Here is a 144179-nt window from a genome sequence, read left to right as displayed (position 1 = left end):
AGAATACAAATTATCGTTGTGAACTAACTGAACTATTGGAGACGCATCAGCAATTATTGGACCAGTTAGCAGAAAAAGGATGGTCAAATCTACAATATTTACATTTGTGAGAGATTATGAAAAATTAGGAGTTTGGCATAGTGATAACTATAATCATATTCAGTTTGTGATTTATACGGTACATCATGATAAATTCTGGGAGAATGGCAATCCCCAGGCTCATGCAGATGTGATTGTGCACATCTTAAAGAGTCTATCGATAAAATTAAGAAGGTTATAACAGAAAAAAAAAAACATTTAAAAAAAGAACAATTAAATAACTTATCTGGAATTTTTACGAGATTCTTCAGATGAGACAGGCTTAGAACAAGATTGATAGCATATTCTGTTTAATTTCAGATTGGAGATGGATTCAATTTCATTTGATAAGAACTATTTTTTCGAATAAAATCGATAAAAAATATAGATGTTGTTATTTCGAACTTATTGACAAAACAATATTAGAATTGAATAATTTCGGAAAAGAAGGACTAACGTTGAGGAATATTTAACATTTATAAAACCTGGTAAAAGTGAAGAACAGAAGTCAGAACATAAGCGTATGTTATATTATAAATAAGAATATAGTTGATAGACATCAAAGACGCGAATTAAAGGAAATTCCTGAATTTTGCTATTGTAATTCATTAGGTTGGTTGAATATTCGAATGTATTATTCATTGATGATAGGTTAACAGATAAAAACATTGATAGTGTAAGATTTACATTTGAAATTATGAAAATGTGTGGCGAATCAGCGATGTTGTACAAACTTTAACTTTTTTACAGAGATTATGATGAACTCGTTAATTGAGGATAGAATAAACTATTAAATACTAAAAGCTTTGAATGTGAAAATTAATTGTAATACTTGTAGAGGTTTAAGGAATAAATGTATTAGTTGAGTTAGGAATAAATAAATGCAAAATTATTATAACTATTGACAAAGTTTGAAAAATAAAGACATATTGTACAAATTTTTGATTATTGCATACCATATTTAATGAATTATGTAAAGAATTATCAAAATAAATGCTGTATAATGTTTCTCATCTATGATTGTTGATTTATTGAATTAAACCAAGCTACTCTAGTTGTAAAGGTATGTGTAAGTTAGAATAATATATGAAGGCGGTTTAGTCTGATTACACTCTATATTTCCTTCTCAACCTGTAACGTATAGCTTGCAAGATCTAAATGGAGAAGTAATTAGTGGCCGGTTATATGCAGAAGAAATTAAAAAAACCAATTAAACGAAACGGAGAGAAGGGGTATTGATTTTTTTGAAAAAAATATTAACGTGATAAAAAAGGACTGTTAGTGAAATGGATTGGGTTTTCAACGCCTAGTAAAGATCAACTATTAGATGAAAAATAATCTTTTGTAATCTATTGTAAATATCATGTACATTTATTGTAAATAATCTATCGAACATTCAGTGTAAATATCATGATGTACATTTGTTGAAAATATATTAGAAGTATTATTTGTCATCATCAAACATTGGTTCTCATTTCGTAATATAAGAATCTTTTGAACATCCATAATCTGTTTGATGATGTGGAGAGGAGGTGGAGAGTGTTGGCCTGCATTCCAATCTCTGGGAAACGCCTCTGACATGACATGTAGCGTCATCATGTCCTTGGTCATTGTTCTAAATACCAGTGGCTTTGTTCTAACTATTCAGTACCTTATCAGATCACGTTCTGTACGTTTGTAATCATGAGTCAATTACCAATTGTTAACTTTGATAAATTAATTACAAATAAGAAAAGCCTGCATTTTGTAAAAATGGAGAGCTACTACCTCACAATGCAAGAATGTTAATTATATCTCATGTGGGGGGGAAAAAACAATCTCTTATTTAATTTAGTATTTGCTGAAAATGGTTTAAAATTTAAGCACATTTACTTATTTCAAATAGGATTGGTATGGACTTTGACATGATGAAAAAAGAAAAATTCAAGCTCATAGATAGATAGTCACTAGATAGATCTGAGATAGTGCTTGAGAACCAAATTTTGTAACAAATTAATGCTTCAATGACTTGAGATGTCATACAGACAAGGAAAGGTTTAATCATTGCTATAGAAGTTTCATCAAACTTCTTAACAAAAACAGTATGAATATTTGAAGTTTTTGTTTTAACGCAAGTTTCATTATCAATTTATCTAAATTTGAAACTCTTTGTTTTATTCTGATTCATAGTTTCAGATTGAAGATTTGATGTTGAAATTGAAGTGAACATAATATTTGAACGATTTGTGACAAAATCAGGAAATTGAAGAAGTTTTGGGCAATAGCCTGTTTTTTCTTTTCCAACTATTGTATTGTTCGCTCTATCTAATAAATAAATAAAGCTAATGAGAGAATGCTTTATTCGTGTAGATTACAATATATACTGGTTTTTTACACTTATATACAATTATAAATGAATTTACATAATATAGACTGAGAAAATATTTTTTTTGAAGTGCATATGATATGAAAAAAGCAGTTGTCAATAGTTGTAGCTAATATTGTTATGCATTAACATGAATTTGGAAAGAATATTTGAAAACATCCTTGCAACTAACTCTAGAACGAGAAACTTAAAGAGTAATAGGGTTTTAGCACATCTACAAAAGAGTTTCTTATCTATACTAGACTGGGATTGATTCACTTTAATCTGTCAGTATAAGTTGAATTGGGTTCTTATATCTTAGAGATTCATGATGCTGAAGCTGTCTGAAGTAAGATCTGACTGAGAGAAATTTGAGCATATCTTGCAAGGTTGACTCTCACTACACTTGCATATGAGAGAGTTTCTTGTTGTGTTTTACCAGTACATGGAATCTCAAAGTGAGTATTATTATTTCTGCTTTCATATTACAGAATCAAACAGTGATTCAACAAGTAAATATGCAAGTAATAACTATTAACTGAATCAGTAATTTCCAACTCTTGTAATGTGAACAGATCTATTAGTATAATTTATCAAATAGTTTCATCAAATAACTAACCTTGATTTGCTGTGTGCTCCTCCTTCTCACTCTCCTTCTCCTTATCCTCCACTCTAACTCTGCTTCTCATGTTATCATGATGAAAAAAAAAACTCAGTTTTAGATGTTCAGTTGAGTGGATTTTGGAGCAAAGGCTGTGAGTAATAGACTAGTAATATTTGTAATTACACAGAAAAGTTTTCTGTCTATTTGTTATGTATCATGTTTCTGTAATCTTTCAGATAATATACTTGCATATTCAAGGTTGAATTTATGCACTGAGTCAACATAAATGTATAGTTTTCCTAATATTTCTGATAAAGGAAGAAGCAAAATCATTCAAGATTCGGTAATCCGCAGGTTTTGCATTGAAATTTTCCTATAGGTTATATGTCATTCAACTAATATTATTTGTTAGCTGAGTGAAAACGACAAGTGAAGAATAAATAACAGTTAAAGCTGTCTTTCTTGAGAAACTATGAAATATCACACTTTCCTCCAAAATGAAGAAATTATCCAACACTGTGAGTGAGAATATTGCACAACAGCTGAAGCCAATGAAATTATAGTGTTTTTTCACTCTAACTTTGTGGGTTGAGAGTAGTGAGATGAAAAAAGCTATTCATACTTATCTGGAGAACTGTAATCTAATTCATGTTGAAAGTGTACATCTAACTAGACATAGAACTAACTCATAACTAACCAAATCTCTACACGTATTTATTGTTTAACAAAGGATGCTAACAACAAAAAATTCGTACCAAAAAGATTGCTTGAATCTCACTTTCATCATATTGTAATCTTAATTTTCCAGCATTGCGGTGTTATTACAGTATTCCATAAAAGTTTTTCCTTGCTTGTGACAGAAACTCAATTGATAGAGAATCTATGTTCCTTATAGCATTTGAGACAAATTATTCCTCTTGATAGACAAATCTCCCAAGTGTAAGGGATTGTGATCACAAGTCACTATGATCAAAGAGAGTTTCTCTCTCTCAAATTTGTATTTTAAAATTCTGCTAGTTGCTGTTCCCCGAATGTCTCTGTGGTTTTCAAAAAAAATAGAATCTATCCATTCTAGAGCTAGAATATAAAATAATAATGAATAAAATGGCAATGTCGTTTCATTTATTCACCCATTAATCACCATGATCCTGAATTTGACCTTGGATAAAATTCAGTGAAATAGGCATAGTCTGTCCAAGCAAAGAAGACCCTCTGGAAAGATGGGAAATTGACTCAAGCTCGGTCAATATTGGTTCAAAAATTATCAATTTGACCTAAAATTGTAGGAAACAATTTGATCCACTATTAAGACCACATTTATAATGGAAATTTGATCTCATTTGCTATGTATCTTCTATAATATAACAACAAATAAATGGCCAACAATGGTCAATAGTAAATTTATTAATAATCATTACAAAGTAAAGTTTTATTTATCAGCAATGATGTGCAGATCTATGTTAGTCTGGTAGGGTATCTAACAAGAATGAGAAAAATAAGAGTTTCATGAGCTGAACCTTGTTCAGTTGACAATATGATCTTACAGCTGAAATCGTAAGTATATTCATTAGTCTATATTGTATCACTCCGGACTTGGCAATTTGTATTGAGACAGCTAGGCTGCTTTCATATTGTTGTATTTTGTCGTTTTGTTGCATGTATTAATGTATTAAGCCTCATGTTTTGAATTTTGTCCCTACATGTTTATTATAATCTTGAATATTGGGCATATGATATTATAAAGATGAATTTGAAAACATGAGGCTTAATAATGCAACAAAACGACAAAATACACCAATGTGAAAGCAGCCCTAGGTTTGAACTGGCTCTTATTGTTTTCTGTAAAAGGCAGAAAATTGGTTGATCCGTATAGCCTACTGTATCCGTATATTCACAATGTAGGTAAACATCAAACATCATCATTCACTCACTCATCATCATCATCATCACCTTTGCTTAAAATACTTGCTATCAAGTCGCAATTGTAACAATAAATTTTTAAAAAACTGGAGATGTCCAATGAAAGATACCAAAAAAGTGTTAGGCCTATGATTTTATGGTAGCACAACTGGCGCGGTAAGGAGGATAGATTCAATTGGGTATATTTACTAAAGCTGAAGAAACAGTTCCGATATGCCTCAGCAGAGAATATGTGGACAGATAATGGGATTGATGTGAACTATTTAAAGCAAAATTGTATAGAGCTGATACATAACTTATATATAAATGTGGTAATATTAAGCCTGCAATTCAGATGTGGGTAGAGCCGTACATTCCCAATCCTCTCCCAGATACACGAAATTGAATCCAAATTTTGTTTTGGGTGAGCAATTCAAATACGTATGGATTGGCTTTCTAAAAAATTCGATGTTTAACCCAACTGAGATTAGCTGGTAGGCCTAATCTGGTTATGTTCTTATTTGTTGAAGAAAAGGGTATTTGGATAAATTGTAAAGAAAACTGTCCAATATATGCAATTTGCAAACTGACTAAACAGTAGAACACTTCTTATTGGTCTGTCCAATGTATAATCACATAAGAGACAATTCATTGCTAAATTTATACAGAATATTATATTGTGAATGACGAAGATAAAGCAACGGTACTCTTGTCCAACTTGAGTGTAGACAAAATAAACTCTGTGTACAATTTTACTGTGGAAGCAGTTCGAACAAGATCAGAGATATTGAGCCAACAGTGATATTATAAACAATATATTTATACAATTGAAGATATTACATTGAATTGATGTAAATATTTTACGTGACTTGTTATATTCGTTGTATTGTTTGTATGCATGATTTTTCACTATGACATGTGTTTGTAACGATTTGTATGGGGCATAGCATAGCTCCGATTGCAAATAAACTTATTTATTTATTATTTATTCATTAGCCTAATATAAGTCTATATTGTGTTCATGGATACGGTCAATAAAGTGAAATATAGACAATCTGAACTTTTCAAACAATCTCTGGGCATATAACTTGGACCTAATGCTATGAAGATAGGCAGAGATAGTGAATAGGTTTTGGAATATTTGAGATTTTTTATATACATTAAATCTATTGTATCATTCATTCTCTTCTGATTGGATCTATGAAGAAGGAATAATAAATGCTTCCTATTTAAAATATGATTCGCAGTACAATTATTAAATTATTTTTATTTTAGCATTATATGTTTCAGCTCATAAGAGTCATTTCCAAATGCAACTGAGTTGCATAAAATAAAAAATAATTTCAAAAGAGTATCGTGATTCATATTTTAAATAGAAAACTTTGATAACTAGCCCTAAGAAAAAGGAAATCAGGAATATTGAAATAGAGCCAGGAAGGGGCCCAATTTTTTTTTTGTGGGGGCTATAGGTAAGTACCGATTACGGCACTGCTCAGACTTCATTGACTTTGAGCATGTCTGTTTGAAAAATGTACGTATTGCATGCTGTAATAGAGCCTATTATATATAATAGAATAGTTGTATGATATTGCCTGTCAACTCTATCCGATTGATAATAATTTTTTCCATATACCGTATTTCATTTACATCTACTGTCTGACCGGGGAACAGATTTTGATAACAGCACAATCACATTGATAAGCCCTTCCCGTCTTTTGGAGGAGACAATCAGCATAATCCCTCTCATTACTCACACACAGACCTAAATAGGAGCCCATGTGGGCACCCTCAGAGAGAAAATTTCCTATACGAAGCTATTTCTGAATTCTGTCAATCTTTCTCAATATTCCTCATGAAAAAGTATTTTGTCGGTCGGTAATAACATAGTGGATCGTACTAGAAAATTGAAAGTTCTACTCGATTTTAACATTTGAGCCGCCAAAAATTTTAACCGCAATCTTGGATTCGCCATATGAAAGTTTATTTTTACAACGTTTTTCTCAACCCGCTTTCTTGTTTGTTTGTCCGCGAAATCTTTCAACTCAAATTTCGACCATTTATCGGCAATCTATAGTTCTGAAACTTTACATATAGATCAGAACCAGATGACAATGCAATATTATAATAATTTGATGATGATTTAAAGAGCTTCTTGAGTAATTTCAATAAAATATTATAAAATTTGACAGAATTGAGTTAACTGGTCAGGACTGGGAAATTAAATTTCAAGATAATCCATCAGCTGAATGATGAAAATTAAACTTTCAAAAAAATGAAAATGATAGCAGCTGGTTGACTTGTGATTCTGTGAATGTAGGATAACCAACCTTTGCACTATAAAGATTGGTCAACATGAAAGATCCAGAGCATATTTTTTCAAATAAAATAAATATTCATGCACTAATTGGACGATTATCAATTCAATTATTCATTTTACATTATTTTAATTGGATAATTTGATTATACCATTAAACTTCAACTCTTTTTATTAAAATATAAAATTTTTATGCTGGTAAAATGTGTAACAGTGCTAACCCCAAAATGGATTTGCCATGTCAGATCGGTTACCGACCATGAAGAATTGCTATTATCTCAGTTAGTGGAATGGTACAAAACATTTCCTTTGTAGTAGTAAAATGTCTTCATTTATTCACCAAACATATTACAATGAATGCAATTATTATACAAAAAATAACAAAACAAAATAAAAAAATATCAGATTATTACATTATTTTAAAATTAATAAAAATAAGACATAATCTTGGCATAGCCAGGAAGGCTGTCTGCCAGGAGTCAAATCAAGTTCAAGTCAAGTCAAATCAAGTTTATTTCATCCATCAGATATAAATTTACATAATTTAAATTGTAATCACTGGGTGAGAAGATGAAGGAGGCAAGGATGAGGTGGTTTGGTCATGTACAGAGAAGGGAGGAAGATTATGTGGGGCGGAGGGTGCAGGATTTGGTTTTGGATGGAGTGCGAGGTCGTGGTAGACCAAAGATGAGATGGAAAGACAGAATAGCAGCATACATGCAGGAGAACGGTTGGAGGAGAGAGGAAACATTGGACAGGGTGTTGTGGAGAAGCAGAATACGAAGAAGGTATGCTGACCCCATTTAAATGGGATAAAGGCAAAGGCAAAGAAGAAGAAGAAATTGTAATCACTTATTATAAATACATTCCATCATAATCAATATTATTACCACATATTTTCTACAGAATACTTTACTTATTTCTACAGAATCGAATTACACTAATTTATATTACTAGACTACAATCTTCATTTATAATTATTACACATATATATTTCCCTGTAGCCTACAGATGGATGTAAGAGCTCACATAATGATTTATTACAAGTGTTGTCTCGTCTCGTATCGTGATCTGGACCCGGGATCCTAGAAGCAAGGAGGATTTGGACATGAAGGTAGGCCTATGTTATTGTGCACTTAGCCATTTAAATTGTTCAACTTGCTACCCGACGCCAGACAACCCCAAAAGGTTCTCGATGTAATTGATACAGTCCACAAACCAGAGGGCTGTTTGAGCCAGCCTCTGTCGAATAAACAATACCATTAACCTGTTCTCATTTTTCACTATATTACGACAATATAAATCCAAAAATTGAATTCTACATCCTCTATACATGGGGCAGCACAACAAAAAATGTTCTAGAGTTTCTAATTCCCCGTAATTACAAATAGGGCAGTTTCTAGTAGAGTTAATACAAACTCCTCTATTCTTAAACAGGTATACTCCCTTGTCTGATGCTAGTCGCAGCTGGGTTAGAATTCTAGTTTTTGCAAATGGTATATTCATCCTAAGCTGCTCTCCTAGATTTAAAAGAGGATAGCTCCCAAATAGCCTCAGCTGATGTTATGAATGAATGGAAAAACTGTAGTAATTGCATGCAATGAACTCTTCAGCTGACTGAATCATAGCAATTTTTTTTCTTATGCACTTTCAATATTATTCTTATATCCTGAAAAAGGACGAAGGAGTGATTCAATTTTGTTGTCCAATGAACTTGACCTGTGGAAAGGTTCGAAGAATATGCGTTCAAAATTTGAAGCTGATTGATCAATTCTTGCGAAAGTTAATTGTAGAACATACACACATACAGAAGATTTTGGCCTTTAGTAAGTCAAGTGAGAACTCACTAACGCTCGTTCAATAAAAATGTAATTAAACTTCCAAGTAGACCTATTGAAATAAATGTAAAATGAATAAATTTCTTTTGAAAGGTACCACATACTATTCAAAAATATTAACTAAACTTTATCGATGTTGAATCTGTATACCGTATTTAACATCGCATAAAATATTGGTATAGAACAATATCATAATATCACTTAAGCCCTGCACACACACATCGATTTTTGTTCGTACGATATTTTGCCGTCCTTATGAATTCTATCAGATTAAACGGAACTTGACAAACATCATCTGTTTAATCTAATAGAATTTACAAGGACGGCAAAATATTGTATGGACAAAAATCTATATGTGTGTAGCTAGCCTTACAGTACTATTATACAAATTTACAGTACATAATGTGGCATTCAAGTACTGTAGTGAGGTCCACGATAAAATGACAGTGGAAAAAGATAGGAGAACAACGTTGCGGATTCTCCGCCTCACCATTGCCTTCTATAGATAAAATAAGATTGAGTATTTCGAACAGGAATAAACAGCTAATATTACATATGATTTAGATGTGACATATGATTTAAATTACATATTAATTTCCGATGTTATTATATTATAATTTTGCAAATTACAACGTTGGGTCCAGACAAGGTAAACTGGAAAAAGCTTCAATTATTCAGTTTTGGAGTGATTTTAACCTTTGTTGTGAACGAAATTTAAGCATGCATTATTCCATGTAATATTGATCTCACAACTTTTTTTTATATCTGATCTTGAAGGTGTGACATAATTGGTAAAAAACCGTTCGCCTCTAATTTTTTTGCTTTTCTTGTTCTTATAATTAGAAAACGTTGGAAAAACATTCTGATTATAAGCTTATAGAGCATTAAATTCTTTACAGGTTGATGTTTAATTTAACAATCATCGCTTGGACTATAAGTTATATTATACACTCTTCGCAGAATTCAATAACGGCTACTCTCTGTTTGAGCAATTTCCAATTTTCAAAACATTGCTTTTAAACATAGCGCTCTCAGAAGAATTAAATTGAATATTTCATATGAAAGAAAATAAGTTGATAATATAATTATTTGATAATTTTCCAGGTAATTTGAAAAATTCATTCAACAGATAAAATTGTTTATTGCTTGGTAATCTTTAAAAATATTTATATATTTACATCACTGATTAGACAGCTGAGCACGTACCAGACAGTGACTGGCCCGATCACCTGGAGAAAGCAGACGACAATATCAGATGTGCCCAGTACCTACTTGAGTGAGGATGTCAAAGTTAGTTGATCATTCACTATTCGTAAAATTATTTGCTAGTGCATTAATTCTCATTTTTAATTCAATTTGTAAAGTTTTTAATTACATCAATTGATAATTTAGTTTTCAGTAATGAGATTATACTACAGAGTAAACTTTTTCCTACGCTAATTCATGGTTTGAAGGTTAGTTGAAGTCACTTTTTCTTTCAAGTGTAAATATTCAACTCTTAAACTTAACTTTAATTCTTTTGAAGCATTCATTTTAGCCGGTTGTTATTTGTTTTTCATCCAAGTCTAGATATATTCAGTTTTTTAAACTGCCTCATAATAATATATAATGATTTTTTATTTCAATACCGTACTTGTTAGCTTTTTAATTAACTATTTTGAGCCCAGCTTTCTCAAATAGTTTAAAATTTAGATATCTTTTAAAATACTTAAATAATCATTTTGATCATTCTATATTTTTCTTATCGATTCTATACGGACAATTCTTATTACTCTTTCTTTTCCTATCACATACTTTTCTTAATTATTTAAAATAAATTCTATCAATCTCGAGTAAGTTATATAAATTCTATTTCAATAATGTAGGTAGTTCATTCTATTAAAAATTCTCCATCACAAAATGTTGGAAATGTTTTTATAGCCTCGTAATTTTTTTATTTAAATGCTTCAGTCTACAAGTAGTTTGGATTCAAAACTAAAATAATAGGCAGGCTATGTTATATCAAAAAATAAAATTATTATATTTAATTGTTTCATCTTTTTATGCCTATTTACGTTTTTTGAGGTTGGCCAATAGTTGAAAAAATCCAATTTGTCAGGTTTATTAAAATTGAATTTTATTAAAAAGAATTAGTTTCAAGACCAATTGAATGCACAAACCCCAATAAAAAAGTTAATTTCTAAAGTTTATAGAGTTATGTTGTGGAACTTTTCCTTAATTGAAGAAACTTGTGAGTACACACAAAATCATGCTCCTGTAAAATAATAAATTTTATAGAAATAAAGTGGATTTTTTGTTAATATCTCAAGTCTCTTTTATTTATTTGTAAAACATAAGGTAGGCCTGTAACTTAAATATAGCCTATTTATTATTTATAGTTGATTCTATTTGTAAATTATGAATATTAATTAACCTAGGTTTTGTTTATTCCAACAGGTTCTATATGCACGTAAAGAAACGTTTATGGAAAGACATCATCAGTTATCAATGAAGAGCAGCGTCACTATATATGGATCGGTGAATTTGGTATGAGGTATTTGGTATTTATATTATGTTTAGACAGGCTAGAACTTCTTAACACTTTCCCATAACACAGATATTTAGGGATGGGATGTTTGTGGCGGTTAGTATTATAACATGGTTTATTCCAACCCTCTCGGCAGTGCCAAGTTCTATCCGGTTGGTTCTGAGTCCAATGGATGCTTTCAAGTTAGAGTCAACTGACCTGCAGATCGCATTTCCGCGTGCCAACAACTGGACGAACATGTGCTACTGTTTGATTGTGGTTTGTGGATGGCTGTGGTGTAAGACAATCACTATAAATAGGGCTTGAGTGGTTAGGGTCCCCGTAGGATATTTGCAGTTGTCAGTCGAGTATTTCATTTCTGATCAGTGCCCTTTGTGGCGGTCTCACAGCTTTTTCATGATGGTTGCGGGCTCAGTACAGCACTAATTTGATGGGCAGGTGGGGTACTGTTACACTGTGGCCTGGTCTGATTTGTTCTATGAGACTGGCGATGTAAATATTAGATTAATGCTGGATTAAGATTAGATTTAAGGCTGAAGTAAAAGTGAAGTATAGCCTCTAGCCTTTGCTAGTTGGCGGGGGAAAGCCTCTAGCCTTTGCTAGTTGGCGGGGGACGAGAAAGTAGAGCCTCTAGCCTTTGCTAGTTGGCGGGGGATAGCCTCTAGCCTTTGCTAGTTGGCGGGGAGAAGAAAGTATAGCCTCTAGCCTTTGCTAGTTGGCGGGGGACTAGAAAGTATAGCCTCTAGCCTTTGCTAGTTGGCGGGGGGATCATTCACTCCTGGTGGTCAGGTAGTGCATTAGTTTAGTTATAAGTCATTAGAATTAAGAAATTAGAAATTTAAGTTTAGATTTAAGATTGGAGTGATATTAGTAAAGTAAAGCCTCTAGCCTTTGCTAGTTGGCGGGGGATAGCCTCTAGCCTTTGCTAGTTGGCGGGGGACGAGAAAGTATAGCCTCTAGCCTTTGCTAGTTGGCGGGGGGATCATTCACTCCTGGTGGTCAGGTAGTACATTAGTTTAGTTTAGTGATAAGTCATTATAATTAAGAAATTAGAAATCTAAGTTTAGTTTTAAGATTGGAGTGATATTAGTAAGGTAAAGCCTCTAGCCTTTGCTAGTTGGCGGGGAAGAAAATGTATAGCCTCTAGCCTTTGCTAGTTGGCGGGGGATAGCCTCTAGCCTTTGCTAGTTGGCGGGGGATAGCCTCTAGCCTTTGCTAGTTGGCGAGGGATAGCCTCTAGCCTTTGCTAGTTGGCGCGGAACTGAAGATCAATGCAATCCTGTAAAACCTTGGGTTTAAACTGATTTCTAACCTAATTTAAGTCTTAACTTGCATGAAATTTAGTTTATAAGTGACTATAAATACTATTGATAATTCTGAAGTTATATCATTAAAGTATAGCCTCTAGCCTTTGCTAGTTGGCGGGTGATAGCCTCTAGCCTTTGCTAGTTGGCGGGGTACAGCCTCTAGCCTTTGCTAGTTGGCGGGTGATAGCCTCTAGCCTTTGCTAGTTGGCGGGGTACAGCCTCTAGCCTTTGCTAGTTGGCGGGTGATAGCCTCTAGCCTTTGCTAGTTGGCGGGGGATAGCTTCTAGCCTTTGCTAGTTGGCGGGGAGAAGAAAGTATAGCCTCTAGCCTTTGCTAGTTGGCGGGGACGAGAAAGTGTTGTCTCTAGCCTTTGCTAGTTGACGGGGGACAGCCTCTAGCCTTTGCTAGTTGACGGGGGACAGCCTCTAGCCTTTGCTAGTTGGCGGGGGGAACATGTACTCCTGTTGGTTCAGGCAGTGCCTTAGTTTAGTTTAGTGATAAGTTAAAGTTGTAATTTATAATTTATCAACATTGTATTAATGTTCTGTTTCTTCAGTAAATTTCAGGTTCATCATGGCTTCCCTCACACATGTTTACAAATATTTTCTGTGTGCATGAAAATAATTACTAATTTTAATATTATTATATTTTATATAATTAATATTATATTAATATTAATATTTCATATGAAAGAAAATAAGTTGATAATATAATTATTTGATAATTTTCCAGGTAATTTGAAAAATTCATTCAACAGATAAAATTGTTTATTGCTTGGTAATCTTTAAAAATATTTATATATTTACATCACTGATTAGACAGCTGAGCACGTACCAGACAGTGACTGGCCCGATCACCTGGAGAAAGCAGACGACAATATCAGATGTGCCCAGTACCTACTTGAGTGAGGATGTCAAAGTTAGTTGATCATTCACTATTCGTAAAATTATTTGCTAGTGCATTAATTCTCATTTTTAATTCAATTTGTAAAGTTTTTAATTACATCAATTGATAATTTAGTTTTCAGTAATGAGATTATACTACAGAGTAAACTTTTTCCTACGCTAATTCATGGTTTGAAGGTTAGTTGAAGTCACTTTTTCTTTCAAGTGTAAATATTCAACTCTTAAACTTAACTTTAATTCTTTTGAAGCATTCATTTTAGCCGGTTGTTATTTGTTTTTCATCCAAGTCTAGATATATTCAGTTTTTTAAACTGCCTCATAATAATATATAATGATTTTTTATTTCAATACCGTACTTGTTAGCTTTTTAATTAACTATTTTGAGCCCAGCTTTCTCAAATAGTTTAAAATTTAGATATCTTTTAAAATACTTAAATAATCATTTTGATCATTCTATATTTTTCTTATCGATTCTATACGGACAATTCTTATTACTCTTTCTTTTCCTATCACATACTTTTCTTAATTATTTAAAATAAATTCTATCAATCTCGAGTAAGTTATATAAATTCTATTTCAATAATGTAGGTAGTTCATTCTATTAAAAATTCTCCATCACAAAATGTTGGAAATGTTTTTATAGCCTCGTAATTTTTTTATTTAAATGCTTCAGTCTACAAGTAGTTTGGATTCAAAACTAAAATAATAGGCAGGCTATCTTATATCAAAAAATAAAATTATTATATTTAATTGTTTCATCTTTTTATGCCTATTTACGTTTTTTGAGGTTGGCCAATAGTTGAAAAAATCCAATTTGTCAGGTTTATTAAAATTGAATTTTATTAAAAAGAATTAGTTTCAAGACCAATTGAATGCACAAACCCCAATAAAAAAGTTAATTTCTAAAGTTTATAGAGTTATGTTGTGGAACTTTTCCTTAATTGAAGAAACTTGTGAGTACACACAAAATCATGCTCCTGTAAAATAATAAATTTTATAGAAATAAAGTGGATTTTTTGTTAATATCTCAAGTCTCTTTTATTTATTTGTAAAACATAAGGTAGGCCTGTAACTTAAATATAGCCTATTTATTATTTATAGTTGATTCTATTTGTAAATTATGAATATTAATTAACCTAGGTTTTGTTTATTCCAACAGGTTCTATATGCACGTAAAGAAACGTTTATGGAAAGACATCATCAGTTATCAATGAAGAGCAGCGTCACTATATATGGATCGGTGAATTTGGTATGAGGTATTTGGTATTTATATTATGTTTAGACAGGCTAGAACTTCTTAACACTTTCCCATAACACAGATATTTAGGGATGGGATGTTTGTGGCGGTTAGTATTATAACATGGTTTATTCCAACCCTCTCGGCAGTGCCAAGTTCTATCCGGTTGGTTCTGAGTCCAATGGATGCTTTCAAGTTAGAGTCAACTGACCTGCAGATCGCATTTCCGCGTGCCAACAACTGGACGAACATGTGCTACTGTTTGATTGTGGTTTGTGGATGGCTGTGGTGTAAGACAATCACTATAAATAGGGCTTGAGTGGTTAGGGTCCCCGTAGGATATTTGCAGTTGTCAGTCGAGTATTTCATTTCTGATCAGTGCCCTTTGTGGCGGTCTCACAGCTTTTTCATGATGGTTGCGGGCTCAGTACAGCACTAATTTGATGGGCAGGTGGGGTACTGTTACACTGTGGCCTGGTCTGATTTGTTCTATGAGACTGGCGATGTAAATATTAGATTAATGCTGGATTAAGATTAGATTTAAGGCTGAAGTAAAATTAAAGTATAGCCTCTAGCCTTGCTAGTTGGCGGGGGATAGCCTCTAGCCTTTGCTAGTTGGCGGGGGACGAGAAAGTATAGCCTCTAGCCTTTGCTAGTTGGCGGGTGATAGCCTCTAGCCTTTGCTAGTTGGCGGGGTACAGCCTCTAGCCTTGCTAGTTGGCGGGGTACAGCCTCTAGCCTTTGCTAGTTGGCGGGTGATAGCCTCTAGCCTTTGCTAGTTGGCGGGGACGAGAAAGTGTTGTCTCTAGCCTTTGCTAGTTGACGGGGGACAGCCTCTAGCCTTTGCTAGTTGACGGGGGACAGCCTCTAGCCTTTGCTAGTTGGCGGGGGGAACATGTACTCCTGTTGGTTCAGGCAGTGCCTTAGTTTAGTTTAGTGATAAGTCATTATAATTAAGAAATTAGAAATCTAAGTTTAGTTTTAAGATTGGAGTGATATTAGTAAGGTAAAGCCTCTAGCCTTTGCTAGTTGGCGGTGGATAGCCTCTAGTCTTTGCTAGTTGGCGGGGAAGAAAATGTATAGCCTCTAGCCTTTGCTAGTTGGCGGGGGACGGCCTCTAGCCTTTGCTAGTTGGCGGGGGGAACATGTACTCCTGTTGGTTCAGAATTAAATTAAATATTTCATATGAAAGAAAATAAGTTGATAATATAATTATTTGATAATTTTCCAGGTAATTTGAAAAATTCATTCAACAGATAAAATTGTTTATTGCTTGGTAATCTTTAAAAATATTTATATATTTACATCACTGATTAGACAGCTGAGCACGTACCAGACAGTGACTGGCCCGATCACCTGGAGAAAGCAGACGACAATATCAGATGTGCCCAGTACCTACTTGAGTGAGGATGTCAAAGTTAGTTGATCATTCACTATTCATAAAATTATTTGCTAGTGCATTAATTCTCATTTTTAATTCAATTTGTAAAGTTTTTAATTACATCAATTGATAATTTAGTTTTCAGTAATGAGATTATACTACAGAGTAAACTTTTTCCTACGCTAATTCATGGTTTGAAGGTTAGTTGAAGTCACTTTTTCTTTCAAGTGTAAATATTCAACTCTTAAACTTAACTTTAATTCTTTTGAAGCATTCATTTTAGCCGGTTGTTATTTGTTTTTCATCCAAGTCTAGATATATTCAGTTTTTTAAACTGCCTCATAATAATATATAATGATTTTTTATTTCAATACCGTACTTGTTAGCTTTTTAATTAACTATTTTGAGCCCAGCTTTCTCAAATAGTTTAAAATTTAGATATCTTTTAAAATACTTAAATAATCATTTTGATCATTCTATATTTTTCTTATCGATTCTATACGGACAATTCTTATTACTCTTTCTTTTCCTATCACATACTTTTCTTAATTATTTAAAATAAATTCTATCAATCTCGAGTAAGTTATATAAATTCTATTTCAATAATGTAGGTAGTTCATTCTATTAAAAATTCTCCATCACAAAATGTTGGAAATGTTTTTATAGCCTCGTAATTTTTTTATTTAAATGCTTCAGTCTACAAGTAGTTTGGATTCAAAACTAAAATAATAGGCAGGCTATGTTATATCAAAAAATAAAATTATTATATTTAATTGTTTCATCTTTTTATGCCTATTTACGTTTTTTGAGGTTGGCCAATAGTTGAAAAAATCCAATTTGTCAGGTTTATTAAAATTGAATTTTATTAAAAAGAATTAGTTTCAAGACCAATTGAATGCACAAACCCCAATAAAAAAGTTAATTTCTAAAGTTTATAGAGTTATGTTGTGGAACTTTTCCTTAATTGAAGAAACTTGTGAGTACACACAAAATCATGCTCCTGTAAAATAATAAATTTTATAGAAATAAAGTGGATTTTTTGTTAATATCTCAAGTCTCTTTTATTTATTTGTAAAACATAAGGTAGGCCTGTAACTTAAATATAGCCTATTTATTATTTATAGTTGATTCTATTTGTAAATTATGAATATTAATTAACCTAGGTTTTGTTTATTCCAACAGGTTCTATATGCACGTAAAGAAACGTTTATGGAAAGACATCATCAGTTATCAATGAAGAGCAGCGTCACTATATATGGATCGGTGAATTTGGTATGAGGTATTTGGTATTTATATTATGTTTAGACAGGCTAGAACTTCTTAACACTTTCCCATAACACAGATATTTAGGGATGGGATGTTTGTGGCGGTTAGTATTATAACATGGTTTATTCCAACCCTCTCGGCAGTGCCAAGTTCTATCCGGTTGGTTCTGAGTCCAATGGATGCTTTCAAGTTAGAGTCAACTGACCTGCAGATCGCATTTCCGCGTGCCAACAACTGGACGAACATGTGCTACTGTTTGATTGTGGTCTGTGAATGGCTGTGGTGTAAGACAATCACTATAAATAGGGCTTGAGTGGTTAGGGTCCCCGTAGGATATTTGCAGTTGTCAGTCGAGTATTTCATTTCTGATCAGTGCCCTTTGTGGCGGTCTCACAGCTTTTTCATGATGGTTGCGGGCTCAGTACAGCACTAATTTGATGGGCAGGTGGGGTACTGTTACACTGTGGCCTGGTCTGATTTGTTCTATGAGACTGGCGATGTAAATATTAGATTAATGCTGGATTAAGATTAGATTTAAGGCTGAAGTAAAAGTGAAGTATAGCCTCTAGCCTTTGCTAGTTGGCGGGGGATAGCCTCTAGCCTTTGCTAGTTGGCGGGGGACGAGAAAGTATAGCCTCTAGCCTTGCTAGTTGGCGGGGGATAGCCTCTAGCCTTGCTAGTTGGCGGGGGATAGCCTCTAGCCTTTGCTAGTTGGCGGGGAACGAAAATGTATAGCCTCTAGCCTTTGCTAGTTGGCGGGGGATAGCCTCTAGCCTTTGCTAGTTGGCGGGGGACTAGAAAGTATAGCCTCTAGCCTTTGCTAGTTGGCGGGGGGATCATTCACTCCTGGTGGTCAGGTAGTGCATTAGTTTAGTTATAAGTCATTAGAATTAAGAAATTAGAAATTTAAGTTTAGATTTAAGATTGGAGTGATATTAGTAAAGTAAAGCCTCTAGCCTTTGCTAGTTGGCGGGGGATAGCCTCTAGCCTTTGCTAGTTGGCGGGGGACGAGAAAGTATAGCCTCTAGCCTTTGCTAGTTGGCGGGGGGATCATTCACTCCTGGTGGTCAGGTAGTACATTAGTTTAGTTTAGTGATAAGTCATTATAATTAAGAAATTAGAAATCTAAGTTTAGTTTTAAGATTGGAGTGATATTAGTAAGGTAAAGCCTCTAGCCTTTGCTAGTTGGCGGGGAAGAAAATGTATAGCCTCTAGCCTTTGCTAGTTGGCGGGGGATAGCCTCTAGCCTTTGCTAGTTGGCGGGGGATAGCCTCTAGCCTTTGCTAGTTGGCGGGGAAGAAAATGTATAGCCTCTAGCCTTTGCTAGTTGGCGCGGAACTGAAGATCAATGCAAACTCCTCACCAACATAACTCCAGTCGAATTTAAATATTTCACTAGTGGCTTATTAGTGAATTAATTAGTGGCTTATCGTAGTCGAGTGGATCAGATGCTGGCTTTATGATTCAGAGGCCCGGGTTCAAATCCCGGCCCGGGCAAGATATTTATCTCGGGCCACTCCTGTGTTTCGGATGGACACATTAAGCCGTCGGTCCCGGCTGCCTAAAAAGCAGTCGTTAGGTCATGTCAGAGGCCCTGAAATTGTTCAGTTGCGACCTGAAAACTCTGACACCAGACCTGAGCCAGCCAGGTCACTCGATATTATTATTATTATTATAGTGAATTATGATCTTCCATTTTGTTCTGTTCTATAATTTATTCATCCTCCAATTGAGTGCTTGATATTTTTCTCTTTGAAACGTGAGTGAGTGAACACAAGATAGCTGTTAAGTGTTGCCAGATCATTTTGGGATTTAAAAGTGGGATTAGATGATTAATCTTGATCTCTCATGCTTGATCATACTAACCACATTGATACTAACATACAATTATCTGATATTAATTACGCCATAATTCATTAAAAATACATGAATACTCATTTCTTCTAATTGACAAGCCAAAGCGTTACTGATTCAAAATTTGTACAAAAATCAATTCTTTTAATATCAATTACTTCATAATCCATTGAAAAAATATCAATACTAATTTTTCTAAAAGTTGTTCAGCAATAGCTCACTTATGTCAAATTTATTGATTCTTATTCCTTCAAAATGACTAACCAAAGCCTTACTATAATCATACTATACATCATACATAGATTCCTCCAATATCAATTACTGTATTTCATAATTCTTTTAAAAAATATTACTTCATAATTCTCTTAAAATATTTCTTCCAATTTCTTCAAAATGTCAAATTTATTAATTCTCATTTCTTCAAAATTTACTGATTATATAGCATTAATAAAGCATTATTAAAGATATATAGTATTATATAAAGCCTTACTGATTATATAGCATTCAAACATCAATTCCTTCAACTGCAATTACTTCACAGTTCATTAAAAATATAACTAACAATTCCTTTAATTAGTTGAGACATAGCTCAGCTTATATCAAAATCAATTATATTAATTCCTCAAAAATTGACAAGCCAAAGAGCCTTACTGATTCCATGATTACATAACCTCAACTTTTGGACAACATTAACATTCTATCAAAATTTTTAGAGGGAAATAGTACAGGCTCAGCCTAGTTTTTCCTTCAATGTCATAATAAATTATATATTCTATAATACATATATTATGATTATAGTGCTTTATACAATAAATAATAATGATCATTTTAACATCAATTACTCTAATACATTAATTCATAAAATCATATTCTAACATAATTCCTCTGATAGTAATTACTTCACAATATTCATAAAAAAATGTTAATACTATGTTACTATGTTAATAAATGTTAAATTGTTTTTTCAATTTAGTTGAGCTTCTTGTCAAAATTATCAATACTATTTTTCTGTAATTGACATCAATTATTCCTCTAATATTCTTAACTTTATGATTTATTGAAAAATATTGATGCTAATTTCTTGTGTTTGCTAAGACATATTTATTTATTCATTCAATTATGAATTAGCATTCTAATTACTATGTACATAGCTCAGCTTGTATCAAAATTAATTATACTAATTCTTTCAAATTGGCAAGCCAAAGTCTTACTGATTCTATAAACATTATAACATCAATTACTTAAAATTGAATAACTTCATTAAAATTATTAATTAAACATTAATAATACTAATTTCATCAAATTTTTGAGCCATAGATCAGATCATGGCACGTGAACTCTTATAAAAATTTATTATTGTTTGTTTTTCATTTTTCCACTATTAATCATTTCAATTATTGTGTTAATTGGAAATATTCATTACTCTCTTCAATTGAAATAATTGTATATTTTGAAAATTGTATTAAAGATATAATTTTGCAGAAGCCCAGATTAATATTTAAAAACCAATTCTTCTTTCTTTTTCTTTACGTGTGACTTCCATCGTAGTTTTGCATCTAGTGTGTCATTCCAAGATACTTAGCTTCATTTGCAAACGGAACTTTCTTGTTGTTTAATCTTATTGGAATGTACACATAATGCCTATTTGTGAAGACAACATGTGTGGACTTGCTTTCATTCAACTTAATCCGCCAGGTTCTAGTCCATTTCTCAATTTTCTTGATGGCTTCTTGTGATTTACTTGTAGCTTCCTCATTAGATATGATTTTGCAGAAGTCCAGTTGAATATTCACATACATTTTTGCCTGTCATTAAATTTTATTCAATTGAACTATTATAAATGTTGTTCCTTCCAGTTGTAAGTAAGTTTTTTCCAACTAAGTCATTTGTCCATTGTAATTAACTTGTGGTGAAACGGATTGGCTATATAGAAATTTGAGAAGGCCAAATATTGTTAACATAGTTAAGTTTTTAGTTTGTAAGTGAATTATTTGTAACTTTGTACCCTACTATAAGCTGAGCCCTGGCTGGTTAACATGAATGAATATCTCTATCAAAATACTATTCATAAGATAATATTAAGATTAATTCTTCCAATATTGATTTCTACATAATTCATTAAAAAACACTGGTAACAATTTTTTCAATTTGTCAAGTCATAGCTCAGCGCATGTTGTCAAAATCATTAATACTAGTTACTTCAATTCGACAATCTAAAGCCTTACTAATTCTATAATCTATAATAATACTAAAATGTATTCTTTTAATGGTAAAATATTAATTAATTTCAATTTTTGAGCCACAGCTCAATGCTCTAATTAGTGAAGAATCCATAGCCTTACCTCATGTTGTCAAAAATTTTAATCCTATAATCTCATCAAATTGACAAGTCAATTACTATATTAAGAATTGAAGTAACTAGTATTAATAATTTTGACAACATGCGTTGAGACTGACAAATTGAAAAAATTGTTACCAGTGTTTTTTATCTCTTACCTCTAAAATTAATTACTGGTTAATTAATTCATTGAAGAATTATTAGGCTATCAACTTGCTAATACTTATTATAAATTGTACTTATACTTAACTTGTAATACTTATTATAACTTGTACTTATACTTAACTTGTAATAATTATTATAACTTGTACTTATACTTAACTTGTAATAATTATTATAACTTGTTAAGAAATCGCTCAGCTCATGGTGGGTGGACTACATCACAATTACTGTTTCTTTTTAATTTTTCCTTTGTTGAATAATAATTTTAAAATTAGAATATTTATTTTTTATTTTCATCATACTATTCAGTTGAAATAATTATGTATTTTAGATATTGTATTGAAACAAAGTTGGATTGAACAACTTTAATAACTGGGGAATAGTTATATGAATTTCCAACTGTGACTTCTGTAAAGTTATGGCAAAAGTTACAGTTGGAAATTCATTTAAATATTTGCCTGTTATTAAATTTGTGAAATCCAACTGTTAACTTTTTCCTTTTAGTTTGTAATTAAATTCATTGTAACTTAGTAATTGTTCTATTGTAATTTACTAGAGATGGTTAGGGTTGGCTATAAGGGGTGTTGAGGAGGCCATCTATTGTAAACTCAGTTTGTAAGTGAATTATTTGTAACTTTGTACCCTACTATAAGCTGAGCCCTGGCTGGTTAAAATAAATGAATATCTATCAACATACTATTCATATGATAATATTAAGAATAATTCTTCCAATATTGATTTCTACATAATTCATTAAAAAACACTGGTAACAATTTTTTCAATTTGTCAAGTCATAGCTCAGCGCATGTTGTCAAAATCATTAATACTAGTTACTTCAATTCGACAATCTAAAGCCTTACTAATTCTATAATCTATAATAATACTAAAATGTATTCTTTTAATGGTAAAATATTAATTAATTTCAATTTTTGAGCCACAGCTCAATGCTCTAATAATTGGTGAATCCATAGCTTACCTCATGTTGTCAAAAATTTTAATCCTATAATCTCATCAAATTGACAAGTCAATTACTATATTAAGAATTGAAGTAACTAGTATTAATAATTTTGACAACATGCGTTGAGACTGACAAATTGAAAAAATTGTTACCAGTGTTTTTTATCTCTTACCTCTAAAATTAATTACTGGTTAATTAATTCATTGAAGAATTATTAGGCTATCAACTTGCTAATACTTATTATAAATTGTACTTATACTTAACTTGTAATACTTATTATAACTTGTACTTATACTTAACTTGTAATAATTATTATAACTTGTACTTATACTTAACTTGTAATAATTATTATAACTTGTTAAGAAATCGCTCAGCTCATGGTGGGTGGACTACATCACAATTACTGTTTCTTTTTAATTTTTCCTTTGTTGAATAATAATTTTAAAATTAGAATATTTATTTTTTATTTTCATCATACTATTCAGTTGAAATAATTATGTATTTTAGATATTGTATTGAAACAAAGTTGGATTGAACAACTTTAATAACTGGGGAATAGTTATATGAATTTCCAACTGTGACTTCTGTAAAGTTATGGCAAAAGTTACAGTTGGAAATTCATTTAAATATTTGCCTGTTATTAAATTTGTTCAATTGAACTGTTCTAAACCTTTTCCTTTCAGTTTGTAATTAAAAGCAGTTGGAATCATATTTGGAAATTAATATCAAAATATTAGCCTGTTATTGAATTTGTTCAATTGAACTGTTCTAAACTTTTTCCTTTTAGTTTGTAATTAAATTCATTGTAACTTAGTAATTGTTCTATTGTAATTTAGTAGAGGTGGTTAGGGTTGGCTATAAGGGGTGTTGAGGAGGCCATCTATTGTAAACTCAGTTTGTAAGTGAATTATTGTAACTTTAAGGGGCCGGTTTCTGAGCTCGGGATTTAGCTAAGTTCTAGCTGGAGTCAGAAAATTGGCTTTCCAAAACTGGGCATAGTCGTAGTTTTTATGATAATCTTTATTTTCTCATCTCTATAATTGGAAACGCTTTTCCTTGACGAAATGAAACATTCCCAAATAAATCAAAATAGCTGAAACTTTACACTATTTTCTCTTCATTTTATTTTGTGTTCAATTTTATAGTTTTTCAAAATTTCGTGGACTGCGATTACGCCCCGTTTCGGAAAGTAAATTTTCTGACTCCAGCTGTTTAAAGTCTAGAACTTGGCTAAATCCCGAGCTCGGAATCAGACTCTTAGTAATTTTCTATTGTTATTTACTAGAGGTGGTTAGGGTTGGCTATAAGGGGTGTTGAGGAGGCCAACTATTGTAAACTTAGTTTGTAAGTGAATTTATTGTAACTTTAACTGAAGTCAAAGCTCAGCTTATAAAATTATCAACTTATTATTGCCTGAATAAACTCAAAACAAGTTTAAGATAGTGTGGTTGATTTTAAGTCTCAAAATTTTACTGTATTTCAAAGTTAAGACTTTATCAATTGTTGGTGATTAATTGAATTCATTTTGAAGTAATGTTTCATTTCAAATCTTTGCAAAAGTCACACTTGAAAATTCATATAATTTTGTCTGTAATCAAATTTGTTCACTCCAACTGTTGTAAACTTTCTTTCTTCTAGTTTTCAATTAGATTTATTGTAACTTTTCTATTGTAATTTTCTATAAGTAATTTTTCTATTGTTATTTATTAGAGGTGGTTAGGGTTGGCTATAAGGGGTTTTGAGGATGCCAACTATAAATTGTAAACTTTAGTTTGTAAGTGAATTTATTGTAACTTCAACTGAAGCCAAAGCTCAGCTTATACGATTCAATTAAAATTTATTTTGAAAATTGTATTGGAAATATATCTTTACAGAAATCACATTTGGAAATTGATATAAAAATATTCGCCTGTTATTAATTTTTTTCAATCTGTTGTAAACTTTTTTGCTTTTAGTTTGTAATTAAATTTCTTATAACTTTGTATTTTTTCTATATAACTTTTTGTCGGTAAACAAATTTGTTCAATCTAGCTGTTGTAAACGTTTTTCCTTTTAGTTTGTAATTAAATTTATTATAACTTAGTAATTTTTCTATTGTTATTTACTAGAGGTGGTTAGGGTTGGCTATAAGGGGTGTTGAGGAGGCCAAACTATTGTAAACTGTAGTTTGTAATATTATTGATTAATAGAAATTAGTCATATTATGTTTACTGAAACATATGTTTTCAAAAAATATAAAATAACAAACTCAATTTGTAATTGTTTCATTTCTAAATAAAGAAACGTCTTGTTTACAATCTTTGTACATTATTTTATCAAGTTGATTTTCAATAACTCAACAGTAAAGCTGCGTTTACATCAAAGTTGATAACAAAATGTTAATCCTTATAGATTCTATTAGATTGAACATATCTTATCATACACATGATGAACATTTATGTGTTTGTCAAGTTCCGTTCAATGTAATAGAATCTATAAGGATTAAGTTATTAACATTAATTTTGTCAATAACTTTGGTGTAAACCCAGCTTAAGTAAATTTCGTTTTTAATAAAAAACGCAAAAATCCATCTTAATATATTGTTTGTTTATTCAAACCACTGTTAGCATAGGTAGAACGGGAAGCCTATTTACCCATGTAAATATAATTTACATGAGTTCTAATTGGACTATTCACACTCAGCACGGTCGAGCAAGTATGTATTGTCTCATTAAAACCCATGGACATTATATTTTCACTTTCACTGATATCATTGTGAGAATCCAGCTTTATATGGTTGAATAGATTTCTTATAAATATCACTGTAACACTTCCATTCAACCAATTTAATGCCCGTTGCACAAAAGCCCGTCAAATTTTAATCGTGATTAATTCTACGAGAACCAATCAGTGAAACCGTCTTATCGAAAAGGTCTTATCTGATTGGTTCTCGTGAAATTAATCACGGTTAAAATTTAACCGGCTTTTTTGCAACCGGGCCGTAGACATTTAAAAGTAAATCTTACCAATTGACTAACCAAATGATGAGTAATATTGTAAACAAGGGAATCCTCCATTTTGTGTTCCATTCACGAAAGCTGAATGGACATCCGAGAGGTATGATTGGCTAAAGGTGCGTACAGATATACGCGCCGCGAACATGAGCAATTCACTTTTAATCAGCTGACTATATCTGTATTTTTACAGAAACGGTAAGATACAGATATAAAAAGCTTGGCATCAGCTGATTAAAAGTGAATTGCTCATGTTCGCGACGTGTAAATGTGTACGCACCTTAACAGCAATTTGAGACAACAAGTGGGAGGAGCTTATTCGGCCAATCGTAGCGCTCCATTACGATTAGACTTTTGAGCTTGTATTACAACTAAAGTCTGTATGAGATAGGTTGAGATTTAATGATTATATGCCTCTATTAGGGCGGAGCTAGGACCCTAGGTCCGCTCTGCCGCACAACCCTAACTTGAGACTAGGGAAAAATATTCCTGTTGCCAAATTGTTCGAAATTCTAATCTTTCCATGCAAACCCATATGACAGAATGTATTCAATTCGACAACATAGTCATTAGATACAGAGTAATCAATCCAGCCATATGGGTTATAGCAAGAAAATATTGAAATTTCACATACAAGTTTGATTCCCCTTTAAAATACGAACACAGCCATATGAATAACTCAATTTCTCAAAAAAATGGAGAATGTGACTTTTGCGTCTAGGCCCCTCAAATATTGATTTTTCAAATACTTTGTCAAGACGGATATTTTCTCCAAGTCTCAACGTTTTTACTTTCCTAGCCCTATTACCATAGGTAAGGAAAGTATTGCTTTCCAAAAAAAATTAAGGTACCCCAATTTCTAAATTTCTACACGTTTCAAGGTCCCCTGTGTCCAAAAAAGTGGTTTTTGGGTATTGGTCTGTATGTGTGTGTGTTTGTGTATATGAGTGTATGTGCATCTGTGTACACGATATCGCATCTCCCAATTAACGGAATGACTTGAAATTTGAAACTTAAGGTCTTTACACTATAAGGATCCGACACGAACAATTTCGATCAAATGCAATTCAAGATGGCGGCTGAAATGGCGAAAATTTTGTCAAAAACAGAGTTTTTTGCCATTTTCTCAACAATGGCTCCAACGAAAAAAATTAAGGTACCCCTATTTCTATATTTCTACACGTTTCAAGGTCCCCTGAGTCCAAAAAAAGTGGTTTTTGGGTATTGGTCTGTATGTGTGTGTGTTTGTGTATATGAGTGTATGTGCGTCTGTGTACACGATATCACATCTCCCAATTAACGGAATGACTTGAAATTTGAAACTTAAGGTCCTTACACTATAAGGATCCGACACGAACAATTTCGATCAAATGCAATTCAAGATGGCGGCTGAAATGGCGAAAATTTTGTCAAAAACAGAGTTTTTTGCCATTTTCTCGACAATGGCTCCAACGATTTTGATCAAATTCATACATAAAATAGTAATTGATAAGCTCTATCAACTGCCACAAGTCCCATATCTGTAAAAATTTCAGGAGCTCCGCCCCATCTATGAAAAGTTTGATTTTAGATTCCCAATTATCAGGCTTCAGATACGATTTAAACAAAAAAAATTTAATGGGAGAAGATTGAGCATGAAAATCTCTACAATTAATGTTCAGTAACATTTTCACCTAAAATTGAAAATAAGCTTGAAATTTGAGAAAATGTGATTATTCAATTGCAAACAGTTGGCAACTGTAAGTTGATTCTATTGAAATTCATTCACTATGAAGAGGTAGCAGACCTCGTGTGTCCTTAGCGTATTGCCCTGTCACCAGCTGGCTCAAATCTTTGAATAGTAGACTTGAGATGCGCGGGAACACTATAGCATCAGGTGATCAATTTTCATAATGGCAAGGAAAGTTGTGTGAGTGCACCACACCAGATTTTTTTATTCAGAGTAGGCCTATAGTGGTCCTCTTCCAAACATTTTCGAGATTATTTCATTATCCAGACATATTTCGGACACTATGAGCCATATGAATAAAAACTGAACATAATTATTATGCTCATAAGCATGGAGCATAAGGTTTTGCTCATGAGCATTAGGTAGAAGCATATGCATTTGCTTATTTTTATATGAATAAGCTTTACCTTATCCTCCTGAACTCTGGAGGAAATGCTCACGTATTTTAAAGATTTTTCATCAGCTGAATTGCCTTACTTTGTTTTTATAGTGAAAGGTTGGAATGTGCAACTTACTTGAGTGCTAAATATGCAAGTATAGACACAGCTTGTGTTTGGTCGTCTGCTCTGTTCTCTATCTATGAATTGAGTTTTAGGTTATTAATTGAGTTCTGAATTTTGAAATAATAGCGTAAAAAATGTCATCTCTATAATTATCTTTAGCATAATCTTATAATTTTAATAGCCTTTTTATAATCGTCTACACTCATATTTTTAAATGCCTATTTCCTATTTTGTGATGGCAGGAAAAATAGAAGTAACATGACAACTATTACAGAGCTGTGCCCCATTGGAACTCCATCTGATAGGTATCTATTGTATTCATTCTTTTGTAGGAATAATGGTGATATATAATCATGGTTGAATCTAAAAATAGTTTTATAGTTCCCAACTATTCGTTGTGATCGTATTTGGTATAGATTCCTCTTACTCACACGAATTAGTTGAGCCATTTTACTATGAGCAAAAGGTGAAAAGCTGCTCTAGACTAGACTCACCTTTTTTGAAGCATTTGCTTCAAAAGTTGAGCAAATGCTCTAGTTTATTCATACGATTTTGAGCATAAGCTTTACTTTTGAGCAAATACTCAAACTATTTTTTTGATGAGCATAAGCAAAAGGTTTTGCTCACGTTTATTCATAGAAAATGAAGCATATTATGCTCAATATTTTATAAGTATTAGTGTTCAGTGAAAAGGTATTTAAATTTCATCTGTTATCAAGAGATGAGTTGTCAAGAATAATAAAAAATTTGAATAACAAAAAAACAGTAGGATTGGATGGGGTCTCGAGCAAAATTTTAAAAGAATGTGAAAATGAATTACTGGACCCTTTATTGCATCTCCTTTAATACTTCACTAGAGCAGGGTATTTTCCCTGATGATCTGAAACGGCACTCAACCAACTTACCCAACTCCTATTTGACCCAACCTACCACTAGACCCAATTTTTTAAAATAGAGAAAAACCGCGAAACCATTTGACCCAATAGACATCTGACCCAATATACCATTTGTCCCAACTCTATGAATATCAAAAAACCAACTGACCCAATTGACATCTGACCCAACCTACCACTTGACAACAGTCAACAGTCAACTTTGAAAATAATTATGATTCCCGCTTTTGAAAACAATACTGAAAATGTAGTACCAAATGTCACCACATAAGTAGGTTAGTCTTGACCGTCCTGACATCTACCAGAAAATATCGGAATGTCAACTGTCATGGCTGTCGAAGGGTACCACTCATCAAGAAGGCATTGATGTTTTGCGCACCATAAACTATGCCACGAGAGCGCAGCACAGTAGTTGGGTCTAGTGGTAGGTTGGGTCAGATGGTTTTGTGATGTTTATAATATTGGGGCAAATGGTATATTGGGTCAAGTGGTTTCGCGGCTTTTCTCGATTTAAAAAAATTGGGTCAAGTGGTAGGTTGGGCCAAATGGGAATTGGGTCAGTTGGTATGCACCCCCTTATTGCTCCGTAAAAAAATAATATTCATGTTATAATGGCAACATTGATGCTGTTATTCTTGTCTCATTCGCGAAGCAGATAGCGCTATCCTCTTTTATTCAGCAAGGTTCTTTTCATTTGGGAGTTTCTTGAAATAATTAATCCATCTGCCTCTTGGTCCTCTCATGTTCATTCAAACCCACACCATTCTCATCATTAATTTGTTTTATGAGAATGAAATATTTCTCTGCTTTATCCAGATCGTTTTTCCATGTGAAAATATTATAAAACAACAAAGTATTATAATCTTAATGGAATTATTATTGAAATTGATTATTCAATCATTAAAGACAGTGTATATTTTCTTGACTGATGAAGTATTATTCATAAGAATAAACAGTTGATATATTTCATCAAATTGGCCCAGATCTGATGAAATCTTCTATAAAAGGCAGTGGCAAGGCAGAGAATCGGCAACGCTATTGGCCTATCCTTTCCTATAATAACGTGGACCTCACTATAATGGCAATTACAGACAAGAATCTTATTATCAACACCAAATCAAATGCTGACTTTATAATGTGAATCTAACAATATACTCATGCTGTTTGGTTTCAGTGATCAATTATCATACCTTGTCCTTGTAAAACAAAAATCTAATAAAAACAAAAAAAAAGTTTTTCCTACTGTGAACCCCATTGCTGAGCATTACCATGGAGTATTAAACATCTTTAAAAATAAGGGTTCTTTCTTCAGCGCCCTATAGTCTATAGTTACAAAAAAAAGCATTGGGTACGCCAGCTTCTGTTTGAGAGTGCACTTTCGAGGATATTAAAAAGCGTGCGTTAAAGTAAACTGGAAATCACTCACTCTACTTCTAGATTACTCCAGCGAGTGAATTTCAAGCTACCATATCAATGTGCTTGTGCCTCTCTATCGTTCGTCTGCTATCGTCGTGTCGTCTGTCATCTCACTTTTTACTATTTTGATTTTGATTTTCATAATCAGTACTGTTTATGTCTAAAAACGTTCAAGTTCAAACTTTAGTGATAATTTTGTGATTGGTACAATACACTACATTTTTACATTATTGTTTTATAAATCTGCTATTCAGAATTTTAGTTGAGCTTTAAAATTTGCTATGGCAATTTTTTCAAATGCTTTATAACCGGTGTTCTTCATGGATAATTTTTAAGTTTGTTTCCTGCTTGAAAGAAATATTGTAAAAACACTACTGAGGATTCTACATGTGAATATAATTATTGTTAACTTTCTAGTCATTGTAGAGGGTACACGATCCAAAATGTTGCTCAAAGCTGACTACGGGGAATTGTTTCCTACTAGGAAAAGTTTTGTAGTATTCATAGCTTATATGGCTCTATTTGTTAACCAAGGTAAGAAATAGTTTAACAAATTTGATTCTATATACCTAATATAAATGTGTATGATTACCATTAATTGCTGTATAAATTAGGTAACGTTTTAAATAACCAATCAATTTTTCTTTTTGTGGTTGCATAAAAATATCAAAATTTTGCACAATTTAAATTTGATAATGTTTTGTGCAAGTCCTACCTTTTTTTATTCAGAGTAGATAATCAATTGATTTTTCTAATAAATCACTGGATTCAGTACAACATTTTGAAGGGGCCATGTAATTGAGTAAATAATGAACATAGGTCTAACCCTTTGTAACCTATGTTGACGTAGCCTACACTATGATACATTAAATCATTTGTATCTCAGAAAAAGACTAATTTCATGAAATTTTATATTATTTGTTTCAGGTCTCTTAGTTACCGCATCACAAAATCAGAGTGATAACTCATACAATTACAATATAGTTCTTGTCGTTCTTATCACTGAAGCTGTCAAGCTACTTGTATCGGTGCTCTTGTACTGTAAAGAGTAAGTTGAAAACAAATTTAATTTCATTCTAATCCAAGTTCATCTATATGAATATTTAATATCCCTAAAATATTTCACATGATTTCAGTTATAAGAGGGTTTCTAATAGAGGTTTCCTTACTTTGGCAGTTGATAGTTTGGTCTTTGATGCACTACCGCCATCCAATATTGCAGCGTTCGGGCACTATTACAGTTTGTAGCCTTTACATATTAGCATCTCCCCTCTATGTCAGGAAAGACTTAAGTTATCAAAAGAAGAGAGGATCATGTCTCCTATATATCATGAAAAACATACGGTTTCTACATGACGAGAAAAGAGGAAGTGGACTAGTATGGAACTCATTAAATGGAAAACTTGGATGTACCACATTGTCTTCCAATAAGAGTGAAGGATTGTCTTTTGGTGCTGGCAGTAAGGATGTTCATCTGCCTCACATTCCCAGTAAAGCTGGATTACCACTTATCAATATCAGTGAACGTGTCCGGTACAGTGAGAATATTATTCCCATAAGTTATAATAGGACTATTCATACTCGCTTGCGTGAATAGTTCCATTAAAACTCATGGGAATTGAATTTTCACTGTACCGGATACGTTTACCGGTGGGAATCCAGCTTATATGAGCTAACGTGCTCAAGAACTCGCTATAAAAATGGCTCATCACAAAGAGTTCCCAAGTTACTGAATAGATTATTATTTTGGTGCTAATTTGGATGGTCTGCAACAGTGACAACAGTTGTTACATGAATTTGTTTAGTAATATAACTTTCTATCTAGGGAAGCCTGGTTATTGATTACGATCATGGATATTATGCACAAATTGATGTAGCATCAGGCTGGTCACACACCGATTAGTCAAGACAAGACTAGTCACGTTTAGTCACAATACTTCACATTGTTGCTTATGGAGTCATGTCTAATTGCAATGAATGATCAGTGTGAGTTGCGGCATAAGCAGCAATGTAAAGTATTGTGACTAAACGTGACTAGTATTGTCTTGACAATATTGGTGAGTAACCAGCCTTAGTCAGTCAGTCTTGACAAATTACAATGGAGAAATATAGTGTCTACCAACACGAACTTTTGATAAAATTGATCTATCAATTATACGTGCAAAGCAGCTTGCAAAATCTTGGAAACAATAATATATATTTTACGCTGGGTCCCACCAATAAGTTCTTTAGCAAATTCGAGGATACTTGTTTTGTGAACGTTCGAGCATTTAATACCTTTAATACCTTCTGCTTCATCCATTACCCACATTTGTGGGATCGATGGCGTCATAGAGTTCAATTTCAATATACACAATAACACAACAAATAATTTGCAAATACGGAACTCGAATTCTGCCAAAAATATCGTCACTGTAAATGAGAATATATAGGAGAAACCTCAGCAGTCTATACAGCCCTGAGTACAAAAAACTCTTTCAATTGATCGAATCCTGCAAAAATGATTACCGACTTTTTGTGGACCAGATGGATGTGGTCGAATTTAAGTTTCAGCAAGATGGCGAAGTTTCAGCAACGTGTCATACAGCACACATTTCGCAAGAGGAATTTTCAGACAAGGATATTGGTTGTAACAGTAGACTGTACTACAACTTTAACGATCAATCTACATCTATTCAATTTAATCCCAATCTAGATAAAACTTTCGAGTATATTAGGATAATTTGTAAACCAATTACTTATATCTCTGTATTTTTATTAGTTTCTCAAACTTTGTTCCAGAAATCATCCCAAAACGTTCTGCTCTGATTTTTTATCCAATTCCAACGGTAAGTAATAGGAAACAAATTCCTTTTTCACTCCTCTTCACCCTTCACTTCTTTATCCTCTAATTGTCTATCACATAGGAAAGCATATTAGCTAGATAATTTTCCTCTTTCCTTTCAAATTCATCAAACATTCTTTAAGTGTAGACCAAACACTTTATTAAAAAACTAATTTTGATGGTTGTAATAATATATCTAGTATTTTTTATAGCAAATATATTTGCTACATTTACTGTAGTACTTGGTTAACATTTTAATGTTTCAATTTATTTTACTAAATATGATTAGTACATATTAGTAAATATTATTAGATTTTTTTAGTTTTTTTGGATTGCTTGCTTTTCAGTTGATGTTATTTGAATTATTGTGTGTAGTGATGTTATTTGAATTATTGTGTGTATTGTACTCATTATGCTCAATAATGTTTTAAGAACGAAGAATCTGAGCTTTTATAATAAAATGTAATTAGTTAATACTTACTTGATATTTGCTGTCGTTGTCGAAGACTGAATGAATATGGTTTGTTTCCATTCTTCTAAAAATCGTTTGTGAAAAAAATGGCGAATTTGGAGTTTCAAATCATGGAATTCTGTTGTTGTGTACCCAATTGTCGCAGGAATTATAACAAGACTCAAAAGTTTCTGTTTTCTCTTTCCGAAAGATGAATACAGAAACAAAAATGGATATGAGCGATAAGAAGAAAGACCTTCAATCCTACAAAACAACAGTTTACATAAAGTGTAAACGAACAGTGAAAATAGAGTGTTTAAGGAAAATGTGTGAAAGATCAGTGTAAATAAGGTGTGGAATAACTGTGTAATTAGAGTGTAAAAGAACAGTATAAATAAAATGTGAAAAACGTGTAAAAGTGTGGAAGAACTGTTAAACTAATGAATTAAAAAGTGAATGGAAGTTTTGGAACTGTCCAAAATCATAAGATAGAAAGGTTTGACCTGACTGAAAAACATTCTCTTGATGGGTTTCTCTGTACCACACATTTATTGTGATGTAAGTCTGTGGGAGCCTCTTTCCTAAAAAAGAGTTACACCTAATCTAGTTTACTTTTGGTTTATCTCTCCTTTGGTTCTTATACAGGCTATTATCAAGTATTTTTAGTAGAGATGAATTTATGAATAGCTCTAATACTGAATGAAAAAGACTAAGAAATTGTCAAAAAACCACAGATTTATTGATAATTAGAAATACCGGTTTCGGTTATTACACCATTGTCAATCTCTGATAAACTTATCAGAGGTGACAATGATAAGTATGATAAGTTTATCAGAGATTGACAATGGTGTAATAACCGAAACCGGTATTTCTAATTATCAATAAATCTGTGGTTTTTTGACAATTTCTTAGTCTTTTTCATTTAATATGAATAATTACCACAATATCAACTTCTCAACAACACAAAAAGCTCTAATACTGAATCGAATATGTCTATCAAGCTGAAAGTATGGAGACATTATTGCATTTGTGGAATAAAGTGTTTTTATTCCAATAAAATTTATATTTAATAAAATACAAATGTCTTTATTCTGGAATTTAGATAGTATTTCACCCAATAAAAAATTAATACAGTAACAAAAGTTAGAGAGCATACATTGATTAGCTAGTAGAAATTACTATGATTCTAGGAAATATCAATCTACATGTTATGACGTCATTAATTAGTTGTGGGCCTGAAGTAATATTAGGTATTGGCTGTAGATGGTGAGGACCCCATACCCTTGAAGAGAGGTTTACAGTGGTCCCTACTAGCAAAAAAAGTAATTGTACGAAGTGCTCTTTTTGGCTGCTGCTGTCCCCACAGGATCAGTCCATACATGAGGTGACTGTGAAAGAGTGAGTGGTATGCCATCACCACAAACTCCCTGCCTACGACGTGTCTGAGCTTTTATAGCAGATATATTACCCTGGATAGCTTTCGGCACCTCCATCTCAGCCTACCATCCAGCCAATAATTCAATGTAGAACTAATAATGATGATATTAATTGTATGTAAATGAATAAATAAATAATTTCATTTGTTTAAAGCTTTAGCTCATACAAAGAGTTGCTCTTAAATTAACAATATTCCAACTTTTTACATGCTATTTATATAATTGCATAACATATCAATAGATAATAATACTAATATTTCATTTCAACTGTCTCTAACAAATTTTAAATTTCTACATGCTATTAATGCATTTTCAAGTGTAATAATAATTTGTTTCATCTTTCTGATCAACCGAGATACAAAATTTTTAGTATAATGTATATTTAGACTGTAAATTTTTGTGATCTTTTTAGAAGTGTTTTCATAACCTCATTTGGACTATTTTTATCAAAATTAGGGAGAGGAACAGTTTTGGGTTTATCCTGTTGATTCTCTCCCAATCATTAATTTGATGTTGTGATTAAGGAATGTAATAAAAATGTAAATGTAAAATGTAAAATATATGCATAACATATCAATAGATACCGAATTAATATTAAGTTCATTTTAACCATCCATAACAATATGACGATAAAACAAAATTAGTGCATCAAAACAGGCCTAATAACAATAGAAGAGACAATAAAAACAAACAATTGAATTATCTGGCATTTCAACTTGAATCTTCAACCTGTTGTGTCCATTATTAATTCCCTAATTCTAACCGCACTTCGTGTATAGCTATATAAATTTTTAATTTTATCTTTGCTAAAATTTGACAATAGTACCATTAATTTATTGATCTTTGACATTGACTACATTTTGAATATATTTGTAAGTATGTTGCCTCCTTGCGTCTGCATACATAGGGCAGCGCACTAAGAAGTGTGACACTGTTTTATCTTCTCGCAAATATTACAGATTGGGCACAATTCAGTGCAGTCTATCAAAATACTTTTATTGTCAACAAATAAATACATCGAAAGTGTTGAATCTAAACGTAATTGAGTTACACATCTCTCCCAGGTATAGACTGTTTGAAGCAGAAGTTGTTCGCCTAGAGTTAAGTCAGTGTTCAATGTTTTATATGCCGGGCATGAGACCGATTCTAATACTCTTATTAATTGTATTTATTACATTGTGTTACATTGAGTTACACATGTGACCCAGGTATAGACTGTTTGAAGCAGAAGTTGTTCGCCTAGAGTTGAGTCAGGGTTCAATGTTTTATATGCCGAGCATTCTAATACTCTTATTAATTGTATTTATGACATTGTTATTTTAATTGTAATACATTGTTTTATTTGTAGTTATGATGCTGTACTTCATCCCAGCATTCCTGTATTGCCTGTACAACAATCTGGCTTTCATCAACCTCTCTGCATTTGATCCAACTTCCTATTTTCTACTGCTGCAGTTCAGAGTTGTTATAACGGCAATACTCTTCCAGGTAAGTCTTTCACAGTTCATATAGACACACCTTCGTAACCCTTTCAGTTTATAATGGTATCAGTATATTTATTTAGCGTATGGCATATCTATATATATAAAAGCGAAATGGCACTCACTCACTGACTGACTGACTGACTCACTCACTCACTCACTCACTCGCATAACTAAAAATCTACCGGACCAAAAATGTTCAAATTTGGTAGGTATGTTCAGTTGGCCCTTTAGAGGCGCACTAAGAAATCTTTTGGCAATATTTCAACTCTAAGGGTTGTTTTTAAGGGTTTAAAGTTCGTCTTTTAGCATGTATATTCTTCTTCTCCCAATCTCTTAATTAGAATTAAAATTTCCATATCATATGTTACTATAGAACTATAATCTAGATAGAGTACCTCTTCGAAACAGTTGTTAACTGGCAACTAAATTAATATTTTTGTCAGGTTGGCATTAAGTTGAGTTGATTTTGTTAGGTTGGCACCAAGTTGAAGATTTAAATGCATTTATCGCGGAAAAATTGATTGGGCACTGCTACTTCAATCCTGGGAATATTATATTACTAGCCGTCAGGCTCGCTTCGCTCGCCATATCTGTTTAGCCAGACGTTTAGTCTGGACCCCCGACTGGATTGTCCTAATATAATATGATAAAAATGAAAAAATGCAGGCGAGCGAAGCGAGCCTGCTGATCTCATTCTTGGACGATCCAGTCGGGGGTCCAGGGGGCGGAGCCCCCTGGCTAGACGGATATGGCGAGCGAAGCGAGCCTGACGGCTAGTACACAATAAATATATAGCTCATGAGTCCCCAATGCCTACATATATGCAATGTATATTTCCAAATTCTTTGAGATGTTGTGTTGTTTTTGGTCAGGAGAACATAAGTTCAAATTCAAAATGTTTTTATTGCCGTGAACAAATACATGTTATTGACAAAGTTATCTGGTAAACATATACATACATTTCACATAGGTACTCAAAACAGAGAAATACTATCACCGCCAACAGTTCCGCTACTTAGTTTCTTCACAGTTATATACAGATTGCCACAGTTTGTCTGACTGCCATCGTTTGCTAGTTTAATTTTAGTTATTATAAACCAATATTTTCACAGTGAATTTATTGTTGTCACAGTGAGTGATTAATTCATTTATTGTAAGAAATCTGACTGCTAGTCTTTTTAATAGAGAAAAGTGATTCATTATTTTCAGATTGTAATTTATTCTTTCCTAGTACCTTTATTACTCATCGCTTCGCCTATGATCAGGATCCTGGATTGGCAGCGTCATATCTGGGTAGTTTATTATCTAGTCCACAAATGAGATTCCAACGAACTCATGGAGGGGATTAGATTAGAATCGATTTCTTTATTAATGTATGTTACAATATTTACTGGTTTAGACACTAATTTACATTAAATGACGATAATGCTAGTTATTCAACGAATTTTACAAAGTATAAACAATTAATCAATGAGAATAGAGATTTAATTCAATTAGAATAACGATAATATAATAATGTGATGTAACTTCATAAATCGGCGGTGTTTCAACAAATAATTGTCGATTCTCTAAGAAGGATATAAAATATCCTCCCCATTAACACACGACCGGGAAAGAGAGGGAATAGAGAGATTAAGATAGATGACTGCTTTTATCCCCTAGAGAGCGTATTACAGGAATAGATAGAGTACCAACGAGTTTCAGAATCAGGAGATAAAACATAGCTTGGTTTTCACTAGTAGAGCTATAGTGGTCGAGTAACTGGCATACTAATTCTTCCGAGCTAACTCAACTCTTCTTACTTGGTCGAGTAACTGTTATCACAACAATTGAGAATAGTAGGTAAAGTGTGTTGACTAGTGAACAGAACTATCCTTAAAATGTCAATACTTTTTAATAAATTAACTCTTAAATAAATTAATACTTTCTTATAAATTACAATACTTCTTAAACTTGATAGCCTACGGCACGACTCTACTCTACTAGCTCGAACTGTTTTCATTAGCATAGTAGTGGTAGAGTAGAGTGAGAAGCGGTGGTAGGGGAAGGCAAGTGGTAGAGTGACACCCTGGTTCGTAGGACACTCTGTATATTTGAATAAATATAATATCAGTGTCGAAAGATTTGATTCTATGGAAGAATAATGTTGTTGAGTATCTGTTTCATCCATTGATTCTGAAATTTTGAATGAATTTGAATTCTTATTTCTAAAATCAATATTTTCAGATATCTATTTTCATCTGTATTTACCTTAGCTTTTTTATCGAATATGGTATTCATATTTTGAATTCAATTCTACAAAAAAATATCAGAATTATGACTTGTTGTTTAAGCACATTAGTACTCTAGCATATCTGTGCTCAAAAATAGATCTATTTATTTTGATTTGAATATTCATTGTGTACGTGCTTCAAAACTTGGCAGACCTCTGTTCTGTTCGTACTATAAATTTAAATTACTTGTAGATTACGTTTTTGCTCTAATTGATCAACAACATCTAAACGGTCTTTAGTTTAGCATAGTCAATAAAGTGTTTTTTCATTTTTATCGACTTTTTGTCATTGGTAATATAATATGAAGAAAATCATGCTTTTACAATAATTGATTCACTAGATATTAGATGAATATTGTTAATTACGTTATATAATACCCCTGAAAAAAATGTAATAATCTAAAAAAAATATAATAAGCATTTATAAAAAGTCTTTCATAATATTATCTTATAGAATTTTAGATCTATAACTTCTTATCAGTTCTTACTGACTTAGATCCCGTAATCTGCACGTAGTGTGAATCAAAATAAATTGATAGATTACAAGAAGTTATTAAAAAGTTGTAATTATCTATTCATTTGAAAAACATTTTTTCCTTTTCTAGATTGTTTTCAACAAGAAGCTGAGCAAACAGCAGTGGTTTAATATACCTTTACTATAACAATGTCTTAGACATGTAATATATAGTGAGTCGGAACAAACATCATCAAACTTTGTTATTAAAAAGTTGTAGTTGTCAAATTATATTTCAGTTTTCATCTGGCCATTTAGTTCTTCTTTATTTTTTCTTTAACGCTTCATGTATACATTGTTTATAACTTATACTTCTCCAGTGACAGGTTCTTCATTGGGTTGTATCAATGCTCTCGAGGTGTATCATCCTCTCAGTAATTTTTCTATAATGATTAAACTCATTACATTCAATAATTAAATATTCAAGGATTCAGTATTCAAAAATTACTTTATCCTTCTCAAACCACAAAAATTTTCATTCTAAATAAAGAACAGACTCCTCTCCATACACAGGCTTAAGCCTTCGTGGACGAGATTCATGTTAATTTTCATTTCTTTTCACTTTAGTATCATAAGGATTCTTATGTGTTTATTGTACAATACTTATTTTGATCATGTGCGATAGTTTACAACTTATAAGTTGTAACATATTAAAATATGATGGGCAAGCAAAATCCCTATTTGGAAGAATTTTATAGGTCTGAAGTGGAATAATAGTCTAGTATCGCAAAATGCGATAACGTATTAAAAGATTAGATAATATCAGGTATCACGGCTAAAATTAGAACAGCCGAATAGAAATAGAAAGTTATTTGCTACTTATATTATATTATATAAAGTATTGGAAAATTTGCCAAGCCGAGGCTAATCATTATTCATTAAAAAAAAAAAATAACGTCAGAAAGTGTACATGTTGATTCATTTGTTATTGTACTAATTGTGAAGTATATTCAATTGTGTATTTATTTCATGCAATAGATGAATTTGAATTTTGAATTTGAAGTTCAATAAACATGTTTGTTGGAACAGTTAGTTCTTGAAATTTGTTATAATTTTGGGCAAATTATTTGACATTTGTCGCTATGAGAGCAAATAATTGAAGATAATCATATTTAATTCGTTTTTGGATATTTTTGTTCAATGTTTATCCTTTGAGAAGCTCAACAAACAAATTCCTTTTTCACTCCTCTTCTCCCTTCACTCCTTACTTTTAAATCCTCTAATTGCTTCTACATAGGAAAGCATAGTTAGCTAGATGATGTTCCTCCTTTTCTTTTTCCCTTAAAATTCATCAAACATTTTTTAAGTGTCACCCCAGCTTATTCTACTCTATTAAAATGACAAATTCCGTTGGTGTATTGTAATTCATCTCGTAGTTGTTGTCACTGGATCTATTCATTTGAAAAACTTTTTTTTTCCTTTTCTAGATTGTTTTCAACAAGAAGCTGAGCAAACAACAGTGGTTTTCTTTGATGGTGCTAACTCTTGGCTGCGTGGTGAAGCATGTTGATCTATCAGGGCCTCCTCAAAGCCCAGCGAAACTGGAACCACAACAACCACTGGACAACACCACTGGAGGAATCAATATTTGGATGAATTTCCTACTCATTTTAGTCCAGGTAAGGGGAAAAACTGATTTTTCCAGGCGTTTTCAGACGAGTCGGCAGGGCAGGAAGCTCTCCGATTGGCTGATTATCAGCTGATTCCCATACACTAACCATAGAGAAAATATAGCATAAGAAGATATCCCATGATATCTTCATGTTTTAAATTTCAAGTCGAGTTATTTAACCGATTACTGTCGACTACTGTGTATGTTTTAACTCGAATTTTTTTTTGCCTGTCTGACTAGAAAACTATCAAACGAAATCCAATTCTTAGGATATGGTTGGAAAGAGGAAGAATTTACAATAAGATTAACACTATTTTTTCCTTCGTTTGACGTTTTTGAACTTTTTATAAGCGTTCAAACTGTTTTAACAAAATGAACTTTTCACATTTTTTCTCTGTTTATTTATAAGCCCTATCAACTGACATGAGTCTTATTTCTGGGAAAATTACAAGATCTCCGTAATATTCTTAAAAAAAATGGCAGATAATCACTAAAAAACCATGTTTTTCACGATTTTTCATAAAAATGACTTGACCGATTTTTTCAAATTCATACTCTGTATAGTTATTTATCAGCTCTATCAACTGGCATGAGTCTCCTTTCTGGGAAATTAATGGGGGATCCACCCCATCCTTGAGAAATGGACTTTGTTACCTACTTCTCGTGCATGAGGTAGTTAGGTAGAGCAGTTCATGAAAAGAACACATAGTTGAGATATTTCATCTGTAGAACAGCTGTTTTGACGACTTTTAAAAAAAATCATCGAATTTCACAATTTACACAAAGGAAAAAGTACTCTGAAAACAATTATATAATATAAGTATAACACATATACAGAAGTCTGATCGTAGTTTCAAATATGTTGCCGCCAATCGTCATTATGTTATTCCCCTAAATTATTCTCGTTTGAGAATGAGGCTTACAGTTCAATGAGCAAGGAAAGTTGTGTGAGTGTACCACACCAGATTTTTCCTTTTCCGATCGTTTTTGCAAACCTAATAAATGAATGAATGAATACGAATACAAATGCATTGTAATAACTAGATTTTTGGTTTTTCAGTGCTAGCTTCTTCCATGCTATTTTCATGTGCAGTTCATATCACAATAGGATATGAAGTGAAGGATGTGCTTTGACATGTCAATTGACAGATAATTATGATTGTGTGAGTGCGCGTGTGTATGTGTCTTATCTTCTATAATGTCCCACTTTTCATCTCCAATTCTCGAACAAGGGCTTTGCGGAAGCTCTTTAGTGAAGAGTAATTTTTGCATAGGGTTTCATACAAAAACATGTTTCTTTCCATTTTTATCATTCTACGATTTTCATATGAATACTCATTATAATTTTGTTATTAAGTGAATTATTACCGTATTCAATATAAATTATTGACCGAACGCAGTGAGGTCTATGTTTTAACTCGGATTTTCTTTCGTCTGTCTGTAAGTATAGATAAATAGATTCAATTCTTTTGCTATCGGACCATACAGTCATTAGCAACGTCAATAAAATATTCATAACACTTGACAGTTAATTTATTATAAAGAATGTGTGAAACACGTATATATTACATATATAACACATTTACGGCCAAACGCGTTGATAGAATTCCATGAGATTTGGCAGGAATATTCCTTTTTTAACTGCGAGTCGATGTATACACAAGGTTTTTTGAAATTTTGCATTTTAAGGATAATATGAAAAGAAAATGAATTCGCTCCATACTCCGATATCACTAAATAATTTCATCTACTCTGAAGATAGGATTAATCAACTATAAACTATAGAGTTATTCATAATCAATTAGCTGACAAGTGGATTATTCATTACATGCATTACACAGATGTCTGGGAAGCCAGTGAACAGTTGACTGACTAAGCAGATACTTGTGGATGTGAAAACTGCGTGAGGTCTACTGTTCAAGAACTACTAGTATATATTTTGATTAGTTTTCATTTAAATTGAACCTGCATGACTTTAACTAGTAGTTCTGTAAACAGTAGACCTCGCGCAGTTAAAAACCACAGCATTCATCATCCTGACGTGTCGGCGAGATGATATCGGTGTGTAAACAACTAATGGCTGTTTGAAATGTTGTATCGACAATAATTATTAATATTAATTATAATTATTATAATTAGAATGCTAATAAATTGTTGTAAACAATTATGCTACTACCATTAAAAGCTTACCGAGTTGAAAGCAGAGAAAAGTCGGGAGAAAATAATAATCTACTTTGAGTTTTCAATATTGCTTGCCTCATCGCTTGCAATTAATAGTACACACGACAGCTGATTTTTTACCAAATTACTTTGGAATATTAATTGCATGCAATTAATAATCCACTCGACAGCTGATTTATGATGAATAACTCTATAGTCTGATTTTTACAGTAATATTGGCGTTCGAAAGAGACTCCTTTTCCTTTAGTATTATCCTTAAAATGCATAATTTCAAAAAAAAACCTTGTATATACGTCGACGCGCAATTTAAAGAGGAACATACCTGTTAAATTTCATGTACATCTATTGCCGCGTTTCGCCGTAAATTCGGGACATAAAAACATAATCATAAAAAGAAATGCAAAACCGTCGACTTGAATCTTAGACCTCACTTCGCTCGGTCAATAAAATGAATTGAATTAAACCTGATTTTGATGATTTCTATAAGGTTGTGTGTTCCTGCCTGGCCGGTGTCTATAATGAATTCATCTTGAAGAAGCCGGGCTCTGAAGTGAATATATACATTCAGAACAGTTACATGTACATCGACTCAATTGTCTGCAATGCAGCCGTTCTACTGTATCAAGGAAATATCAGCCAAGTATTTTCAGCGGACTCAATCAACTTGGTCTTGAAATACAAGGTAAGTAAGCATTCAATTCCGTCTTCATATTCTCAATACTGGTACCTCAATTGTAGAACATTTGCCATATTCTTGAACATTAATGCCATAGCCCAGTACCTCTCTCAACTCAAATTAGGAATTAATGAATCAAAATCCCATTTTTTACAATTTAAACATAGAAATAATTCCAGGATAGATCAACTTATTAATGTACAGATAAATGAAAAAAATGTTAACCAGCCTCATTTCGTGAAATTCCTAGGGGCTGCTCTGGATCAGCATCTCTCTGGGGATTTCTATACTGATCAGCTATGTGGGAAGATTGCATCTGGAGTCTTTGCACTCCGACAAATAAGAAGATTGAATGATACCAAACTCACAATGGCAGTCTACCACTCACTCATAATGTCACACATCCGCTATGCCATTATTGTGTGGGGTGGGTCGTGCCAGAATTTGGAGAGGGTGTTCAAGCTCCAAAGAAAGCTGTTAGAGCGATCAAAGTGTAGAGAGGGTTCCTTTGTGTAATTTTTTTTCTTCTTTTTTTGTAATACTGTATGTATTATAAATATTTTACAATTCCTATACTCTGATTAGAGTCTCTGGGAAGCTTCAAAAACAAACAAACAAACAAACAAACATTTCCAAGTGAAGATTTTTATACTTTATGCTTATTCAAAAACTCATTAACAGAAAATTACCTTTTCAGGTGAAATTAAAAATATGTTGTCAGTTCCACATAATTTATGGGGGAGCCTATAAAATATTATTACTACAACCCTTGGAATTTACACAGAAACCTATTATTAAAACAGCATTAAGAAAACGTATACGCACTCCTACTGATGAAATTTTTGAAGAATTCAATGTAGTATAAGGCAAATTTATGTAATAAATTATTGTTATTGATGTACAAAAATCATAAAGATATGTTCAAGAAAATTGAGCACAGCCATCGAACTCATTCGTCAGAAGCAATAGGAATCCAAGTTCCAAGGCTAGTCAAAATTCATTCCACTACAAAAAATACTTATCATATAGCACACACTCTGTATAGAAATCTGCCTGAAAATCTACGTAATACCAAAGGTAAATCCAAATATATTTATAAAAAAAATTGTTAATGACTGGTTAAAGGAGATTGGGAGAACGAATATAGAAGAGATAATTCATTCATTTTATAGATAAAGCAAATGTCGTGTAATGTTGGTCCAAGTTTAACTCTCAATCTTTACATCTTTTATACTTCAAATCCTTAAAACTTTAATTTTTTTCCGATATTAATATCTGGTTTACCCAAGAATCTGATAGATGCAGGTACGAGGACAATCCAACGTTAGCCAATCATCGTCGAGACCCTCTTCCACAAACAGACTTTGCCTTTGTGGAGAGTTTTCATGAACTTTAAAATAATGTTGTACTCTCTGTAACTACTATATATAGCAGTTAGTTTTAGTTATAATGATTGATTATTTAAGTTCAACTGTAAGTTTTATTTATGAATATTTGGTTGCAGAAGATGTAGCGTTGTTGTATGATTTGAATTTTTGTGTTATCATGGATAATAGAAACCAATTTGATTTGATTTTCAAGCCAAACTACCTATAGTTGCAATGCATTTAAGGCATCACCAGTTTACAACTGGTGATAAAGATCACCAATAATGATGCTTCAAGTGCATTGAAACTAAAGTTTGGCTTAAATAAATTATGCTGAACTAGCAGCATCTCTTTCATTTCACCTTACGGCTGTTCAGTACACTTTTTTTATTTAAATTGGATAATCTTATTCAATATAATTGTTAAGATCATTATAAGAGTGAGAAAAAGTGGCAACTGGAATTTTTAAGTGGTCTAATAAGCGAGTTATGTGTTTTTGAAAGTGTTAACTCCGTTTTCTTTCCTGATCATAAACGGTTTCGACTATATTAACAGAACTTCTCTTAAAAATTCAAAAATGTATCTTTCCAAACTGAAACATTTTATTCCCCATATCGTTCATAAATAAAAAAGTACCATTTTTTATAAATTCGATAACTTGTTTATTTTGACATAAATTGCAAAAAAACGCATATTAGAACAAAGCCAATGATATACTGAATGTGTTAAAAAACTCCAATGGAAAATTCGAAACCGTTTATGATCTGGAAAGAAAACTGAGTTAACACTTTCAAAAACCCATAACTCGCTCATTAGACCACTTAAAAATTTCAGTTGCCACTTTTTCTCACTCTTATAATGATCTTAATAGTTATATTGAAAAAGGATATCCAATTTGAATTAAAAAAATTGTAGCCCAACGAACAGCCTTAATATGGAGAAATTTCACAATATTTCCGTTCCTAGTTTAAATTTTATTAAAAACGTTTTATTTTTATTTTCTGACAAAAAACTGGATTTGATTTTGAATGTTTATTAAAAGTATTGAATTTAGTAGACTATAAATTTAATTAAAAAAAAAAACGCAATATTCAATGTCATTGTTGAATGACTTCATTTTCATGAAGTTTTAAATCTGGAAAATCATCCTAAAGTATGATTTTCATAAACTTATTCATAACTGAATTTTCAACACATTGTTCAGAAACACTTGAATAAATCTTTCAAATAACTACAGTATCAACATTGATCATTCAGTAACCAGCAGGTGTTGGATCAATACCTACTATCACTTAATAGTAATATTAGGTATTGGTTGGATTCCCAATAGATACCATTCAGGTTTTAACAGTTGATGTGCTGCAATTATTCATTTCTAATTATACGAAAATACAAATTAAATCACTTTTTACTTTCCTTGCCCTATTACCATAGGTAAGGAAAGTATTGCTTTCCGAAAAAAATTAAGGTACCCCAATTTCTAAATCGCTATACGTTTCAAGGTCCCCTGAGTCCAAAAAAGTGGTTTTTGGGTATTGGTCTGTATGTGTGTGTGTAAAGCTGCGTACACATTCTCGTGCTTCCAACCCGCACCGAGCACGCTCCTCCCTCGTACCGCCCACGTACCACCATCGCACAGCAAACGCTCCGCCTCCGCTCTCTACTCGCCCCGATCATGAACGTTACGGAAGATGGTAGATCTTCTCGCGTTCCCCGGTCGAACCATTGTTGCTCGCCGGTCGATCATCAATCGCTCTGCTGGAGTGACGTTCGGTCTTGGAGCGGAACGAAAGTCTGTACGCACCTTATGAGTGTATGTGCGTCTGTGTACACGATATCTCATCTCCCAATTAACGGAATGTCTTGAAATTTGGAATTTAAGGTCCTTACACTATAAGGATCCGACACGAACAATTTCGATCAAATGCGATTCAAGATGGCGGCTAAAATGGCGAAAATGTTGTCAAAAACAGGGTTTTTCGCGATTTTTCGCTCCAAAGATTTTGATTAAAGTTATACCTAGAATAGTCATCGATAAGCTCTATCAACTGCCACAAGTCCCATATCTGTTAAAATTTCAGGAGCTCCGCCCCATCTATGCAAAGTTTAATTTTAGATTCTCAATTATCAGGCTTCAGATACAATTTAAATAAAAATTTCGAGTGGAAAAGATTGAGCATGAGAATCTCTACAATTAATGTCCAGTAACATTTTTACCTAAAATTTAAAATAAGCTCGAAATTCGAGAAAATGTGATTATCCAATTATTGCAAACTGTTGGCAACTGTTGATTCTATTAAATGATTCACTATGAAGAGATAGCAGACCTCGTGTGTCTCCAGCGTTATTGCCCTGTCAGCAGCTGGCTCAAATCTTTGAATAGTAGACTTGAGATGCGCGGGAACACTAGCGTCAGGTGATCAATTTTCATAACGGCAAGGAAAGTTGTGTGAGTGCGCCACACCAGATTTTTACTATTAAAAAGAACGACTAGCAGTCAGATGACAGTCATCATTTGACTGAAAAAGTGATTTAATAATAAGCAGTTCGTGATGGAAAACATCATTGAAGAACAAATTAAATGCTGTAAATCACTCCGAAGACATCTGCTAATACAAATATTGACAACAGGATAAACAGCTAGATGGAAATTCGATGAGCGCTACTATTCAAAAATTATTAATTTTTTTGCCTTAATGTGGAACTAAGCAAAGTTTACTTCAGAATTAATAGCATTGTTCGAGACAGCAATTTAATATTGTTAAATACAATACATGTTCCAATTTAATCTCTGTTATGTACTCTTTTTGTTTATTCTGTTTTTGTTGAACACAGTTCACGTTCCAATTTCATCTGTATTATGTACTCTTTTTGTTTATTCTGTTTTTGTTAAATACAGTACACGTTCCAATTTCATCTGTATTATGTACTCTTTTTGTTTATTCTGTTTTTGTTAAATACAGTACGCGTTCCAATTTCATCTGTATTATGTACTCTTTTTGTTTATTCTGTTTTTGTTAAATACAGTTCACGTTCCAATTTCATCTGTGTTATGTACTCTTTTTGTTTATTCTGTTTTTGTTAAATACAGTTCACGTTCCGATTTCATCTGTGTTATGTACTCTTTTTGTTTATTCTGTTTTTGTTAAATACAGTACACGTTCCAATTTCATCTGTGTTATGTACTCTTTTTGTTTATTCTGTTTTTGTTAAATACAGTACACGTTCCAATTTCATCTGTGTTATATACTCTTTTTGTTTATTCTGTTTTTGTTGAACACAGTTCACGTTCCGATTTCATTTATTTAAGATGTATTCATTAAATATATTCTATTTTTGTTGGTTTACAGGTCCTACTCGTGATAGTTAACAACGCTGCTATTGGAATAGTTACCAGTTTTTTCCTCCAATCACTGAATTCAATCGTGAAAACATTTGCCAGTGCACTGGAGCTGATCTTCACGGCGATTCTCTCCTGGATCTTATTCGACATACCGATTTTCACCAACACCATTTGTGCTATAATTTTAGTCTCATTAGCCGTAATAGTGTACAGTCAAAACCCAATAAACAATACTAGGCCTGCGGCTTCAGATGATACCAAATTGAAAAGTAAACACATCAGTGCGGTTTAATTTACGCTTAAAACTGTTCAATTAATGAAATATGGGAGTGTAATGAGTCGAGTAGAGACAATTAATGAAATATGGGATTGTAATGAGTCGAGTAGAGACAATTAATGAAATATGGGAGTGTAATGAGTCGAGTAGAGACAATTAATGAAATATGGGATTGTAATGAGTCGAGTAGAGACAATTAATGAAATATGGGAGTGTAATGAGTCGAGTGGAGACAATTAATGAAATATGGGATTGTAATGAGTCGAGTAGAGACAATTAATGAAATATGGGATTGTAAAGAGTCGAGTAGAGACAATTAATGAAATATGGGAGTGTAATGAGTCGAGTAGAGACAATTGATGAAATATGGGATTGTAATGAGTCGAGTAGAGACAATTAATGAAATATGGGAGTGTAATGAGTCGAGTAGAGAGACAATTAATGAAATATGGGATTGTAATGAGTCGAAGAGTCGAAAAAGCGGTCTCTCAAAAAAGTTATTTATTCAGTTATATAGTGAGGTACACGTTATAATGGCTGTGTTTGATTAGCAATGGTATTGCCATCCTTTGTATATCACTCAACAAAGCAGACAGCGCTATCTCTTTCTCGCTTTGCTCTGTTGCCAGATTGTCTTTTAACAATGTAGAATTAATAATTTACCGTGAGAAGTAAGGTCTAAGATTCAAGTCGACGGTTTGGCATTTCTCTTAATGTTTAAATGTTTATATGTTGCGCATTTACGGCGAAACGCGGTACGGTAATAGATTTTCATGAAATTTGACAGGTATGTTCCTTTTTTAATTGCGCGTCGACGTATGTACAAAGTTTTTGGAAATTTTGCATTTCAAGGATAATATAAAAGAAAAAAGGAGCCTCCTTCATACGCCAATATTAGAATAAAAATCAGACTATAGAATTATTCATCATAAATCAGCTGACAAGTGATTACACAGATGTGTGGAGAAGCCAGTCTATTGCTGTATCTCCATAAGGTCTATAGTTTCAATCAGGTACTTGTGGATGAGAATACTGCGTGAGGTCTACTGTTCACAGAACTACTAGTTGACAAAATATTTAATATCATGAAAATTTATTATGAAATTATTGAAAAATATAATTTCTTGCTTAGTAAAATATAATTGATTATTTTAAACGAGAATAAACAGTTAACCTTCCGGCAGTCGCGCTGTTGTAAAAAGTACTACAGTGTCAGTTTTTTTGCTGCACAAAACTATTGGATGGGGTGGTGTCAGTGAATTCCAAAACTTTCTCCTCATCACTCCACTGAGTCGCAGTATCAACCGAGCAATGGGTCAGTCTTTAGGTGCCATTTAGTCGCGACAGTGCATAAGATAGGGAAAGACTGTATACGGGGACTGTAAACGAACCAATAACACAGAATTGATCGCTTTGCTTGGTGTACCTTATTGGGCTATGAAATAGTAGTCATCCAAATGTTCATAGGTTTAAAATAATCCAAGAAGATGGAAAAGTAATTATACAATTAATTAATATGTTTTGACAGTAAACAGAGTACATTACACTTGGAAAATAATATGTTGTAAAACGTACAACACGCGACTGCTCGTGTGATTGAGTAGGGCGTGACTACCGGAATGTTAATATATCATTACATCAATAAACCTGTATCATCTACCGTCTATAGAAGGTATTGACAAGACAGGTGATCGGCAATGAAGCTCTGCTATCTTTCTTCACTGCTATTATAACGTGGACCTCACTATAGTAACCTGTATCATCTACCGTCTCAAGAAGGCATTGACAAGCCAGAGGATCGGCAACGTTGTTCTGCTATCTTTCTTCACTGCTATTATAACGTGGACCTCACTCTAGTAAAATTGAGAAATAATGTGAATGAACTGAGTTGAGTCAAGAAAGAGTTTTCTCAAAAAGTGATTTATTCTGATAATATAATTAAAAAATGATGGGAGTGAACTGTGTTTAGTCAAAAAAGTGATTAATTAATATCAAATAGTTAATTAGTCATGAAAGCTTGTGATGAAATTTTAGTCAACTTTCCAGTGCAATTCATACTCTTGAAAAAAACTTTTAGACTTGGCTATTAGCTAAACAAAAATATTTTCAGATATTGTTCCTATGACTTATGCACAAAATTCTATGTAATATTATTTAGCCTACTTATTATCCTTAAGCTGGGTTTACACCAAAGTTATTAACAAAATGTTAATAACTTAATTCTTATAGATTCTATTAGATTGAACGGAACTTGACAATCACATATGTTCATCATGTGTATAATAAGTTATTAACATTTTGTTGATAACTTTGGTGTAAACGCAGCTTTAAGCTGGGTTTACACCGGAGTTAATAACAAAAGTCTTCAACATTTTTGTTATTAACTGATGTTAATAACAAAAGTCATTAACATGTTATTAACACTTTCTTTAATAACAAGAAATTTTCTTTTAAAAACACAAGTTATCAACTTTTGTTAAAATACATTTTTGACGATTCAGTCATATTAATAACTTTTTGTTAACTCGTGTTATTAACTCCGGTGTACAAAACAAAGTCATTGACATGTTAAGGCTGTGCAAAGGCTAAAAAGAAACTTTCTACTCGTGATATTTTTCAAAGTTTTTCGATTATTATATCATCATGCTATCAAAATGAAAAAGTTTTCTCAAGAAAACATTTTTTTCTGATCATTATTTTTTGAGTATGAGCGCCTACAGTTTAAATTTTTGGGACAGAACATTTCAAATTCGGTAAGAGATAAATCCATGAGATTTAGAGGATAGTTCTTCATGGTATAGTGGATCTAGTAAAACAATTTTTTTTTGAAAATATCAGTTTTTAAGAAAGTTATTCAATTTACTATAAATAACCAAAAATAACTTTTAGTTAAGTAAGATGATAATATACAAATCGAAAAACTTCGAAAAATATCATGAGTAGAAAGTTCATTTTTAGCCTTTGCACAGCCTTAATAACACTTTCTTTAATAACAATGAATTTTCTGTTAAAAACTCGAGTTATTAACTCCGGTGTAAACGCAGCTAATTTATTATTAGTGGAGAATTGTTTACTGTAGTGAGTATAACCACGGTATATAGAAGAAGACGGTAGGTGTCACGCGCATGTTTGTACTGAATTTCCGGTGTAGCTGACGTCATTTTATAATACAATCATCTGTTTCTTACAAATAAGTTTCATAAATTGCCAATTAGTGTTAAAAACCTCGGTTGGTGGCTATGACGCAATCTAGCTGGCTGGCCACTGCGCACACATTTCATGACCCCTACCGTTTTCATCTAAATACCGTGGGTATAACATCCTTGTGATAAACAACAGCTGCCGTATCAAATAAAGTGGCTATAAAATATCCAACTAGATTTTAAGCTTCAGTCAATTTTTTAAAGCTATTATTTTGCCTTTCAGTAGACAATTCAACTGACGGGCATGTTGCATTTCAAATTTAGTTTCAATTTATTGTAATATTATCAAGAGCATATTCCATTCATAGAAGAGTACGATTCAATCAATCAATCAATCTCTTTATTCAAGACATTGACCTACAATGTATATAATGTACATGAATGCGTCATCTCATTAAAAAATACTTCTAATTCTTAAACATAAAACTAGAAAGATAGAAAGAAACACAACAAATAAGAGACAATACAATAACAAACAAGGTAGGTAATGTATCCCTAATTCCCCCGGTAAAATTCTTCAAAATTATAAGTTTCTAACTCTATTAAGTACTTTTTCAACACGATTTTATATCCGTTTCGCTTCTGATGCTACTCGGGAGGTACCTCATGAATTTCATTCCCATATATGTTGGACTTTGTTTAAATTTTTCTCTCCTTTGTTCCATTATAATGAAATCATTTCTATATCTTGTATGGTAATCGTGAACATTTGATTGCCTATTGAATGAGTGCTCGTTATTTTTTACATGTAAAATTGTTTTGTAGATGTAAAGGCCATACACAGTCATAAATCCTAGCTTCTTAAAAAGTGACCTACATGACTGTTGATTATTATCAATATTCAAAATTGTTCTTACCGATTCTTTTTGTAGTTATAGTATTTTGTTTAAATTAGCTAAAATTGTCCCTCCATATACTTCAATTCCATATGCAATGTGTGCGTGTATAGTGGCAAAATAAGCTGATTTTAAAGTTACTGTGTTGCAAATGGGTGCCAGCCTTCTAAGTGCATATTCATTGAATATAATGTGAAGAGTATATAAAATTGCTCTATTGTATTAGAATTTCATTAAATACGTTATCATTGTACGATTAACGGATAAGTACCTATCATTGGATTATAGTAGTAGTTCTCTATTTTTATTACGATTAAAACTGCTTTTATACCAAAGTTATTAACAAAATGTTAATAACTTAATCCTTATAGATTATATATGATTGAACATAAGTTATCATACACATGATGAACATATTTGTTTGTCAAGTTCCGTTCAATCTTACAGAATCTATAAGGATTAATAAGTTATTGTTAATAACTTTGGTGTAAACGAAGCTTAAGATAATTTGTGTTAGATAAAACGTTATTCCAAAGCTTGAAGAAGTCTTTTGCTAGTTACAATCAAAATACATGTACCAAAGTTTATATTTTAGAGAAATTACACTGTGTTAAATTATTTACGGAAAGTACATTAAATTTTGAATTATCAAGTGTTTTAAAAATAATTGGGATGTCATTACTTATCAGTGTTTTTTACTTTCTTGAATTGTAATACAGAAATTTGTAAAATTTTGTAGCCTTTTATCCATACTTGGAACTGAGTACTCACCCACGTGGACTATACTAGCCTGTATGTTATGTATAGGTGCGTACACACCTATAGCTTCCTGGAAGAACGCCTAATATGTCCTCACCCTAATTCATAGATCAACATGGGAAGGCTACGACAGGTTCCATTTTACAAATAACACGTAAAATAAATTATATAATTTCTTTATTAATTCTTCAATTTTTCCAATTTACAACTCAGAATCAAAAGTCTATCAACTAGGGATACAAAAATTAACACATACTTGATTAAGAAATTTTGATGGTGTACTTTGATATTAAGGCTACTATAAAAATCATTCTGATAGTTTTTAAAATAATGTTATAGACAATCATTCTAGAATTCCAACACTAATTACAGTGGGAAATTGAGCCTAAACTAAGTTACATCAGCATCACAATTTTAGAAGTATGAGTGTAGTATCTATTTACTTACAGTATTGCGAAATATGAGAATAATGAAAGTAGCTAAAGCCATCTGTAGATAGTACAAAGTCATTACAATAACACATTCAATTGATCATCCCCAAAGCTATGTCATGTTCTTTCAATTGTAATTGAAATGGATTTCCGGATTTTGAGATAAAATGAAGATATTTCTAAGACAGATAAATTGAAAAAAAAACAGTAGAAAATAAATGAAAGATATTACTCGCCTCAGTGAACACCCCATCAGAAACGTTGATGAACAATCTTCCAGTTCCGCAGACAGTCAGAACAAATCGAGCCATACTCAACTAATTTAAGTACGGTACTTATTTCTAGAATCCCAACAATATATATCGAGAAATATTGTTCTTGTAGCCCTCCATAAGAAACACTAGCTAGTTTTCCCGCTTAATACAGATCATTATGATAAAAAGAAAAACTGTCTACTATCACTTACTAACCAACCAACTACAAACCCATAACGAGCAACGCTACAATCCTCAGAGTATTTAATCATCATCATTTAATTATAGTTCTTACAACATACATGTTCATCTTCTCTCAAAAACGAAAATATGAATCTGTTCTTCCAATGCAGCAAATTGAAACTTAATGAGAACATAAAAACGAAATCACTTGCAACATATTTTATAGAAATAATAAAACATATTTTAGTTTTCAAGTCTAATCAATTATATTTTATAAAGTTCATATGCCGAATATATCTCAAGAAAATATAATAATAAATTAATGTTTCACTGATATAGAATGACATACTGAATGACACTGAAATACTATGGACAGGCATTCTACAAAACTACTGTTTCATCTTTAGCACAAGATTATCTTATTTTTTCCCTCCCTATCATTTTGATGATGTACTTATTGTATGAACGAATAAAGAATGAATGTAAAGTGTCTACTACGTACAGTTTAACTTGAATAATCAATTGACTAAATGTAATGACAAATAATTCATAATCAATCGACTAAATAATTGAAAATGTAATGACAAACAATTCATAATCAATCGACTAAATTATTAAATGTAATGACAAACAATTGGATCATATTTGGAATGCGGATCATTGGAAAGTTCCAGCTCAAAATATACAAAACAGTGCCTGTAAATTACTAATGCCATCAAACAAGTGTCTCTAGACACCAACACAAAGTTTTCGTCAACTTGCAGTCGTATCCCAAAATATATATAAATGATAGAAAAGTAGAATGACTTAAATAATTTTGGATCGCTTTCTGGCAATTGCATCTTCGACAGCTTTCAACTGTTTCAGTAATTCTTCTCTCCTCGAGGGAGCTGTCTTCTTTGATAGAGCAGATCTCGCATTTCCACCCTGTAATAAATCAGAAAAGTTTGATCAATTACTTTATTTCAACTAACTATAGTGAGGTTCACGTTATAATGACAGTATTTGATCAACTTTGGTTTTGCTATCCTTGTCTATCATTTGACAAAGCCGGCGGAACTATCCTTTTCTAGTTCCACAACGATGACAATTATGTTTTTGACAGTGTAGAAATATAATTAATTAATGCAGAGAATCGGCATCGCTTTTCTTCTATCTTCATCCACTACAATTACAACGTGGACCACACTATAGTACACTATATTGAGGTCCACGTTATAATGGCAGTGTTTGATTAGCAATGGTATCGCTATCCTTGTCTATCGTTCAACAAAGCGGATAGCGTTGAGATAGCGGACAGAATTGATTATTAATTGAAAAAATATTTCATCTTAATTATGAAAATTCATTATGAAATTATTGAAAACTATAATTTCTTGCTTAATAAAATTAATTGATTATTTCAAACGAGAATGAACAGTTAATATTACATCAATAAACCTGTATCAGCTACCGTCTATAGAAGGCATTGACAAGACAACGGCAACGTTTTTCACCTATCTTTCTCCACTGCCATTATAACATGGACCTCACTATAGACCTATTGCCTATGGTAACATTAGTTTGCAGCATAGCTCTTATGGAGTACAGTGCTGCCAGATTTCAGAGAATTCAGAGACCCTGTAGTTCTTCCATTCAGATTCCTTTATTCATGTGTTTAACAAAACATAATTCAACTTACGTTCTAGCGTTAAAAATAAATACCAGTAGCGGTAAAATGACATGGTGAATCATATTAAACTAATGAGTTCTACAATAATATTGAGCAAGAAAAATGATGAAAAATGCAAAAGTTAAGGTACTACTGTAATGTTTTCACATGAAACGGTGAAGTTTGGACCTTAAGAAGTCCATTCTCAGAGAGGGTATCAAGGATACCCTCCCCTTCAGCACTTAACCGTATGATTAATCCACCGCACTTAATCCATTGTGTGAGAGAAAGAGAGGGAAGAGAGAGTGTAGGCCTTTTCTAAAGAATCAGTATAAAAACAGCAACCGTGTGCTCCTATTGTTATAATGAAAAAACATTGGCCATGATGCCTCGTGCAGCACCACTAAGGTTTCCAAGGACTATAGTTGAGAGAGATTCTCTCGTTTTTATACGTCGACGCGCCTTGTTTCAAAGTATATGTATACCAAATTTTATCCAAATCGGACAATATCTACGACTGTAACTGCGGTACAAACAAACAGCTTATTGAGAGAGATTCAAGATTCATTTTTATTAACCATCAGGCTTCAATTAGAGCAATAGGCAAGTCATTTATACATTTTAAAAGTACACACAATTGGATAGATAATCATACATGATAAAGCATATTTATATTACATTCAGGTTAGGTATTCAAATATTCATGAATTGAGTAAAAGGCATTATTTTTCAGATAACTGTATATAAATTTCTTAAATTTGTAAGAGAAAAAAGGTAATATGCTTACTTCGTTTAACCATTGATTAAACAACTTCGGTGCACACATACATTTTAGCGAACTATTTTGTTTATTGAATGTATATGCTGCAATGAATGATCACAAGAAATTCGTCAAAATTAGAGAAAATTTGCAAGATATAAAATTACACTCTCAAGCTGGTTTCCCATACACAAGTGAAAATATAATTTCTATGAGTAGTGATTGGACTTCTCCCAATCAGCAAGGCCTAGCTAGTATAAACAATACCATTAGAACTTATAGTAATAATATTCTCACCGTACCAATTACATTCATTGTCACTGATAGGAATCCTGCTTCATACTTGGTAATTGGTAATCAATTTGAGGTGAAAATGTTACTGAACATTAGTTGTAGGGATTTTTACGCTCAATCTTTTCCACTTAAAATTTTTTGTTTTTGTATCTGAAGCCTGATAATAGGGAATCTAAAATCAAACTTTGCATAGATGGGGCGGAGCTCTAGAAATTTTTACAGATATGGGACTTGTGGCAGTTGATAGAGCTTGACACTTCTAGGTATAATTTACCTCAATGACAATTCTAGGTATAATTTGTTCAAAATCGTTGGTGCCGTTTTCGAGAAAATCGCGAAAACCCCTGTTTTTGACAACATCTTCGCCATTTTAGCCACCATCTTGAATTACATTTGATCGAAATTGTTCGTGTCGGTGCCTTATATTGTAAGGACCTTGAGTTTCAAATTTCAAGTCATTCCGTTAATTGGGAGATGTGATATCGTGTACACAGACGCACATACACTCATACACATACACACACACAAACACACACACACACACATACATACAGACCAATACCCAAAAACCACTTTTTTGGACTCAGGGGACCTTGAAACGTATAGAAATTTAGAAATTGCAGTACCTATATTTTTCTGAAAGCAATACTTTCCTTACCTATGGCGATAGGATAAGGAAAGTAAAAATGACCAGGACAAGTGGAAAAATACAACCACTCCAGACCACGTGAATAATTAATAATTAAATGATAATTTCAATAGCAATTACCTTTGGAGGCGAATCGTCGTCGTCATCGAAAGTCGGCGAGAGTGGTCTCTTCTTACCAGCCATAGGAGCTGTGGGTCCAACTGGTCGATCTACAACCAAAAACAAACATCACAAAGTCGAGTTCTGCTCTGATTTGAGGCTCTCAATTCAACACAATGTTTCATTCTCCTAGGAGTTATAATCATAATTCTGTAACTCAGAGTTAGAAGGACGTAAGTCTCAAACGGCTGATTCTACAGGAGAGCCCAAAAAGTATTACACTCCCAGCCGGGGCTAAAAGAGCTCAAGTCGAATCAGCATTAAGCCCGGTCCATACGCTCAAGTTTAGCTTCAGTCTTTTGCTCAAGCAAAAGTCGGAACACGTAAGTCGTTGCGTCTAGACGGTGAAACGGATGGGTCTTTAAGCTTAAGTCGTCAAACTTAGAATCTAAAACCGGGAATTTTTTTCCATCAAACCGTCCGTCTTTTGCCTATTCACCAAAACCCAAATCGCGTAAAAATGGAGATCGAGAAATTGTGTTTTCAGATTCGGATTCAGCCCCCAAAATTAATAAAATGCCTCGCGAGTACTTGAAAATACAGTAGAACGTCAATAATCCGGATTAATTGGGACCGGACCCCATTCGGATTATCAAATTATCCGGATTATCGAAATTACGTTAAAAAAACGGTCAGCACGCACTATTCAAGAAACAAAGCTGTTAAAATTGCATATACAGTATTCAATTATTTCCCTTATTTCAATTATTACACTCCCTTTCTCCTCGCTTCGCGCCATTCTGCCGTCGCCCGTTCTAAAGTAAGGAGCTTAGCGCCGAGGACAGAAGGTACGAACATTTTATTTCTTGCCAGAGACGAATCCGGATTATTGACGTCCGAATTATCGACGTTCTACTGTAAGCAATTTTTTTTATCGATTGTATATAACGCCATTTAACCCTTCATTTTCTTTCTTGATTCTCATGATACTCTCAGAATTTGATGTTGAAATTATGATTTACCATCATGATATATATTAAGATGTACTATATTGTTGATAAGAATACTATCTACAAAATTTAAATCCATTTACAATAAAAAATTATTTGAAACAAATAGAAATAACGCAAAGAAACAGTGGCGAACATTAAATAGTATAATAGGTAATGATAAAAACCATGTCCAAAATATTGCCTTGAGGAATGAAAATGGAGCGATTGAGGATGACCCAAAATTGGTGGCCAACATATTTATTTTTTTTTTGTACTGCGGCAAAGGGTCTTAGAGAGAGGATAACCACAGATATTTCCTTGATAGCCCAAAATAACAAATTGAGAGGAGGATTGTTTAGGAAAGAACGCATTGATAATAGTATGTTTTACCCAACTACATCAAACGAGATATCAAATATCATCAATTCACTCAATAACCGTAAGGCCCCGGGATTCGATGATATAACTCCTGCAATGTTAAAACATATACTGCCAGATATTGTTGATGTTTTGGTCCACCTAATTAATCAAAGCCTCTGTTCTGGAGTATTCCCAGATTCATTGAAGAAAACCATTATAAAGCCATTATACAAGAAGGGTGATCCATGTGACCCCACCAATTACCGCCCAATTGCTTTATTGTCATTGTTCTCCAAAATTCTCGAGAAGGTTGTCAAAGCCCGATTAATGCAATTTCTATCGATGCATAATTTTTTTAGCAAATCCCAGTATGGGTTCAGAGAAGGATTAAATACAGAGAAAGCACTACTGGATTACATGATCAATGTTTATGATTCACTAAATGGGGGAGGCCTTTGTGCAGGGATTATTGTTGATATTATGAAGGCATTTGATACTGTCGACCACTCCCTGCTTTTATCGAGGATGAGCGATGCAGGGGTGAGAGGCATACCACTCAACTGGTTTCGATCGTACTTGTCTGGGAGAACCCTACAAACAAAAGTAAACAGCACTCTAAGCGAGAGAGGTCTAGTTGAATTCGGTATTCCCCAAGGATCGGTGTTATCGGGACCACTTTTTCTTATCTATGTCAATGAATTATGTAATGGGTTGTTTAGGGGTAGACTCACTGCCTTTGCAGATGATACGGCTCTTTTTTATAAAGCTAACTCTATAGAAGAATTACATGCCGACATGCAAGCAGATGTAATGGCACTAAGATGGTGGTTCACAAACAACTATATGATAATGAGCCCCAAAACAAAATATATGATATTCAGTTTATCGCGAAATGTACATTTCCCTTTGCCACTCAGGTACCACATGTTATCATGTGTCGAAAACACAACCTGCTCTTGCCCACAAATTGATCAGGTAGAAGAAATAAAATATTTAGGTCTAGTATTAGACTCCAAAGTTAAATGGAAAAATCATTTGAACTACCTAAAACAGAAACTTACTAAGTACATACGAATATTTTATTTGCTGAGAACAGTTTGCGATGCAGGATTGTTGAAGTCTGTTTACTATGCCTTGGTAAATTCAAAGCTAGAGTATGGATTGGTGTTGTGGGGTGGTGCTTATTCCACGACCTTGAATCCAATAATTGTACTACAAAAGTTTTTTATTCGTATTTTAGCATGGAAGTCAAAGATGGAACCTTCGGCACCTCTATTTAAACAGTTTGCCATTCTCCCCCTGAGAAGCCTATACGTATACAAAGTTCTGAGGAATTTCTTTGACCGAAGTGGAACAAACAACGGTAACGCTAACCTAAAGAAAAGTATTTTGAGAAATAAATCGGAAGTATGCGTACCCAAACCTAATAAAAGTCACTTCATGAAGTTTTTCTCGTATCAGGCTCCTAAGTTCTACAACCTACTACCCTTAGAAATACGCCAATGTGAAAAGCGAACAAAATTCCTGAAAAGTGTCAAGATTTTTTTACTAAAAATAGAAAACGTTGATATATTTTTCAAAACACTCATATAGTCATTTAAATCAAATTAAAAAAGAGTACGGAAGGCTAGCTATAGAATTCTCTGTAATAGTTAACCCCAATGTAGAGCACAGTGTATTATGTTCAAAGCCTAAATTGTGAAATTTTCTTACATTCTTAAGAGCAATACTAAAGTGTTTAAAATTGGTCGGCCTCAACCACTCTATTCCACTGAGTAGTAGTTTGAATATTAATTATTTATCACCATCTCCCCACAGATTTTTACCTCGAGATGCATGATTCCCTTAAGAACTGTTAGTTTATTAGGTACTTTTCTTATCAATTCGGACATAGATTATTGCTGTATTAATCTATTTATTTACATTAATTTTTTTATTGATTTCAAATCAACTAGTTTAGTTTTTAATGTTAAACATGCTATTTTTAAGATTTTGATTTGTTTTTGTAAAAATGATATTATGTCACAGCTTTGTTTTATTGTATCATATTTTGTCAACGTGGAATCAATAAATTTCAATTTCAAATTTCAATCTCTGTGTCTCGAGATATGACATGTAAACAAAGCCATTTAGCGATTAACAGCAATATTTTTGTCATTATGTTGTTAAATATAGCATTATCCAGTTGAATCAACGAAAAAATACGATAAAGTATTACTCATCTATCGGATATATGTCAACCGTATACAATTCAGACTCAATGAACCATATCAAGAACTGAGCTTGTGAGCACATAAATAGGAAAACGGACGACATAAGACTGATGCGTGTGGACGCAACTTTACATCCGTCTTTTGCTTGAACCCAACGATCCGTCTTTTGTTGATCGCCTCACACTGGCGCACAAGGAATCTTCCTTTTGCCGGTGTTTTTGCCTCACCTACTGTACTTATGCATGTGAACATAAATTGAATCTTCATTTTATAACTATTATTTATAATATAAAGGATATCATTTCGTTATTATATCTAATTAAATAAATGTATGTATCTTGGTTTAAGTGCAGTAGCAATACTTATATTTATTTTTTGTATTTTGTTTTTGGCAAATAAATTCATTCATTCATTCATTGTTTGAGCAAAAGACTGATGGTAAACTTGAGCGTCCGCACCGGGCTTTACACTTACTTGTGAATTATTGGACTCACGTTGTTTCAGTTTTAATGCTTACTGCACTTACGCTCTTTCAGCTCGGGTTATCTTAAAAACAATCAACTGCAGAGGACTCGCGTTATCTTGAATGTATAGAGTTCGAAAAACTGAACAAGACCCACTAAAATAGTTATTTGTGCAACTAGTGCGCAAAGTGACAGTTTGCTGCACCGAAAGAAACGTTTACGCCCGAGCCGTCGTAGGCGAGGGCGGAATGGTTTCTTGAGTGCAGCAGAGGAACTTCGCGCACGTATTTCACATTTAATTTTTCCTACAGTTACCATTGAATATGAAAAGTGGGTGATTATGGGTAAAATTCCCTGAAATCCATCAAATGTTTGTGTGTGTGATGCTGTTATTAATAACAACCTTAATTCATTTAAAAATTAATAATCCAATTTAAGTTGAAAATTCTCAGCCAAAGTTCTCATTTTTATTCATTCAAGAATCAGAAAAAATCAGGTAAAAAAAATTCACATTCAAAATACACGCCAACAGCTGATTAAAGATGGTTGCAAGATGGCTGAACCGACAAGCGCGCGACCTAGCGAGAAGAATCGTACCTAAGTTTGTTTCATCCAGCTTAGAACTGCAGAAATAGGATTCAGAAATTTAGACTTTTGCTCAAATTACCGAGAAAAATGCTCAAAGTAAACTGAAAAATATTTATAAAAATAACATAGACAACAGAGAATATTTATTGTAGTATTGTTATGTTTTTATTATTTTTATTTATATGAATATCGAACGGTAATCATTTAACCTCAAAATTCGAATTTTATAATGTATATTTGCTACTTTTCTCATTTCTTGCAGTTGAAATAATAATTATCAATAGAAAATAACTATTATTTATTATCAAATGATGAGAATTCGTAAATGATGATTATTTAATTGTGATTTAGATAAACATTATTCTTGTTTTGGATTTCTAGATTGGGAGTTTATCATAAATGTAGAGTAGCCATTGAAATGATTCTTATCTAAATCTAACCACAGTCATTGTTACCAACTTAATTTTTGTTTTCGTGCACCAATCCTCCATATAACCCACCAACTATTCTGTGTTGCCATGTTGCAAATCTGGAGTGCAGAAAAAATTTTTCCTGCACTAGAGCGGAATAGTGAATCTTTGGGTATTGTAATCAGTACAGGAACAGCAACTTTCCGAGGTAGCTGTGGGAAAACATGATTTTGTCAAAAAATGGACTTACGCTTCTCTAGCTCTGAGGTACAGAATTGAATTGAATCGCTGCCTTTATTAAAAACCTAGGAGGGCGATGTTAGGGCGTAGCCGGCCCTCTCTTACACTTAACCCTCCATAGAAAGCTTAGGATTATAGAAAGCTTAAGTGGATTTATATAATACATCACTGCTGTATATATAGATTTACTTAGGAGTTCTAATTTGTAATAGAATTCTGCTTCGTGAACTGGGTTAAATTGTATTGATGATGATGAGCGAACATACGAGTAAACCTACAGATTTAGATAGGTTCCGAACGACCAGGAAGCGATTTTTAAACTCATAAATGATATTTAGAAGAGTTTAGCACTTAAGTCGTCATAGCTAATTTTGTAAAAAATATAAGCACAACTCACCTGGATTAGAACTGCCCTTAAGAGTGAGTTTGATTTGTTGTTTTTGTCCAGAAAGCTGAAAGAAAGCGACACAATATATAAAATGAACATCAATTATGTGAAACTAAATTAATAACCTAATAGGATAATTATTATTATCCTAATAATAATCAGGTTTGATATCAGCTATTCTAAATGAATAAATGCGTTTTGGTTCGTTCATAACGTAATTCAAAAGTGAATTACACATAAAGTGAAAAACACATAACATTAATATAATCACTTCAAATGAAAATAATATTTGAGTAAAAAATAAGACCTCAACCTTAATTAATTTAAATCCGAACAATGAATTTCTTTAAAACTGTGGATATTAGTCAACGTTCGCTGCATCACTACCTCCGTAAACAAAGCCGTAGTGCATTCGTGTGACGTCAGCGGAAGTAGGGGTACTACACCAATAACAATTCGTTAATTTTAGCTTATCTATATCAGCCAGTGTTTTTTTATTGGTGTAGGAGACCTACCTGTGCTGACGTCACACGAATGACTATGGCTTTGTTTAAGGAGGTAGTGGCTACCTCCTATATACGTCCTGTATACGGACAAGAAAATCACAGATTTCGTGAATATTCTGTTCAAAAATCAATAATAGCAGGGACCTATTGCATGTTAGAATACAAACTACTAGTAATAATATTAGTAATCAGCTGGTTATTAGAATAGGGAACTACTAAAATAATATTAGCTAGAATTTTCTCATGCAACAGGGCCCATGACGTAATATTGTATGGAAGCGCTACTCATCAATGTTATTTCACTTATAACACTAGTAGTTCTGTGAACAGTAGACCTCACGAAGTATTCTCATCCACAAGTACCTGATTGAAACTATAGACCTTATGGAAACACAGCAATAGACTGGCTTCTCCACACATCTGTGTAATCACTTGTCAGCTGATTTATGATGAATAATTCTATAGTCTGATGTTTACTCTTATATTGGCGTATGAAGGAAGCTCCTTTTTCTTTTTATATTATCCTTGAAATGCAAAATTTTCAAAAACCTTGTATATATACGTCGACGCGCAATTAAAAAAGGAACATACCTGTCAAATTTCATGAAAATCTATTACCGTACCGCGTTTCGCCGTAAATGCGCAACATGTAAACATTTAAACATTAAGAGAAATGACAAACCGTCGACTTGAATCTTAGACCTCACTTCGCTCGGTCAATTAGATAGATATTCGAATATGAAATTTTCAACAACTTCTCACACTATCAAGATACAGTAAACACGATTAATTAAATAATCATTAACATTTTTTAATTAAATTTACAATTTGAGAACGATCGAAATAGATGTGTTAAAAATTAATAGAATGTTGTAACACATCAGTCAGCACTCACGCCGAATTGATAAATTAGGACCAAGCAACATGATGCGTTTTTCAGACGAGTCGGCAGGGCAGGAAGCTCTCCGATTGGCTGATTGTCAGCTGATTCCCGAACGCTAACCCAATCAGTCAATCGGAGCTGACTTGTCTGAAAACGCTTCATGTGGCGTGACCCTTACAGTGGCAAAAATAGCAACTTATAGAGCGCGGCGCATGGAAACCAGCAAAATGGGAGGACTCTTCATTTAAAACAAAATTATCATATGATTTGCAATTAGTTATTCAAAGAAAATGCATGAAAAATTATTCAATTAATTTTACAACCTACCTTTAAAGCGTCCATTGCTTTAACCTTCATAGCCTGTGCAATCGCCAGTCTGTCTTCCATTACAATTCGCTTTGCTCGACCTGACAAGCAAATTTCAGCTTTCAACAAAATGAATACTAGTTTCAAGTTTTATTGTTTACATCAGCAATACAACAAAATAAAAAACATCTCATCAGATACCTATAACTAACAATTTAAAGATACTAGGCACTTCTAAAAGGTTAATTTGGCACTATATCATAATGTATCAATAATACAGTAGAAATTAACTTTAAACTTATAAGTACACAACTCATATCACATTTTGGAATAATGTAACTGATGATGGAAATGAACCTAAACATTTTATGTGAGAACCGATGCAAACAAAAAACCAGCAAACATTAGCAAAACCAGCAGAGAAATTAGTAAATACAGGCTTATTTACTATTAAGAATGAGAATAGCTCTCCAACTTGAATTTCATAAATCAACTTTGAAATCACAATTTATGTTATTGTAAAGCAGGTTATAAACATCCAGCAGGTTATAAGAATTCGAGAGAAAAAGAGACGAGTAATCAATTGCGAAATACGAAACCGCAACAACACTTGTTTTGCGGCACATTGGGCTGGCTCATTTGTTGCAGAGAAACTGTTGAAACAGAGTTGAAATGTTGTAGACCGTTCCATTATTACAAGTTTCCATCATTCATTCTCTAATCTAAGGTACTTGGTATCTTTTGCGATCTGTCCAAGGCCTATGATTGCGTGGATCATGACCTGCTTTTGTCCAAGTTGTGGCACTATGGTGTGAGGGGAGTTGAATTTTTGTGGCTGCAATCATTCTTGCGGGGTAGATACCATAGGGTCTCAGTTGTTGCTGATGGAATGGTTTTCAACTCTAATTGGTTGGCAATGAATCGGGGTATTCCACAGGGATCTATTTTGGGACCATTGCTCTATCTGGTATATGTAAATGATATCTCAAAGTTTGTTAATTATGATCTAACTCTATTTGCTGATGATACAACAGCTCTCATTAAGGGTGGAAATGTTGATTCTTTGATTGAGGGAGCAAAAACTTGTTTGAATGAGCTTAATGAGTGGTTCAACTATAATGGTTTGTCATTGAACCCTAGTAAAACCAAATTGGTGCCTTTTCATGCTCGAAATGCCCAGGGAACGTTTCATGTTAAACTAGACTCAGATACCACCTTGAAGCCCTCTGATGGAACCACTTTTCTGGGATTGTTCTTGGATAGTGATATGAAGTGGAAGTCTCACTCTTCTGAACTGTTGAGGAAGCTGAGTAGAGCAACATTTGCAGTGGGTGTGATCTCCAGGGTTGCAGGTACAAGTACAGCGTTAATTGTGTATCATGCGTATTTTGCATCCCATCTACGCTTTGGTATCATTTTTTGGGGCAGAACAACAGAATTTGAATCTATTTTCAGGACTCAAAAAAAAGCTTTGAGGCGAATATTCGGCCTGACAGACAGGTGTTCTTGCAGACCCATATTTAGAGAACACTCCCTCCTTACAGCCCCGGCAGTTTATATCTTAGAGTTAGCTCTATTTGTTTTTAGAAATAAGGACCGTTTCCAGGAGAGACAAGTGGCGCATTTATATAACACGCGATTCAGGGGACTCAGGTATCCAGAGCACAGGCTGACTCTCTTGGAGAAGGGCCCTTATTACATGGGCATCAAGGTTTACAATGTCCTACCACAGATAGTCAAGGAAAGTGCTACTCCTGGTTTATTTAAGAAAAAATTAAAAACCATTCTCATAGGTATGTGTCCCTATAAAGTTGAGGAATTTTTTGAGAAGATAGCCTCTACATGATTTGCCAATATAGTATGGTCACTGCTAGTGTTCTATTTATGTAATAGTTGGTTTGCCTTGGGTTGGGGTATGACAGTGGGTTTATAAGTGATCCACATTCAGGGTTTTTTTTCTCTTTCTTTTTCCCATTTTGAATAATTAAATGACATTTCACACATCACTAGAGCCTAGCTCTGCTTTTGTGATTTTTACGTGAAGAATTGAATAAAATAAAATAAATAAAATAAATCATGTTGCAGCGCTGAATCTGTGCTAATGGAAACAAGGCTTAATTAATTATGTTCGAGTACTTTGAAGTCTTTCAGTGCGATGACACAATGAGCCCGTTCTGGGTACATAGTATTTGGTAAATTGTCCAATTCATAATTTACCAGGTAAAAAGTTCCGCGTCCCATGAGAAGAATTTTGACAGATTCTGTACCAGAAACCAGTTCCAAGTTCCTGCCCCACACTTGAAGCCTGGTAAATTGTTACAGTTCCAACTATCCGAGCTCTCATTAGTCGATTGAATTGTAGTCTGCTTGCTTCTCTGCGCATGCGCTGATAGCTTGTTTGTTTACCATAGCCATAGAATACATAACCGACAAAATGATGTTTGATAATCATTCTTTAAATGAATTTTTCTCTACAGAAAATTTGAGAGTAATGGAGTAAAAGAAATGCACACTTTTCTAGACAGTAAGTTTGTAAAACAGCCTTTCTTCATTCACGCAGCTAGTAGACGACACATTATGGTGTAAATCAACTTTTATAAGTGCGCGCCAAAAGCTTGAACCAACGATTTTGGAATGGCGTTCCATGGGAACATTTTGCACTAGTCACGTGATGGAACAATTTATGATTGGAACTGGAACAATTTACTGTACACAGAACGTACACACATGTTCAACACACTTGTCCAAACGTGAATGAATGTTTCACACTATTTAGAAAAAAATTGTGAGTTTTAGCCGTTGTTTGCTCTGAAATTAAGCTAATTTTTCAAGTTGTTCGCTGTGACTTACTGGGAGACGGTCCCCGACTTGACGAGGATGAGGTGAGCGAGGACTCGCTGGAGTCGCTCGACGAGCCACTGGTGTCGGAGGCGGATGACGAGTGCGAACTCTTGGATCGCGAGCGAGCCGAACGCATCGCCGAAGCCACCGCCTTGGCCGCCTTTGTGTGAGAGTGCGCCAGCAGTCTGGCTGGCAAGCCTGTACGAGGTCTACAACAAACAATTACATAATTTAAATTGATTCGTTCACGCATTCAATGATTCAATGATTTTATTACAGCCAGAAAATACATACAGTACACTAGGCCATGTCCTTACAATAAAATTTCTAACAGAATTACAATAACAAAACATTAATAACAATAATAAACAACATGCAGTGCAAGAGCAGGCTTTAAAGTTATTCGGTTTCTCACAAACAAAAAAATAATACAGAAATATCAAAGCATAATGTGTATAAATTTTGTACATAAAAGAATACTGAGCTCTATTTAAATAAAACATAGAGCCTTGGTAACGCTTGGCTCATCCAAAAGATATAGTATGTATATTTCATGTAGGTTGTCTTTTTTTCTTAGTGCTACTATTTATTGAACCTTTTTTCTTAGTGCTATTTTTATTTAATGTAAATAAAAATATGATAATTTATGAATTTATAGAGAAGTAGAAGAATAGAAAAAGAAGAATGTTTCTTCTATTAAATGTTTCTGCTATTATGGTTGATGTATGATTCAACATGAATTTTAAAAGAAAGAAAGAAAAATTAGCAACCAATCACTCACACATTCATACTAACCATGCTCACTTTCCAATTCCAGCTCATTTTCCCAATGCATAACCACCAAGTAAATATTAATATGTAGTATTAGTAGTTACTATTTAACTAAGTATTAATATGTTTGGAATGCCTAGTATAATATATTTTTATAAATTCAAAATAAAGGTAGTGCAACTCGACATTACCTATCGGCTTGAAAGGACCATAAATCTATTTTGTTAGTTTAATTACCTGTCAGATGGAGGCGTGGGGTTGCGCGGCAGTAGGGCGGGCGAAGAGGGGCCGCGACCGCCACCAGGCACCGCCTTCATGGTCCTCGGACTCGGGGGCGGCGGATTCATGTGACGCGCCTTCTCAGTCACTGCCCACTTCTCCGACATAACTGCTGCAGACAATACTTTACCTTTTAAGCACAAATCAATATCACAAGTTCACAAACAATAATGCCACCAAAACCAATTTAGGGGTTTTATTATAGAGCAAATTTAAGACGGTCACAAATGTTTTATCAGCTGTGATTTTTGGAGTGAGTTTAGTTTTTTTGGTTTTTAACACTTTAACCGCATCACCCGGTCTCTGAGACCGGTACGAAAAGTTTGCATTGCATTATTAATACACCTAATTTTTTGTTTGGCTCCTCCCACTCAGTAGCTGTTTAATGAATATCAGAGAACAATTACTAGTTGTTTCAGGGTGATTAGAAGAGTCATTCCGAACAGAGCCTCAGTTTATTGCTTACGCTACGGTCTATCGTACCGGACGATACGGTTGGTGTTTCATCAATCCCGGAATTCCCGGTCTCTGATACCGAAGGATCAATGAAATTACAAAAAATTGATGTTTTACCATGAAATTAAATCTCCGGTCTGAGAGACTGGGTGATACGGTTAGTGGTTGGAAGAATCATGATACGGTTTAAAGTGCTAAAATATTTAGTATTTCTAAATACTTCAATGTTCTCAAGTTTTGAAAACTTAACAGTTTACAGTTTGGTGCAATATTTTTATTCTTTTCGGTTTCCAAACTAAATTTTGGTTTGTATATTTCTGGACTAGGAATTTGATTCAAAGTGAAGCAACATAGCCTACCTTTTAGACATTGGCTTACTACTTTCAAAATTCGGAAATGGAACAGTTTTGGGCTAGGCCTGTTGGTCCTTTTCTAATCATGTATTTGATTTGTGCATTGGTTAATGTAAATGTAGCTAGAATACAGGTCCAACAATAATGTAGACTATACTGAGGTCCACTATAATGGCAGTGTTTGATTTGCAATGGTATTGCTATCCTTGTCTGTCATTCAACAAAGCGGATAGTGCTATCTCTCTCTCGCTTTGCTCTGTTGCCAGATCGTCTTTCAACAATATAGAATTGATAATTAATGAAAAAAATATTCCATCTTAATTATGGAAATCGATTATGAAATTATTGAAAAATATAACTTCTTGCCTTAATATAATCTATTATTTTAAACGAGAATGAACAGTTAATATCACATCAATAAACCTGTATCAGCTACCGTCAAGAAGGCATTGACTAGACAGTGAGGATCGGCAACGTTGTTCTCATATCTTTCTCCACTGCCATTATAACGTGGACCTCACTATAGTATTGTATTATTTATGACTAGTGTAGATGTAGTAAATTTTTATAAAATAACATAAAATGGAATAAACATATTGAATCTCGCTTTGAAATTTTCATTGGTGTCATACCCTCTATCAATCGACCTTGATCTAGCCTAATGAGGAGTGCACTCAATTTTTTATCTTGTTCTTGCCTTGCAAGATTTGTACAATAAAGTAGTAGATACATTTCATTTATTTTAACACCTGGTCCTATCGGTTTCTTTATTTCCATCCTTCCCTTATTATTCTTCCCATCCTTTCATATCTACCGTCTATTTACTTTTCCTGATACCTTCTTCACCTTCTCAAGGATCGAAGGTTTTCCTAGTACATGGATATCCATAGTTGGAAAAAACCCACTTCCTTTTCTTTCACCACTTTCTTTTTCTTTTGTTTCAATGTGTATTGTTGTTGTTGTTGTTGTTTGCATGTATTCTTTTTGTTAATCTCTGTATTAAACTTGTATGTGTGTGTGTGTGTGTGAAAAGAAATAAATTGAAATTGAAAAAAATTGATTGCATTGAATCATACCTGATCCCCGTTCGGCGCCCTTGATGATGCGGCGCGCAGGGTGCGGCAGCGGCGACCTTGACCGACTCGAGCGCGACCGTGACCTCGAGTCGCGGCTGAACGAGCTGTAGCTCGACGACCGTGAGCTGTTCGTGGAGCTGCTGCTGGAATAGGACGAGCCCGACGAATAGGACTGCTTGCGACGGCGAGACCCCGCCCCCCCAGCACCGCCTCCTGAACCTCCACCACCGCCCCCCTTGGAGCGGCCGCCCACCGGTGACTTGGACCGCATCCACGGGTCGGCCCACTCGTCGCCTCTGCCGCCTCCACCGCCGCCGCGTCCTTCGCCGCCGCCTCCGCCCGCGCTGCCGCTTCTGCGTCGCTCCTCGCCGCCGCGACGCCGAGAGCTGCGCGTTGGTGGCGGGCTGCAATAGAAAAAAATAAGATATTTTTTTTAAATGTACACTATACATTAAGCCCTGCCTTCAGTTTATGCCCTTTCACACAGTCTCTGCTCTTTTCTCTGTTTCTCACAGTCTCTGTTGTGAAGTGAAAATGAAAGACATTATTTATTTATTTATTATAAATATTTATTTACATTTATCTATCTATCTGATCTGCAATAGGAATAAGAATATTTCATTCCCTCTTGTCGTATGGGGTTGTTTTCTGGGGAAATTCGAGTGGTATTATCAAGATATTCAGACTTCAGAAATGGGCGTTAAGAATAATAGCAGGAGAATCAATAAAAAAATAGTTTTCGGCCACTTTTTAAGGAATTTAAAATCCTACCATTGCCTAGCCTATACATCCTTGAAACTATTATGTTTCGTAAAAACATATGAGAACTCATTCAATACGGGAGCATTATTCCATAATTATGAGACAAGATACAGGCGAAACTTAAAGGAGGATGCCCATCATATGAGCGAGGTGTAAAAAGCTCTGGTATAAGATTTTATAATATATTACCACAACGTCTGAAGGAAATCACAGGTATAAGCTCTGGTATAAGATTATATAGTATATTACCACAACGTCTGAAGGAAATCACAGGTAGGGAGTTTAGAGGTCAATTGAAGAGGGAGTTACTGAATATATCTCCATACTCAAGGGAGGAATTTATTGTTCATTATGAGCAACGTTTGGGAAGTTAGGTTAAAAAAAAACTAAAATATGACTAGTTAATAATGGACTTAAATTTTGACGAGTCCGCATGCCCCCTCCAAGGGCGGTCAATGGACCATTGATTAATAATAATAATTTATAATATATTGATTTATTGACTGATTTGTTACGTTGTTGAATTTTGGCAATAAAGAATTTCTAAATGAGAATTGGAACAGTTTTGGGCTTAAGCCTGCAGTACTTCTCTGGAAGTTGTGTTATGTTAAATGATTGAATTAATTAAAATTGTGGATTGATATGATGTGGAAGAATGAACGAATTGTGGATTGGGGGGTGCATATACAAATGTTTCAAGACCATTGAAAACAATACAGAACTCACTATTGTAAACTGAGAAAGAATAAAGTGCACCTGAAAAATAGGATTTTCTAGAATTCTCATTTTTACCCATACGACAATTATATTTGGAGCAAATTATTATTATTATTATTATTTTTCATCCACTGACCTCCTATAAAAGGGGAATTTGGACTTGTCAATGTCGTAAGTCAATAAAATACAGAACATAAATACATAAATGATAAGTCAATATATTTTTTTTTCTCACCAAACCTTATCTCGACGCTCGTAGTTTAGAACATAAATAGGCACATGAAAAGTCAATACATTTTTTTTCTATTCTCTCTAAACCCCATTTCGACACTCGTAGTACTCTCTGAACTCTTCATTTGAGTACGCGCATATGGACAGCAGCTCCTTCTTTAATTGATCACTGAATTTTGTACCAGTCATTTCTTTTATATGAGCTGGCAATAAATTATACAACCGAATACCAGAACTCCTAACACCTCGCTCATACATGGTTGTCTGGTGTGTGTCGTCCCTTAGGTTGTTCCTATATTTTGTTGGGTATTGATGGAATGTTCCGCCTGTATCAAATTCATGTAGATTTTTCTTAATGAAGCAGATTGTTTCGAAAATATATAGGCTTGGGAATGGGAGAATTTGAAGTTTTTTGAAAAGGGGGCGACAACTTGTTCGAATTGATTCTCCCATCATCACTCTCAATGCCCACTTCTGCATTCTGAACACCTCAACTACGCAACTTGAATTTCCCCAAAAAATAATGCCGTAGGTCAGGTGTGAGTGAAACAGTGCGGAATAAACACTTCTAAGAGCCCTGGAGTCCAATATAGCTTTCAAATTTCTCAGTACGAAAATTGCTGAGTTCAGTTTGTTTTTAAGATATTCTTGGTGAGGTATCCAAGAAAGGTCAGAGTCAATCACCACTCCAAGAACTTTTATATCATTCACGGATTCTATTTTATAGTCTCTGATACTTAAATTATTTTCTCTGGTAGTTCGGAATGGAATTCGCTATACTAGGCTATAATATAATATAAAAACCGACCATGTATTGACAAGATGTGAAGAGGCACGTCTGGTTAACTGGTTATTCTGGAGATCAATAGGATGATTGTGTTTTGGTGAAATAAATTGAATTGAATTGAATTGATTACTAGAGTCGTTACAGTCATCGCTTAGGAATTGCACCTTATGAAACTAATTTTAGGTCCTACTAAAAACTGCATGCCTGCTCTGTTTTCACCAGGCAGAAACAGCTTCTCTGCGCAGACGCAGAAATAGGAAGTTTACTCTGCATGTTGCTCTACATTTGAAGTTAATTTAATGAATTAAGTGAGTAATGAAAAAGTTTTAACTGTTATGATACAGACCAAATAGTAATGGTGTGCTGTTGTATGTAGTGAATCCTTTGTGAATTGTGTTTAAACTCTGGTAGCTCTAATATTGTGTTCTGACTGCGTACTTAACCTAAGAATCGGCTAGTTGTTGAATTCATTCGGGGGTACCAAGTCAAATCATGTTTATTCACAGTAAACAGTAAACACTAAGAAGCTATATGAATGAAATATATGTGTACTGTTAATATAGCCCAGTGATCGGAGCAGAACTTCTTATCATTGTCTACCGTTTCAAGTGATAAGACACTAGTAGAACGGTTTCTAATATTAATTTTGTATCGCTAGTGAATGCAATCAGCTGTGCGGACTTTTGTATCTTAGCGGGTTTATCGTATCATAGCAACGTAGTTTTGAAAACTGTTTTCAAGTGCTGGCGGGAGAGTTTGAATTACGATAGCTACTTACGTCAATAACTGTTCTGTATGATACAGCTCTCAATCTTCCAATAAAGCATTTTTTTTCACGTTACGGTTACAACAACATAATTAATATGAACTTCACTATCAAACAATGTAAAACATCTAGAGGTAATGCTGCTATTGAGTACAACGGTGTAAAATACAGGAAAGCATCAACTTCGAATAAAGGCGATGTTACATGGCGGTGTTTATACAAAAACTGTTCAGTATCGATAAAAACAAATTCAAATGTATCTATTGTACGGGAAATAAATGGATCGCACGAGCATATTAGTCAGGCTGGTATAGGCCTAACTACTGAAATTGACGATGAACTTTCCATTGTGGACAAACAGGATAGTTATGATGACAATGATAGTTTTACTACCCTTCGGACGTTAATATGTGACAATCAGTTACAACAGGATAATGACAAATTAAGAGCCAGAATAAAAGTACTAGAGGAACAATGGAATGCGGCCATCAATCGTTCGATGGAGCTGGACATTCGTTTGATGGAGATGACGACTTGTGAGCAGCCAGGGAGGCCGGAGCAGGAGGTGTCACAGGAAAGCACCCTAGTCGATCGTCTTAGCCGATTTCTCAGGACTGAACTTATTGCTGACGCCGATATGGACTGTTTTTGTAATTTTCTGATGAATTCTTTTCCAGGGAGCCAGGTAATATTGCCTTCTGTAACTGCTATGATCATACATGATGAAAAAGCTGATATATCTTTCCTGAATAAAATTGTAAATCATAATAATAATATTATTGCATTTGTTGTTAGTGATAGCCAACAGTCTGAATGTATTAATGGATGGTCTGGTTCTCATTGGAGCACTGTATTGTATGATAGGGTTTTCAATAAATTTATTAGCTTTGATTCGTTGGATAAACATAATGATAGTTACGCTAGTACTCTGGTCAGTAGGATAGGGCCATATTTCAAATCAGCAAATTTGATAAGTATGCCCTGTCCACGTCAGAACAATACTTTTGACTGTGGTGTATATGCACTGTATTTTATTGAAGAGGTTTTGAAATTTAGGAAAATCAACAAATCTACATGCTTAACTGCAGGTCTTGAATTGGACAATGATTTCAATGCTTCCAGCTATAGATGGAGGATGCTTGCTAATGCATGTGAGGTTTTGAAACCTGTCAATTGCAGATATGGAATGGATATGGAGCAAACTTATAGTAAAATTTTTGAGAAAGAAAAATTCAAGCCCTCAAATCCTGAACCAGTCGAAGTTTTGAAAAAAAGTTGTATTAATGGAAAAGTGACTCACACTACTTGTAATAATAAGTGTAATGGTAATGTAATCAGAGTGTATGGAGACAGTCACGGTCGCGATTTGGTACACCACCTTGATCAACTTGAGCTCGGAAAATCTGTCAGTGGTTTTATCATGCCTGGCGCAGGATTTGACCCTATTGCTAATAATATAAGAAGTGACACTCATGATTTATCATGTGATGATAACGTGGTTGTTATTGGAGGGTCGAATGATGTTTATTTTAATGAGGCGTCGAAATTTTTAAGAAGCTTGATTACTCTTATCCAAGTATTGAATTTTACGAATATATTAGTATCCACAATACCAATGAGGCATGATCTACCGGACTGGTCCTGTGTCAACACCGAAATAAGAAAAACAAATAGAAGAATTAAAACGATTTGTGGGAAATTTGATAACGTAAAGATTATAGATATTTCTGACTTAGGTAGAGAAAACTTCACAAGGCATGGATTACATTTGAATAGAAAGGGAAAAACTTCACTGGCTCGAAAATTAAAAGAACAGTTGGAGTGTGGGCATGCTGGCGGCAATGTTATTGAGTTAGGGTATACTAGTAATTCGGAAAACTAGTTTATGGTCCTGCTTTAGAAGAAGATCAATCAGAAACCCTAAAACCTTTAGACAGACAGGACCTGGAAGCATTACATTCTAACTGTAATGAAGTTAAACGGGCTGTAAATTTGATAATGTCTACTAATATTGAATTCAGAATTGGATATTTAAATGTACAAGGCCTTGAGAATAAAAATCTATTAGTCAATGAATATGCTGCAGACAATAATTTTGATGTATTATGTATATGTGAGCACTGGTGTAGGAAGACTGAATTGCCTTTTAAACAGTTGGATAATTTTAAATTGATCCAGTCTTATTGTAGGGATACTCATATGCGTGGGGGGGTTGCAATCTTTGTGACGGAAGCACTGTCAGGCAAGGCTAAGAAGTTAGAGCTTGAGTCAATGTGCCAGGAGCTTGATTTTGAAATAGCTGGTGTTTGCATTGAGATGAGTAAGGTGTTAATTTTATCTATCTATAGGTCACCTAATGGAGATCCATCAAAATTCTTGGAAAGTTTGGAAACTCTCTTTTTATTTTACGCGACAAGTTATAAGTGGAGAAACTATAAAATTGTAATTGGTGGAGATATAAATGCGCATTTCGATGTAACTGTCAATAATAAGAGGCATGTAGCTGATTTCAAGAACCTACTTAGGCAATATAACTTTACAGCACAGAATAATATGCCGACACGAGGGAAAGCTTGTCTTGACAATGTGTTTACAAATGCTTGTATCACAGAACTGAATCAGATTTGCAAAGTTATCAAGTGCACTTTCTCTGACCATGACTCTGTATGTCTAATTGTGAAGAATTTTTCCTTAGATAAATCAATTAATAATACCCAGGCTAGAATTGTTACTTCTAGGCCAATAGATGTCTTAAAATTGGCCAATTGTAGAGAATCTCTTAGAAATTATGATTGGGTGAGGTTTTTTAGTAGTATGGAGTTGTCTACAGCAGGTCAGATTTTTGATAATTTTTTTTATAAATTTATGAGTATCCTTGATAGCACTATACCTCAAAGAAAGTGTAAAGTTAATGGACATTTCAGGAAATACAGAATTAATAAACGTAAGAATGATTGGTACACAACCGAATTGACTAATATGAAAAACAGGATGATGATGCTTTATGACTTAAATAAGAAAGTTAACACGGAGGTAACTAGGCTATTATACTTGGATGCTAGAAGTAAGTATAAAACAGCAATTATGAATGCTAAGAAAGTACACACAATTGGTCGAATTGAGAAAGCAGCAAACAAATGCAAAATGGCCTGGAAAATAATAGGTTCAGTAAACGGTAGTAAATGCAACGACGTAATTCCAGTATCACCTGATGAATTTAATGACTTCTGTGGGATTGCGGTTGATGATATAAATAGTAGGATAATGAAACCTACCGAGACTGCAATGGATATGATGCAGAATTTCATCACTGGAGAAGAGAGGCCTACTTTTCAGTTTGCTGAAGTGACCATGGATGATGTCCTGGATGCTCTGAATAGATTAAAATCATCTGACAGTGTTGATATATATGGCCTCACAAATAATCTACTTCGGAAATTAGGTGATTGCATAGCATGTCCTTTAGTTTATTGTATAAATAAATGCATAGAGCAAGGCGTTTTTCCTGATGCACTAAAACTATCGAGAGTGATACCTGTTTATAAGAAAGGTGACAAGAATTGCCCTTCCAGTTACCGACCAATTTCATTAATTCCCATTTTTGCCAAAGTTTTTGAAATTATAATTCATAAGCAAATGTGTGATTATTTAGAGCAACATAAAATTATATGTAATGAGCAGTTTGGTTTTATTAAGAATAGGTCGACCACACAAGCTGTTGATTCACTCATCAATAAAATTCTTGAGGCTTTTGAGGGTAAACGCTTTGTTCAGGCCACCTTCTGTGACCTGAGCAAGGCATTTGATTGTATTGACCATTCCGTTCTTCTGGATAAGATGACGGCAATGGGATTTCCCAATAGATTATTAAAATCCTATCTACGAAAGCGAAAACAGATAGTGTGTATTAAGGGATCAAGATCCAAGGTATCAGAAGTCAAGTATGGTGTACCACAGGGTTCCGTGCTCGGGCCGCTGCTTTTTATACTAATGATAAATGACCTACCAAGCTTCGTAAAGAATCAGACAATATTGTATGCCGATGATACAACTTTTGTAAATGAGAGTAATGACATCCACAAACTTGAAACTTCGTCGGCAACATCTATGTCTAAAGCATCGGATTGGTTTAGAGCAAATGGGTTCCTGCTGAATGAGAGCAAGACCCAGTCACTGTTTTTTGGTTTGAGGGGAGCTACCTTGTTGAACTCCTCTAAAAGTAGTAAATTTCTTGGTATTTTCCTGGATGAGAAGCTGACTTGGCGGCCACATATTGAATATTTGACTGGTAAACTCTCTAGAGTTATATATCTTTTACACAACTTAAAAGAGCATGTGACCTACATGTATTTGAGATCAGCTTACTTTGCGTTTTTCCATAGTCTGCTATCATATGGAATTATTTTATGGGGAAACTGTAGTGATATACGGAGTGTGCTTGTACTCCAAAAGAAAGCTGTTAGAATAATTTCTAGTGCACAATACCTTGCCCATTGTAGACCTCTGTTCATGGACATGAAAATAATGACAGTAATAAATGTATATATTTTTAAGGTTATACTGTATACAATTGACAATATATCTCACCTTGAACGTAGGCAGGACATACATGAGCATTTCACTCGGCATCGTGAAATGATAAATGTACCTTTTAACCGACTGACGAAATCAACAAAGAGCTACGAAGTAATTGGGATCAAAAGCTACAATAAGCTATCAAGACAGGTGAAAGACTATCCCATCAGCGTTCTTAGACGTAAGCTTCAGGAGTGGCTGGTTGGACATCCCTTTTATGTTATTACTGAGTTCCTAGCTTTGAATGATGGTTCAATTCATTTCTAAGTTAAATGTATTGCGTATTTTATTATTGTAAAGTTCTGTTATTTATTGTTTACATTTTATATGTATATGTTGTATGTGTATGCAAATAACGATTGTGACGTTGTCTATTGCTTTTTTTCAAAGTTTAATGACAATAAAATATTATTATTATTATTATTATTATTATTATTATTATTATTATTATTATTATTATTATTATTTTGAGTTTAAATCACCAGCTGATTAATTAGTTTAAGCTTTGACTGTGCAAACGGACTTAGAGTTTTATGATGAACGTTCCAAATTGATGTAGTATTTTATTTTTATCTTTTCATGAATGTAAACTTTTAATGAATGAAGTGTTAATTACAAAAGCACATTTACAACATTAATATAATGAATATCGGGGCATAGAGCTTCTCTCGTTATTTATTTATAGACTATTGATAAACAGAACACAATTCTTTAAAATGATTGGGGAAGGACTAAGGCCCATGTTATACGGACAGAAAAAACGCGACAGATTTTTCGCCACGTAGACGCCAAGCCTACCGAGCAATGGACGTCACTGTGTGCAAGTTATACGAACGTTTTATCTGTCGCGTCGGACCCTGTAAACCCGGTGTCAGCGTCGACAACGCGACCGGACCGGTAAAATTGGCAGAAAAAACGCGATAGAAATGACGCGAGTACTGTTATACGGGCAGCTTTTACGCGGCAGATCCGTGCTTCCCCCCCACCATACTCCTCCGGGCGTACACTTACCAATCTTTCTACTGGTTGAATACTCTGCTTCATATTGGTCTCCTTTTTTTGGATTTCCCCACACACAAGGCTAAGCAGCTCATCAAAGGAAGAAACAGACATCCTGTAGTATTGAAAAAACTTGTCTTCGTACTGCCTGTGTAGTGCGAATGTAGTGTGAAATGTCCCAGTAGTCAATCGGCTACTTAACACAGGGTGTGTGCTCCAACGCCTCTTCTTCCTTTTTGTACCATCAACGTAAATTACCATTAACTGGTGAAAACCTACACAACCTATTCGCACCGCATCCATATTTTGTGCTGTAGCAGACTACAAGAGACACTGATCGGGAGTGAATATTGGCTCCCTCGGAGCCTGCCGCGGCGTGTTTGCTGCTTGTATAACAGCTCCCTGGCGTCGACGACGCGGCGTTATTGCTGCTCGTATAACAGCACTGAATTGTTAGTTCAGCGTCGGCGTTTTATCTGTCGCGTTTTTTCTGTCCGTATAACATGGGCCTAACAGGCACAGCCCAAAACTTTTTCTTCTCCGACTTTTGATTTAGACACTATAAATAGTCCAGGAAGTAGGTTATGTTCCATACACTTGAATTCAGGTTCAATTTTCAGTCCAAACATTTAAAAACAAAAAAGTTCTAATTTAGATTATTTACAAACCAAATTGAATAACAAAATAACACTCACTAATCACTTACAACTGTAAAATAATTATTAGCTTTAGGAGTATTCACAATGTTGAAGTTAGCTGGCTAAGTCGAGCTATTCGCTAACTCCAGCTAATTGCTAAGTCTGTGTTAACTCAATGCTATAGTGGAACGTTGGAAAAAAATTAACAGACGAGATAGCAGATAGCGCAGGTTTGAGTCCGCTAACTCTAGCTATCTCTGTTGAAACGGCAGCCATATGTTTATAATCTTACTTTTGAGTTATAATAAATTTTGAGTTACACAAATTATCCGCATGGATCGCTACTGCAGTTAGCTAATAGCAGATGGTTTTAGATGGGGCGTTCACAATCCAGAGTTATCAAATAGCACTTTGGCTGGCTAAAACAACATTGTGAATACCCCTTTTGAATATTATGATATACCATGTGATGTCAACAAATCAGATTATTTTGATCGAGTCTATGAAAATGTCAAGATTTCTCGCGAGATACGGTAAGCTGATTGATTACACAGCTGATCTCCCACACAGACACACGCATCTTCTGTTATCGAAAGACGACGAAATTATCATCTGTTTTTCCAAGAATGAATTATCCTTTTCATGTCCTTCAGCGAGTTTTCCCAGGGATGAGACCTAGTGCAATCGAATTTTTATATCATAAACCTACTAAGTTCCAAATTTCGTGAAAATCGTTAGAGCCGTTTTCGAGATCCGTTGGACATAAATAAATATAAGTAACCAAATAATATAAAAATATATACAGAAATTGCTCGTTCAACCTTCCGGTAGTCCCGTCCTATCGATCACACGAGCAGTCGCGTGTTGTATTTTGTACAACATCCAATTTTCCAATTGTTATGTACTCTGTTTACTGTCAAAACATATTAATTCATTGTAAGATAAGATAAGATAAGATTCTTTATTTCGCATCCAATTTACAACAACAGAACAGCGCACAAATGTATAATTACTTTATCCATCTTCTTGAATTTTTTTACGCCTATGAACATTTGGATGATTACCATTTCATAGCCCAATAAGGTACATCAAGCAAAGCCATCAATTCTGAGTTATTGGTTCGTTTACGGTCCCCGTTTAGTCTTTCCCTATCTTATGCACTGTCACGACTAAATGGCACCTAAAGACTGAACCATTGCTCGGTTGATACTGCAACTCAGTGGAGTGATGGTGGGGGGGAAGTTTTGGAATGCATAGGTGACTCATTCACAGACACCACCCCATTCAATAGTTTTGTGCAGCAAAAAACCGACACTGTTGTACTTTTTACAACAGCGCGACTGCGGAAGGTTAATATAATAGGAATAGTTCATAAATGAATACTTACAGCCGTCTTTCAGGTGGTTCGGTGAGGATGGGACTGGCAGATCGCGTCAGATACAGGTCGTTCTCCTTGTCCAACTCATCCTGGCTGAGTGTCAAGTTCATCTTTTTCTCCTCAAAATCCACTTCAGTTTCCTTTCTTTTTGTCGATTTTCGCAGCATCTGGAAACAATTCATCGCCATTGAATAGTATACATACACTTACGGTATATGTATAGTTGGTTAATTTTCGTTGTTTTTTGAGTGAAAATGGACTAAATTTTAGTAAAGTGAAATCATTTATTTATTTAATCATTTAGAATAATTACACAACTTACAGAAAAGTACCACAGGCTAATAAGCCCAAAACGGTTCCAATTCTAATTTATACAACAGTCCAAATGTAGCTAGGTTATGTATCACAACATTCATCAATTGCACACTCAACACACAAAAATCATTTTTAAATTTAAAAAAATACTTCATAACCCTATTTTGGACTTTAAAAGTGTTATCTGAATTTGGAAAAGAAATAGTACAAGGAGTATCCTTAGTTTTTCTCTCCCAATCAGTGCTTCTCTGTAAAAAATATAAATAAATATTATGGCCATTTGAGGATAATTGTAATACATAATTCATGTTTTTTATTTTATTTGAAAATATACAAGTTAGTAAACCCAGTGTAAAGAGAAGAAGAATAGAAACGCACGGCATAATTTGGAAACCGAACAAGTGAATGAAAAGATAAAAGTTGGTGATACAGTCTTCAAACCATTATAAAGCATAACACCGTTTTATAGGACCTTTTATTGTTCCGGGGTACTTCTCTCAAGAAATCGATTGAAGCTTGGAAAATTGCAAGGAATGACAAAAAGTTCTTAGATTGCACATGTTCATGAGATAAGAAGAGTCAAGAGGCGATCCCAGATTGCCAAACGAACTAACATAGTGAATGAAAAAGACTAAGAAATTGTCAAAAAACCACTGATTTATTGTTATTGTTATTTATTGATAACTAAACTCTAGTTAGTTTTAGTTTATCAGAGATTGACAATGGTGTAATAACCGAAACCGGTCTTTCTAATTATCAATAAATCAGTGGTTTTATGACAATTTCTTAATATTTTTCATTCAATATGAATAATTACCACAATATCAACTTCTCAACTACACAAAAAGTGGAACTAACATAGGCTTGTTTTCATTGTTATTTCGTTTTTATGTTTGTTGCAGGGATAGTGAAGACTGGGAGGGAGCAGTTAGTAAACCCAGCTGTTACATCAGCTTCACTATCCCTATCATTATAATTTGTTGATTTTACAGAAATTAAGAGTTCAGTTTTAGAACCACATTACTTAACTTACATATCTGAGGGCACCAGGAACTGAATCCAATTATTGCCCTCATAACGAACATTGAGCATACAATTTGAAAACAATACATTAAAATGAAAATAAAATAACTAAACTAATATACTATTGAGTTTTAAAAAAAAACTGAAAACAGGATACAAACAAAATAGTAGAAAACCTTGCAAATAAGAAACTTATAGTAGCAGATAAAAGAAAAAAGAAAGACGTATGTAACTAATACTGAAGAATTCAAGAAGAAAATAAAAAAGTAACAAAGAAAAGATGAAGAAAAGTATGTTATACTTTTTTCTGCTGTTTCGAGGAACTGTTTTAGACAGATTTTCATAGTTAGCTTTTCAACTCCAGCCGTAGAAAGTGGACTTCTTCAATGGAAGTATTCAATTCTATTGCTCATTCTTTAAAAATATACTTCAACATTCTAAGGTAAGCTTCATTAAAGGTATTTATTTGTATTCCTGATACTCTAAACACGAACTACTTTCATATTGAAAGAGGAATTTATGGTAAAATACCATTTTTTTTAAATACAAGGAAGTGAAACAAGAAATTTTGATGAGGGTGATGCTTGTTTAGAATTATTTATTTATTGTATAAAACACTATAATTATAATACAATTATATATTGGAATCATATCCAGTTCACGTATGAAGTATCGTAACTCCGAATGAATAAAATGAATATTTGTATAGATATTCTATAAAATATAAATTTTATGCATTTTTATAAATCAGGAATAATAAATGTAGGCTATATAATATAGAGAGTTCTGTAATTCAAGAATGTTCATTGTGTTCAGTACAGTATGTTGTAATTTATTATTTATGATTAGTCGCTTCAATAGAAATTATAATTAGACAATCAAAAACATCGTGACGGTATCACAGTTTGGGTCAAAACTATTGACGTACATGATAGGTAGGTACAAAAAAAAAGATAAAAAATCTTTTTTCATAACACGTCTAATATACTTATTATTAAACACTCATTGCCGGTTGCTCAAAAGCCAGTTACATTTTAATTGTGATTAATTTCACGAGAACCAATCAGAGAAGACAATTTTGGTAAAAGTCTTCTCTGATTGGTTCTCCTAAAATCAATCACGATTAAAATTTAACTGGCTTTTGTGCAACCGGGCTTCAGGATTATTGATGTGCTATCAAGATTTTTGAAGAACATTAAGCTAAGAAGCAAAAGAAAATCAATAATACTAGACAGGTTTCTTCGTCTAGCTCATCTAAATGATGTATTGCTCGTGTTGTGTGGTTGATAGTATAAAGGATATTGTAAAATTAAGATAATAGGCCTATGAAATAATATAAAGATAATTGTAATTATTGTTGATAGTTGTAAAGATAATATTAGAACTAGATTGATGAATCATCTATGAGAAACTGTTCCTAATTTGACATTTTTGTTCACGAATCAGCAAGCATTAATAAATTACTTAATCTATTTGAAAAATTGAATAATATGCATACCTCTTTGGCCTGCCTAAGTCCCCTTTCCCATGCTGATTCTACAACAGGCATTTCTTCTTTTCTTGCTTGTTGATATACTGCAGGGTTCATCTGAAATAGAAACAAAGAAAAGAAAATTAACACAAAGAATTTAGTAAAAAATTCGGTAGCGTAGACAGGACTTTACTATAGAGTAAATCACGGTTAGTTTACCAAAATAGCCAAATTTTCTATTTAGGAGAACTCACCGGTCTGTCTATAGGTCTGTATGGGTCTATTGGAGGATAGAGTCCACCTTGGGGTCCATTTACAGGCACTAGAGGGCGAACCATATCAAACATTGTGTAGTTTCCTTTATCCGGCACACCTGGATGTAGAAATCTGCAAAACCAATGGAAAGTGTGATAGTAAATCCAAAAGTGGTCGAAGTGTTATCGTCATGATAGGTTAGGTTAGGTTAGAATACGACCTGCACAGTGAGGGATTCAAGTGAAGCATCTCTAATAAGTAATGCTTATTTGAAGGGGTCGGGATGAAATAGTGCCAAGCCTCATTTTAAATTAAATAAAAAGACCAAGAAATTGTCAAAAACCACAGATTTATTGATAGTTAGAAAGACCGGTTTCGGTCTGATTAACTCAGAGTTTATCAGAGATTGATAATGGTGTAACAACCGAAACCGGTCTTTCAAACTATCAATAAATCTGTGGGTTTTGACGGTTTCTTAGTCTTTTTTTTAATATGAATAATTACCACAATATCAACTTCTCAACTACACAAAAAGCCTCATTTTTTTATTTTGAGCAAGAGACGTTTCAAAATTCAATCGAATCCTCAAATAATTGTGTTTGATAATATCAACAATATATCATCCCGACCCCTGATCTTTGAATAAAAATCTAATAGGCTAAGAGAAACAAATATAAATACAAAATTGGACAGAAGGTTGTGACTAATAATGAAAAAGATCATCGTAAGGCGAAGGTCACTTATTTTTACCCACTGACAGGCAAAGTTAATCTATCTCATGAACTAGATATGTATAATTAAAAAACGAAAGTTTATTTAGGAAGAAAAACTGATTTTGACAAAAACAAGTTGTACTTTCCACAAATGTCACCCACTATTCCACATTGAATAAACAATAAATCTACTAAATCTTTCATGGTTGTTAAATCACTCGCATTCATTAAATACAGAGGATAAATCTTTGAAATGAAGCTTTCTAGTGTATCCCTGTTTCCGATTGTGATTGAAACAATTCTATTGAAGGACTTGCCATTAAAAAATTGTAATCTTAATTTTCAGAGGAGAAATTTCTCTACAGCCTCATTATGTAGAGAAATTCCTCCCCTGAAAATTACAATTACTTCAAATTGGTGTAACTTTTTAATGACAAATCCTTCAATAAGATTGCTCCAATTAGAGATGGAGTTTGGAAACAGGTACACATTGTAGAAAGCTCCAGGTAGAGGGCAAGCTTCAATATTTAAGTGGTCAAATACTCCACCAAAATCTTCATTTTTCGAATATCTGTTTCTGTTATGTAACCCATGTCAGAGGAATTCATGAAACATGAAAAACATTACTATATAATCAAGCCAACGTGAGTTAATTCTCAAACTACCATACAGCATCCACTGCAAGAAAAGTTCAGTCAGTTCGTAATGATAAAGGTGATTTATGTAATGATGTATTTATTTATATATTCAATTATCACAAAAATAAATATTGTGTTTTGACAATTCATATTGAATGAAAAAAACTTCATATTGTCAATACTTTACTATAAAAATATATCCAATATTGTAAAAATCGACAGTACAATTCGATATATAGGACACCTGATTTGTTGATGCTTAGATTTAATGTTTGGATATTGTGTTTAACTTACTGTGACATTGTATTTTATTTCAGGTACTTATCATTGTGACTGGATCTAATTTTGTATACTGAATTTTGTATGTGACCTGGCTTATGTACTGATGTACTTTGGCTCAAATAAAGATAGGCTTAATTGAATCATTGAATTATACTACTATTATTATTATTATTTTGTCATGTGAAACTGTATAATTTGAGCATAGCTCTCTAACAGTGTATGACACGTCAAATAAACAATTAAACTACATCTAATTTTTCCCAGCCCTGAGGTCACAGCAATTTCAAAAAATCTTAATTTATTACAACAAACTAAGATACTATTTTCGGCTGTTACCTAATATTATATCAAGTCATTTTCATGAACTAACCTGCACTGGTAGGTTCAAAAAATCGTAATAATTATTGATTAACTAATTTATTACAACAAACTTAGTTACTAGTTTCGGCTGTTACCTAATATATCAAGTAATTTCCATGCACTAACCTGCACTGCGACCCCCAAGTACACTGCCCCCGATTGTAGAAGCGACAAATAGGCCTTGGCTCCACCTCCTCAGGCCTCGCCTCTCCCTCATCGGTCAGCTCTCCCTCCTCCAGCTCCTCCTCAGTCCCCTTCACCTCCCCCTCATCTGCCTCACTTTTGGCTCCACTCCCTCCCGCACCACCACCGGCTGCCCCGCCACCATCCCCGCCCCCACACTCCCCCTCCTCCCGCTCTTCGCCTGGCTCAAAGTCCAGTGCATCCGCATCATCGTCATCAGCTCCTCCTCCCTCTAGGCTTGCCCCCTTTCCCCCTCCAGACGACTGATGCTGCTCCACCCCCTCTTTGCTTCTCCCCTCCTCATCATCGCCTGCTCCTCTCTCCTCAGCACTACCCGTGCTTTCGCCGTTCTCCAACTGCTCAACAAAATAAAATAATTCAGTTTTAAATTGATCAATTCTTTCAAACATTTATACAGGATAACAACACAAAGATAGAAATTAATGCTTAAGTGTGTGATAAAAATAATATGACTCAATTTAGATAAGTATGAAGCATATACAGAGTGTCCCAAGAAAGGTGTAACAGCCGAAGACCATGGATTCTAAATTGAATTTGCAACAACAAATGTCCAGTAAAATTTCCTTATATCGACCTTAGTTTTCGAGATATTTCCATTTTTCGATATTATTGAAAAAAATTTAATAACTAGAAAACTATTAGTCAAAATCTAATTCCAATGTCATAGTTGGAGAGAGGAAGAAATTTCCAATAAGATTCATTCAATTCGTTCCTTTGTTTGACGTTTTTGAACTTTTTATGAGCGTTCAAAGTTTAAAAAATACATTCGTCGAGTTCAAAGCCAAATTTCAAACAGTTTGAACACTCATAAAAAGTTCAAAAACGTGAAATAAAGGAACAAATTATATGAATCCTATGGAAAAGTCTTCATCTTTCCAACCATGTCCTTGGAATTAGATTTTGACTAATAGTTTTCTAGTTAATATTTTTTTTTCAAAAATATCGAAAAATCGAAATATCTCAAAAACTAAGGTCGATATAAGAAAATTTTACTGGACATTTTTGTTGCAAATTTAATTTAGAATCTATGGTCTTCGGCTGTTACACCTTTCGTGGGACACCCTGTATATTTATTCAAATTCATTAAAAACGAAATACACAGAATAAGATCAAAATACGAATAGAATAACAGGCTACTTGGTGGGGCGTGCTGTAATAGGATGTCCTACTCTGGTTAACCATGTACTGGGAAATCCTTCAATCCTTGAGATAAAAAAAATAATCAAAAAAGTAGGTATGGAAAATCTAGAAAGGAATTGTAGGTTTGATTGGATGGGAAAACCTATAGGACCAGTATATAACAAAAATAGTAGAAACTAGAAAGGAAATCTAAAGGGATAACGGAGTATCAGCAAGCGAAACACACACAGGAAGAATTCTCTAAAGGTGCGTGAAGATGTACGCGCCGCGAACATGAGCAATTCACTTTTAATCAGCTGACTATAATATATTCTGTAAATCAGATATATTCTATATCAGGTATATTCTGTAGAAATACAGATTCTGTATTTTTACAGAAACGGTAAGATACAGATATAAAAAGCTTGGCATCAGCTGATCAAAAGTGAATTGCTCATGTTCGCGGCACGTATATCTGTACGCACCTTTAGACTCAACTCACACTTACGCGACTCAGGTCGAGAAGAGACTCGATTCTAGTCGAGAGCATGTGCTTTCAAATGGTGACGTCGCGGAGACTAGAATCGACTGGTCTGAGTGTCACCATTTGGAAACACATGCTCTCGATTAGAGTCGAGTCTCTTCTCGACCTGAGTCGCGTAAGTGTGAGTTGAGCCTGAGAGTACAAGTGAAGCTTCTTAAATAGATTAAAAAATAGTAACTAAATTGTAACTGCTCTAATTCAATTGCTGATTTGAGTTCTGTTTGTATTTTACTCCTGTTTGCAGACAAGATTTAATTTAGCAAACAGTAATGTATTCAATAACCTCTAATGTAAACTGTTATGTGATGTCATTGGATAGAACTTGATTTGATATAACTATAAAGATGCAATCATACAGTTAAAATTTCGAAGGATTGGCTACCTACTCAATTTGGGGCCCAAATCGATTTTTTCAAGATTCTTCATTCACTCATTTGAAATTATTATCTTAAATAAAAAGACTAAGAAATTGTCAAAAACCACAGATTTATTGATAGTTAGAAAGACCGGTTTCGGTTGTTACACCATTGTCAATCTCAGATAACAGAGATTATGACAGAGGTTTATAAAATGGTGTAACAACCGAAACCGGTCTTTCTAACTATCAATAAATCTGCGATAACAGAGATTATGACAAAAGTTTATCAGAGATTGACTATGGTGTAACAACCGAAACCGGTAATTCTAACTATCAATAAATCTGTGGTTTTTGACAATTTCTTAGTATTTTTATTTAATATGAATAATTACCATAATATCAACTTCTCAACTACACAAAAAGTGAAATTATCATCATTTGCCTTGAGGCTGTGCAAAGGCTAAAAATGTACTTTTTACTGGTGATATTTTTAAAAGTTTTTCGATTTGTATATCAAGCTATCAAAATTAAAAAAATTTCTCAAGAAAACATTTTTTTCGATCATTACTTTTTGAGATATGTACTCCTAAAGATTAAATTTTTGGCACAGAACATTTCAAAAATCATTCATAAGGGTAGTTGCTGGAGTGGGGCCTCGTGACAGTTCTTTCCCGCTTTTTGATAGACTTGGCATCCTCCCGGTGAGACATCTATATGTATATAAGGTGCTCTCTATATTCTATTTGATAAGTATGAATGGTGGCGTGTCAATAGATTATAGTGATACTGTAACTGACTCTCATCATACAAGGCAGGCTGATGAGGGTTTTATCCGGGGTGTCAGACCAAACTGCACTTTATTTAAAAAATCTTTTATTTTCCTGACTCCTAAATTTTTCAATCTTCTACCTTCTCCGATAAAAAACTTATACAATAACTGCAATAGAATACAGCTAATTAAAGGAAACCTGAAAAAATTTCTCCTCTCCTTCAGCCCTGAGAGATTGGAAGATCTTTACAACGTCACTGTTTAAGTAAATACTTAATTGGAGCAAATACTTAAAATTGGATCCAGTACACATTTAATTCTTTTTACAAAAACAATTGAAGTATATTACCTTATAGAAGAATTGGTTATAAATTATCATCATAGATATAAGCATTGTTAATTATTAAATTTGTTAAATGCATCAATGAAAATCATTAAGACCTATGAGTATACCTTATAAAATCATCTATATATCTCTAAAAGCAAATATACACTAAGATAATCATTCATTCATTGAAGATCCTCAATTTGATTAATTTAATCAAATGGCTAAATGATGTAAGCCTAATTCATTTGCCTTTGCTTTAATCTGTTTATATTATTGTTATATTTAAACTATTGGTTAACTTGGCCTGACTACCTCGATTTTTATCAGTACTTTTGTTCTTTGAATTATATTCAGGATAGATTTTTTTTTGTATTTTTTAGTTCTTATTATATTTTATTGTATTTATTTTCTCAACTTTAATATATTTCATCTATTGTCATTATTATTTATTAATTTAAGTTTTGCTTGTTTTGAACTGTCCTTTAGTTCTGTTCAGTGATGCTCCTGCAATGCGAACGTGACCTTGTTATCAAGGTCTTTGCATGCAGTATTTTATTTCGTGCATTAATTATGGTGTATTTTTGTAAAACAGTGTAGCTGTGCTAGATTACATTCCATCATCCTATAATGAGAATTAATACAATAAGTATTATCAGCAAGTTTCATATTTATTCGGTTAAAAAAGTTCTCTTGAGTATTGTTTTTTTATTATTCTTATTTGCTATCTTTTTTTTAGTTTTGTGCGCTGTACTGTTGTTGTAAATTGGTTGCGAAATAAAGAATCTTATCTTATCTTATCTTATTTCAAATTCGGTGAGAGATATATCCATGAGATTTAGAGGGTGATATTTGGACTCAACTAAAAGTTATTTTTGGTCATTTTTAGTAAAATGAATAACTTTATCAAAAATTTATATTTTTGTTTTATTCAATCAACAATATGATGAAGAATTCACCTTCTAAATCTCACGGATTTATCTCTCACCGAATTTGAAATGTTCTGTCCCAAAAATTTTATCTTTAGGAGTACATATCTCAAAAAATAATGATCGAAAAAAAATGTTTTCTTGAGAAAACTTTTTAATTTTGATAGCTTGATCATATACAAATCGAAAGACTGAAAAATAACACCAGTAAAAAGTTCATTTTTAGCCTTTGCACAGCCTCAAGGCAAATGATGATAATTTCACTTTTTGTGTAGTTGAGAAGTTGATATTATGGTAATTATTCATATTAAATAAAAATACTAAGAAATTGTCAAAAACCACAGATTTATTGATAGTTAGAATTACCGGTTTCGGTTGTTACACCATTGTGTAAGTGTAACAAGTGTCACACCTTTTTGTCAGGAGCAGTAGCGACAGCATCTTTATCGCCCTCATCTTCGGACATCGAGTCGAGACTTCCAAGATCGGAGACATCCGACAGATCTTCGGCGTGGTCCTTGGGAGGCGGAGCAGCAGGGGCGGCAGCCGGCGGAGGAGATGGCGGCGGAACGTCGGCCGAAGCGCGTCGGCTGGGCAGACCGAACGACGAATTCGACGAGATATCGCTGTTCGAATCTGACAGCCGCTTCCGCGAGACGGGCGGTGGACTCGGACTGCCTCTATCGGCCGGCGATTGCGGTGAACGATCGCCGCCTACCGGCGATTGCGGAGAACGATCGCCGCCTACCGGCGATTGCGGTGAATGATCGCTGCCTACCGGCGATTGGCTCCGAGACCCGGGCGACGCCGGCGATCGACGGTTACTGCGGTTCTCCTCTTCCGGCGACCGGCGGTAGCTGTCGTCTTCCTCCGGTGACCGCGGCTGAAAATCGGCCGAATTGTCTCCAGCATCGTCGGGCGAACGCGGTCCCCGCGCGTCGGGCGAACTGGGTTCGTCCGGCGATCGCGGTTCAACTGGCGAGCGGGGACTCGACGGCGTTTCTGCCTGTCTTTGGTGATCGCTTTCCGGCGACGCCGGGGGACTCTCGAAATGTCCAGCTGCAATAAAAAAATGATATGTTTCAGAAAACACAATTGACTCAATAATAATTACCAAGATAGGAAACCACATTATATTTTTTACCAAACCATACCGGCCAGAATAGGCGAGTCAACTAAGGCGTTCACCCTTCAGTCTGCTAGTGCTACCTGGTCGCGGGTTCAAATCCCGCCAAATCCCATGGACGTTTGATCATCTCATAAATCATCTTCGCACTTCCCATTACCTACGCATAAGCAAAAGAGCTCATGTGGTATTCATCAGCAATAATGATAATAATACTCTTCCTTGGGGATCGGAGTCCAGGCAAAGGATGGTCAAGCAAACTAGGATAATAATAATAATAATAATATTCCGGAACACTTCCTCACAGACAAAAGAAAGATGAAATAGTTTTTAATATGACCTGACCATAGACAAAATAAGAAAAGGCACTGATTGCTATGGTGACTTCTTACAATCAATAACACTCTTCTCTCTCTTTCCTAGGTATTAAACAGAAATATATCTAGGACAACAAAAATTCGGATTTTCAATACCAACGTGGAAACAGTGCTTTTATACGGATGTGAAACATGGAAGATCACTGGGCGAATTGTAGGGCAGCTGCAGACATTCATAAATCGATGTAATCTACTGATCAGAGGTAATCACCAATAAGAATCTCTGGCAGTTAACAAATCAATGTCCAATCCAAGAGGAACTGAAAAGGAGAAAATGGAGATGGATTGGGCACACATTGAGAAAAGAAGACGGTGAAGAAGCTGAAACCGCCAGGGATCACGCAGACAAGGACGCCCACGGATGACATGGAGAAGAACGGTCGAGGGAGAGTGCAGGCAACGGGGAAAGACTTGGGCAGAGGTCAAGAGACTCGCTGCCAATAGAGATGAGTGGAGAACATTTTCGGATTTCCTATGCTCCTCAAGGAGCCAACGGAACTAAGCTATGTAACTTCTGTTTGCGACATAATTTCACGTTATTCACTGGCACATACGTAGAAAATATTGGATATTTTATTATTTATTATTTTTACAAAGGCGACTTTCTAGAAGTATTTTAAGCCTAGGTGATGATGATGGAATAAATGAATAGAATCACGAATGAATAAAAATTTTAGGTTATGCTATCCACTTGGATTGATTTGAGTCCACATAGCACTCTACTGTACTTACAGTAAGCAAACTGTAAGCTTTATAATAACTTGAACAATTTGTTCAATAATTTGAACAAAATTTGAGCCTTTATCTGTAAACATATTCAATCTTAAGGCTTATTGAGGGATGAACCATTATTATTTATTAATGAAATGCTTTTGTGATTTCAAATACGGTACAATAATAATTGTAATGAAACATTTTATTGGTTATATAAAACATTATTATGTCTATTAATCAACGAGGTGAATGAAAAAGTAATTATTACACAAGAGCTAATTACTATTTCACCTAGAGTACTGGTAATTGACCAAATTTTCAAGAAATTCAATATTTCTAATCTACAACATGGAAAAATAAAATAATTTCTGAAAGAATGATGATGTTTTACCTTCTTGAGGCGACTCTGGTGGACTTTCAATACTCCTTGCAGCATGTGAGATGTTTTCATCATCAGACACATCCGAAGTTTCATCGCATATATTTTGAGGCATTCGCATGCGATTCGTCGCCGATTCGCGGTGCTCCACCTCTCCCTCTGAATTTTCAGAGTCCATCAGGCATTAACTGATTTCACCTGCGAAATTGTTGAAACATAGCACAATTAGATGCATAGCATTTCCTGGCGGAACAGAACAGTACTTTGATAACAAATAATAATCAACAAATACTCTATATGATGTTTTTCAAAAGAAATATAAGTATAGAGAGAATTCCCTGACGGAAGGGTCCCACGATGCCTGAAAATTAGTTTGAGACGTCTACGGGCCTCACAACAACTGTTATTCTTCAGATGACAGTTTAATGTGTACACCAATTCGAAATAATTGATAAAACCCGGGAACTAAAAGTGACGATCTATAGTTCGTGCAAACCTTAGTTTGCTGTATAGCCAACGTTATTTCAATATGAAAATAGGAGCACACTGTTGCCGTTTTCATACTGATTTTATCAAAAAGAGATACGCACTCTTTTTCGTTCTTTCTCTTTCACGATTGGCTCACAGACTCTATAGATTCTGTTAAATCTGGCATCACTGTACTCCATCAAAAGCAATACTGCAATCTAAGATTTGCACAGGCTATAGATTTTTATGTTAAGTTATTATTTGCTCAACTAACATACTTGGGACACACAATAAGCTTTGGTTTACGTGTGAGGTTCTTTGAACTTTTGAATCCGTCCTTTCAAAAACATTTATATTATTGTTCTACTAAGGCCCTCTCTGTATTCTGTACCTCAGAGCCATCTCTGTTATTGTACTATTGCCTTCTCTGTACGGTTTTTGTTCGTATACCGTTACGAAACTAACGACGATCTATAAAGGGTATGTAAAAACGTTCAGTTATTAGCAGAAATTAAAAGTAGGAATTTCTATGATGATTACTCATGAAATGTTATTGGTCATGACTCATTACTATCAAATTGATTAGGACTAATTTAGCCTACCGTATATTTTATTTGGAAACGTATTTCCTATGTAGTTCCCCCAGATAATGTTTTAAAAAACATTTTTTTATTATGTTAGTTCACTTGCTAAAAAAGTGTGGAAAGTGTTGAAGGCATACTATTATGTTGAAGGCAAAAAAAAGGTTTGGTTGTAAATTTCTTTGATATTTGTAAGCTTACCAAATTATAAAAAATGTAGGCTCCTATACTTTATAAACAAGGACAAGTTGTACAGAGTAACATATTCAAATCACACCAAAACATAACTTATTGTAAAAATAATGTGCTGATGCAGATTCAACTTATAGCCTACCATGCTAAGTTCCATTCAACTATGGCAACTATTGAATGATTCGAACTGAGCAGTGAATGACAAAGATGAATCACATTCAAATTGAAGAATAACTTAGCCTGTAAACGATAAAAATGAAACAGGTATGACATTAAAAAACCAAAACAACAAAAATATTTGTATTGTGTAAGTGGATTTGCGATATCCATGATTAGAACAACACTCAAAATTTTGATGGCAAACTGATTAGGTACTCTAAGGAATAAAATCAGTTTCACTGATTGTCCAAAACTCCAAAACGAGGATTAAATCTTAACAGAAATACACATCTAACATTTTGCATGACTTTCATAAGAAAAAATTGGACCTATCGACCTTACCTTTGTATCCAAAAAAAGGTTGAATAGTGACATAAAGTCACGGAATTCCACTCTGTAAACTCTAAAACACTTAACTTATTGTCTTCTATACGAAACATTTCGAAACTCACGCGAAACTGGCAAAGACAAACTTTTAACCACTATAACTTTAATAACTTTTTAAACACAACTCGTACGATAAACGATGTCTTCACATTATCCTGCAAACAAAAATACAAAGAAACATGATGGCCTCGTTCACACAAAGGCTCACATTGACCGGCGATAAATATCACTGCCTTCAGACTTCATAAGGTTTCAACTTTCTTACCTTTTCCTACAATACGATGGTTTGTTAAATTCAGTAGATAAAAATATAGAATTGTTAAAGCTTAAAAGAAAAATATTCTCAATAGTGTATTCCAATCCATGAGCAATCATAGGCAGCCGCTGCATCAACCAAACCACAAAATGACGAGAATCGACCAAAATATAATGGCGGATGGTGGAGCTTAGAGCAAAAACAAAATAGAGAGCTCGTTATGTAAAATAACTCTTTAGAACAAAGAATCTTTAAAGTCTTTTCTGAAAGCGTGCTATCTAGTTACAAAAAAGTATACCGACGAATTCTCCGTTGTAAATATCCGAAAGATTCGAATATATTCGAAAATATTCAATTGATTATAAATCAATCGTAAATATTTTCGAAAGTGAATACATGAGTATTCTAAAAGAAAGAGCTTTACAATAAGGAAAAAATACAGAAAAAAGGCATCGCATATGCATATTATACGTACGAGAGTTTCAAAATGAAATGAATCGTTTTAGAGTAAAGTCGTGAAATGGAAATGTATTTGATTACTCTATTTAATTTCAAAAAATAAGACTGGAGATTAGGCGGAATTTGGTGAGTGGATCCTATTATTTGCCCTGGCATGCTCATTATAGAAAATCTTCAAGAAATATGAATCCTGATAAGATAAAATTCCTGGCGGTATACACCCAGATTACTTGTGTTGAAAAATTTAGTCCTGACACTAAACCACCAGAGCAAGGCTAGCCTTAGGATAAAGGCAAATACTATGAGCAATATCTCAGGGCAAAAAATCTACAGGCAGGAAGTAGACTAAACAAAGAAAGAGACTAAAATCAGCGTGATCAATCAACCCAGTTGCCAGGAAGTGTAAGGCAAGCCTGGAACCTGGTCAAGGGTGTCTCTGGACCTGGTCGACAGTAGGCTACTTGGAGCCGAAAGTCACTGCTATAGTGAGGTCCACGTTATAATGACAGTAATTGATAAACTTTGATGTTGCTATCCTTGTCTATCATTCGACAAAGAAGGTATTACTATCCTTTTATAGCTCCGCAACGATTCCAAATCTGTTTTTGGCAATGTATAAATATAATTAATTAATGCAGAGGCAAGGCAGCACTCTTCTTCTATCTTTATCCACTGTCATTATAACGTGGACCTCACTATAGTCCTGATGAATTCAACCAGTGTTTCTGATCCAACAGGTCGAAGGAATAGTGGATTCAATACCACAGAAGAACTGCTAAAATTTTCCATATACACAGAGGTGAAACCACAAGCTTTGAGAGTTGGGATCCAGTCTCTGCCAACGATATTGTTCAAATGGTGAAATGCTTTAAAAGTAAAACTACCCAAGACATCTATGTCATGTCAGTTGAGCTATTAAGAGTGATCATTAAGCCTATTACACACCCTCTCAGCATTGTTCTGAACTCATGCCTCTGTACTTCCCCTCAGCTCTGAAAGTTCCTAGTACAGTGCCTATTTTCAAGAAGGGGTACCCATCAGACATGAGCAGCTATGGGCTAATTTCAATAATACCAGCTCTGGCTCAAAGTTCGAAGCATTCATGAAAAAACAACTGGTGCACTACTTTGAGAGTGGCAGATTATTCACAGATGAATAATAATAATAATAATAATGAGTTTCTGTTCATGGCGTGGTCATAAGTATGGCCACAAGTGAACAAGTCAAGAACATAAAAAACTGTCATAAGGCAGGTCAAGAACAAAAATACACATCAAACACAAAAAGCAGCAAGCAGAAGAGGCAGCAAGACTAATGCAAGAAGTATCTACTTACAGTCTGAGGATCACAATCATAGAACTCCCTCATAGAATAGAAGGGGTTCTCCTGAAGGAAAGCCCTTAGTCTCCTCTTCAAGACTGTCTCTGGCAGAGTCCTGGCTGAAACTGGCAGCTTGTTCAAAATTTTAGCTGGCTGGTAGATGAGGCTGCTCTGGGTCCTCCCCAATCTACAATATGGCAGGTCCAGCCTCAGCCTGCCTCTGGTGCCATGATCATGCACATCACCCCTGGTAGGCAAAGTACGGACACTGTGGAACGCCTTTATAGCTGACCTGTAAATGTAAAAATTGAATACAGTGAGAATCTTTTCACTCACAAAAAGAGGCTTACAATGCGCTAAAAATTCTGCTCCACAAAGAATCCGGATGGCCTTCTTCTGCACCAGCAGTACATCTTTTACCTCAGAGGCACCACCCCACAAGGTGATGCCATAGGCCATCACGCTATGAAAGAAGGCAAAGTAACACATGCGGAGATGGGCCTCTGGTACACATCTTCTCAGAGTCCTGAGCAAAAACAGCACCCTGCTCAACCTGCCACAGACTACCTGGATGTGCCCACCCCAGGAAAGCTTGCGGTCCAGAGTGAAGCCAAGGAGCTTCACTGGAGGGAAATCAACATGTACTCCATTCCTGAGGCCAAACACAATTCTCTGGGTCTTCTCACTATTGAGAAGGAAGAGATTTGCCCGAAACCAGTCTGCAACAGCCCTCTCAGAAGCACACATCTTTCTGCCCAGGTCAGTCATGTCACCACTGATATCCAGCATTGAGGTGTCATCAGCATAACACACCACATTCCTGTCTCTGAAAAGGGCAACATCATTAATCATGATGAGAAACAGGAGAGGCCCCAGTACAGAAATGAATTTTGACAGGGGAACAATAATACCAGCTCTGGCTAAGATATTCGAAGCATTCATGAAAAAACAACTGGTCACTACTTTGAGAGTAGGAGATCATTCACAGATGCACATAATGAATTTTGACAGGGGAAATCAACCATCACCGCCATATCCCAGCTGGTCCAGGAGATCCTGAACTCCTTCGAGGCATGTGACTCGGGGTCTCTTGTCTGAGACCTGAGTAAGGCATTTGAGTGTGTATTACATGTTATGATGCTCAAGAAACTGGCCGCTTATGAAGTATGTGGTCCAGCTCTCACCACTTTTAGATCATACCATTCTGAAAGAAAGCAAATACTCACCCTTGATGGAGCAAACTCATGTTCACTGCAGGTTCACTATGGAGTACCTCAGGGTTCAGTGATAGACCCTCTCCTGTTCCTGGTGATGATCAACGACCTGGGATCCCTGGGAACATCCTCATGTTTGCCGATGACGCCACCATCTATGCAAGGGGCAGAGCACCAGATCTGTCTAAAATGATTGAAACAGATATTCTTGAAGAAGCCAAGCAGTGGTTTACCAATAATGAGCTGGTGCTAAATGAAAAGAAAACCCAGGAAACTACATGGAATCTTGGATGGAGCCAGCTCAGTGGCCTCACAGAAGTAAAGCTGTTGGGTTTCACCTCGGATACCAGATTGAGCTGGAGTGGTCACATAGACAATGTCTGCTTGAAGCTCTCCTCTCCAGGGTGATATTTCTTCTCAGACGACTGAAGCCTTTGACCCCCCGGAAGGATATGATAGACGTATACTTTGGTATGTTCCATAGCCTTAATTATGGACTCCAGCTATGGGGACATGAACCTGGCTGTAAAGAGGTACTACTCCTGCAGAAGAAAGCTCTCAGAATATTGGATTCAGCAGGCTTCCTGGACCACTATCAACGGCATCAACCCATCTTCATAAGGCTTAGAATATTCACCATGTTCAACCAATATCATGCTCTCCTTGTTGTATGCAAGAGATAACTATTACTTGCTGACAAGAAAAGCTTATAAACACTCTTACAACACAAGAGGTGAAGTGAAATTAGACGTTCCATTCTGCAAGCTGAGCAAGAAGAGGATTATTATTCTCCGGTGCTAGTACTGAGGATGTACAACGCTCTACCTGATGAGGTGAGGAGTCTCAACGTTAGGAGCTTCAGGGCGCGAATAAAGAATTTGTTAATGGAGTCACCATTTTATAATAATAATATAAAATAAAAATTAATATTAGATTGGGAATAAATGTAATTTTGTATATAAACAAATCAGTCTTGATTCAAAGCTGACCTATGAGAGGGAGCATCATATTCATTTAGTACCTACCTATATTTTATTCCAGTTTCCTGGTCTGTAATAATATAATAAATATGTAGATGTTTCAAGTTTCGGTAATATCAAAAATCATTCATTCCAGAAATCATGAAATCACTGACCTGCGTCTATTTTCTCCACTCTATACATAGAAGACCTAGTCAACCACTCTATAGTATCTATGTCTATGCTTTGTCGTAATTGGTTTTTCTGCTTCTGCTCAGTTAGTCAGTTTCCTTCTTTTGTACAGCGGTCAGCCGCCATACTTGATGCCGATATCTTGTGCTGAAGAAGCAGCAATTTCTTTACAAATTAGAAATCTAATTGATCAATATTTATTAGTTATTCAAACCATGACCGTTTGTGTATATTGAAATAGTGCTAGATAAATTTCAATAACTGCTTGATAATGGGGCGTTATGACCGTCGAAGGTAAGATAGCATAATATTTTAGAAGCTTGGCTGCTTCAGCATTCTTGTAGTGTTATATGAACATAAATATTTATTATATCACTTCTTGGTTTTTATAATTTGTTAGTAAATCAAATTTCAATGTCTAATATATTCAGTGAGTTCTCAAGAACTTCTATTTTCAACGCATTCAAAAAAATTTGATTGGGTTTGTAGGAAGAAATTTTTGGGGTACCATCCAGCCTTCCTGTAATAAGAGATGATAGGACTGTTGTTCAATTTTTCCCAATTCATTGATTTATTTAGCTTTTAACTATACAACATCAATACTGCAAAAAAATACAAGCAATTTTTTTTAAATACTACGAAAAATAGAGTGAAGAGTATGTTAGGTAGGTAATTAATTCAATTTTTTGAAATTCATAGTAAATAAAAATGAAAAATAGTAAATTGAATGAAATAAAAAATGAACTGATGGCGTAATTAAATATAATACATACTTTTTAAATTTGTATTTCTTGTCATCAGAATTGTTTGAATGTAATAAATATAATACAGTAATACTATAGTACTTGATACTGGTTTCTCATATACACTGATTTTTTTGCTCGTAATGTCTAGTTCACACTATCACCAAGCTTCTGGCCAACTTGACCTAGGATAGGCCTACTTACTTTTCTATTACTTCATTCCTACAAACAGTCCATTTTAATAATGTGAGGTTAGGAATGAAGTTGCATAGAACTGAATTAAGGACAATGAGCAAGAAGAAAGTCGAGAGACTGGAGTCGTACGATTTGAGTTGAGCCTTAATGGGAGTTAACTTGGATAATAATGTAATTTAATCTGTTCGACAAGTCACATGATATTTTCTAGTATTATATTTCTAAAATTTTCAAGTGTGTACAGATTCCAAATTAACTATTATAATATTATATTCATCATTATAATGTAATTATGCAGATCGAGATCAAGGTCGCGAGACAGAAGGGACCGGGACAGAGACCGGTATGGGGACCGCGACCGGGACAGGCGACGGGATCGCAGTCGCAGCAGGGAGCGATTCCGCGGGGGGCGTGGCCTGGGAGGCGGGGGCGGAGGCCGACGGAATCAAGCCGGTGCCAGTCTCAGGAAACCGCGCTGGGATCTCAGCCGACTGGAGCCGTTCAAGAAAGAGTTCTACTCGCCGCATGATGATGTGGTCAACAGGTGAGAATAACAAATTAACTTATTAACTTTATCTTCACCAAGACCAGCGGAGCCGGATAGGTTGTGTCAACATAATAAGAATATAACTTTTCTTGAAGTTAGTCATGAGTTATCAAGATGGCATGGTCACTTCAAATAACTCATGTAACCCATAGAAAGGGTTTTCCTTAAGCCAACACTTGAGCTTAGCCTTGAAGGCCTGGGTACTCGCGAGTAGTTGATTTTTGCTGGATTCCCACGTATTAATGTCAGTAAACGTGCCAGGTACAGTGAAAATATAATTCCCACGTGTTCCAATTGTGCTATTTCCACTCAAACTGAACGAGCGAGTATGAATAGTCCTATTAAAACTTATTCATATTAAATGAAAAATACTAAGAAATTGTCAAAAAACCACAGATTTATTGATACTAAAAAGACCGGTTTCGGTTATTACACCATTGTCAATCTCTGATAAACAGAGAAAGTCTATCAAACAGTTTATCAGAGATTGACAATGGTGTAATAACCGAAACCGGTCTTTTTAGTATCAATAAATCTGTGGTTTTTTGACAATTTCTTAGTATTTTTCATTTAATATGAATAATCACCAATATCAACTTCTCTACTACACAAAAAACGTATTAGAATAATATTCTTATACAGCTTATACTGCTTCTCAAACATATTATTGTAAATGCAATTAAATAAGGCTAGAAACACACGAGGAGTTTTTCTTTTAGTTGAGGTGGCATGGTACGACAAGACAGGAAGCTCTTCTATTGACTGACTCTCGATATATCAATCCAACCCGAGACGATTCGACTCGGCAAGACAGAACAGGAAGCTCTCCGATTGGCTGATTAGGTTGGCGTATCGAGAATCAGCAAATCGGAGAGGTTCCTATCCTGTGGTGCCGTGCCGAATCGTCTGAACAAACGCCTCGTCTGTTTCTAGCCTAAATGATACTTAAGCTAGTGCAAGATACTTAAGATAAAGATACTTGAGCATCACAAACTTCAAACATGTTTGGATGGAAAATCTTTAATATAATAATAATCATCAATCATTATAGAATTTTTATAAATATAATAACGTCGCCGATTCTTATACCATTAAATTCCATTTTTTTTGTGTTGCATGCTTATCCAAGTGTTTTCAATTTATTTCTTTTTACACACACATACAAGTTTAATACAGAGATTAACAAAAGGAATAAATGCAAACAACAACATCAACAATACACATTAAAACAAAATAAAAAGAAAGTGGTGCAAAAAAAGGATGGAAGATTGAAGGTTTTTTCCATCTATGGATATCCATGTACTAGGAAAACCTTCAATCCTTGAGAAGGTGAAAAAGGTATCAGTGTTCATGCTTTGGATGTACTTATAGGATGATAAGCGAAAATACAGCATTTTTTGTATCTTTTCTGTAACGATTCATTCTCATTTGATAGCACTAAAGTGCGAGATAAATTACTTTTAACATGAAGAGGAGAAACCTATTTCTCCCTCCACAGTTTGTAGCATAGACACAGACGGACATCCTGCGCACAATTGGATGCGCCGTGTCATTTTGCTCCATGTTCTTGTGATGAAAACATCTCTGTAACATACACAAACCTGCTGACCAGTATACTACTTGGATCATTGCCAGCAATAGATGCAGGGGAGTGTTGCCGCGTCGCGTTACAAAGCTCTCTCACTCAGACACAAAAGAAGGAGAATGCTGCAAGGTAGTGGGAGTGATTAGTGTAGGATAGAGCATCAGACCTCTCCGTCTTCGAGAAAGAGCCGTGTTAAAAGTAATTTATCTCGCACTTTAGTCAGATTTATTGTGATAGAACTAAACTGGCTTGAAGTCTATTCGTAATGCTATTGAATCAGACCAGCTATTTTCATTAGACTGCAAATCCAAATCTAAAAAATTGTTCTTAATTTGAAACTTTTTTATTTTACAGACCAGTTGAAGAAGTAGAAAAGTTTAGAAAAGACAAAGAGATTACTTTGAAAGGAAAGAATATACCTGACCCGGTGCTATCATTTGAAGAAGCCAACCTCCCCGACTACGTCATGAAGGAATTGGAGTAAGTTACCTAAAATATGTATTTATTTAATCCGTTGTTGGTTATCCATCTTGTTTTCACTTCTATTATTACTATAGTATTTAATAAAACTTTAAAGTGAAAAACACTTACATTCTTTGATGTGGCGACGCCCCTTTCGTGCTTATATTGCACATTTTAAATACTTCAGTTTCTGTTTGGCTTGGAAATGTGCAATACCAGCACGAAACGGACGTCGCCATATCAAAGAATGTAAGTGTTTTTTTACTTTGAAGTTTTATGAAATACTAATTATATACTAAAATAATTTATATACTAAAATAAATAAAAAATTAAATACTAAATAGTAATTTATTTAATCTATTCAAGAACAAAATCAAAACAATTATTGGGAGAAAAACAACAGAATATGGCAGAAATTCAACGAATTTTCTATCGACTAGACTGTTCAACATCTAGTTGCAATCTTATTAATCTAGTTGAGATTGAATAGAGTAATCGAAGACATTTCTTATTCATTACATCATTTTTCAATTGAATACATGCAATATAAAGCTCTCTCATGATGCATCAGATGAGATGTTTTCCTCTGTGCTCTTTTTCTTATTGTAAATCTCACTTTATTCATACGCAAAAACGAACATTGATTGTTCTGCTTTCTTCTCAATACAATTATTTTCACGTTATTTGAATTCAATTCAATTTGCTTTCCATCCATGACCAGTCTTCACACTGGATAGGTTTCGTCATAAGTAAATTAAAAAAGACAAACATTCATGAAAATGGCTGAAGAATCATTGCAAATAAATAACGAAAACATACATTCATACTAGAATAAAATGTATGAATATTACAACAAATGACAGGAAAATAAACTTTCTACTCGTGATATTTTTCCAAGTTTTTCGATTTGTATATCATCAAGCTATCAAAATGAAAAATTTTTCTCAGGAAAACATTTTTTCCGATCATTACTTTTTGAGATATGAGCGCCTGAAGTTTTAATTTTTGGGACAGAACATTTCAAATTCAGTAAGATATAAATCCATGAGATTTAGAGGATGGGTTCTTCACGGTATTGTTGATCTAGTAAAACAAAAATTTTCTGAAAATATAAAATTTTAAGATCGTTATTCAATTTAATAAAAATAACCGTAAGATATAAATCAATGAGATTTAGAGGATGGATTCTTCAAGGTATTGTTGATCTAGTAAAACAAAAATTTTCTGAAAATATCAATTTTTCAAAAAGTTATTCAATTTACCAAAAATAACTCAACTAAAAGTTATTTTTGGTTATTTTCATTAAATTGAATAACTATCTTAAAATTTTATATGTTCAGTAAAATTACTAGATCAACAATACCATGAAGAATCTATCCTCTAAATCTCATGGATTTATCTCTTACTGAATTTGAAATGTTCTGTTCCAAAAATTTGAACTTCAGGCGCTCATATCTCAAAAAGTAATGATCAGAAAAAAATTGTTTTCCTGAGAAAACTTTTTAATTTTTATAGCTTGATGTTTAATTTTGATAGCTTGATGATAGGCCTATACAAATCGAAAAACTTAGAAAAATATCTCGAGTAAAAGTTTATTTTTAGCTTTTGCACAGCCTTAACTAAGTATTTGTTATGAAATATGTGATAGGTAATTCATCAAAATTACTCAAAATAAGTCATTCATATATAGTATTTTCATTGAATTTTCCTGTGTTCCTTTATTCTAGCCGATTAGGCTTCAAACAGCCCACAGCCATCCAATCACAGGGCTGGCCAATCGCTCTCAGTGGGAAGGATATGGTGGGAATTGCCTCAACTGGATCTGGAAAAACGATGGCTGTGAGTAAACCTTTTAAATATTGATTAGATATTAATTTCATAGAACTACTAGTACCCTTTTTTATTATTTCAGACGCGACTAGTTTCATACGATTCTCGCCATTATAGTGTCAAAAAGTAGTCCTTTGTAATTGATCTTTCTAGTAGCCATAAGTAATAATTGAATGATTAATAAGTATCTTATATCAATGAATAACTTTGAAATAGATGAATTATTCTTTTCAAATCATTGTATTTTTCATAATTGTTTCTCAATTGACCGAGCGAAGTGAGGTCTAAGATTCAAGTCGACGTTTTGGCATTTTCTCTCAATGTTTAAATGTTTATATGTTGCGCATTTACGGCGAAACCCGGTTATAGATTTTCATGAAATTTGACAGGTATGTTCCTTTTTTAACTGCGCGTCGACGTATATACAAGGTTTTTGGAAATTTTGCATAATTCAATCTATATATATAAAAGCGAAATGGCACTCACTCACTGACTGACTGACTCACTCACTCACTCATTCGCATAACTAGAAATCTACCGGACCAAAAACGTTCAAATTTGGTAGGTGTGTTCAGTTGGCCCTTTAGAGGCGCACTAAGAAATCTTTTGGCAATATTTTAACTCTAAGGGTAGTTTTTAAGGGTTTAAAGTTCGTCTTTTAGCATGTATATTCTTCTTCTCCCAATCTCTCAATTTATAATTGAAATTTCTATATCATATGTTACTATAGAACTATAATCTAGATAGAGTACCTCTTCGAAACAGTTGTTAACTGGCAACTAAATTAATAATTTAGTCAGGTTAGCATTAAGTTGAGTTGACTTTGTTAGGTTGGCACCAAGTTGAAGCTTTAAATGCATTTATCGCGGAAAAATTGATTGGGCACTGCTACTTCAATCCTGGGAATATTATGTTACTAGCAGTCAGGCTCGCTTCGCTCGCCATATCCGTTTAGCCAGCCGTTTAGTCTGGACCCCCGACTGGATTGTCCTAACATATGATAAAAATGCCCAAATGAAAAATGCAGGCGAGCGAAGCGAGCCTGCTTATCTCATTCAAGGAAAAAGGAGCCTCCTTCATACGCAAATATTAGAGTAAAAATCAGACTATAGAATTATTCATCATAAATCAGCTGACTAGTGATTACACAGATGTGTGGAGAAGCCAGTCTATTGCGGTATTTCCATAAGGTCTATAGTTTCAATCAGGTACTTGTGGATGAGAATACTATGTGAGGTCTACTGTTCACAGAACTACTAGTAGGCTAAATATACAAAAAACAAATATATTATAATAGTGTGCGGGTCATTCAATCACCGACCGTCTCCCATAGCCGATAAATGACATTTTGTCGATTTTGTTACTCTTTCAAGCGACAATTTTGACCTTGTCAACTCGAGCGACAAAAATTTAAGTTACCTATGCTTATTTTCCTCAGGTTTTATTTAATATTGGTTTACCACTTTTTCTTATCAACTTGATATATTTTTTTGTTCTTAATAAATCTCATTTTGAGCTAATTTTGAGATTATAATATAGTGATACTATTATCCATGGGGATCAGTACCTGTATCTTATAGTTTCTCATGAATATCACGATAATTCATAATCACAAATAATGATGGGATCTGTTCTTTCCGTATGTGCATTTTGTTCTTCTATTGCTGATGTTAGCAATTAAGGCTGTTCGGCAAACTTTTTTATTTTAATTGGATAATCTTTTCCAATGTAATTGTAAGAGTGAGGAAATGTGGCAACTGGAATTTTTAAATTAATAAGCAAGTTATGGGTCGTTGAAGTGCTAACTCCGTTTTCTTTCCAGATCATAAACGGCTTCGACTATACAAACAGAACTTCTATTAAAAATTCAAAAAATGTATTTTCCCAAACTAAAACATTTTATTCCCCATATCGTTCATGGATAAAAAAGGAGCATTTTTTGTAAATTCGATAACTTGTTTATTTTGGCATAAATCGCGAAAAACGCATGTTAGAACAAAGCCAATGATATACTGAATGTATTAAAAAAACTCCAATGGAAAATTCGAAACCGTTTATGATCTGGAAATAAAACGGAGTTAGCACTTCAACAACCCATAACTCGATTATTAGACCACTTGAAAATTCCAGTTGCCACTTTTTCTCACTCTTATCATAATGATCTTAACAATTATATTGAAAAAGATTATCCAATTTAAATAAAAAAAAGTCTACCGAACAGCCTTCAACTCGATTTGATTTATGGGAAAATGTAAAAATATAATGGCTAAACTGAACAGTCCATGCTTCTAGTTTCGTTGTGACGATCTAGATAATTTTTTCCACCTATTAACTCGATTGTTTATAATTCTTGAAAATAGGGTATTATGACATCTCTGTAATTTTATACTGTATTTGTTTTATTTATACTGTATTTGATTATACTGATGCAGAACTGTGAAATAATTATTTATCTCTTAAGTTTGATTTAATTTTATTGTCAATTTTTGTTAATGTTACCATAGGAAAGAGCCTTGTAACAATTATCAATAAATATCTATCTATCTATCTGCAACGAGAATTTCTCTGCCAATAAAAGTCACAAGCATAAATTTATTATTAGTTTTATTTTTGTCATATCCACATTAGATTTGTTTACAGGACTGCAGTTTCGTGTTGAAACCAACACATCAGCAGCTGTAACATTCTCATTATGAAGAAATTTCTTGTTTTTAAATGTTAGTACTGAAAATGGACTCAAATTAAAAAGTGAATGAAACATAACCTACATTTTTGACTAGTGTATGAATCGAAATTCGGGGAAGGAACAGTTTTGGGCTGTGCCTGTTGGTCCTTCCCAAATCATTTTAATGAATCGTTTTTTGTTCTTCATTGAATGAATTAAATTCTATAATTCCTATTCAACAAATTTTTTCATGAATAATGTATTTTTCGACAGTACATCATTCCGGCATTGGTGCATATACGCAACCAATCGCGCCTGCAAAGGGGAGACGGTCCCATTGCCCTGATCCTCTCTCCCACCAGGGAGCTCGCCCAACAGATCCAGCAAGTGGCCAAAGATGTGGGGGAGACATCAGACATCAGAAATACGTGCATTTTTGGAGGCGCACCAAAATCAGGACAGGTAAATAATATTGATAATAAAATATACATCACATTCTTTCAAAAATGTTTCTAATTTGAAACTTAGCAATTCTTTGTATTCACTTTTTAATATGGCTAGTCTACCACACAATAACTAACTATTGAAGTGGAATAAAATCATCAAGTACCCTTTTTATAGTATTTCAGTAATTTTCTGCTAATATAAACCGTTTGTGATATATAAAGAGTAATTAAATGAAAAAGACTGAGAAATTATCAAAAAACCACAGATTTATTGATACTTAATTTATAAGAAGGTTTATCAGAGATTGACAATGGTGTAATAACCGAAACCGATCTTTCTAAGTATCAATAAATCTGTGGTTTTCTGACAATTTCTTAGTCTTTTTCATTTAATATGAATAATTACCACAATATCAACTTCTCAACTACACAAGAAGGGAAGAAATAAAATAAAGAGAAACTCTATGCCTGTGTAAAGAATAATAATTCTTGTCAGTTTAGACCTAAGTTGTTTCTGGCTTGCTTTTTCTATTTGTTTTCGGCAATAAAGTTGATTTGATATAGTAAGCCACAGAAATAGCTTTATTCTTCTCTAGTCTTTGAATTGCATTGATGCTGTTGTTGAATCGAATTTTTGAAGTATTAATTAATTGATCGATCTTGCACTTTTTCTTGTAAGATTTTTGTCTTGTTTATCTTTACACATGTTTGAATCAATACTTTATTGTTCTACAATATTGAACTTATAAAACCTATTATACCTATATAAGAATTAGGCCCGGTTGCACTAAATCCTGTTAGATTTTAACCGTGATTAATTTCACGAGAACCAATCAGAGAAGGCCTTTTTGATAAGACGGCTTCTCTGATTGGTTCTTTTGAAATTAATCACAATTGAAATTCAACTGGCACTTGATATTTTGAAAATTTGAGTCTACACTTGAATACGACATGTCTTCATAAGCAACTATGTGAAGTATTGTGATTAAAAGTGACTAGTGTTGTCTTGACTAACCGGTGTACGCCCAGCCTAACCCATTGATGTGATCTTTTTGTTGCATCTAGCTGAGAGACACGTTTAGTCACAATACATCACATTGTTGCTTTTTAGACATTTGACAACTCACACTGATTAGTCATTGCAATTAGACATGTCTTCATAAGCAACTATGTGAAGTATTGTGACTAAACGTGTCTTGTCTTGTATTGACTAACTGGTGTGTGCCTACCCTAAGTCATTGCAATTAGACATGTGTTCAAAAGCAATCAAGTATTGTGACTAAAAGTGACTAGTGTTTGTGCTAAACCCATTGATGTGGTATTTTTTGTTGCATCTAGCTGAGAGACCTGGACAGGGGAGTTGAAATCTGTATAGCAACGCCAGGCAGACTGCTGGACTTTCTTGAGAGCGGACGTACCAACCTGAAGAGGTGCACCTACCTTGTATTGGATGAAGCTGACAGAATGCTCGACATGGGCTTCGAGCCACAGATACGCAAAATTATTGAGCAGATACGGGTGAGTGAAAATGATACTAGATTTAAAAATCTACTTTGTGAAAATAATTAAGGACTGTAAATTTAGTGAGATGAAGAAATACAAAACTTAAGGTTGTGCATTCAATATTTTTTTTTCAAAAAAATTCTTTTTTCTTTTTCTAAACTATTGGACGGACAGGTTCTTAGGACATAATCTATGCAATTGAAATATTTTTATCAGCTTCTGTTAGCTAACAATAGGGCTTCAAAAGTCACTTTTTTGAGGCAGATGGTACACATACCCTTCAAAAACTACTGGTCAGAAAAATTTGAGAAAAATACGCAAGTCATTTATTTATACATTGCTAGATACAATATAATTCTCAACTATGAATGATTGGGGAAGGAACAACAGGCTTGAAGCCCAAAACTGTTCCTTCCCCAAATTTAGATAGAAATTGTCCAAAAATATTTTTACACTTCATGATTTTTGTCAAATTTTGAGTCCAAAATTTAAAACCAAATTAAATAAGAATACTTCACTAAATCATCATTATTTTATGTTCAAATTGTGGCCGTAAACAGTCATAGGAAAGTGTTTCATTGGATAGGATTTAAGAGTACAAAAATACTGGCATCAAAAAAGAAAGCTACAATGGAAATTTCATGAATTCCATGTGAATCATTCGCATAATTTTGCAAAGGCGGTTGATATGTGATCAAGTTTTTCTATTCTGTGCGTGTATTTTTAATCCAATGTGATAACATATTTCACGTTTGCTACTACAGAACTCATGTTTGTTATCAATCAATCAATAATTTATTTTCAAAACATATATGAATACATCTAAACTACGTAAAACTATCTTGAAGCTGAAGAGATTATGAATTCATTGTAGGAACTATTTTTAATCAAATGTGATATCATATTTCAGTTTTACAACTACAGAACTAGAGTTAAATTTGAAATGTGAAGTTTGAATAACGTGTAGTATGTAATATAAGAGTACTTTAATAGAAAATTCAATACCACGTTAAGCCGTGTCCATACTGAACAAATAAATGTTCGATGTACATGTTCGGCATACATATTTGTTGAGGAGATCAGGGACAAACATTTTAAAAAGATTGGACAATCATTGTTTGTCAAACAAAAAATTACTGTTTTTCCAAACATTTTCAGTGTTGACAGCTGTAAAACATAAAACCTGTTCTCCCCACTTACAAATATTTTGTTTGGTGACGCGTCCACACTGGCCACGGGCAAACATTGTTTGTTAAACATAATAAAATTTGCTCAAACTTTTTCAACAAACATGTTTGTCGAACATTTGTTCAGTGTGGACACGGCTTTAGATTATTGATCACCAATTCAGGTTAAAATAAAAAGCTGGGAAAACAATTTTTTATGTTGTTTTGAACTTTTGTTTTCAGCCTGACAGACAGGTTCTGATGTGGTCCGCCACGTGGCCAAAGGAAGTGAGGAATTTGGCTGAGGAATTCTTGAAAGATTACACTCAGGTGAACATTGGATCGTTGCAGCTCTCAGCCAATCACAACATACTTCAAATTGTGGAGATTTGCCATGAGAGTGACAAAGAGTACAAGTAAGCAATCCTACTATTTATCTCCCTCTATCACATTCTATTTGTGTTTTGTGGGTGAAAATTATTCAGAATTTTCAAAGAGTTGAGAGTGGAAGAGTGAGAGTGAAAAATCTGGTGTGGCGCACTCACAACTTTCCTTGCCGTTATGAAAATTGATCACCTGACGCTAGTGTTCCCGCGCATCTCAAGTCTACTATTCAAAGATTTGAGCCAGCTGGTGACAGGGCAATAACGCTGGAGACACACATGAGGTCTGCTATCTCTTCATAGTGAATGATTTAATAGAATCAACAATAATTTGCAATTGAATAATCACATTTTTTCGAATTTAAAGCTTATTTTCAATTTTAGGTGAAAATGTTACTGAACATTAATTGTAGAGATTTTCATGCTCAATCGACTCCACTTGATTCTTTTCGTTTCAATTGTATCTGAAGCCTGATAATTGGGAATCTATCTGCATTGATGGGGCGAGCTCCTGAAATTTTTACAGATATTATGGGACTTGTGGCAGTTGATAGAGCTTATTGATGACTATTTTAGGTATGAATTTGATCAAAATCGTTGGAGCCGTTTCCGAGAAAATCATGAAAAACCCTGTTTTTGAAAACATTCTCGCCATTTTGAATTGCATTTGATCGAAATTGTTCGTGTCGGATCCTTTTATAGTGAAAGGACCTTAAGTTCCAAATTTCAAGTCATTCCGTTAATTGGGAGATGAGATATCGTGTACACAGACGCTCATATACTCATACACACACACACTCACACACACACACACACACCACACACACACACACACACACACACACATACAGACCAATACCCCCAAAAACCAGTTTTTTGGACTCAGGGGACCTTGAAACGTATAGAAATTTAGAAATTGGGGTACCTTAATTTTTTTCGGAAAGCAATACTTTCCTTACCTATGGTAATAGGGCAAGGAAAGTAAAAATTGAGAGAAAGAATTCAGTATTTGCCATGAGAGTGACAAAGAGTACAAGTAAGCAATTCCACTATTTATCTCCCTCTATCATATTTTGTTTTTTTTTTTTGAAAATTATTCAGGGTTTCTAAAGAATTGAGAAGGTGGCGATTACATGGAGCGGCAAAGATATTGTTGACGCGTCAATAGTGAGGTCCACGTTATAATGGCAGTGTTTGATTAGCAATGGTATTGCTATCCTTGTCTATTATTGTCTACCGCTTAACAAAGCGGATAGTGCTATCTCTTTCCCGCTTTGCTCTGTTGCCAGATCGTCTTTTAACAATGTGGAATTCATAATAATATTATTTATTAATCTTAATTATGAAAATTCATTTTGAAATTATTGGAAAATATAATTTCTTGCTTAATAAAAGATAGTTGATCATTTTTAACAATAATGAACAGTTAATATCACATTAATTTTTTTTATTTATTTATTAGAACAGTCACAAACACGATATTTGGAAAGAGAAACAGGCAATTGCCCAAAACTTCTTCAATTCCTTGATTTTGGCACATAAATAGTCCAAAGTGGGGTTAAGTTTAAAATTTCTGTTTTCACCAAAGATTAACACTCAGAGAATACGTATTCGAGATATGACTGATGAATTTTGAATTTCGAAGGGTTGATAAGAGCCGGAAATAACACTGAACAATCCGAAAGTTTCAATAATATTGAAATAAACTTCAAAATTTGAGCAGAAAAATTAAAACTACTATAATAAACCAGTATCAGCTACCGTCTATAGAAGGCATTGACAGAACAGAGAGGATCGGCAACGTTGTTCTTCAATCTTCCTCCACTGCCATTTTAACGTGGACCTCACTATAGTGATAAATCAGTATTGTAAACACAATTGAGATTTTTTCACCTTCAATTGTTTATAACTAAATATCTATGCAACTTTAGAGATCAATCTGGAGGTCGAAAATATTTAAATTGATATTATGGGCTGTTTTTGCTTAATCGTCCACACGTAAGAAAAAAGAGATCCTCTCATGCCTTCAGACTTTTAGATAACTTATACATAGTAGACCTAATTGCTCCATCAAACTATAAACAAGCTTTATTTTTAGGCAGAGACTGTCAAAAAATAAAGTCTGTTCATAGAGTTTGATAGAGCAATTAATTTACTATTATGAAGTACAAAGAAAAATGAATAATCTTATACATAATACATCTATTCTGAAAGATGCATCCTAGACTTCACTAAATTGATGAATTTATTGGATTATTAACAGAATTATATTGTTCGGATTTTGAAGTCGAATGTGAAAAAGTGTTGAAATCATCTAACTATTGTATTCTATTTTATCGCAGATTGAGTTCACTTCTGAAGGATATAATGTCAGAGAAAGAGAACAAAACCATTGTTTTCATTGAACGGAAGAAGAGGGTGGATGAGATTACACGAAAGATCAAACGCGATGGGTAAGTTCACCATACATTTATTATTCCTATTGAAAACATTGCTTTTCATGATCAAGAATGTTATATATATCGACTGGACCCTTGAACTCTATATTGTTTGATCGCTATCACCCTATATTCAAATTTTATGCCTACTCATAAAAAAGCAAAACATCACATGCTGATATATATATAGTAGCCAGATATTCTTGAAAGTAAATTATCAAAAGAAAACTATCTTACTATGTAGGATCGGTTGTAAAGAGCCAATACTTCATGTGTCACATTCTTACTGGTTATGATTCTACTTGAATGTTTATAAATACAATATTTCAAATTAATATTTATTTTACAGTTTTGAGTACTAAGTAAAAGGAATTTTGTTATAAATACGGATCTTAATCTTTCTAAATTTAAAATTAATTGTTTCAAGTGTTTGTGTTTTGTTTCAATGTGGAAATTAGTGAAGAATTGGAAAGTCGCACATAACCTTTATTTGGACAATTTATTTTATGAAATGGGGATGAAAAGAAGTTTTTGTCTGTAGTCTGTTTTTTTGTCCTTAAGTTGATTGTAAATGATAAATAAATACAGTCAGTATAGCAAAAGTAATTCAATGAATAATTTAAGGCTCGACTCACACTTACGCGACTCAAGTCGAGAAGAGACTAGACGACGCAGCATCTGTTTTCAAATTATGACATTCAGACCAGTCGACTCTGGTCTCCGCGACCTCACGACTGTGAGATTGCGTCGAGACTCGACATGTTTGTCGAGCCTCGACTTGAGTTGCGTAGTACCGTACATTTTTAACGAAAGTGAGGTTATGTTTCATGAAAGTGATGTTTTAACATTTTAGATAAGACAATTATACGAATTCGCTAAGACAATATATTCATAATAATCATTATAAAATTTGTTACATGCAAATTAGTGACGAATTAGATCTTATATTTTTGATGAAGTATGGTTAGAAAATAGAGTAGCATGGAACTGAAGTATTGACAATGAGTAAGGAAGTCGTAAGGTGGAGAGACTGGAGTATCCTCGACTGGAGTCGTACGATTCGAGTCGAGGTAGTGTGAGTTGAGCCTTAGTCTGTAACTGTAACAAGTATGCATGATAATACTTATCTTCAAAACAAAACATAATCTTTATTGAACTAATTTTCATTCAAAATTCGGGAATGTAATAGTAAGGGTAAAAGCTGGGTTTACACCAAAGCTATTAACAGAATGTTAATAACTTAATCCTTATAGATTCTATTAGATTGAACGGGACTTGAGAAACACATATGTTCATCATGTGTATGATAAGTTATGTTTAATGTAATAGAATCTTTAAGGATTAAGTTATTAACTTTGGTGTAAACGCAGCTTATGTCTGTTACTTCAATCCCAATTATTTTATGATTATGTAATTCATGAATAAATAAAATTATAAATTATTTGTTTAAAATTTCAGATGGTCAGCTTGCTGTATCCATGGCGACAAAACTCAAAGCGAAAGAGAATATGTTTTATCTGGTAGGTGTATTTTATTCCACATATTTTATTTGTTATCCACTTGCCGATGAATTTACATAGTTTCATTTATCTGAATTGCTGTTAATTAGTCAAAATCATAGCTGAAACACTTATTACAAATTGAATGAAAAAGACTAAGATATTGTCAAAAAACCACTGATTTATTGAAATTAGAAAGGCCGGTTTCGGTTATTACACCATTGTCAATCTCTGATAAACTTTTTTCTTTCAATATGAATAATTACCACAATATCAACTTCTCAACTACACAAAAAGTGAAATTTATTACAAACCTAGGAAATAATTTTAATATCAGTGTGGAATATGTAATTTACTAGATAAGTAGCCTAGATGAAATTTGTAGAAATAATAATAATAATTTCTCTGAATGCCAATGATTTGCATCCAGAGGACTTCATTTACAAATACTTATAATATATAGGTTGCAAATTAAAATTAGACCCAGTTATAAGATTCACTATAATCTTTCTTTGACATAATTTACTTGGCCCAATTAAAAAATATATTAGACCTTTCATGACTTTGTTAATACTAAGATTGTAATTTTGTTGCTTTATGAAATCAATTACTTGGTCAGGGAAAGATGTTTCAAAATAATGGAATTTAAAAATATTATTTCACTAACCACCCTTTGATTTCAAATACTGAAGATTCCCACTGCAATTTTTGAATCGAGTTCTTTTCAAATGTTTATAATTGCTGTCATGTGAATAGTTAATCTTACATATTTTCAATTGATGTTTTAGATTTTCGAAGTGGACGGTACCCAATCCTAGTAGCTACAGATGTCGCTGCGCGTGGACTAGGTAAGTCAATTTTCTTTTTTTCAACTATTCCATAGTCTCGTAAGAAAAAAAAATATTGAACTATCACAGAGTTTTAATAAAAATTACTTCTAAACTTCCATACTAAGATATTCATTTAGAGATAATACATTATTGGTGTAATTCGACAGTTGATTTTTGCCTTCGAAAATTGGTGGTGGTAGCTACAAGGAAAATTGTCCTAAAATGGATGTTAGGCTCGGTTGCCCAAAAGCCGGTTAAATTTTAACCGTGATTAATTTCACGAGAACCAATCAGAGAAGGCCTTTTTGATAAGACGGTTTCTCTGATTGATTCTCGTGGAATTAATCACGGTTAAAATTCAACCGGCTTTTGTGCAACCGGCACTTAGTATCGTATTTTTTATAAAGAGAATTCAATCTCATGCTAAACTCAAGAGATTCCATACTTATAACTTTAAAAAGGTTTTACAATGTAATTTGTATGAAAATGATTCAGTTTGATTTATAGTTAATTCAATAATAAGTTCGATTTCTTTGGAAAATAATGTCGTGCTTGTTAACTTTTGTTTTGGAACTTGAAAGCTTCCAGTCAGTTTTTCTGGTAAGTTTAAAAAGCATTTTTCTTGTTTTTATTTTATTTTTTTGCCTTACAATGTTGTAAACCAAATTTCAGTAAATAACTCCTATCTCATGGATCGAATAAACTATTGTCAATATACGTGGTTAATATTTTTTTTAAATATGATATGAATAATTTATTTTCAAAGCACAGATTATTGTACAATCGAATCTTCTCCCTTCGAAGCCTTTGGTATATTCGCAGAATCAACAATATACAAAACAGTACGAAGCTCGAAGAATTCCTACAGCAGCAAAATCATTTTGCTTTTGCACATTTAATTTTCATTTTTCTTCCATCATAATATATACAAAACATAATTAACAATAGTCAAATCCAGCTTTGTAATAATTATATTGTGTGTATAAACGAGCATAAACGTAAATAATGAATCTTCATCCAATTATACTTTTACTTGATCTCTAAATTAATAAAATATGATCTGATTATATTACCATTGGAAAAATCATGGTTAGAATTTTTGTAACAACCTCTGTAGCTAATGAAAGGTTGAATCATCAGTTTCATGTATGAAAATTACCTTATTCGATTAACAGAATGCTTGATAATATTAATGTGTGTAATTTCTAATGATAAAAACATTTTAAACTTCTAATGTCCGGTTTCACTAAGCTCGGTCAAAATATTTGAACATGGTCGAATCATACACGTTTTACAAACAGTGCACTGGAACATATTATGATTTCCTTGGCGATATTACTATCGATAATTTCAGTGCACGTTTGTTAATCGTACCCAGTCAAGGTAGGCGCACACAGATCGTCATCAGACGGACGGTACGCATCGGACGGATCGGACGATTAGATTTGATGCATTGTTTTCAATTGGAGTGTGCATACCTATAAGATGCGGTTAGGTATGCGCACTCTAATTGAAAACAATGCATCAAATCTAATCGTCCGATCCGTCCGATGATCTGTGTGCGCCTACCTTTAAACCATGTTCGAATTACTCAACCGGGCCTGGTGAAATCATAGAGAAACGATAGGATAAGAATATATCCCATGGTAGAGGGCGTTTATGTTCCAAATTCTACTGTTACCTCAAGCCGATAGTCATAGTAGTTATTTTTCGTGAAGCTATGTGATAATTGTAGTCTCTCATACTGTGCCGTTCTTAAGGTGCGTACAGATTTACGCGCCGCGAACATGAGCAATTAACTTTTAATCAGCTGATGCCAAGCTTTCTATATCTGTATTTTACCGTTTCTGTAAAAATACAGATATAGTCAGCTGATTTAAGTGAATTGCTCATGTTCGCGGCGCGTATATCTGTACGCACCTCTACACTCTCACCGCAACAAAACAGTAATAATAGACAATGGTCGACAGTAATCGGCTTGAGTTAACAAAAATCGCCTTGAAATTTGAAACATGAACGAACTATACTATGGGATATTATTCTTATGTTATATTTTCTTTATGGTGAAATCGAGCATAATAGATCTTACTCGACTTGACCTTATTCAAACGCCTGGCCAGGCTTGGTGAAACAGGGCAATAATAAATGAAACGCTTTTAAATATACGCTCTCAGATCATTCATAGATATAATAACTTGTCTTAAATTATAGAAGTATCAGTAGGTAAGATCCTGTGTGATAATGATATAACAGTAGAAATGAATTGTATGATAGTAGACAGAAGCAGGTAGCTGTTTGATTTGTAAGCTTTTGTTGTGACAAGATTTGCGGGTTGAGGAATGAATAACCATTATGAAAGACATTATTAAAGATAGGCTTTTTGGTTTTTTGTTTTGCAGAGGCACATACAAGATAATGCGCTTGGCCTGCCCAAGCAGGTTTAGTTTGAGCCAAGGCATTGTCATTTGTGTCTCGGCCCCTGAGTGTGTCTGTGTGTCACACGTCACGCGCCACGGCGTGTCTAACGCTGGCTGCGCGTGCAAGCGTGTGCAAGCGTGCATTAGCGCGTATGCGCGCCAGCCTGTTCCGTGCCAACTGCGCACACGTATGCCTGTGCCAACTGCGCATGCGCATGCCTGTGCCAACTGCCGGGCCCAACTGCAACAACAGACCGCCAACGCAACAACATGTTGTTGTCATGTGTTTAGTAAGGCTGGTCATCTAAAAACTGATTCTCTATCACAGTAAATATACTACTTTTAATTTGCTATCATAAACGTACACTTTTCAATTTCAGCCAACGCTGCATTTTTTTCTGATTGGTTTCACTTGTAATTTGAACAATGTAGGTGGCCTTCAAAAGGTTGCAAAACTGTGCTTCACACAAATCATGTAAATAGGTCTGTCTTATTGGTTTCACTTGTGATTTGAACCATATAGATGGCCTTTAAAAGGTTTAACAAGGTTGCAAAACTGTGCTTCACACAAAGCATGTAAATAGGTCTGTCTTATTGGTTTCACTTGTGATTTGAACCATATAGATGGCCTTTGAAAGGTTTACAAAGGTTGCAAAACTGTGCTTCACACAAATCATGTAGAAAATGAAACAATGAGATATACATAAGGTTTTCATTGGTTGCAAAAATGTGCTTCACACATGTAAATAATGAAAGATGTCTATCAACCTTTTTTCATGATTACAAAATAAACAATCACACTAGACTACTAGAGCACACTATGTCTCCCTTATAATGAATGACAAGCAAATACGTATTTCTATGTTCTTTTTTTCAATTTTGAAGTGGATCTATCCCAGTAATTTCTATTAATCATCGATATGCAGTATACAGATTAGATTTTTCAGTAGTGGATTGATTCAATGTACATGAAAGTCAGCAATTGAAAACGTGTAAGTCAAAGTTTGTTTTTGGTAGTGGGCATATGGTCGTAAACCATCAATTGGATAAACAATGTGTATTTATAATATTGTTAATCCAATTGTTGGGATTAAGAAATTCAAAAGCAAATCAAATCTCATGTTGTATTAGAATATATTACTATGATCCTGATTTCATTAACTTATGCGTCGATAAATCACAAATAAAATGTAAATTAAATCTTTATTAAATATTGTGTTAGACAGTTGAGGTGGCAGAAGTAATCACTCCAGGAAAGTGGCATGAATTATTTCATACATTATTTACAGAACTGATTAATTTCTGTTGTTTTCATTTTTTATTATTCAAGTGCAAGCAATAACTAAAATATTTTTATCTAGACTGTGATATCTAACTGTGAATGGAAGGTGATTTACATTAGATTGTTTTTTATTAATGTACTTCTTTGTTGTGTCTTCGATAACATATAATTTCTTATAGAAACATTTTTCATTAAATATTTATCAATCAAAGTGCCGATTGTACAACAGACGGATAAATTTTAACCGTGATTAATTAAACGAGAACCAATCAGAAAAGCCATCTTTTCAAAAACGCCTTTTCTGATTGGTTCTCGTGAGATTAATTACGGTTAAAATTCAACCGGTTGTTGTGCAACCGGGCCAAAGATATATATCCCTCTAATCATACAACCAACATAGTACCCATATTCCCAAGAAAATTTAAATGAAAAATGCGACTTAATAATTTCTTCAGCAGTGTGGTATCTTAAAGATCGTAATTTTTTATGACAATTTCAATTCATTTCCATCAGTAGCCTATTAATAGAAATGTACAATCATTTTATGCATTAATGCATATTTCTCATTTTTATAGTATTTTAATGTTAATTTTTTTTAAGAAATTCAAAAGCAAATCAAATCTCATGTTGTATTAGAATATATTACTATGATCCTGATTTCATTAACTTATGCGTCGATAAATCACAAATAAAATGTAAATTAAATCTTTATTAAATATTGTGTTAGACAGTTGAGGTGGCAGAAGTAATCACTCCAGGAAAGTGGCATGAATTATTTCATACATTATTTACAGAACTGATTAATTTCTGTTGTTTTCATTTTTTATTATTCAAGTGCAAGCAATAACTAAAATATTTTTATCTAGACTGTGATATCTAACTGTGAATGGAAGGTGATTTACATTAGATTGTTTTTTATTAATGTACTTCTTTGTTGTGTCTTCGATAACATATAATTTCTTATAGAAACATTTTTCATTAAATATTTATCAATCAAAGTGCCGATTGTACAACAGACGGATAAATTTTAACCGTGATTAATTAAACGAGAACCAATCAGAAAAGCCATCTTTTCAAAAACGCCTTTTCTGATTGGTTCTCGTGAGATTAATTACGGTTAAAATTCAACCGGTTGTTGTGCAACCGGGCCAAAGATATATATCCCTCTAATCATACAACCAACATAGTACCCCATATTCCCAAGAAAATTTAAATGAAAAATGCGACTTAATAATTTCTTCAGCAGTGTGGTATCTTAAAGATCGTAATTTTTTATGACAATTTCAATTCATTTCCATCAGTAGCCTATTAATAGAAATGTACAATCATTTTATGCATTAATGCATATTTCTCATTTTTATAGTATTTTAATGTTAATTTTTTTTTTATGAATTTCAAAAAATTATCTTCTATCTTGGTAGCTTTAGAATTGGGCACTATTTCAACATTTTTGAAAAATGCTCATTCATCTTCATTAGTTTTACAACTAAGTAAATCTTTACTCACAACATATTAATTTGAATATAAATTCAATGTAACCATAATTATTTACCAATTGATAACGTTTAAAGAAAAAGAAAAAGTTCTGGGCAATTTGTTGTTTTTCTTTTCTAAATATTGAATTTGTCCACTTCATACTTTTTCCCATTTTCAGAATATTTTTCAAAGAATCGAACCCAGTTAAACTAATTTTCTTTTGTAGGTGCTTCTATTGTGAGATTCACTTGAAATTGTCAGCATCACATAAGAAATAACATCAAAGCTTCCCATGATACAATTGCTGACACAGGTTTTTGTTACTAAATCACTTTTTGCTATTAAAAAGAACGACTGGCAGTCAGATTTTTGTTACTTTCACTATAAGTTAGAAGATATTGAAAAAAGTGGCTTCAATGAGTTTTGTATATGCCTATAATTGACAAAATGTAGTAGATGTACTCAGTATTGTGGTGGGGGGTCGGGGTCTCTTCGGATCTACTTCATCGAGATCTCAGTTGACAGTTGTTGTGACTTTGCACACATCAAATAAAATAGTATTAAATGAAAAAGACTAAGAAATTGTCACACAGATTTATTGATACTTAGAAAGACCGGTTTCGGTTATTACACTATTTTCAATCTCTGATAAACATCAGAGTAATGACCGGTTTCGGTTATTACACCATTTTCAATCTCTGATAAACATCAAAGTAATGACCGGTTTCAGTTATTACACCATTTTCAATCTCTGATAAACATCAGAGTAATGACCGGTTTCGGTTATTACACCATTTTCAATCTCTGATAAACATCAGAGTTATGACCGGTTTCAGTTATTACACAATTTTCAATCTCTGATAAACATCAGAGTTATGACCGGTTTCAGTTATTACACCATTTTCAATCTCTGATAAACATCAGAGTAATGACCGGTTTCGGTTATTACACCATTTTCAATCTCTGATAAACATCAGAGTAATGACCGGTTTCGGATATCACACCATTTTCAACCTCTGATAAACATCAGAGTAATGACCGGTTTCGGTTATTACACCATTTTCAATCTCTGATAAACATCAGAGTAATGACCGTTTTCAGTTATTACACCATTTTCAATCTCTGATAAACATCAGAGTAATGACCGGTTTCGGTTATTACACCATTTTCAATCTCTGATAAACATCAGAGTAATGACCGGTTTCGGATATTACACCATTTTCAATCTCTGATAAACATCAGAGTAATGACCGGTTTCGGATATCACACCATTTTCAACCTCTGATAAACATCAGAGTAATGACCGGTTTCGGTTATTACACCATTTTCAATCTCTGATAAACATCAGAGTAATGACCGTTTTCAGTTATTACACCATTTTCAATCTCTGATAAACATCAGAGTAATGACCGGTTTCGGTTATTACACCATTTTCAATCTCTGATAAACATCAGAGTAATGACCGGTTTCGGATATTACACCATTTTCAATCTCCGATGAACATCAGAGTAATGACCAGTTTCGGTTATTACTCTGATGTTTATCAGAGATTAAAAATGGTGTAATAACCGAAACCGGTCTTTCTAAGTATCAATAAATCTGTCTTTTTTTGACAATTTCTTAGACTTTTTCATTTAATATATGAATAATTACCACAATATCAACTTCTGAACTACACAAAAAAAAAATAAAAAAGTCATTCTATTACATTCTAAAATGATACCATGGTATAGGGCGTTTAGGTTCCATATACCAGCCGATAGTCCTATTAATTCTTTTTCGTGAAGCTATGTGGTGCTGGTAGTCTCTCATACTGTGCCGTTCATACACTCACCCGGCCAAAGCAGTAATAGAATAGAATAGAATGACTGCTTTTTTTGACCTAGGAGGGCAGCAGTAATAATAGATAGTCAACAGTAATCGGTTTGAGTCAACAAAAATCGGCTTGAAAATCGAAATATAGACGACCTATACCATGTTGTATCTACAGTCCGGGTTCTGTAGCTTTGCCTATCGGCGAAGGCCATTAGACTTCAATACTACCCGTTCAAAAACATTGAATATTTTTGAATATGTATCTTTCCATAAGCAACAGATGCTCTTTTGTATCTTCTCAAAAGCAACGTGTTGCATCCGAAAAAATACACAAATAGCTTTTTGGAGTTACGTTCTTTTAGCAAAACACAGGCTATCAGCTGTTCATTTGTTTAACATGCTCCTCCTATTGTTGGTGATACGTTGCAAATCTTCATTCATGAAGAATCTCTGTGTGTAGGGAGCTTACTCCATCTAGGAATCTAAGTTCTCTGAAGCCTTATGTTTTTGCAAAGCCTTGAATATTACCCGCAAACCATACCTTACCTATAATGCCGTTTTAAAGTCACACAGCCTATCAGCTGTTCATTTGTTCAACATTCACTTTCCATTGTTGGTGATACGTTGCGACTCTTTCATTCATGAAGAATCTCTGTGTGTAGGGAGCTTCCTCCATCTAGGGTATCTGAAGTTTGAAGTTTTTGCAAAACCTTGAATATTATCCCGCAAACCGTAACAAACCATCTAGGGATATATAGGTTCTCTGAAGCCTGATGTTTTTGCAAAGCCTTGAATATTATATTTATTTTATCAATCTGTATTATTTTATGGCAAATAGATGAATTTGAATTTGAATTTACCCCGCAAACCATACCAAACCATCTAGGGATCTAGGTTTCTGAAGCATGATGTTTTTGCAAAGCCTTGTATATTACCCCGCAAACCATACCAAACCATCTAGGGATCTAGGTTCTCTAAAACCTAATGCTTTTGCAAAGCCTTGAATATCACTCCGCAAACCATCTAGGTTCTCTGAAGCCTGATGTTTTTGCAAAGCCTTGAATATTATATTTATTTTATCAATCTGTATTATTTTATGGCAAATAGATGAATTTGAATTTGAATTTACCCCGCAAACCATACCAAACCATCTAGGGATCTAGGTTCTCTAAAACCTAATGCTTTTGCAAAGCCTTGAATATCACTCCGCAAACCATCTAGGTTCTCTGAAGCCTGATGTTTTTGCAAAGCCTTGAATATTATATTTATTTTATCAATCTGTATTATTTTATGGCAAATAGATGAATTTGAATTTGAATTTACCCCGCAAACCATACCAAACCATCTAGGGATCTAGGTTTCTGAAGCATGATGTTTTTGCAAAGCCTTGTATATTACCCCGCAAACCTTACCAAACCATCTAGGGATCTAGGTTCTCTAAAACCTAATGCTTTTGCAAAGCCTTGAATATCACTCCGCAAACAATCTAGGTTCTCTGAAGCCTGATGTTTTTGCAAAGCCTTGAATATTATATTTATTTTATCAATCTGTATTATTTTATGGCAAATAGATGAATTTGAATTTGAATTTACCCCGCAAACCATACCAAACCATCTAGGGATCTAGGTTCTCTAAAACCTAATGCTTTTGCAAAGCCTTGAATATCACTCCGCAAACCATCTAGGTTCTCTGAAGCCTGATGTTTTTGCAAAGCCTTGAATATTACCCCACAAACCATACCAAACCATCTAGGTTCTCTGAAGCCTGATGTTTTTGCAAAGCCTTGAATATCACTCCGCAAACCATCTAGGGATCTAGGTTCTCTGAAGCCTGATATTTTTGCAAAGCCTTGAATATTACCCCGCAAATTATACCAAACCTTCTAGGGATCTAGATATCATTGTCATCATTCTATTATCATTTTGTAAATGTATTTATTGTATAAATGAATGAATGAATCTAGGTTCTATGAAGCTTGATGTTTTGCAAAGCCTTGAATATTACCCCGCAAACCATACCAAACCATCTAGGGACTACATATCATTATCATTATCTATTAGCGTTTTGATAATGTACTTATTGTATAAATGAATGAATGAATCTAGGTTCTCTGAAGCCTGAAGTTTTTGCAAAGCCTTGATTATTACCCCGCAAAACATACCAAACCATCTATGGATCTAGATATCATCATCTATTGGCGTTTTGATTATGTACTTATTGCTTTTGTTTAAATGAATAAATGAATCTAGGTTCTCTGAAGTCTGATGTTTTTGCAAAGCCTTGAATATTACCCCGCAATCCATACCTTACCTATAATGCCGTTTCAAAGTCACGGAGGCAAAGCTACGGGACGCGTACTGCACTATGGTGATGCCTTGATTCAGTATCTAAAAATAAGCACTTGATGAACTGAGATCTCGACGAACTAAGGCGCTCGGTAATGGGCCACTCGACTGATGGCGGCCGATACTTGTTTGTTTGCAGATGTGGAGGACGTTAAGTTTGTGATCAACTTTGACTACCCGAACAACTCTGAGGACTACGTGCATCGCATCGGTCGCACAGGTCGCTCGCAGCGTACAGGCACCGCCTACACCTTCTTCACCAACAACAACGCCAAGCAGGCGGCCGACCTCATCGCTGTGCTCAAAGAGGCCAACCAGACTGTCAACCCCAAGCTCGTCGACTTGGCTGACAACTTCAGGGGCGGACGAGGTCAGTAATCGATAAGTCAGTCAGATAATAAGAGGCAGTTGATAAGATAAAGGTGCGTACAGACTTTCGCTCTGCTCCGCAATCAAACATCACTCGAGCAGATCGATTGATGATCGCAGGTGGAACAAGAGGGGAACGCGAGAAGAGCGTGTAAAGGTGCGTACAGACTGTCGCTCTGCTCCGCAACCGAACGTCACTCCAGCAGAGCGATTGATGATCGACCCGCTTAACAGATCTCGAGCTTGGCAAGCTCCTAGGTCAAACTAACCAATAGTTGCGCATGCGCGGTCAACGTTTTTGTTTCTAATGTTTGTCAATAGTTACGATCTTAGTGTTAGCAAATAAAATCATCAAAATTAATAATTAAATAATATAATATAAAGTTATAAAAGCATTTATAATAATAGGTACCAGCATATTAGCATTTAGAAGAAAGAAGCCGAACTCCCAATCAAGCCTTTCACCTTTTGAAACATTGACAGACATTACATTTCATAATAAAACATTAAAATAAATGATATAATCATGATATTCATTATAAATTTATTATATAAACATAATGCATTATTAGGCTACCCTGCATTCCCCTGGTAAGAATATTTTATTTAGTTTTGTCACCCGATCAGCTGGATTGGACGTTTCACATTTGTGAGGTTAGGTTGTAGCGATGTCAACAATAAGAGAAGAGCGGAGCGATCATCTTTCGAACATATTTCGAACCTCAAGCGAACCCTTGTGTAACATCTCGCGTAACGTTCATGATCGGAGCGAGTGCGGAGCGTGTTCGAGGCGCGTATATCTGTACGCACCTTATGATATCACTTCGTAGTACGATTCCTCTCAAGTTCAACCACTAAATTACTCGTTTTCAAATACAGTTGAATCTCTAGTGGTATTTAATCTTTATTGTCACGAGGTGATGAACATCATCAGAACAAGTATTACAAAAGCACTACTATAGTTCTAGAAAAGAAACAACAATATTATTAATGAAAATAACACAGACATAATATATTACAGGTATAAAGGTTTCGACTTTAGATTCCAAACAGAATTCACTTTGTGAAAACCATTGACGTTTGCTTTGATTATTTGATTCGCCTATGTTTGTTTTTTCTCTTCGAATACTTATTTTGCTGCGAACAATTTATTGATCCACTTTTTATTTACTCTTATAGCTTTTATTGACAGTGAGACCTTTCTGATGTTATGTCTCGCCGTATCACCCAATAAACATTCAAGTTTTATCACTGGAAAATGGATTGAGAGTAGATTTGTTTATGATTGCAATTGAATTGAAATTGAATCTCTATAGAATAATACAACATATTATACATATAATAAATACACAGGGTATAGCAACTACAAAAATTCAAATTAATTAAATAAAGCAATACATAATAGTGGGAATTATCCCATATATTCATTATTAAGAATCATAAAAGTGGGAATTAGTCGGAATGGGGAATTATCACCATTACTTTGATAAAACCATTATTACTATTACTGAATACTATTATTATTATAAATTATAGATCTATTAATATTATACGGAAATGTATTATCACCAACATAACAATACTCTGAAATAGTTATTTGTGCAACTAGTGCGCAAAGTGACAGTTTGCTGCACCGAAAGAAACGTTTACGCCCGAGCCGTGGGCGAGGGCGGAATGGTTTGTTGAGTGCAGCAGAGGAACTTTGCGCACGTATTTCACATTAAGTTTTTCCTACAGTTACCATTGAATATGAAAAGTGGGTAATTATGGGTAAAATTGCCTGAAATCCATCAAATGTTTTTCTGTGTAATTTTATTATTAATAAAAAACTTAATTTATTGTCAAATTGAATAATAATGTGTGTGTGTTTGAATGGCGGGGGGGGGGTGTTCGGCTGTCATCCACCGCCTCAATATTCCTATAACGTGTACCACACTATACCACAGTTACCAACTTCATTTTGATTTTGCTGCACTGGTGCTCCATATAACCTACTAAGTATTTTGCGTTGCCATGTTGCAAATCTGGAGTACGCAAAGTACTCACTTTGCGCACTAGTGCGGAAAAGTCATTCTTTGCGGCCTGCAATCAGTGCACAAATGGTCACTTTTCAAGGTATCTGTAGGAAAAGTTTGTTGTGGGTCAATGAGTCCAGCACTTTGCCAATCCAAAATTTATTTTATTCCTCTAATTATTAAATTAATGTTTAATGTTGCAGGAGGCAGATACGGTCGGTGGCGCGGACGGGGTGGCAGAGGTCGCGGCGGCCGTAGTCAGTCGGCCAGTCCGGTCGGCCGTCGCAGTCGCTCGCGGTCACGATCACGATCACGCTCGCCCGACTCCAGGTCGAGCCGCAGCCGCAGTCGCGACTCGAGTCGCTCCAGTCGCCGCAGCTTTTCGAGCAGTCGCAGCCGCTCGCCGACGCCCGAGAAGGACAGAGATCGCGGCAAGCGTCGTGACCGTCGTCGCCGCGACCGGAGTCGCAGTCGCACGCCGCAGCGGTCGTCCAATCGAGAAGGCAAGTCCAAGCCTTCCACTTGTTTGGCACAAGAGTCGAATGGTGCCGGGCGTTCAAGCAGCCACGCCAATGCGACCGGACCAGAGGCGGCCCCTCCACTACAACATCCTCCACCTCCCACTCCTTCGCTTCCCCACCCTACTCCTCCTCCACAACCTCCTCAGCCACCTCCTGTTGCTGTAGCCACTCACTTTCCTACAGCTCCGCAGCCTCCTGTTGCTGTCTCCAATCACCTTCCTCCACCTCAGCCACCTCCTGTTGCTGTCTCAAATCACCTTCCTCCTCATCCTCGACCACCTCCCACTGTATCCAATCATCATCATCATCCTCCTCAACCACCTATCCCTGTATCCAATCGCCTTCCTCCCCCTCCTCAGCCACCTATCCCTGTATCCAATCGCCTTCCTCCCCCTCCTCAGCCACCTATCCCAAACCATCATCATCATCATCCTCACCCACCTCCACAGCCACCACCACCTATTCCTATACCAAACCATCATCTATCTCTCCCTGTATCTATTCGCCCACCTCCCCTCCCGCCTCTTCCGCCCCTCTCCCACCCGTTCCCCCCTCCGCAAACTGCCCCCAACCGCCTCTTCCACCCCTCCTTTCTATCGGCTCCTCCTCCACCTCCTCCTCCATCCACCTACCCTCTTCGCTAGTCTTCTCTCTCCCATCCGCTTTATTAAGGTTTGTTGTTCTCTTGCCGCTCTCTATCATCATCTCTCACTCTTTCGCTCGCTCTCTTCTCTCTTTCTCTTACAGCGCAATGTCTCTCTGCTATCAACTGCTCATGTGTAGCTATCCGGGGGGCGGCCTGGCCCCGGCCCCGGCCCCGTAACTTGGTGAGCCATCTAAATCCACCCTTCTCCCCAATCTTGTCAAGTAGTAGCATTTTAAGATCCTGATCTATGTTCTGATTGAAATTAGTTGACATCTGAGCGCCCTTATCAAGTCAAGTTTATTTATCATTTATAATAAAATATATGAGTACCTAATTTATAAAAAGTTATGTGTGATTTCGTAACCTAATAATACAACTTTGTAGTGGACAACGTCTACTTCTTATCATTTACTTTAATCAACTTCTTATCGAAATTTTGGAGTGAAATGGTACAGGCTGAGCCTAAAATCACTTCACTTATATGGGCTACTTGATTCAAATAAAAAAAAAAAAAAAAAAAATTTAGTACCCTTTTATTAAAAACTTTGAAATATTTTAACGACTAGTTTTCACCATAGGCATAGCCACGGTAATTAGATGAGAATATATACTTACTTACTAATATATACTTCTTCTATATACCGTGGGCATAGCCACCTCTATTACAAGGCCCCGGCCTACGATATTGCAACGTCGCAGCTTAGTCCTAGAATCTAATACATGATTGGTGAAAAAGATCAGCTGGTATTTTCTAAAATCTTTTTCACTAACCATGTATTAGATTGTAGGCCTACACTGAGACGTTGCAATATCGTAGGCCGGGGCCTTGTATTAGAGGTGGCTTTGCCATAGGTCATTTCAAGTTGAAATGTTAGGCTGAGCCTAGTTTTTCCTCCATGATCATAATTATATTATGATTATTATTATATTGTTATTTACAAAAAATGAATAAAAAATATCGTTATTATATACGAGAAAAAGACTGGGCAGTATATTCATACTTTTATTGACAACGATTAAGACGAACGCACACAACAACTGACAGATGTACGTTGCAACACCTGTGGTGGGATTTTTCCACCGTCTATCTGCATGCGTCAGTCTGTTTTAAGTGCGTTTGCTTTTAGGTCCGATTTCACCATAGACAAAAACAACGGCATTTGGATGTAGTCAAAATGGTTTTTAATTAATTTTGTGATATGATTTGTTGTTGGTTTTGAACTAATTGTCATTCAAACCTAGTTTTTTTACTCTTCGTTGAAATCGGGCCTAAGTTGGTGAAGCATTGTGGTACTCCGGTTGCACAAGAGCCAGTTGAATTTGAATGATGATTAAATGTCACGAGAACCAATCACTGAAGTCTTTCGAGAAGCATGCTTCTCTGATTAGCTCTCGGGGCTTAAATTTAACTGGCTTTTTTGCAACTTTGGACCAGTTATAGAATAGACACGCCCCATTGTATATTCATACTGAAAGTCGATGAAGCCAACATCTACTGTCATATCGCCCCATCGTGATGTCAGCATAGGATAGAAAACTTTTCTGTAAAGTTTGTTTACATTGTTCTCCATAGCAGATTGTGTCTATTTCAGCGGGAGTTTACCATTTTCATAAATAATAATTTATTTCCATCTGAAATAGACACAACCCGCTATGGAAAACAATGTAATCAAACTCTACAGAAAAGCTTTCTATCCGATGCCGACGTCACGATGGGGTGATATGGCAGTAGATGTTGGCTTCAGAGGCTAGACTTCCCAGCGTGTCTATTCTATAACTGGTCTAAGGTTGCAAAAAAGCCAGTTAAATTTAAGTCCCGAGAGCTAATCAGAGAAGCATTCTTCTCGAAGGACTTCTGTGATTGGTTCTTGTGACATTTAATCATAATTAAAATTCAACTGGTCTAAGACCCTTGTTATACGGACAGAAAAAACGTGACAGATAAAACGCCGACGCTGAACTAACAATTCAGTGCTGTTATACGAGCAGCAATAACGCCGCGTCGTCGACGCCAGGGAGCTGTTATACGAGCAGCAAACACGCCGCGGCAGGCTCCAAGGGAGCCAATAGGGAGAAGTGTACGCCCGGAGGAGTATGGTGGGGGGGAAGTACGGATCTGCCGCGTAAAAGCTGCCCGTATAACAGTACTCGCGTCATTTCTATCGCGTTTTTTCTGCCAATTTTACCGGTCCGGTCGCGTTGTCGACGCTGACGCCGGGTTTACAGGGTCCGACGCGACAGACAAAACGTTCGTATAACTTGCACACAGTGACGTCCATTGCTCGGTAGGCTTGGCGTCTACGTGGCGAAAAATCTGTCGCGTTTTTTCTGTCCGTATAACATGGGCCTAAGTTTGCAACCGAGCCTCAATCTCTTTAAATATGCAGTCAAACTACAAATCTATGTAAAATTGGTACTTTTATTCTTTGAAAATGCTGTAGATTTCTGAGAAAATCTCAATTTTTAGGAACGGTCAGCAGTCAACTTCTTTTAATCGGACTTGAGTAGGCTATATTATTTAAATGAATGACTTCCAGGCATGTAAAAAACAGGCATATAAGAATGTTCTGTACATTATTCGAAAGTTGTTTTTAAAATATATAAACTTATTCAGCTTGAAGAATAAGGATTTTCTGTGAGGTTCAACATCTCATTTCAATTCATATATTTTAATTCTATTCATTTTAAATGAGAGTACTGTACCATAGAGAAACAATAGCATAAGTAGATATCCCATGGCATAGAGCGTTTATGTCGCAACTTTTACTGTTATCTCAAGCCGATAGTCCACTTAGTTCTTTTCCGTGAAGCTTTATGACGCTGGTAGTCTCTCATATTGTGCCGTTCATACACTCTTACCCGGTCAAAACAATGAAAATCAACAATAATCGACAGTAATCGGCTTGGGATAACAGTAAAAGTTACGACATAAACGCCCTATAACATGGGATATCTACTTACACTATTGTTTCTCTATTACTGTACTTAATATCCATGGGAGTTTTATGGAAAAGGTTAATTCGAATATAGGAAAAGAAAGGAGATTTAAAATATTGCTGAATCGTAATAGTAAATTCTGGATAGATGTTGAAAGAAAGACCTTTCAGGAAGATATTTAGAAATGGATATTGTATTCTTTATATAATGAATGATTATATAAATTGAATTATATAACTTATAAAAGCAATAATTTCTAACACAGCAAGTAGCCGTTTCTAATTAAATATCACTCTAATTGGCTTCAAAAATCCTATAATATCTACTTTCAAGAAACTTGTTTTTTGTCAAAATATGTCACCCTATTCACCCTAACATTATAACATTTTATCTACTAATTCTCATAGTTACAAGATTACTAATATTCACTTGTCTAGTAATTTTATCTCATGCATTTTTCTTATTTATTTTTTCGCTACGCTTTTGGATAGGAGGTGATGTTATATACGTTATTATTATGTAAAACTAATTTGATACAATAAAATTTTTGATGCAATATCAATTCCTAATTAAAGTAATCATCTATGTGAAACAAGATCACAATATTTATGCAGTTACTCACATTCCGGCATCATTTTATGCATGTCTAGTATGATTATGATTCCCAATGATAATGATTATGATTTTTGCTATCTCATAACGTAATTGTCACTTTACAATATCCTCATATTCGTTCTCTCTCAATATCATTCTCATTTAGAGCTCAAAAAGTGTTTTACATATTCATTTTTACTTTCATAAAATAATTGAAAACTGTTGACTTGCATTATTTATCTTAATACAGACACACATTTTTTGAGGTGTTGTATCACAAATCTAGACCATAGAGAAACAATAGCATAGATAGATATCCCATGGTATAGGGCGTTTATGTCGCAACTTTTACTGTTATCTCAAGCCGCCAGCTCATGTAATTCTTTGCCGTGAAGCTGTGTGACACTGGTAGTCTCTCATACTGTGCCGTTCATACACTCTCACCCCAACAAAACAGTATAATTCGACATTAATCAACAGTAATCGGCTTGAGATAACAGTGAAAGTTGCGAGATAAACGTCCTATACCATGGGATATCTACTTACGCTATTGTTTATCTATGTCTATACATACAGAATGGAAAGTCGGCTAGTATCCTGATGCCAAAATCTACCATCTTGAAAAATAGTCCATCTTTGTCTATCTATACTCCGTGCAAATCTTCTTCAGACTTGGAGGAATTTGCGTCGCAGAGAAATGGAGGGAGATCAGCCAATTACAGTGATGGATTGAGTCATAGGTGGAAGCGCAGTTGTCAATTTGTCGAATAGAGTCAGTCGAGTCTGTGATTGCAGAGAGGAAACTTCCTAAGTTCAACATGAGCGCTTGAATACTCACTGGAAATTAGATAACACTGGCCGATACACAACGGCAACATAGCCGCCGTTGTACCCCTGCCGCTGTATGCCTTCTCTACTGCGCATGTCCATCCCAAGTCCGAAGTTAATTTGAACGGAGTAAAGTCATTGTAATAGCAACATAGCAGCCGTTGTATCCCTGCCGCTGTATACGCCTTCTCTGCTGCGCATGTCCATCCCAAGTCCGAAGTTAATTTGAACGGAGTAAAGCCATTGTAATAATTTTAATTTATAACAAGATGGCGAAGTCACGTGACGTGGTCTTGGTGCATTCAAGTCTTGGCGTCATGTAAAATGCATTGGTTGGATTGATAGTTTCCATTCTGTATGTATTCTTTGTCTATACTACTCCTTTGTAACGCCAAATACCCTTGCCGATATATTACTTCACATTAAGTTAGTAAACATTTGCGATCCTTACATTTTCCTTGTATCTTATTTGCTTCTTTTGCTTATCCATCATAAATCATAATATATATATCTTGACTTGATTGTGTGTACTTGTAAGTAAATAAATGAATGATAATGAAGTGAGTTTTATAAATATTGAACACACTTCTATAGCGATTTAAGTGAATTCCTAAATATTTCATCCAGTCTTATTCACATCAGCTCCCCAACCTTATTGTAGTGACCTTATTGTAGTTAAGGTCCTTACAATATAAGGATCCGACACGAACAATTTCGATCAAATGCAATTCAAGATGGCGGCTATAATGGCGAAAATGTTGTCAAAAACAGGGTTTTTCGCGATTTTCTCGAAAACGGCTCCAACGATTTTGATCAAATTTATACCTAATATAGTTATTGATAAGCTCTATCAACTGACACAAGTCCCATATCTGTAAAAATTTCAGGAGCTCCGCCCCATCTATGCAAAGTTTGATTTTTGATTCCCAATTATCAGGCTTCAGATACAATTTTCAAGATTTCAAAAAATTCAAGTGGAAAGGATTGGGCATAAAAATCTCTACAATAATTAATGCTCAGTAACATTTTCACCTAAAATTGAAAATGAGCTCGAAATTCGAGAAAACGTGATTATTCAATTGCAAACTGTTGGCAACACTGTTGATTCTATTAAATCATTCACTATAAAGAGATAGCAGACCTCGTGTGTCTCCAGCGGTATTGTCCTGTCACCATCTGGTTCAGATCTTTGAATAGTAGACTTAAGATGCGTGTGAACACTAGCGTCAGGTGACCAATTTTCAAAACGGCAAGGAAAGTTGTGTGAGTGCGCCACACCAGATTTTTTAAATTGCTCACTTGGACATGTTTCGGTCGAAACTTGTCTAAGTAAGCAATTAAAAAAAAAGGGTACTTGGATTTTTATTTTCTATTTCTATTTCAAGAGTAGCCCTAACCAAAAAAGACTATTCATAGTGCTCTCAATTTCAAAATATTTCCCTTTTACTACTATTGTAAGAGCTTCTGCATCCAATTCATCTGCTTATCGTCTCTATCATTGCTTTAGAACATTTTCTTGACACGCCCTTTGAATGCTACATTTTCATGCTTGAGAACTGAGATCTTCAGTAACATTTTTCCTGAATGTGAAGGCTAGTGTAACGCCCAAGTATTTCTTGAATAATTATCTGAAAAAGTGTGTTGACTGTTTCAGATGGAGACGTGGTGCTGAAGAGATATTGGAGTGGGAGTACGGCAGACCGTTGACCGAACAAAACAAACAATGCGTCTTCACTTGGTTTCCGAAACTTAATCAAGTAGATATATCTTCTATAGTTCACTATTTTTTAGTCATAATTTATTCAATCTTTGTTCACCTACCTTTTGTTGAATGTACTTGTAAGTTTCATACCGTACCTAATTTAAATACTCACTCTTTCAACTGGAACAATATGAACTCAAAATTGTAGTTGAATTTTAATTTGGATTGCTCTCAATTTATTGTTATCAAATGATTGTTGAAAGTCTGCATAATCAAATTTCTATACATGTGTATTGGCCATGATTGTTCAATACAGCTATTCTAATTAATTTATTTTAAGTGTGTTAGACTTCGAAAACACATTTGTGATTAATATATTTATCTATTTTTAATTTGACTATCTTTATAATAATAATAATTCTTAACAACGGAGACGGAACCCATTTTATCAACTCCACACAATACAATATTAATCATAATATTGAATAATTGTTGCTAATGTATTCATTATGATCAGGGACAGTAGGTTGGACTTTGTCTTGATACTGTTCAGCAATGATATTATATCAAGCCAATAACATTCAGGAATCAGTTTTTCAAGTGAATATTACAGGTATTATTATTATTATTATTAATATGTTGAAGTTTTTAAATTATTGGTTGGAATTAATTTGAAGTTGAGTTTGATTTGTTGAAAGTTTATCATTTATTTTGGCTACATTTTTCACATCATAAAAATTGGACAGATAGTGGAGATGTTATTATACTGTGAAATTTGGCAACTGTTGATTCTATTAAATCATTCACTATAAAGAGATAGCAGACCTCGTGTGTCTCCAGCGGTATTGTCCTGTCACCATCTGGCTCAGATCTTTGAATAGTAGACTTGAGATGCGTGTGAACACTAGCGTCAGGTGACCAATTTTCATAACGGCAAGGAAAGTTGTGTGAGTGTGCCACACCAGATTCTTTAAATTGCTCACTTGGCTATGTTTCGGCCGAAACTTGTCTAAGTAAGCAATTAAAAAAGTGTACTTGGATTTTCATTTTGTATTTCTATTTCAAGAGTAGCCCTAACCAAAAAAGACCATCTATCTACCTTGATTCATAGTGCCCTCAATTTCAAAATATTTCCCCTTTACTACTATTGTAAGAGCTTCTGCATCCAATTCATCTGCTTATCGTCTCTATCATTGCTTTGGAACATTTTCTTGACACGCCCTTTGAATGCTACATTTTCATGCTTGAGAACTGAGATCTTCAGTAACTTTTTTCCTGAATGTGAAGGCTAGTGTAACGCCCAAGTAATTCTTGAATAATTATCTGAAAAAGTGTGTTGACTGTTTCAGATGGAGACGTGGTGCTGAAGAGATATTGGAGCGGGAGTACCGCGGACCGTTGACCGAACAAAACAACAAACAATGCGTCTTCACTTGGTTTCCTAAACTTAATCAAGTAGATATATTATCTTCTATAGTTCACTATTTTTTAGTCATAATTTAATCTTTGTTCACCTACCTTTTGTTGAATGTACTTGTAAGTTTCATACCGTACCTAATTTAAATACTCACTCTTTCAACTGGAACAATATGAACTCAAAATTGTAGTTGAATTTTAATTTGGATTGCTCTCAATTTATTGTTATCAAATGATTGTTGAAAGTCTGCATAATCAAATTTCTATACATGTGTATTGGCCATGATTGTTCAATACAGCTATTCTAATTAATTTATTTTAAGTGTGTTAGACTTCGAAAACACATTTGTGATTAATATATTTATCTATTTTTAATTTGACTATCTTTATAATAATAATAATTCTTAACAACGGAGACGGAACCCATTTTATCAACTCCACACAATACAATATTAATCATAATATTGAATAATTGTTGCTAATGTATTCATTATGATCAGGGACAGTAGGTTGGACTTTGTCTTGATACTGTTCAGCAATGATATTATATCAAGCCAATAACATTCAGGAATCAGTTTTTCAAGTGAATATTACAGGTATTATTATTATTATTATTAATATGTTGAAGTTTTTAAATTATTGGTTGGAATTAATTTGAAGTTGAGTTTGATTTGTTGAAAGTTTATCATTTATTTTGGCTACATTTTTCACATCATAAAAATTGGACAGATAGTGGAGATGTTATTATACTGTGAAATTTAGAAACTGTAGTTGCCGGTTTCTTCAATGTACCTAGAATACATAAACATTATGTATTCTTGGTACATTGGGTTCTACCAAGCTCGCTCAAAACATTGTTTGACCATGGTCATATCGCCTACTATTTACAGAAAGTGCACTAAACATAATTATGATTTCTATTGCCGTAGCTTATGAATTTGACTTAGAATAGAATTACTTTTTTATTTGTCGACATGCCGAAGTTTGGACAGTGATGTCCACTCTACCACTTAACCACGAATTATATTGATAATTCCAGTGCACTTGTATAAAGCGTACCCGATTTGACCATGTTCAAATGTTTTGACCGTGCTTGGTGAAACTGGCTATAAGTATTGTCATAGAGAAACGATAGCATATAAGTAGATATCCCATGGTATAGGGCGTTTATGTCGCAACTTTCACTGTTATCTCAAGCCGATAGTTCACGTAGTTCTTTCCCATGCAGCTGTGTGACGCTGGTAGTCTCTCAAATTGTGCCGTTCATACACTATCACCCCAAAAAAAACAGTAAAAATTGACAATAATCGACAGTAATCGGCTTGAGATAACAGTAAAAGTTGCGACATAAACGCCCTATACCATGGGATATCTACTTACGCTATTGTTTCTCTATGGCATTGTCAAGATAAAAATGTCAACTGAATCACGTAAAGATGACTTGTAATGAAAATATTCAATAAGAAATACTGTAATACTTTTTTCAAATTGATCAATCAATGATTCAATTATTTTGCGTTCCTTAATCTTATTCAATTCTTTTATCAATTTATTTACTTACGTTATAATGACACTGATTTAATAGTATTGATAGATAAATACTAAGGCATTCCCTGCGCTATGTTTTCCCTTCCCAAATTCAAGGAATTGAATCTTGTTTAAGTCAATCAAATGCCTTGAAATATTGTCCAATATTTGAAAGAAATTTGACAATATTTGAAGAGATAAGAAGCTGTTTTGTTCTTTTAATATGGTGATGAATTTGTACATGCTGATTAGAGTCAATCGCATCTTCTATGTTCTTTATTTAAAGTTTTTTTTCTGTCTTTATTTAAAGTTACTTTTTTGTATCAGAACTGTCATTATTTGAAAAAAATTGTATTGACTAAAATGATTGAAATATAAACCAAGTAGTATCGCATTAATGTACCTGTTCTATTACTGAAAACTGCTTCGAATACATTAAGGATAATTATCAGAAACAAAATAAATGATGAAAACATAAATTCTCATTATTTCAAAAACTATAATAAATCGAATGAAAAGTAAACTATAAAAAACTAAGATGTTAGATTTTGAATAATAAAATTTCATAGAACAGTTGAATGTCACTGATCAAAGAAATATAAAAAGGACTTGAAACACTAATATCAACGAATATTGATCATCCATTTTTAAAGATTTATTCCATTCTAAACAAACCGTTAATATAAATTTGACAACCTTTTTAAAGATTTATTCTATTATAAACTAACCGTTAATATTTGGCAACCTGTATTTTGTCAACCTAACTATTTTATTAGTTCTTCCAATAAACATTATATTTTGTATAATTATTCATTGTTAATGTATCAAGCATTATGCTATTATAATTGTATCATTTGTCAAATAGTTTGAACCTATTATGTTTTCCTGATAGTTTGTTTTCACCATGAAGGCGGTTTTTCTTTCTAACGTTTTGTAAAAATAAAATAGTGTTCGATATAGTTTGTAGTTCATTACATTGCATTACAATATTGAAAGATATGATATTGATATGATATTGTGTATTGCTGTGTCGCATATTGAACATTCGAACATAATTAAATGGAGTATGCGTTTTGTATATTTTGTCTTATTTTCTAATCCCATGCCGCCTGAATACAAAGGAAATGTCGCATAAATATGCTTGAATTTTTTGATAGTTATTCACTGAAACATAAAATCTCACCTCCACTCACAGATCAGAAAAATTAGTCATCTTCAAATGCTTATAACTCAAGAAAAGGAGTGAATTTTGCAAATGTGATGACATATTATTGTTTCTCTCATCAAGTAGCCTACTATCATACCTGAGAGTTTGAGCGATTTTAATTTTTGACCATTTTTGTGAAAATCTATGTTTTTTATTTATGGATTTCATGAAAAATGCAAATCTCCCAGATTTGGTTGATATTTGGGCTATGGATAGAGGTTGACCCAACAAGTGTATTTGCAAATCTCCCAGATTTGGTTGATATTCGGGCTATGATTATAGGTTGACCTAACAAGTGTTGTGTTATAATATGAGATGTTTCGCTACAATACAGGGTGAGTTATTCACTGAAACATGAAATTATATTATGTTTCAATCACAGAATTAATAATAGCAGTTCAGGAGTTTTCTCTGGTTTCAATATAGTATGATCGTAGTTTTAAATATGTAGCCGCCAATCGGCATTATGATGTTCCCCTAAATTATTAAGGCTTACACAGTTCAATGAGCAAGGAAAGTTGTGTGTGTGTACCACACTAGATTTTTACTTTGTGTTATACATCAAAATTTGAAGAAGAATTCACACATATCAGTGAAAATATAATTTCCGTAAGTTATAATGGTAATATTCATACCGGCTCGGCCGGACTGAGGGAATAGTCCTATTAAAGCTCATGGGAATTATATTTTCACTGTCACTGATCTAGCTTTAAACAGTAAAGCTGCTGTTTTTCAACATTATCGCCGGTTCTCTTTTTTTTGTAGAGGATGCTTAAACTCTTCTATCCCCATGTTATAGATACAACATTTTGTAGATTATTGAAAACTAGCCGTCAGGCTCGCTTCGCTCGCCATATCCGTCTAGCCAGGGGGCTCCGCCCCCTGGACCCCCGACTGGATCGTCCAAGGATGAGATCAGCATTCATTTGAGCATTTTTATCATATGTTAGGACAATCCAGTCGGGGATCCAGACTAAACGGATATGGCGAGCGAAGCGAGCCTGACGGCTAGAAATATAATATTCCCAGGATTGAAGTAGCAGTGCCCAATCAATTTTTCCGCAATAAATGCATTTCAATCTTCAACTTGGTGCCAACCTAACAAAGTCAACTCAACTTAATGCCAACCTGACAAAATTATTAATTTAGTTGCCAGTTAACAACTTTTTCGAAGAGGTACTCTATCTAGATTATAGTTCTATAGTAACATATGATATGGAAATTTCAATTATAATTAAGAGATTGGGAGAAGAAGAATATACATGCTAAAAGACGAACTTTAAACCCTTAAAAAAATTGCATGGTTGCCTGTAAAGTCGGTATACGGGCAAAAGTTTTACGTGACAACGACTTTGAGTGGTAAAATAATTTTATTCGCCTAAGCAGGCGCAGTCGCAGGAGATTGCTTGCGGCGCCTGCGCAGATTGACTGCTCCGTTTCACTCTCTCTCCAGGTGAATGCCTTCGGGTGCTGCTGCGTTGCTCGCCACTGCTCCTATTCGTGCTCTTTCCAGACGACCGTGAACCGAAACGAACGCTCTCACTCGCTCTCATTGTGAGCGCATAACGTGGGAACGTAACACAGTTTCTTGAAGTGTCACCCGGCAAACCAATTTATAAGACGTTGTCACGTCAACAACCCTTAGAGTTGAAATATTGCCAAAAGATTTCTTAGTGCGTCTCTAAAGGGCCAACTGAACATACCTACCAAATTTGAACGTTTTTGGTCCGGTAGATTTTTAGTTATGCGAGTGAGTGAGTCAGTCAGTCAGTGAGTGAGTGCCATTTCGCTTTTATATATATATATATATATATATATATATATATATATATATATATATATATATATATATATATATATATATAGATTATGCTTAAAAAGCGGTTTCCAATGTGGGGTATTAAATTTTGCAAATCGAATTCCAGATTCGTGTTCCTCGTATCAAAGAGCATAAGGCCACTACGTTTGCGCAATTTTTATTTTCACAAAAAAATGAGAAAAACCATGGACTAACGGCCAGACACCTGGTTCATCGGTAACACAGAACTCGTATTCTGAACACCAGTCACAACCTGCACTCTGCTCTGCTGCTGCTCTTCACTGGGTGCATTCGGCATTCCGGACACTATTTGAACCCTTTGGTGGTCAGTTCGGTTGGTAGGGGTTTGATTTTGTATTGCCATCGTGAAACAGTAAAAAAGTAGGCGCAAAAAGCGAAAAATGAGGATGGTTTTTAGTGAGGTAAGAAATCCATAGTACCAGTACCAAGATGTTTCCGCTACCACCTTGGTGCCTTCTAGAAGGTGTTCCCACCTATAAAATAACTTGGATTCGCTGAATTACTAACAATGTTTTATTGACACATACAAAAAGAGGTTTTGTTCTCTATTATGAAAGAGACAACAAAATCAAAAATCACATTGACATAAAGTAGATAGAAACTTAAATCTATATATACATGCAGTAATATACTGTATTATATTAGAATAACACATAATTTTAAGATATTCAATGCAAATCTTATCACAATAATAAAATAATAATTCACAAGCAAATTATTGTGTAACTTGAAGTAGAAATGGCATTACATGTTTAAATAATATGCAATGGTAATAAATTAAATACTAGAATATTGATCACGTGATTCCCAGATACCGGTACTGTACATCAAGTGTCAACGGAAAACCCTCCCAACGAATACAAGTATTTTAGGTATGAGGTAGCAAAATAAATGTAGCCTACATGATAATATAATCACCACTTCTGCTAAAATAAAAAGTAAGAAACAAAACATTGACTTTGGGAGAACTGTTTAGGCCTACAAAATTATGATTCTTATAATTTATTTCTATAAGGCACATTGATCAATAATAGAATTTGCATGATTTGACATTCCACTGGAAAATGAATGTTTAAGCTGCGTTTACACCAAAGTTGTCAACAAAATGTTTATTTCTCCGATTCTATTAGATTGAACCAAAGACCTTAAAGATGCATAGACTCACATGCAGCGCTAGTGTCGTACTTGGAATTGAAATCCGCCATTGAGGGGGCAACCCATAAGATTATTACATACCAATGCCTTTGAGATCTATAGTATTACAAATATTATGTATATAATATCTCGTGCTAAAATACCCCAATGGCGGCCTTCAATTTCAAGTAAGAGCTATCATTGGGAAGGCATAGGCATTGTGGGTCTATATCTCTTTAAGGTCTTTGGATTGAACGGAGCTTGACAAACACATATGTTTATCTTTTTGTGTAGTTGAGAAGTTGATATTGTGGTAATTATTCATATTGAATGAAAAAGATTTTTGACAATATCTTAGTCTTTTTCATTCAACATATGTTTATTATGTGTATGATAAGTTATGTTCAATCTAATAGAATCTATAAGGACGGAAAAATAAACATTTTGTTGACAACTTTGGTGTAAACGCAGCTTTAGTTCTCACTGAATCAAATTCTAATATAGGCCTACGAGTAAACTTAAAATATTGGATAACACAAAAACAATACAATATACTACAGATCATTCATAAATTAAATTACCCTCTACTAAAGCATTATCTATGTTCAACACTGGTCTGAAATGATATAGAATTGTTCCATAATAAAATATTAACACAATATTTAATTTGTATTCTCTCACTACAGTAGTATAGTTTTTCTATACAAAAAAGAAGACTAGTAGAAGATATATAGGATCTCTTTCTCTCTTATGTCATGTCATATTAATTCAGATTTCAATATTTAGAATAAAATATAAGTGAATAGGCCTGATGCCAATGTGGCACTGGATCACCATGTACTGCTGTACCCAAAAGACCTTGAAGATGCATCATCTCTTTAAGGTCTTTGCTGTACCCATATCAGTTTTGAAAACAATATTCACTACGAAAAAATATAATATTATTTTACAAGATTAATATGACAGTTTTATAAGGCATTAAATTACCATACCGTAGGTGTAATTTCTTTGTCACAATAATACCGTACACTAAATAGAAAGGGAAATTGTCACAAGGAAGGAATAATGTCACAAAGAAAGGAAAACTTTCTGTAGATTTTTAACAATAATTTGTTACAATAAATACTGTGGTGTTCTGTAAGAGAGATGCAACCAATTAAAGCAATTATTGATGACAAAGTGATATCATATAGTAGCTAATTTGTAATTAACTTAAGCCTATTTTATTTTCATAGGCCTAAGCCAAACTTAAAGCAATTTACTGAGAAATTAAAATATAATGGTTAAGCAAATCAAAACTAACTTTTGTTTTTCTTGACTATAACAGTTTGTCAATTGTTTTGTTGTAAAATATGTTTGCATTCCTTGAAGAAAAAATTATGCATTCCCTTAAAATTAATGCCGAAAAATTATTTCTACATAGAATTTCTTTGTCGACTTTAATTTTTGAGATAACTTATCTCCTTATTTTTACCGTAATATCGGTGAGAAATATTTTTCAGCAGGTTATCACTCGGTATATTATATAGAATTTGGTGTCGTACCGGAGTAAAAATGCATTTGAATATCACTTGTTGAGGCTGTGCAAAGGCTAAAAAAAAACTTTCCACTGGTGATATTTTTCAAAGTTTTTCAATTTGTATATGA

The 144179-nt window shown here is 34.2% G+C and overlaps 3 protein-coding genes and 2 long non-coding RNA genes across 8 annotated transcripts; 4 read left to right on the top strand and 1 right to left on the bottom strand.

Annotated features, from left to right (window-relative positions):
- The first annotated feature begins 30673 nt into the window (after positions 1–30673).
- Positions 30674–49573, top strand: LOC111062796 (UDP-galactose transporter senju-like). The gene is made up of 7 exons (XM_039429158.1): positions 30674–31080; positions 31474–31594; positions 33328–33374; positions 36606–36745; positions 40955–41146; positions 43808–44002; positions 48714–49573. The coding sequence occupies exons 1-7, from the start codon at positions 30990–30992 to the stop codon at positions 48996–48998; spliced, it is 1071 nt and encodes a 356-aa protein (XP_039285092.1). The 5' UTR covers positions 30674–30989; the 3' UTR covers positions 48999–49573.
- Positions 49574–50405: 832 nt separating this feature from the next.
- LOC120351500 lies at positions 50406–54417 on the top strand. Its single transcript, XR_005571436.1, has 2 exons — positions 50406–50960; positions 53762–54417. It is a non-coding gene; the product is annotated as an uncharacterized LOC120351500 (long non-coding RNA).
- A 1039-nt stretch (positions 54418–55456) lies between these two features.
- On the bottom strand, positions 55457–96190 carry LOC111058131 (zinc finger CCCH domain-containing protein 18). The gene is made up of 14 exons (XM_039429589.1): positions 96035–96190; positions 93995–94180; positions 91799–92445; positions 87265–87677; positions 85145–85277; positions 84918–85007; positions 82091–82248; positions 71229–71638; positions 69302–69473; positions 68303–68502; positions 65474–65553; positions 63767–63821; positions 58124–58212; positions 55457–55576 (listed from the first exon to the last, which is right to left on the bottom strand). The coding sequence occupies exons 2-14, from the start codon at positions 94158–94160 to the stop codon at positions 55457–55459; spliced, it is 2733 nt and encodes a 910-aa protein (XP_039285523.1). The 5' UTR covers positions 94161–94180; positions 96035–96190.
- A 4080-nt stretch (positions 96191–100270) lies between these two features.
- On the top strand, positions 100271–137439 carry LOC111048155 (ATP-dependent RNA helicase dbp2). Of its 4 annotated transcripts, none has more exons than XM_039429156.1 (13): positions 100271–100463; positions 101406–101651; positions 103594–103719; positions 105429–105540; positions 108470–108658; positions 109981–110160; positions 111555–111727; positions 114037–114147; positions 115591–115652; positions 116420–116479; positions 125936–126166; positions 128384–128683; positions 136758–137439. In XM_039429156.1, the coding sequence occupies exons 1-13, from the start codon at positions 100441–100443 to the stop codon at positions 136808–136810; spliced, it is 1866 nt and encodes a 621-aa protein (XP_039285090.1). In that variant the 5' UTR covers positions 100271–100440; the 3' UTR covers positions 136811–137439. The 4 variants fall into 4 exon arrangements, with proteins under 4 accessions (XP_039285090.1, XP_039285087.1, XP_039285091.1 ...); XM_039429153.1 differs by having other exon boundaries at positions 128384–129373; positions 136758–136897; XM_039429157.1 differs by lacking the exon at positions 136758–137439 and adding an exon at positions 135361–136040.
- LOC120351499 lies at positions 123287–125667 on the top strand. The gene is made up of 3 exons (XR_005571435.1): positions 123287–124345; positions 125136–125203; positions 125262–125667. It is a non-coding gene; the product is annotated as an uncharacterized LOC120351499 (long non-coding RNA).
- Positions 137440–144179: the final 6740 nt, after the last annotated feature.

Source organism: Nilaparvata lugens, chromosome 5 (assembly GCF_014356525.2).
Source record: "Nilaparvata lugens isolate BPH chromosome 5, ASM1435652v1, whole genome shotgun sequence".
Classification (NCBI taxonomy): domain Eukaryota; kingdom Metazoa; phylum Arthropoda; class Insecta; order Hemiptera; family Delphacidae; genus Nilaparvata; species Nilaparvata lugens.
Note: the sequence above shows the minus strand (reverse complement) of the source record. Positions and strands in the feature narration are given on the sequence as shown.

Excerpts from the sequence above, each read along its gene's own strand:
- LOC111062796 (XM_039429158.1), top strand. The coding sequence starts at position 30,990 with ATGTTGCTCAAAGCTGACTACGGGGAATTGTTTCCTACTAGGAAAAGT. Across the intron at positions 31,081-31,473 it reads GGCTCTATTTGTTAACCAAG|GTCTCTTAGTTACCGCATCA; the intron begins GTAAGAAATAGT and ends TATTTGTTTCAG. Across the intron at positions 44,003-48,713 it reads ACTTGGTCTTGAAATACAAG|GTCCTACTCGTGATAGTTAA; the intron begins GTAAGTAAGCAT and ends GTTGGTTTACAG.
- LOC111058131 (XM_039429589.1), bottom strand. The coding sequence starts at position 94,160 with ATGGACTCTGAAAATTCAGAGGGAGAGGTGGAGCACCGCGAATCGGCG. Across the intron at positions 87,678-91,798 it reads CTACTGCTCCTGACAAAAAG|TTGGAGAACGGCGAAAGCAC; the intron begins GTGTGACACTTG and ends TTTGTTGAGCAG. Across the intron at positions 71,639-82,090 it reads GAACCACCTGAAAGACGGCT|TTGCAGCCCGCCACCAACGC; the intron begins GTAAGTATTCAT and ends TATTTTTTTCTA.
- LOC111048155 (XM_039429153.1), top strand. The coding sequence starts at position 100,441 with ATGGGGCGTTATGACCGTCGAAG. Across the intron at positions 115,653-116,419 it reads AAGAGAATATGTTTTATCTG|ATTTTCGAAGTGGACGGTAC; the intron begins GTAGGTGTATTT and ends TTGATGTTTTAG. Across the intron at positions 126,167-128,383 it reads CAACTTCAGGGGCGGACGAG|GAGGCAGATACGGTCGGTGG; the intron begins GTCAGTAATCGA and ends TTAATGTTGCAG.